This window comes from Tachypleus tridentatus, chromosome 3 (assembly GCF_004210375.1).
Source record: "Tachypleus tridentatus isolate NWPU-2018 chromosome 3, ASM421037v1, whole genome shotgun sequence".
NCBI classification, from domain to species: Eukaryota; Metazoa; Arthropoda; class Merostomata; order Xiphosura; family Limulidae; genus Tachypleus; species Tachypleus tridentatus.
Window position 1 is genome coordinate 43746453 of NC_134827.1, and position 144179 is coordinate 43890631.

At 31.4% G+C, this 144179-nt stretch overlaps 2 protein-coding genes across 2 annotated transcripts; both read left to right on the forward strand.

Annotated features, from left to right (window-relative positions):
* The first annotated feature begins 15052 nt into the window (after positions 1 to 15052).
* On the forward strand, positions 15053 to 86647 carry LOC143245826 (G-protein coupled receptor GRL101-like). Its single transcript, XM_076492082.1, has 15 exons — positions 15053 to 15212; positions 24309 to 24440; positions 25833 to 25961; positions 49892 to 50008; positions 54692 to 54808; positions 57514 to 57648; positions 58007 to 58126; positions 73897 to 74008; positions 79462 to 79536; positions 80083 to 80154; positions 80656 to 80727; positions 84633 to 84704; positions 85635 to 85706; positions 86313 to 86384; positions 86569 to 86647. Exons 1-15 carry the CDS (start codon positions 15053 to 15055, stop codon positions 86645 to 86647), a joined length of 1536 nt encoding a protein of 511 aa, XP_076348197.1.
* Positions 86648 to 88160: 1513 nt separating this feature from the next.
* Positions 88161 to 117386, forward strand: LOC143245827 (G-protein coupled receptor GRL101-like). Its single transcript, XM_076492083.1, is given in 4 exon segments — positions 88161 to 88430; positions 89209 to 89734; positions 89737 to 89864; positions 117097 to 117386. Coding segments are annotated over 4 exon segments (1107 nt in total). The 3' UTR covers positions 117280 to 117386.
* Positions 117387 to 144179: the final 26793 nt, after the last annotated feature.

Genomic DNA, 144179 nt, shown 5'->3' on the forward strand with positions numbered 1-144179 from the left:
CTACTGTGATGCTTAAAACTTAAACACTGTTGTCCTCAAGTGTCTCACATTGATATTGTCACTACCTACTGTGATGTTTCGATAGCCAAGACTTCTTGAAACCTAAACACTGTTGTCCTTAAGTGACTCGCATTGATATTGTCACTACCTACTGTGATGCTTCGATAGCCAAGACTTCTTGAAACCTAAACACTGTTGTCCTTAAGTGCCTCACATTGACATTATCACTACCTACTGTGATGCTTAAAACTTAAACACTGTTGTCCTTAAGTGACTCACATTGATGTAGTCACTACCTACTGTGATGCTTAAAACCTAAACACTGTTGTCCTTATGTGTCTCACATTGATATTGTCACTACCTACTGTGATGCTTCGATAGCCAAGACTTTCTGAAACCTAAACACTGTTGTCCTTAACTGCCTCACATTGACATTGTCACTACCTACTGTGATGCTTAAAACTTAAACACTGTTGTCCTCAAGTGTCTCACATTGATATTGTCACTACCTACTGTGATGCTTCGATAGTCAAGACTTTCTGAAACCTAAACACTCTTGTCCTTAAGTGACTCACACTGATATAGTCACTACCTACTGTGATGGTTTGACAGCCAAGACTTTCTGAAACCTAAACACTGTTGTCCTTAAGTGACTCACATTGATATTGTCACTACCTACTGTGATGCTTTGATAGTCAAGACTTTCTGAAACCTAAACACTGTTGTCCTTAAGTGACTCACATTGATATTATCACTACCTACTGTGATGCTTCGATAGTCAAGACTTTCTGAAACCCAAACACTGTTGTCCTTAAGTGCCTCACATTGACATTGTCACTACCTACTGTGATGCTTGAAACTTAAACACTGTTGTCCTTAAGTGTCTCACATTGATATTGTCACTACCTACTGTGATGCTTCGATAGTCAAGACTTTCTGAAACCTAAACACTCTTGTCCTTAAGTGACTCACACTGATATAGTCACTACCTACTGTGATGGTTTGACAGCCAAGACTTTCTGAAACCTAAACACTGTTGTCCTTAAGTGACTCACATTGATATTGTCACTACCTACTGTGATGCTTTGATAGTCAAGACTTTCTGAAACCTAAACACTGTTGTCCTTAAGTGACTCACTTTGATATAGTCACTACCTACTGTGATGCTTCGATAGCCAAGACTTCTTGAAACCTAAACACTGTTGTCTTTAAGTGACTCACATTGATATTGTCACAACCTACTGTGATGTTTCGATAGCCAAGACTTCTTGAAACCTAAACACTGTTGTCCTTAAGTGCCTCACATTGATATTGTCACTACCTACTGTGATGCTTAAAACCTAAACACTGTTGTCCTTAAGTGACTCACATTGATATTATCACTACCTACTGTGATGCTTCGATAGTCAAGACTTTCTGAAACCTAAACACTGTTGTCCTTAAGTGACTCACATTGATGTAGTCACTACCTACTGTGATGCTTAAAACCTAAACACTGTTGTCCTTATGTGTCTCACATTGATATTGTCACTACCTACTGTGATGCTTCGATAGCCAAGACTTTCTGAAACCTAAACACTGTTGTCCTTAAGTGCCTCACATTGACATTGTCACTACCTACTGTGATGCTTAAAACATAAACACTGTTGTCCTTAAGTGTCTCACATTGATATTGTCACTACCTACTGTGATGCTTCGATAGCCAAGACTTTCTGAAACCTAAACACTGTTGTTTTTAAGTGACTCACATTGTTATTGTCACTACCTACTGTGATGCTTCGATAGCCAAGACTTTCTGAAACCTGAACACTGTTGTTCTTAAGTGACTCACATTGATGTAGTCACTACCTACTGTCATGCTTAAAACCTAAACACTGTTGTCTTTAAGTGACTCACATTGATATTGTCACAACCTACTGTGATGCTTAAAACCTAAACACTGTTGTCCTTAAGTGACTCACATTGATATTGTCACTATCTACTGAGATGCTTCGATAGTCAAGACTTCCTGAAGCCTAAACACTGTTGTCCCTAAATAATTATATATATGTCTGTACTGTTTTAAAAACGACTTTTTCATTGTATCTCTGTCTCTATTGGCTAAAAGAAGTTCTCTTGTTTTTTTCAGTTTAGGCCAGACATCGTTTACCACGGTTTCTATTGGCTAAAGAAGTTTTATTAAACTTTCTTATTTTTGGTATTATAAATGTTATTTTATCGCCTTCTTTGACATAAAGCGATTGAAACTTAATATGACACTAAAGGTTTGGAAAATTCCACAACTTTGATTTTTCAGACCAATTGATAAGATCACAGCGAAGGAGATCAATATACTCCAGAGAATATATTATTACAGTAATATTACAGACCATCATTAACCACATTAGTACACACTTTATTGACAGTAATGGAAACAACTGATTTAATATCAGTTCGGTTTCCTGATCTATTAACACAACTGATTCAATATCCGTTCGGTTTCTGATCTATTAACACGACTGATCCAATATCCGTTCGGTTTCCTGATCTATTAACACAACTGATTCAATATCCGTTCGGTTTCCTGATCTATTAACACGACTGATTCAATATCCGTTCGGTTTCCTGATCTATTAACACAACAGATTCAATATCCGTTCGGTTTCCTGATCTATTAACACGACTGATTCAATATCCGTTCGGTTTCTTGATTTATTAACACAACTGATTCAATATCAGTTCGGTTTCCTGATCTATTAACACGACTGATTCAATATCTGTTCAGTTTCCTGATTTATTAACACGACTGATTCAATATCCGTTCGGTTTCCTGATCTATTAACACAACTGATTCAATATCCGTTCGGTTTCCTGATCTATTAACACGACTGATTCAATATCCGTTCGGTTTCCTGATCTATTAACACAACAGATTCAATATCCGTTCGGTTTCCTGATCTATTAACACGACTGATTCAATATCCGTTCGGTTTCTTGATTTATTAACACAACTGATTCAATATCAGTTCGGTTTCCTGACCTATTAACACGACTGATTCAATATCTGTTCAGTTTCCTGATTTATTAACACGACTGATTCAATATCCGTTCGGTTTCCTGATCTATGAACACAACTGATTCAATATCCGTTCGGTTTCCTGATCTATTAACACGACTGATTCAATATCCGTTCGGTTTCCTGATCTATTAACACAACTGATTCAATATCCGTTCGGTTTCCTGATCTATTAACACGACTGATTCAATATCCGTTCGGTTTCCTGATTTATTAACACAACTGATTCAATATCAGTTCGGTTTCCTGATCTATGAACACAACTGATTTATTACAAAAATATATTTTGCTCTGTTTCTTCCTTCTGTCTTCGTTATGGTAGAGAGTATAACAAAAGATTACCCGTTATGTTACATAGCCTAGGTTCTTGTGTGTGAAAATATATGCAGTGCAAATGTTTTACAGTTATGGTTATTAGATGGCATATACACTGGTTCAATATATATATACAGATATAATATTACAATATAAGTAACGTCCATTTACAGTTGTTACATGACAGGTATAATATTACAATATATGTAACGTCCATTTACAGTTGTTACGTGACAGATATAATATTACATTATAAGGAAAGCTGTTACATGATAGATGTAATATTACAGTGTATGTAAAGTTCTTACATGATAGATGTAATATTACAGTATATGTAAAGTTGTTACATGACAGATGTAATATTACAATATAAGGAAAGTTATTGCATGATAGATGTAATACTACAATATAAGGAAAGTTATTGCATGATAGATGTAATATTACAGTGTATGTAAAGTTGTTACATGATAAATGTAATATTACAGTGTATGTAAAGTTGTTACATGATAGATGTAATATTACAGTGTATGCAAAGTTGTTACATGATAGATGTAATATTACAGTGTATGTAAAGTTGTTACATGATAGATGTAATATTACAGTATATGTAAAGTTGTTACATGATAGATGTAATATTACAGTGTATGTAAAGTTGTTACATGATAAATCTAATATTACAGTGTATGTAATGTTGTTACATGATAGATGTAATATTACAGTGTATGTAAAGTTGTTACATGATAGATGTAATATTACAGTGTATGCAAAGTTGTTACATGATAGATGTAATATTACAATATAAGGAAAGTTGTTACATGATAGATGTAATATTACAGTGTATGTAAAGTTGTTACATGATAGATGTAATATTACAGTATATGTAAAGTTGTTACATGATAGATGTAATATTACAATATAAGGAAAGTTGTTGCATGATAGATGTAATATTACAATATATGTAAAGTTGTTACATGATAGATGTAATATTACAGTGTATGTAAAGTTGTTACATGATAAATGTAATATTACAGTGTATGTAATGTTGTTACATGATAGATGTAATATTACAGTGTATGTAAAGTTGTTACATGATAGATGTAATATTACAGTGTATGCAAAGTTGTTACATGATAGATGTAATATTACAATATAAGGAAAGTTGTTACATGATAGATGTAATATTACAGTGTATGTAAAAGTTGTTACATGATAGATGTAATATTACAGTATATATAAAGTTGTTACATGATAGATGTAATATTACAGTATAAAAAAGTTGTTACATGATAGATGTAATATTACAGTATATGTAAAGTTGTTACATGATAGATGTAATATTACAGTATATGTAAAGTTGTTACATGATAGATTTAATATTACAGTGTATGTAAAGTTGTTACATGATAGATGTAATATTACAGTGTATGTAAAGTTGTTACATGATAGATGTAATATTACAATATAAGGAAAGTTGTTGCATGATAGATGTAATATTACAGTGTATGTAAAGTTGTTACATGATAGATGTAATATTACAGTGTATGTAAAGTTGTTACATGATAGATGTAATATTACAATATAAGGAAAGCTGTTACATGATAGATGGAATATTACAGTGTATGTAAAGTTGTTACATGATAGATGTAATATTACAGTGTATGTAAAGTTGTTACATGATAGATGTAATATTACAATATAAGGAAAGTTGTTGCATGATAGATGTAATATTACAGTGTATGTAAAGTTGTTACATGATAGATGTAATATTACAGTGTATGTAAAGTTGTTACATGATAGATGTAATATTACAATATAAGAAAAGTTGTTGCATGATAGATGTAATATTACAATATAAGGAAAGTTGTTGCATGATAGATGTAATATTACAATATATGTAAAGTTGTTACATGATAGATGTAATATTACAGTATATGTAAAGTTGTTACATGATAGATGTAATATTACAGTATATGTAAAGTTGTTACATGATAGATGTAATATTACAGTGTATGTAAAGTTGTTACATGATAGATGGAATATTACAGTATATGTAAAGTTGTTACATGATAGATGGAATATTGCAGTATATGTAAAGTTGTTACATGATAGATGCAATATTACAGTATATGTAAAGTTGTTACATGATAGATGTAATATTACAGAATATGTAAAGTTGTTACATGATAGATGTAATATTACAGTGTATGTAAAGTTGTTACATGATAGATGTAATATTACAATATATGTAAAGTTGTTACATGATAGATGTAATATTACAGTATATGTAAAGTTGTTACATGATAGATGTAATATTACAGTATATGTAAAGTTGTTACATGATAGATTTAATATTACAGTGTATGTAAAGTTGTTACATGATAGATGTAATATTACAGTGTATGTAAAGTTGTTACATGATAGATGTAATATTACAATATAAGGAAAGTTGTTACATGATAGATGTAATATTACAATATATGTAAAGTTACATGATAGATGTAATATTACAATATATGTAAAGTTGTTACATGATAGATGTAATATTACAATATAAGGAAAGTTGTTACATGATAGATGTAATATTACAGTGTATGCAAAGTTGTTACATGATAGATGTAATATTACAGTATATGTAAAGTTGTTACATGATAGATGTAATATTACAGTGTATGTAAAGCTGTTACATGATAGATGGAATATTACAGTGTATGTAAAGTTGTTACATGATAGATGTAATATTACAGTGTATGTAAAGTTGTTACATGATAGATGTAATATTACAATATAAGGAAAGTTGTTGCATGATAGATGTAATATTACAGTGTATGTAAAGTTGTTACATGATAGATGTAATATTACAGTGTATGTAAAGTTGTTACATGATAGATGTAATATTACAATATAAGGAAAGTTGTTGCATGATAGATGTAATATTACAATATAAGGAAAGTTGTTGCATGATAGATGTAATATTACAATATATGTAAAGTTGTTACATGATAGATGTAATATTACAGTATATGTAAAGTTGTTACATGATAGATGTAATATTACAGTATATGTAAAGTTGTTACATGATAGATGTAATATTACAGTGTATGTAAAGTTGTTACATGATAGATGGAATATTACAGTATATGTAAAGTTGTTACATGATAGATGTAATATTACAGTGTATGTAAAGCTGTTACATGATAGATGGAATATTGCAGTATATGTAAAGTTGTTACATGATAGATGCAATATTACAGTATATGTAAAGTTGTTACATGATAGATGTAATATTACAGAATATGTAAAGTTGTTACATGAGAGATGTAATATTACAGTGTATGTAAAGTTGTTACATGATAGATGTAATATTACAATATATGTAAAGTTGTTACATGATAGATGTAATATTACAGTATATGTAAAGTTGTTACATGATAGATGTAATATTACAGTATATGTAAAGTTGTTACATGATAGATTTAATATTACAGTGTATGTAAAGTTGTTACATGATAGATGTAATATTACAGTGTATGTAAAGTTGTTACATGATAGATGTAATATTACAATATAAGGAAAGTTGTTACATGATAGATGTAATATTACAATATATGTAAAGTTACATGATAGATGTAATATTACAATATATGTAAAGTTGTTACATGATAGATGTAATATTACAATATAAGGAAAGTTGTTACATGATAGATGTAATATTACAGTGTATGTAAAGTTGTTACATGATAGATGTAATATTACAGTATATGTAAAGTTGTTACATGATAGATGTAATATTACAGTGTATGTAAAGTTGTTACATGATAAATCTAATATTACAGTGTATGTAATGTTGTTACATGATAGATGTAATATTACAGTGTATGTAAAGTTGTTACATGATAGATGTAATATTACAGTGTATGCAAAGTTGTTACATGATAGATGTAATATTACAATATAAGGAAAGTTGTTACATGATAGATGTAATATTACAGTGTATGTAAAGTTGTTACATGATAGATGTAATATTACAGTATATGTAAAGTTGTTACATGATAGATGTAATATTACAATATAAGGAAAGTTGTTGCATGATAGATGTAATTTTACAATATATGTAAAGTTGTTACATGATAGATGTAATATTACAGTGTATGTAAAGTTGTTACATGATAAATGTAATATTACAGTGTATGTAATGTTGTTACATGATAGATGTAATATTACAGTGTATGTAAAGTTGTTACATGATAGATGTAATATTACAGTGTATGCAAAGTTGTTACATGATAGATGTAATATTACAATATAAGGAAAGTTGTTACATGATAGATGTAATATTACAGTGTATGTAAAGTTGTTACATGATAGATGTAATATTACAGTATATGTAAAGTTGTTACATGATAGATGTAATATTACAGTATAAGTAAAGTTGTTACATGATAGATGTAATATTACAGTATATGTAAAGTTGTTACATGATAGATGTAATATTACAGTATATGTAAAGTTGTTACATGATAGATTTAATATTACAGTGTATGTAAAGTTGTTACATGATAGATGTAATATTACAGTGTATGTAAAGTTGTTACATGATAGATGTAATATTACAATATAAGGAAAGTTGTTGCATGATAGATGTAATATTACAGTGTATGTAAAGTTGTTACATGATAGATGTAATATTACAGTGTATGTAAAGTTGTTACATGATAGATGTAATATTACAATATAAGGAAAGCTGTTACATGATAGATGGAATATTACAGTGTATGTAAAGTTGTTACATGATAGATGTAATATTACAGTGTATGTAAAGTTGTTACATGATAGATGTAATATTACAATATAAGGAAAGTTGTTGCATGATAGATGTAATATTACAGTGTATGTAAAGTTGTTACATGATAGATGTAATATTACAGTGTGTAAAAGTTGTTACATGATAGATGTAATATTACAATATAAGGAAAGTTGTTGCATGATAGATGTAATATTACAATATATGTAAAGTTGTTACATGATAGATGTAATATTACAGTGTATGTAAAGTTGTTACATGATAAATGTAATATTACAGTGTATGTAATGTTGTTACATGATAGATGTAATATTACAGTGTATGTAAAGTTGTTACATGATAGATGTAATATTACAGTGTATGCAAAGTTGTTACATGATAGATGTAATATTACAATATAAGGAAAGTTGTTACATGATAGATGTAATATTACAGTGTATGTAAAGTTGTTACATGATAGATGTAATATTACAGTATATGTAAAGTTGTTACATGATAGATGTAATATTACAGTATAAGTAAAGTTGTTACATGATAGATGTAATATTACAGTATATGTAAAGTTGTTACATGATAGATGTAATATTACAGTATATGTAAAGTTGTTACATGATAGATTTAATATTACAGTGTATGTAAAGTTGTTACATGATAGATGTAATATTACAGTGTATGTAAAGTTGTTACATGATAGATGTAATATTACAATATAAGGAAAGTTGTTGCATGATAGATGTAATATTACAGTGTATGTAAAGTTGTTACATGATAGATGTAATATTACAGTGTATGTAAAGTTGTTACATGATAGATGTAATATTACAATATAAGGAAAGCTGTTACATGATAGATGGAATATTACAGTGTATGTAAAGTTGTTACATGATAGATGTAATATTACAGTGTATGTAAAGTTGTTACATGATAGATGTAATATTACAATATAAGGAAAGTTGTTGCATGATAGATGTAATATTACAGTGTATGTAAAGTTGTTACATGATAGATGTAATATTACAGTGTATGTAAAGTTGTTACATGATAGATGTAATATTACAATATAAGGAAAGTTGTTGCATGATAGATGTAATATTACAATATAAGGAAAGTTGTTGCATGATAGATGTAATATTACAATATATGTAAAGTTGTTACATGATAGATGTAATATTACAGTATATGTAAAGTTGTTACATGATAGATGTAATATTACAGTATATGTAAAGTTGTTACATGATAGATGTAATATTACAGTGTATGTAAAGTTGTTACATGATAGATGGAATATTACAGTATATGTAAAGTTGTTACATGATAGATGGAATATTGCAGTATATGTAAAGTTGTTACATGATAGATGCAATATTACAGTATATGTAAAGTTGTTACATGATAGATGTAATATTACAGAATATGTAAAGTTGTTACATGATAGATGTAATATTACAGTGTATGTAAAGTTGTTACATGATAGATGTAATATTACAATATATGTAAAGTTGTTACATGATAGATGTAATATTACAGTATATGTAAAGTTGTTACATGATAGATGTAATATTACAGTATATGTAAAGTTGTTACATGATAGATTTAATATTACAGTGTATGTAAAGTTGTTACATGATAGATGTAATATTACGGTGTATGTAAAAGTTGTTACATGATAGATGTAATATTACAATATAAGGAAAGTTGTTACATGATAGATGTAATATTACAATATATGTAAAGTTACATGATAGATGTAATATTACAATATATGTAAAGTTGTTACATGATAGATGTAATATTACAATATAAGGAAAGTTGTTACATGATAGATGTAATATTACAGTGTATGCAAAGTTGTTACATGATAGATGTAATATTACAGTATATGTAAAGTTGTTACATGATAGATGTAATATTACAGTGTATGTAAAGCTGTTACATGATAGATGGAATATTACAGTGTATGTAAAGTTGTTACATGATAGATGTAATATTACAGTGTATGTAAAGTTGTTACATGATAGATGTAATATTACAATATAAGAAAGTTGTTGCATGATAGATGTAATATTACAGTGTATGTAAAGTTGTTACATGATAGATGTAATATTACAGTGTATGTAAAGTTGTTACATGATAGATGTAATATTACAATATAAGGAAAGTTGTTGCATGATAGATGTAATATTACAATATAACGAAAGTTGTTGCATGATAGATGTAATATTACAATATATGTAAAGTTGTTACATGATAGATGTAATATTACAGTATATGTAAAGTTGTTACATGATAGATGTAATATTACAGTATATGTAAAGTTGTTACATGATAGATGTAATATTACAGTGTATGTAAAGTTGTTACATGATAGATGGAATATTACAGTATATGTAAAGTTGTTACATGATAGATGTAATATTACAGTGTATGTAAAAGCTGTTACATGATAGATGGAATATTGCAGTATATGTAAAGTTGTTACATGATAGATGCAATATTACAGTATATGTAAAGTTGTTACATGATAGATGTAATATTACAGAATATGTAAAGTTGTTACATGAGAGATGTAATATTACAGTGTATGTAAAGTTGTTACATGATAGATGTAATATTACAATATATGTAAAGTTGTTACATGATAGATGTAATATTACAGTATATGTAAAGTTGTTACATGATAGATGTAATATTACAGTATATGTAAAGTTGTTACATGATAGATTTAATATTACAGTGTATGTAAAGTTGTTACATGATAGATGTAATATTACAGTGTATGTAAAGTTGTTACATGATAGATGTAATATTACAATATAAGGAAAGTTGTTACATGATAGATGTAATATTACAATATATGTAAAGTTACATGATAGATGTAATATTACAATATATGTAAAGTTGTTACATGATAGATGTAATATTACAATATAAGGAAAGTTGTTACATGATAGATGTAATATTACGGTATATGTAAAGTTGTTACATGATAGATGTAATATTACAGTGTATGTAAAGTTGTTACATGATAGATGTAATATTACAGTGTATGTAAAGTTGTTACATGATAGATGTAATATTACAGTGTATGTAAAGTTGTTACATGATAGATGTAATATTACAGTATATGTAAAGTTGTTACATGATAGATGTAATATTACAGTGTATGTAAAGTTGTTACATGATAGATGTAATATTACAGTATATGTAAAGTTATTATATGATAGATGTAATATTCCGACAGAACATTTTGTGGATTGTGGAGACGGTACAAGGGCACACATTTCTGTTTGGTGTGATGGATGGTTGGATTGCCCGAAAAATCAAGCAGACGAGCTAAAATGTAAGTTTCTAATTTCTCTAAATGATAGAAGAAAACATTTATACCATGTACTGTTACTGGAACTTGTAGACGAGGGTTTCAGAAAAGAATTGTTTTTATGTAATGCAGACTTACAATGCTAGGGTAAAGAACATACATAGCCTATTTTGTCCGTTTGTGCCTAACTTCAAACAAAGACATCAACTCTGCATTGTTTCGGTAAAAAAATTCTATGAATAGCTTCTGGAGAAAATATCCAGAGTAAGACTTTGTAGATAGTTTCAAAAAGACGTTTCTGTGGAGTCTTTCTTTAGAGGTTTTCTGAACACAGTTACATCAGAATGATTTCATGACAAAGTAATTCTTAGACAGTTGTACAAGAACGTGTATCCAGAATATTCCTGAACACAAGTGAGAGATCACATCAAATGCTCTCTTCTCTCACCAATCGAATAATAATTTATCATTTCTAGATTCCGATTTTACCATTAATAAAAAAGGAACACTAAATTGGGTTAATTATTTTAAATATATTTTATCTTAATGAGTAAAACAATACTATTTTTAACTATTAATGACTCCCGTTGATACAGTCAAGTATCATACCATTACTACGTGATACTAGTTTCAAGTGTTATACCATTACTACGTAGTACTACTTTCAAGTGTCATATTATTACTACGTAGTATTAGTTTCAAGTGTTATACCATTACTACGTAGTACTACTTTCAAGTGTCATATTATTACTACGTGGTACTAGTTTCAAGGGTCATACCATTACTACGTGGTAGTAGTTTCAAGTGTCATACCATTACTACGTGGTACTAGTTTCAAGTGTCATACCATTACTTCGTGGTACCAGTTTCAAGGGTCATACCATTACTACGTGGTACTAGTTTCAAGTGTCATACCATTACTTCGTGGTACTAGTTTCAAGTTTCATACCATTACTACGTGGTACTAGTTTCAAGCATGATATCGTAACAGTTTTTATAAAATATATTCGTCAAAAATAATCGACTAGTTTATCCTGGAAATGGCGTTTTGTTTTTATTTTTATTCAAAACATCTTAAAATACTTTGAATAATTTCAAACAACTACCACATGTATTTAACCAGAGATTTACGGACTTATACAACGAAACATAAATCAAATCAACACTAGGAACGACAGAGACAAAAAGATCTGCCACAACAAAAAACTAGAAAAACTAAGATGGAAACAACAGAAAAGACACCAAAACGACAAACCGTTGACTAACGTCATAATTAATAGATCTGACTGACAATTAAACACAGACGAGAAACATCTACTTAACAAAGGACTCAACTTCGCAATAGCACCAAGGTACATTCCAACCTTAGAAATAAAAACATGTTTAGAAGACCTAGCCAGGAGACTTGTGATACTTTCTACAGAGAACTAAAACAAGGAAACAACCAAAAACAACCAACAGAAAGAAGACAATTTTATTGACATCCAACAGCCAAACTTCCCAGGTAAAATTACAAATTTATATTTTCCAGAAACACCTAAAAACAACATCTTAAACGATTTTTTCAAAGAATTTTCTCACAAAACCATCAACATAATTTCACAAAACAGAAAACTAAAAAACAATCTTACAAAAAGACAAAAACAAGATAAAAACATAAAAATTCTGAAAGCAGATAAAGGTAACGCTATAGTTATAATGAACACGAATGAATACATTCATAAAATGAAGAACATCCTATCAGACACAAACAAATTTAAACCAATACACACAAATCCAACAAAGACACACGAGACGTAACTAAACAAATACTACTAAAAATGAAAAAAGCCAACACAATTTCACAAACACTTTATTTCTACCTACGCAAGACCGTATACTTGTACAGGATATTAAAGTTGGATTCTATGAAGTGATGAAATGTTATGAGATAAATATGTAAGCAAGGAAGACCTTCCAGAAATATAGCGAGGAAGACCTTTGAAAATAAACGTTATAAGTAACCAAAGAATTTTTTTGTGTTGTATGTGTACAAAACATTGCGTGAGGTATATATTAAAAAACATTTTTGTTTTTGTGGCTTCTATATGAAAATGTTCATTTGCTTGGTGTATTCAACCCGAGGACAAAATATTCATATTATATAGACCATCGTTCAGGTCACAGACATTCCTGCTGGAGACTTTGGAGAAGGAAATATAGTCTGCCTCGTGTGTCGCCTACACAGTTATTTTTGAAACATACAGCAAAATTTTGAATTTTATATTTCAGTGAGATATTGTGGGCTCGAGTCTTGGATCTTCCGACCAGTAGCCCACCAAGCTAACTATTGATAACTGATGAAAGTACATTGAACTCTGTTAACAATAATATTAATACATTCATTGAAGACTTGTTGAATATCAAACTTTATCAATATTCTTTAAATGTAAAACAATATTAAGGTCACTCTACATTGATTTTGGCCTGGCATGGCCAAGCGCGTAAGGCGTGCAACTCGTAATCCGAGGGTCGCGGGTTCGCGCCCGCGTCGCGCCAAACATGCTCGCCCTCCCAGCCGTGGGGCGTTATAATGTTATGGTCAATTCCACTATTCGTTGGTAAAAGAGTACTCTTTTACCTCTAGTCTTATACTGCAAAATTAGGGACGGCTAGCACAGATAGCCCTCGAGTAGCTTTGTGCGAAATTACAAAAACCAACCAAACCTACATTGATTTTACTTATCTTCCTCAGGATTAATCGTGTTATCTGTTTACAGGAATATTCATAATACTCCTAAAATTTTCTTTACATGAAAAATGTCACGTTTTTGACATTTTATGATATCCATTAATTGTAAAGAGGCTAGGCATGTCTAGGTGATTAGGGTGCTATGTTTGCTTTGCGTGGAATTCAAAAACAAACAAAACAGAGTTGTAAAGTAATATATTCATAGAAATTACCACTAGATGTCGTGTTTATGAATCGTCTACTCTTCCAGGATCTATCATGTTCTAGATATTATTGACGCTTCCTATTTGTTAATAACTCCGGGTATACGTTATTCGGGATATGCCATGTTATACATATAATCTGGTAGTTTCTCACCTGCATTGTGTCTGTCTGTATCGCGGTGTAGGATTTGTGGTGTTTTTATGTATCGGTTGTTTAGGTTAAGGTTCATTTGTGTTTTTTTTCTTGGTTCTACATATTTTTACCTCACAATACTATTTATGGTTCTACATATTTTTACCTCACAATACTATTCATGGTCCTATATATTTTTACCTCACAATACTATTCATGGTTCTATATATTTTTACCTTACAATACTATTTATGGTTCTACATATTTTTACCTCACAATACTATTCATGGTCCTATATATTTTTACCTCACAATACTATTCATGGTTCTATATATTTTTACCTTACAATACTATTCATGGTTCTACATATTTTTACCTTACAATACTATTCATGGTTCTATATATTTTTACCTCACAATACTATTTATGGTTCTATCCATGTTTTTACCTCACAATACTATTTATGGTTCTATCCATGTTTACCTCACAATACTATTCATGGTTCTTACTCAAACAGGCAGAAACTGTTCAGAACTGGAATTTCGATGTCAGAATTCTCGATGCATTCCACAGGCAAGTGTGTGTGACGTGGTCTGCGATTGTGGCGACACCTGTAACGATGAAAACAACTGCGAAAAGTATTATGATATTAAGAGTGGTAAGATACTGCTTAACACTTGAATAGATAAATTTTATATCACCTTGCTATTATCTCTTTATCTAGAGAACTCACGTCACAGGTTTCTCCACAATTTTTATGTAAGGAATTATTATTTGTGTGTAAATTGGGCAGATATCTTTTTTCCATTATGAGATTAAATACCAGTTCTATGAAAATTAATACAGAAACCTGTCCTATACCCTTCAGTGTTATACATGTTGCTTTGTTAATTATACTTACCTCTACACTTCAGTGTCATACATGTTGCTTTGTTAATTATACTTACCTATACACTTCAGTGTTATACATGTTGCTTTCTTAATTATACTTACCTCTACACTTCAGTGTTATACATGTTGCTTTGTTAATTATACTTACCTCTACACTTCAGTGTCATACATGTTGCTTTGTTAATTATATTTACCTCTACACTTCAGTGTCATACATGTTACTTTGTTAATTATACTTACCTCTACACTTCAGTGTCATACATGTTGCTTTGTTAATTATATTTACCTCTACACTTCAGTGTCATACATGTTACTTTGTTAATTATACTTACCTCTACACTTCAGTGTCATACATGTTGCTTTGTTAATTATACTTACCTCTACACTTCAGTGTTATACATGTTGCTTTGTTAATTATACTTACCTCTACACTTCAGTGTTATACATGTTTCTTTGTTAATTATACTTACCTCTACACTTCAGTGTTATACATGTTGCTTTGTTAATTATACTTACCTCTACACTTCAGTGTCATACATGTTGCTTTGTTAATTATACTTACCTCTACACTTCAGTGTTATACATGTTGCTTTGTTAATTATACTTACCTCTACACTTCAGTGTTATACATGTTGCTTTGTTAATTATACTTACCTCTACACTTCAGTGTTATACATGTTGCTTTGTTAATTATACTTACCTCTACACTTCAGTGTTATACATGTTGCTTTGTTAATTATGCTTACCTCTACAGCTCAGTGTTATACATGTTGCTTTGTTAATTATACTTACCTCTACACTTCAGTGTTATACATGTTGCTTTTGTTAATTATACTTACCTCTACACTTCGGTGTTATACATGTTGCTTTGTTAATTATACTTACCTCTACACTTCGGTGTTATACATGTTGCTTTGTTAATTATACTTACCTCTACACTTCGGTGTTATACATGTTGCTTTGTTGAATTATGCTTACCTCTGCACTCAGTGTTATACATGTTGCTTTGTTAATTATACTTACCTCTACACTTCAGTGTTATACATATTTGCTTTGTTAATTATACTTACCCCTACACTTCAGTGTCATACATATTGCTTTGTTAATTATACTTACCTCTACACTTCGGTGTTATACATATTGCTTTGTTAATTATACTTACCTCTACACTCAGTGTTATAAATGTTGCTTTGTTAATTATACTTTACCTCTACAGCTCCAGTGTTATACATATTGCTTTGTTAATTATATTCACCTCTACACTTCAGTGTTATACATGTTGCTTTGTTTGGGGTATACTTACCTCTACACTTCGGTGTTATACATGTTGCTTTGTTAATTATGCTTACCTCTACACTTCAGTGTTATACATGTTGCTTTGTTAATTATATTCACCTCTACACTTCAGTGTTATCCATGTTGCTTTGTTAATTATACTTACCTCTATACTTCAGTGTTATACATGTTGCTTTCTTTAATTATATTTACCTCTACACTTCGGTGTTATACATGTTGCTTTGTTGATTATGCTTACCTCTACACTTCGGTGTTATACATGTTGCTTTGTTAATTATACTTACCTCTGCACACTCTCGGTGTTATACATGTTGCTTTGTTAATTATACTTACCTCTACACTTCAGTGTTATACATGTTGCTTTGTTAATTATACTTACCTCTACACTTCAGTGTTATACATGTTGCTTTGTTAATTATACTTACCTCTACACTTCAGTGTCATACATGTTGCTTTGTTAATTATACTTACCTCTACACTTCAGTGTTATACATGTTGCTTTGTTAATTATACTTACCTCTACACTTCAGTGTTATACATGTTGCTTTGTTAATTATACTTACCTCTACACTTCAGTGTTATACATGTTGCTTTGTTAATTATACTTACCTCTACACTTCAGTGTCATACATGTTGTTTTATTAATTATGCTTACCTCTACACTTCAGTGTTATACATGTTGCTTTCTTAATTATGCTTACCTCTACATCTCCAGTGTCATACATGTTGCTTTGTTAATTATACTTACCTCTACACTTCAGTGTCATACATGTTGCTTTGTTAATTATAATGCTTACCTCTACACCTTCAGTGTTATACATGTTGTTTTGTTAATTATGCTTACCTCTACACTTCAGTGTTATACATGTTGCTTTGTTAATTATACTTACCTCTACACTTCAGTGTCATACATGTTGCTTTGTTAATTATACTTACCTCTACACTTCAGTGTTATACATGTTGCTTTGTTAATTATATTTACCTCTACACTTCAGTGTTATACATGTTGCTTTGTTAATTATACTTACCTCTACACTTCAGTGTCATACATGTTGCTTTGTTAATTATACTTACCTCTACACTTCGGTGTTATACATGTTGCTTTGTTAATTATACTTACCTCTACGCTTCGGTGTTATACATGTTGCTTTGTTAATTTACTTACCCTCTACACTTCAGTGTCATACATGTTGCTTTGTTAATTATACTTACCTCTACACTTCAGTGTCATACATGTTGCTTTGTTAATTATATTTACCTCTACACTTCAGTGTCATACATGTTGCTTTGTTAATTATACTTACCTCTACACTTCAGTGTCATACATGTTACTTTGTTAATTATACTTACCTCTACACTTCAGTGTTATACGTGTTACTTTGTTAATTATATTTGCCTCTACACTTCGAGTGTGTTATACGTGTTTGCTTTGTTAATTATATTTACCTCTGCACTTCAGTGTTATACATGTTTCTTTGTTAATTATACTTACCTCTACACTTCAGTGTTATACATGTTACTTTGTTAATTATACTTACCTCTACACTTCAGTGTCATACATGTTGCTTTGTTAACTATACTTACCTCTACACTTCAGTGTTATACATGTTGCTTTGTTAATTATACTTACCTCTACACTTCAGTGTCATACATGTTGCTTTGTTAATTATACTTACCTCTACACTTCCAGTGTCATACATGTTGCTTTGTTAATTATACTTACCTCTACACTTCGGTGTCGTACATGTTGCTTTGTTAATTATTTTACCTCTACACTTCAGTGTCATACATGTTGTTTTGTTAATTTATGCTTACCTCTACACTTCAGTGTCATACATGTTACTTTGTTAATTATACTTACCTCTACACTTCGAGTGTTATACATGTTACTTTGTTAATTATATTTACCTCTACACTTCAGTGTTATACATGTTGCTTTGTTAATTATATTTACCTCTACACTTCAGTGTTATACATGTTTCTTTGTTAATTATACTTACCTCTACACTTCAGTGTTATACATGTTACTTTGTTAATTATACTTACCTCTACACTTCAGTGTCATACATGTTGCTTTGTTAATTATACTTACCTCTACACTTCAGTGTTATACATGTTGCTTCTTTGTTAATTATACTTACCTCTACACTTCGGTGTCATACATGTTGCTTTGTTAATTATACTTACCTCTACACTTCAGTGTCATACATGTTTCTTTGTTAATTATGCTTACCTCTACACTTCCGGTGTCATACATGTTGCTTTGTTAATTATGCTTACCTCTACACTTCATTGTTATACACGTTGCTTTTGTTAATTATGCTTACCTCTACACTTCAGTGTTATACATGTTGCTTTGTTAATTATATTTGCTTCTACACTTCGTTGTTATACATGTTTGCTGTTAATTATACTTACCTCTACACTTCAGTGTTATACATGTTGCTTTGTTAATTATGCTTACCTCTACACTTCGGTGTTATACATGTTTCTTTGTTAATTATGCTTACCTCTACACTTCGTGGTTATACACGTTACTTTGTTAATTATGCTTACCTCTACATTTTCAGTGTTATACATGTTGTTTTGTTAATTATGCTTACCTCTACACTTCAGTGTTATACATGTTGCTTTGTTAATTATGCTTACCTCTACACTTCGGTGTCATACATGTTGCTTTTGTTAATTATACTTACCTCTACACTTCATTATTTATACATGTTGCTTTGTTAATTATGCTTACCTCTACACTTCGTTGTTATACATGTTTGCTTTGTTAATTATGCTTTACTTCTACACTTCAGTGTCATACATGTTGCTTTGTTAATTATACTTACCTCTACACTTCAGTGTTATACATGTTGCTTTGTTAATTATACTTACCCTCTACACTTCAGTGTCATACATGTTGCTTTGTTAATTATGCTTACCTCTACACTTCAGTGTTATACATGTTGCTTTGTTAATTATATTTACCTCTACACTTCAGTGTTATACATGTTGCTTTGTTAATTATACTTACCTCTACACTTCAGTGTCATACATGTTGCTTTGTTAATTATACTTACCTCTACACTTCAGTGTTATACATGTTGCTTTGTTAATTATGCTTACCCTCTACATCTTCGGTGTTATACATGTTGCTTTGTTAATTATAATTTACCTCTACACTTCGTAGTGTCATACATGTTGCTTTGTTAATTATGCTTACCTCTACACTTCAGTGTCATACATGTTGCTTTGTTGATTATATTTACCTCTACACTTCAGTGTCATACATGTTGCTTTGTTAATTATGCTTACCTCTACACTTCGGTGTCGTACATGTTACTTTGTTAATTATACTTACCTCTACACTCAGTGTTATACATGTTACTTTGTTAATTATATTTACCTCTACACTTCAGTGTTATACATGTTGCTTTGTTAATTATATTTACCTCTACACTTCAGTGTTATACATGTTTCTTTGTTAATTATACTTACCTCTACACTTCAGTGTTATACATGTTACTTTGTTAATTATACTTACCTCTACACTTCAGTGTCATACATGTTGCTTTGTTAACTATACTTACCTCTACACTTCAGTGTTATACATGTTGCTTTGTTAATTATACTTACCTCTACACTTCAGTGTCATACATGTTGCTTTGTTAATTATACTTACCTCTACACTTCAGTGTCATACATGTTGCTTTGTTAATTATACTTACCTCTACACTTCAGTGTCATACATGTTGCTTTGTTGATTATGTTTACCTCTACACTTCGAGTGTCATACATGTTGCTTTGTTAATTATACTTACCTCTACACTTCAGTGTCATACATGTTACTTTGTTAATTATACTTACCTCTACACTTCAGTGTTATACATGTTACTTTGTTAATTATATTTACCTCTACACTTCAGTGTTATACATGTTGCTTTGTTAATTATATTTACCTCTACACTTCAGTGTTATACATGTTTCTTTGTTAATTATACTTACCTCTACACTTCGAGTGTTATACATGTTACTTTGTTAATTATGCTTACCTCTACACTTCGATTGTTATACGTGTTGCTTTGTTGATTATGCTTACCTCTACACTCCGGTGTTATACATGTTGCTTTGTTAATTATGCTTACCTCTACACTTCAGTGTCATACATGTTGCTTTGTTAATTATACTTACCTCTACACTTCAGTGTCATACATGTTTCTTTGTTAATTATACTTACCTCTACACTTCAGTGTCATACATGTTGCTTTGTTAATTATACTTACCTCTACACTTCATTGTTATACACGTTACTTTGTTAATTATACTTACCTCTACACTTCAGTGTTATACATGTTGCTTTGTTAATTATATTTACTTCTACACTTCATTGTTATACATGTTGCTTTGTTAATTATACTTACCTCTACACTTCAGTGTTATACATGTTGCTTTGTTAATTATACTTACCTCTACACTTCAGTGTTATACATGTTTCTTTGTTAATTATACTTACCTCTACACTTCATGGTTATACACGTTACTTTGTTAATTATACTTACCTCTACATTTCAGTGTTATACATGTTGCTTTGTTAATTATACTTACCTCTACACTTCAGTGTTATACATGTTGCTTTGTTAATTATACTTACCTCTACACTTCAGTGTCATACATGTTGCTTTGTTAATTATACTTACCTCTACACTTCAGTGTTATACATGTTGCTTTGTTAATTATACTTACCTCTACACTTCATTGTTATACATGTTGCTTTGTTAATTATACTTACTTCTACACTTCAGTGTCATACATGTTGCTTTGTTAATTATACTTACCTCTACACTTCAGTGTTATACACGTTGCTTTGTTAATTATATTTACCTCTACACTTCAGTGTCATACATGTTACTTTGTTAATTATACTTACCTCTACACTTCAGTGTCATACATGTTGCTTTGTTAATTATACTTACCTCTACACTTCAGTGTTATACATGTTGCTTTGTTAATTATACTTACCTCTACACTTCAGTGTCATACATGTTGCTTTGTTAATTATATTTACCTATACACTTCAGTGTTATACATGTTGCTGGGTTAATGATACCTCTCTATACAACTCAGTTTTCAGACTCCTCTGAGTTAATAAAACCTTCATAATCACCTTACTGTAACACATGTTAATAAAACCTCCATAATCACCTTACTGTAACAGATGTTAATAAAACCTTCATAATCACCTTACTGTAACAGATGTTAATAAAACCTCCATAATCACCTTCCTGTAACACATGTTAATAAAACCTCCATAATCACCTTACTGTAACAGATGTTAATAAAACCTTCATAATCACCTTACTGTAACAGATGTTAATAAAACCTCCATAATCACCTTACTGTAACAGATGTTAATAAAACCTCCATAATCACCTTCCTGTAACACATGTTAATAAAACCTCCATAATCATCTTACTGTAACAGATGTTAATAAAACCTCCATAATCACCTTACTGTTACAGATGTTAATAAAACCTCCATAATCACCTTACTGTAACAGATGTTAATAAAACCTCCATAATCACCTTACTGTAACACATGTTAATAAAACCTCCATAATCACCTCACTGTGACAGATGTTAATAAAACCTCCATAATCACCTCACTGTGACAGATGTTAATAAAACCTGCATAATCACCTTACTGTAACACATGTTAATAAAACCTCCATAATCACCTTACTGTAACAGATGTTAATAAAGCCTCCATAATCATCTTACTGTAACACATGTTAATAAAACCTCCATAATAACCTCACTGTGACAGATGTTAATAAAACCTCCATAATCAACTTACTGTAACAGATGTTAATAAAACCTGCATAATCACCTTACTGTAACACATGTTAATAAAACTTCCATAATTACCTCACTGTGACAGATGTTAATAAAACCTCCATAATCACCTCACTGTGACAGATGTTAATAAAACCTCCATAATCACCTTACTGTAACAGATGTTAATAAAACCTCCATAATCACCTTACTGTAACAGATGTTAATAAAACCTGCATAATCACCTTACTGTAACAGATGTTAATAAAACCTCCATAATCACCTTACTGTAACACATGTTAATAAAACCTCCATAATCAACTTACTGTAACAGATGTTAATAAAACCTGCATAATCACCTTACTGTAACACATGTTAATAAAACTTCCATAATTACCTCACTGTGACAGATGTTAATAAAACCTCCATAATCACCTCACTGTGACAGATGTTAATAAAACCTCCATAATCACCTTACTGTAACAGATGTTAATAAAACCTCCATAATCACCTTGCTGTAACAGATGTTAATAAAACCTGCATAATCACCTTACTGTAACAGATGTTAATAAAACCTCCATAATCACCTTACTGTAACACATGTTAATAAAACCTCCATAATCACCTTACTGTAACACATGTTAATAAAACCTCCATAATCACCTCACTGTGACAGATGTTAATAAAACCTCCATAATCACCTCACTGTGACAGATGTTAATAAAACCTGCATAATCACCTTACTGTAACACATGTTAATAAAACCTCCATAATCACCTTACTGTAACAGATGTTAATAAAGCCTCCATAATCATCTTACTGTAACACATGTTAATAAAACCTCCATAATAACCTCACTGTGACAGATGTTAATAAAACCTCCATAATCAACTTACTGTAACAGATGTTAATAAAACCTGCATAATCACCTTACTGTAACACATGTTAATAAAACTTCCATAATTACCTCACTGTGACAGATGTTAATAAAACCTCCATAATCACCTCACTGTGACAGATGTTAATAAAACCTCCATAATCACCTTACTGTAACAGATGTTAATAAAACCTCCATAATCACCTTACTGTAACAGATGTTAATAAAACCTGCATAATCACCTTACTGTAACAGATGTTAATAAAACCTCCATAATCACCTTACTGTAACACATGTTAATAAAACCTCCATAATCAACTTACTGTAACAGATGTTAATAAAACCTGCATAATCACCTTACTGTAACACATGTTAATAAAACTTCCATAATTACCTCACTGTGACAGATGTTAATAAAACCTCCATAATCACCTCACTGTGACAGATGTTAATAAAACCTCCATAATCACCTTACTGTAACAGATGTTAATAAAACCTCCATAATCACCTTACTGTAACAGATGTTAATAAAACCTGCATAATCACCTTACTGTAACAGATGTTAATAAAACCTCCATAATCACCTTACTGTAACACATGTTAATAAAACCTCCATAATCACCTTACTGTAACACATGTTAATAAAACCTCCATAATCACCTCACTGTGACAGATGTTAATAAAACCTCCATAATCACCTCACTGTGACAGATGTTAATAAAACCTGCATAATCACCTTACTGTAACACATGTTAATAAAACCTCCATAATCACCTTACTGTAACACATGTTAATAAAACCTCCATAATCACCTTACTGTAACACATGTTACTGTGCTAAAGATATTCCACTTTACACTCTGGTGTTACAGGTGTTTCTCTTTGCACGTCAAAAACAGCCATTGTTTGTGCTCACACCAATCGTTGTGTTAGAGCTGGTAACGTTTGTGACGGAACAAACGATTGTCATTTTGGATCAGTTGGAGCTGACGAGTATGGTTGTGGTGAGTAGGAAGTCTACGTTTACTATCCAACAGTTGTACAAATAAGTTTATCTGTAGTGTAAACCTTGATACTTCTCTCTTATTGTTAGTATCCCTCAGTTGTACCAGATATTTTTCTGTAGTGTAAACCTTCTTACTTCTCTGTTATTGTTAGTATCCATCAGTTGTACCAGATGTTTTTCTGTAGTGTAAACCTTCTTACTTCTCTGTTATTGTTAGTATCTATCAGTTGTACAAGATGTTTATGTGTAGTGTAAACCTTCATACTTCTCTCTTATTGTTAGTATCTATCATTTGTTCTCAATGTTTATCTGTAGTGTAAACCTTCATACTTTTCTCTTATTGTTTGTATCCATCAGTTGTACCAGATGTTTATCTGTAATGTAAACCTTCTTACTTCTCTGTTATTGTTAGTATCCATCAGTTGTACCAGATGTTTATCTGCAGTGTAAACCTTCATACTTCTCTGTTATTGTTAGTATCCATCAGTTGTACCAGATGTTTTTCTGTAGTGTAAACCTTCTTACTTCTCTCTTATTGTTAGTATCCATCAGTTGTACCAGATGTTTATCTTTAGTGTAAACCTTCATACTTCTCTGTTATTGTTAGTATCTATCAGTTGTACAAGATGTTTATCTGTAATGTAAACCTTCATACTTCTCTGTTATTGTTAGTATCTATCAGTTGTACAAGATGTTTATCTGTAGTGTAAACCTTCATACTTCTCTGTTATTGTTATTATCTATCAGTTGTACAAGATGTTTATCTGTAGTGTAAACCTTCATACTTCTCTGTTATTGTTAGTATCCATCAGTTGTACCAGATGTTTATTTGTAGTGTAAACCTTCTTACTTCTCTGTTATTGTTAGTATCTATCAGTTGTACAAGATGTTTATCTGTAGTGTAAACCTTCTTACTTCTCTTTTATTGTTATTATTCATCAGTTGTACCAGATGTTTATTTGTAGTGTAAACCTTCTTACTTCTCTCTTATTGTTAGTATCCATCAGTTGTACCAGATGTTTATCTGTAGTGTAAACCTTCTTACTTCTCTCTTATTGTTAGTATCCATCAGTTGTACAAGATGTTTTTCTGTAGTGTAATCCTTCTTACTTCTCTCTTATTGTTAGTATCCATCAGTTGTACCAGATGTTTATTTGTAGTGTAAACCTTCATACTTCTCTCTTATTGTTAGTATCCATCAGTTGTACCAGATATTTTTCTGTAGTGTAAACCTTCTTACTTCTCTGTTATTGTTAGTATCCATCAGTTGTTCTCAATGTTTTTCTGTAGTGTAAACCTTCTTACTTCTCTCTTATTGTTAGTATCCATCAGTTGTACCAGATGTTTCATTTCCATCATCTTATTCTAATTAAAGATTTCCTGCACTCAGGTTATTCGATCGAGGCATGTACCAACATGGGTGACCATTTCTTGTGCAGAGATGGAAGGTGTCTACCACAAAGTGTTAAATGTAATAACATCCGGGACTGTGTGGGAGGAGACGACGAGTCCAATTGTTGTGAGTTATCTGATTAATAAATAATGTTTGTTTTTATCATATCTCGTTATTTGAAATATCTGTTCAATAGATAACACTATGTAACACAAATTTTGTTCCCAGATAGTATGTGTTATTTCTTAATTGCTTATGTTGTAAAAGTACAGAAAATGGCCATTATTCCTTTCAAACCTTGCTTTTGTGACCTGGATAATGAAATTTAGAAATTAACCTATTTTATATGTAAAAACGGACAAATTTGCATATTTTTATTTACATAAGGTGTGAATAAAACAACATATGAACCAAGATTTACATGTATTTATACTAAAGTTATACAGACATTTTTAGAAGTGAGTAGCTTTTCAAGATTTGTGACTGTAATGTAAATCGCTTTCATGTATCAGCCCACAAATACAGTCTCGGCATTCGACTTTGTCAAACCAAGATCTCTGATCAAGTCATTGGGTCTCTTTGGTTGGGTAGTATGGGTTTTTCTCACCAGCTGCACCTCTGAAATTGTAATCTGGATCTTCAATGTCTACCTCCTCTTCTGATTTGCTGCTCTCTTCTGAGGATGGCTGTTTTCGCTCTGGCAGAGTAGATATAGGGAGCTCAGGGTAGTGTGGCAGTGGGAAGATGGATGATGGAAGGTCCGGATACATGATAGCAGATCCATTCTTGCCTGCCTGACGTTTGAAAGTGTCTACCATGCAGAAGTAGCAATTGCTTGAGTGGCCAGTGGGATCACGCCAAATTTTTGGAATAGCAAACTTTATGGCTCTCTTCTCCTCTGTACCATCCTGCAGAAGAGCAAAATAAAATTGTTATTATTAAGAATAAATATATTTCGTCCACAACTAATGTGTAACAGGTTCAAACAAAATATTTTATATGTGATATTTTTCTATACTATTGGAAATTAAAAATATATACATTAAAAAATATTTAAATTTTAAAAAGTCTAAAATTTGTATAATTTAAAATCTTACCTTCTAGAGTTTTTTTGCAGGTAAAATGAGATGTTCAGGGTTTTTCTTGATTCCTGACTGGCATGTTGAAATATGCTTCACACGTTTTAGCAGGCATGCTGAAATATGCTTCACACGTTTTAGCAGATGCTGTCACAGAGTACTTTTTCGTTCTTTTCTTGATAAATTGGTTACATGATAGCAGAATGTGTCTGGAGAACACTTGCAGCTTCTTGTGTGTTTACTTAGGCAGCTAGAACTAAACTGAAGTGGTGAGTGGTGAGTCTCTGAATATACACGACTATGGAAACTTCTAGAAAATTATTAAAAGCTTCTTGAAAATTTAGTAAGTTTTAGAAAATTCTCTATCAGCTACTGAGCACTGAATTTACTTGGAACATTCGGTAAAATGGGTAAGTTTGAAAATTTCATTACCCAGGTCACAAAAGCAAAGTTTGAAGAGAAAAATATGTCTTTTCTATTTACTTTAGACACAAGCAATTAGGGAATAACACTTTCTGTCCAGGAACAAGAAAAAGTAACAATTATAACTGTTCAGATTGTTTGTCACATCTTGTTATTTGATATATCCGTTCAACAAATAATGTATGTAACAGTTAACAATGTTTGTCACATCTCGTTATTTGATATATCGGTACAGCAAATAATGTTTGTAACTGTTAACAATGTTTGTCACATCTCGTTATTTGATATATCCCTTCAACAAATAATGTTTGTAACTGTTAACAATGTTTGTAACTTCTCGTTATTTGATATATCCCTTCAACAAATAATGTTTGTAACTGTTAACAATGTTTGTCACATCTCGTTATTTGATATATCCCTTCAACAAATAATGTTTGTAACTGTTAGCAATGTTTGTCACATCTCGTTATTTGATATATCCCTTCAACAAATAATGTTTGTAACTGTTAACAATGTTTGTAACTTCTCGTTATTTGATATACCCCTTCAACAAATAATGTTTGTAACTGTTAACAATGTTTGTCACATCTCGTTATTTGATATACCCCTTCAACAAATAATGTTTGTAACTGTTAGCAATGTTTGTCACATCTCGTTATTTGATACATCCCTTCAACAAATAATGTTTGTAACTGTTAACAATGTTTGTCACTTCTCGTTATTTGATATATCCCTTCAACAAATAATGTTTGTAACTGTTAACAATGTTTGTCACATCTCGTTATTTGATATACCCCTTCAACAAATAATGTTTGTAACTGTTAGCAATGTTTGTCACATCTCGTTATTTGATACATCCCTTCAACAAATAATGTTTGTAACTGTTAACAATGTTTGTCACTTCTCGTTATTTGATATATCCCTTCAACAAATAATGTTTGTAACTGTTAACAATGTTTGTCACTTCTCGTTATTTGATATACCCCTTCAACAAATAATGTTTGTAACTGTTAACAATGTTTGTAACTTCTCGTTATTTGATACATCCCTTCAACAAATAATGTTTGTAACTGTTAACAATGTTTGTAACTTCTCGTTATTTGATATATCCCTTCAACAAATAATGTTTGTAACTGTTAGCAATGTTTGTCACATCTCGTTATTTGATATATCCCTTCAACAAATAATGTTTGTAACTGTTAGCAATGTTTGTCACATCTCGTTATTTGATATATCCCTTCAACAAATAATGTTTGTAAATGTTAACAATGTTTGTCACATCTCGTTATTTGATATACCCCTTCAACAAATAATGTTTGTAACTGTTAACAATGTTTGTCACTTCTCGTTATTTGATATATCCCTTCAACAAATAATGTTTGTAACTGTTAACAATGTTTGTCACTTCTCGTTATTTGATATACCCCTTCAACAAATAATGTTTGTAACTGTTAACAATGTTTGTCACTTCTCGTTATTTGATATATCCCTTCAACAAATAATGTTTGTAACTGTTAACAATTTATGATAACGTTTAACAGCAACTCACCTAGTAAAAGTGATGTTAACCTTAATATAATTACCACAAAGACAGTTAATCGTGATTGTTTAAAAGGGGATGAATACTAGAACAAACTTATGACACGACTATTGACATAAACACAACAAAGTGATACTTCTGTATTGTTCTGAGTTGTAACACACACCATATCGTAATTTAACATAGACCATCATGCACTTCGACAGAAACTGTCATGGATTTCATCACCTGTTTTAATACTCGACATGAAATTCAAGATGTGACTGTTTCTTCACAGTGATAACAAAGTTATGATCTAATGATAAACTTTCTAAAATATAAACTTCTGGATTCTTCTAGAATATAGTAGAATACCTGCTTAAAACATAAAAAAGAAAACATTTATTTGTCATTTATTATGTAGCTTATTTAATATATCTACATTGAAGTACACAGTAGTGATGTGTAGTTTACATAAAATAACTATACACTAAACACGTTACTGTACCTTCATACAGTGAATATACTAAACACGTTACTGTACATTCATACAGTCTATATACTAAACACGTAACTGTACCTTCATACAGTGTATATACTAAACACGTTACTGTACCTTCATACAGTGAATATACTAAACACGTTACTGTACCTTCACACAATCTATACACTAAACACGTTACTGTACCTTCATACAGTCTATATACTAAACGCGTTACTGTACCTTCATACAGGTCTATATACTAAACACGTTACTGTACCTTCATACAGGTATATACTAAACACGTTACTGTGCCTTCATACAGTCTATATACTAAACACGTTACTGTACCTTCATACGGTCTATATACTAAACACGTTACTGTACCTTCATACGGTCTATATACTAAACACGTTACTGTGCCTTCATACAGTCTGTATACTAAAACACGTTACTGTACCTTCATACGGTCTATATATACTAAACACGTTACTGTGCCTTGATACAGTGTATATACTAAACACGTTACTGTGCCTTCATACGGTCTATATACTAAACGCGTTACTGTACCTTGATACAGTGTATATACTAAACACGTTACTGTACCTTCATACAGTCTATATACTAAACACGTTACTGTACCTTGATACAGTGTATATACTAAACACGTTACTGTACCTTCATACAGTCTATATACTAAACACGTTACTGTACCTTCATACAGTCTATATACTAAACACGTTACTGTACCTTCATACAGTGTATATACTAAACACGTTACTGTGCCTTCATACGGTCTGTATACTAAACACGTTACTGTGCCTTCATACGGTCTATATACTAAACACGTTACTGTACCTTGATACAGTGTATATACTAAACACGTTACTGTGCCTTCATACGGTCTATATACTAAACACGTTACTGTGCCTTGATTACAGTGTATATACTAAACACGTTACGGTGCCTTGATACAGTGTATATACTAAACGCGTTACTGTACCTTCATACGGTCTATATACTAAACACGTTACTGTGCCTTCATACAGTGTATATACTAAACACGTTACTGTACCTTCATACAGTGTATACACTAAACGCGTTACTGTGCCTTCATACAGGTCTATATCCTAAACACGTTACTGTACCTTCATACAGTCTGTATACTAAACACGTTACGGTGCCTTGATACAGTGTATATACTAAACACGTTACTGTACCTTCATACAGTGTATATACTAAACACGTTACTGTGCCTTCATACGGTCTATATACTAAACACGTTACTGTACCTTCATACTGTGTATATATAATAAACACGTTACTGTACCTTCATACAGTGTATATACTAAACATGTTGCTGTACCTTCATACAGTCTATATACTAGACGCGTTGCTGTACCTTCATACGGTCTATATACTAAACACGTTACTGTGCCTTCATACTGTGTATATACTAAACGCGTTACTGTACCTTCATACAGTCTATACACTAAACGCGTTACTGTGCCTTCATGCGGTCTATATGCTAAACGCGTTGCTGTACGTTCATACAGTGTATATACTAAACACGTTACTGTACCTTCATACAGTGTATATACTAAACACGTTACTGTACCTTCATACAGTCTATATACTAAACACGTTACTGTACCTTCATACAGTCTATACACTAAACACGTTACTGAACCTTCATACAGTCTATATACTAAACACGTTACTGTGCCTTCATACTGTGTATATACTAAACACGTTACTGTACCTTCATACAGTCTATATACTAAACACGTTACTGTACCTTCATACAGTCTATATACTAAACACGTTACTGTACCTTCATTCAGTCTAAATACTAAACACGTTACTGTACCTTCATACAGTCTATATCCTAAACACGTTACTGTACCTTCATACAGTGTATATACTAAACACGTTACTGTACCTTTATACAGTCTATACACTAAACACGTTACTGTACCTTCATTCAGGTCTAAATACTAAAACACGTTGCTGTACCTTCATACAGTGTATATACTAAACATGTTACTGTGCCTTCATACAGTCTATATACTAAACACGTTACTGTACCTTCATACAGTCTGTATACTAAACGCGTTACTGTGCCTTCATACGGTCTGTATATACTAAACACGTTGCTGTACCTTCATACGGTCTATATACTAAACACGTTACTGTACCTTCATACAGTGTATATACTAAACACGTTACTGTACCTTCATACAGTCTATATACTAAACGCGTTGCTGTACCCTTCATACGGTCTATATGCTAAACACGTTGCTGTACCTTCATACAGTGTATATACTAAACACGTTACTGTGCCTTCATACTTTGATGGTATACTAAACACGTTACTGTGCCTTTATACAGTGTATATACTAAACACGTTACTGTGCCCATCATACGGTCTATATACTAAACACGTTGCTGTGCCTTCATACGGTCTATATACTAAACGCGTTACTGTGCCTTCATACGGTTGGTATATGCTAAACGCGTTGCTGTGCCTTCATACGGTCTGTATATACTAAACGCGTTGCTGTGCCTTCATACGGTGTATATACTAAACACGTTGCTGTGCCTTCATCACTGTGTATATACTAAACGCGTTACTGTGCCTTCATACGGTCTATATGCTAAACGCGTTGCTGTGCCTTCATACAGTCTAAATGCTAAACACGTTGCTGTGCCTTCATACGGTCTAAATACTAAACACGTTACTGTGCCTTCATACGGTCTGTATACTAAACACGTTGCTGTACCTTCATACGGTCTGTATGCTAAACACGTTGCTGTACCTTCATACAGTTATATACTAAACACGTTACTGTACCTTCATACAGTCTATATACTAAACACGTTACTGTACCTTCATACAGTGTATATACTAAACACGTTACTGTACTTTCATACTGTGTATATACTAAACGCGTTACTGTACCTTCATACAGTGTATACACTAAACACGTTACTGTACCTTCATACAGTGTATATACTAAACACGTTACTGTACCTTCATACAGTTTATACACTAAACACGTTATGTACTTTCATACAGTTTATACACTAAACACGTTATGTACTTTCATGCAGTGTATATTCGTAAACACATGGAACACTTACTCTATTACAGTATTTCGAGTCAACGTTCGTCAATATCAACTAACAAAGCTTACTTACATTTATGTTTTGTGTTTTAGTGGTAACTTCAATTCCAACCGTCACCAACCCTGTAACTTGTAAGCGTTCACGTGGGTATTTCCTATTTAATTTCCTTGTATCTCTGTTGTCACCTCGGACTATCAAAGTACTGGACAGTTTATCTGATTTTATCGTTTAAGTTATAAATCATTCAAATTTGAAATTTCTAATTAACAACGATCATCGAATAAATAAAATCAATTTAACTTAAATAAATCACAGTGTTGTTAAAGTTCAGTCACGTTACCTTTACTTGTGTGTTGTTTGTTTATCTGTGTTCATTTAAATAAGTTCAGTGTTGTTAAAGTTCAGTCAGGTTACCTTTACTTGTGTATTTTTTGTTTATCTGTGTTTATTTAAATAAGTTCAGTGTTGTCAAAGTTCAGTCAGGTTACCTTTACTTGTGTATTGTTTGTTTATCTATGTTTATTTAAATAAGTTCAGTGTTGTTAAAGTTCAGTCAGGTTACCTTTACTTGTGTATTGTTTGTTTATCTGTGTTTATTTAAATAAGTTCAGTGTTGTTAAAGTTCAGTCACGTTACCTTTACTTGTGTATTGTTTGTTTATCTATGTTCATTTAAATACGTTTATTGATGTTAAAGTTCAGTCACGTTACCTTTACTTGTGTATTGTTTGTTTATCTATGTTCATTTAAATACGTTTATTGATGTTAAAGTTCAGTCACGTTACCTTTACTTGTGTGTTGTTTGTTTATCTGTGTTCATTTAAATAAGTTCAGTGTTGTTAAAGTTCAGTCACGTTACCTTTACTTGTGTATTGTTTGTTTATCTATGTTCATTTAAATACGTTTATTGATGTTAAAGTTCAGTCACGTTACCTTTACTTGTGTATTGTTTATTTATCTATGTTCATTTAAATAAGTTCAGTGTTGTAAAGTTCAATCACGTTACCTTTACTTGTGTATTGTTTGTTTATCTATGTTCATTTAAATAAGTTCAGTGTTGTTATTTTTTTAAAGTTCAGTCAGGTTACCTTTACTTGTGTATTGTTTGTTTATCTATGTTCATTTAAATAAGTTCAGTGTTGTTAAAGTTCAGTCAGGTTACCTTTACATGTGTATTGTTTATTTATCTATGTTCATATAAATAAGTTCAGTGTTGTAAAGTTCAATCACGTTACCTTTACTTGTGTATTGTTTGTTTATCTATGTTCATTTAAATAAGTTCAGTGTTGTTATTTTTTTAAAGTTCAGTCAGGTTACCTTTACTTGTGTATTGTTTGTTTATCTATGTTCATTTAAATAAGTTCAGTGTTGTTAAAGTTCAGTCAGGTTACCTTTACATGTGTATTGTTTGTTTATCTGTGTTCATTTAAATAAGTTCAGTGTTGTAAAGTTCAGTCAGGTTACCTTTACTTGTGTATTGTTTGTTTATCTATGTTCATTTAAATAAGTTCAGTGTTGTTATTTTTTTAAAGTTCAATCACGTTACCTTTACTTGTGTATTGTTTGTTTATCTATGTTCATTTAAATAAGTTCAGTGTTGTTATTTTTTTAAAGTTCAGTCAGGTTACCTTTACTTGTGTATTGTTTGTTTATCTATGTTCATTTAAATAAGTTCAGTGTTGTTAAAGTTCAGTCAGGTTACCTTTACATGTGTATTGTTTGTTTATCTATGTTCATTTAAATAAGTTCAGTGTTGTTAAAGTTAAGTCAGGTTACCTTTAATTGTGTATTGTTTATTTATCTAAGTGTATTCCAAAACTATCGTTAAGTAAGTAGTCATTAAACATGAAATGTTTGTGTATTCCAAAACTATCGCTAAGTAAGTCGTTATTAAATCTAAAATGTTTGTGTATTCAAAAACCATCGTTAATTAAGTAGTTATTAAACCTGAAATGTTTGTGTATTCCAAAACTATCGTTAAGTAAGTCGTTATTAAACCTGAAATGTTTGTGTATTTTTAAGCTATCGTTAAGTAAGTCGTTATTAGACCTGAAATGTTTGTGTATTCCAAAACTATCGTTAAGTAAGTAGTTATTAAACCTGAAATGTTTGTGTATTCCAAACCTATCGTTAAGTAAGTAGTTATTAACCCTGAAATGTTTGTGTATTCCAAAACTATCGTTAAGTAAGTAGTTATTAAACCTGAAATGTTTGTGTATTCCAAAACTATCGTTAAGTAAGTATTTATTAAACCTGAAATGTTTGTGTATTTTTAAGCTATCGTTAAGTAAGTCGTTATTAAACCTGAAATGTTTGTGTATTCAAAAACCATCGTTAATTAAGTAGTTATTAAACCTGAAATGTTTGTGTATTCCAAAACTATCGTTAAGTAAGTCGTTATTAAACCATAAATGTTTGTGTAATTTTAAGCTATCGTTAAGTAAGTCGTTATTAGACCTGAAATGTTTGTGTATTCCAAAACTATCGTTAAGTAAGTAGTCATTAAACATGAAATGTTTGTGTATTCCAAAACTATCGCTAAGTAAGTCGTTATTAAACCTGAAATGTTTGTGTATTCAAAAACCATCGTTAATTAAGTAGTTATTAAACCTGAAATGTTTGTGTATTCCAAAACTATCGTTAAGTAAGTCGTTATTAAACCTGAAATGTTTGTGTATTTTTAAGCTATCGTTAAGTAAGTCGTTATTAGACCTGAAATGTTTGTGTATTCCAAAACTATCGTTAAGTAAGTAGTTATTAAACCTGAAATGTTTGTGTATTCCAAACCTATCGTTAAGTAAGTAGTTATTAACCCTGAAATGTTTGTGTATTCCAAAACTATCGTTAAGTAAGTAGTTATTAAACCTGAAATGTTTGTGTATTCCAAAACTATCGTTAAGTAAGTATTTATTAAACCTGAAATGTTAGTGTATTTTTAAGCTATCGTTAAGTAAGTCGTTATTAAACCTGAAATGTTTGTGTATTCAAAAACCATCGTTAATTAAGTAGTTATTAAACCTGAAATGTTTGTGTATTCCAAAACTATCGTTAAGTAAGTCGTTGTTAAACCTTAAATGTTTGTGTAATTTTAAGCTATCGTTAAGTAAGTCGTTATTAGACCTGAAATGTTTGTGTATTCCAAAACTATCGTTACGTAAGTAGTTATTAAACCTGAAATGTTTGTGTATTCCAAAACCATCGTTAAGTAAGTCGTTATTAAACCTGAAATGTTTGTGTATTCCAAAACCATCGTTAAGTAAGTCGTTATTAAACCTGAAATGTTTGTGTATTTTTAAGCTATTGTTAAGTAAGTCGTTATTAAACCTGAAATGTTTGTGTATTCCAAAACTATCGTTAAGTAAGTAGTTATTAAACCTGAAATGTTTGTGTATTCCAAAACTATCGTTAAGTAAGTCGTTATTAAACCTGAAATGTTTGTGTATTCCAAAACCATCGTTAAGTAAGTAGTTCTTAAACCTGAAATGTTTGTGTATTCCAAAACTATCGTTAAGTAAGTATTTATTAAACCTGAAATGTTTGTGTATTTTTAAGCTATCGTTAAGTAAGTCGTTATTAAACCTGAAATGTTTGTGTATTCAAAAACCATCGTTAATTAAGTAGTTATTAAACCTGAAATGTTTGTGTATTCCAAAACTATCGTTAAGTAAGTCGTTATTAAACCATAAATGTTTGTGTAATTTTAAGCTATCGTTAAGTAAGTCGTTATTAGACCTGAAATGTTTGTGTATTCCAAAACTATCGTTAAGTAAGTAGTCATTAAACATGAAATGTTTGTGTATTCCAAAACTATCGCTAAGTAAGTCGTTATTAAACCTGAAATGTTTGTGTATTCAAAAACCATCGTTAATTAAGTAGTTATTAAACCTGAAATGTTTGTGTATTCCAAAACTATCGTTAAGTAAGTCGTTATTAAACCTGAAATGTTTGTGTATTTTTAAGCTATCGTTAAGTAAGTCGTTATTAGACCTGAAATGTTTGTGTATTCCAAAACTATCGTTAAGTAAGTAGTTATTAAACCTGAAATGTTTGTGTATTCCAAACCTATCGTTAAGTAAGTAGTTATTAAACCTGAAATGTTTGTGTATTCCAAAACTATCGTTAAGTAAGTAGTTATTAAACCTGAAATGTTTGTGTATTCCAAAACTATCGTTAAGTAAGTATTTATTAAACCTGAAATGTTTGTGTATTTTTAAGCTATCGTTAAGTAAGTCGTTATTAAACCTGAAATGTTTGTGTATTCAAAAACCATCGTTAATTAAGTAGTTATTAAACCTGAAATGTTTGTGTATTCCAAAACTATCGTTAAGTAAGTCGTTATTAAACCTTAAATGTTTGTGTAATTTTAAGCTATCGTTAAGTAAGTCGTTATTAGACCTGAAATGTTTGTGTATTCCAAAACTATCGTTACGTAAGTAGTTATTAAACCTGAAATGTTTGTGTATTCCAAAACCATCGTTAAGTAAGTCGTTATTAAACCTGAAATGTTTGTGTATTCCAAAACCATCGTTAAGTAAGTCGTTATTAAACCTGAAATGTTTGTGTATTTTTAAGCTATCGTTAAGTAAGTCGTTATTAAACCTGAAATGTTTGTGTATTCCAAAACTATCGTTAAGTAAGTAGTTATTAAACCTGAAATGTTTGTGTATTCCAAAACTATCGTTAAGTAAGTCGTTATTAAACCTGAAATCTTTGTGTATTCCAAAACCATCGTTAAGTAAGTAGTTCTTAAACCTGAAATGTTTGTGTATTCCAAAACTATCGTTAAGTAAGTAGTTCTTAAACCTGAAATGTTTGTGTATTCCAAAACTATCGTTAAGTAAGTCGTTATTAAACCTGAAATGTTTCTGTATTCCAAACCTATCGTTAAGTAAGTAGTTATTAAACCTGAAATGTTTGTGTATTCCAAAACTATCGTTAAGTAAGTCGTTATTAAACCTGAAATGTTTGTGTATTCCAAACCTATCGTTAAGTAAGTAGTTATTAAACCTGAAATGTTTGTGTATTCCAAAACTATCGTTAAGTAAGTAGTTATTAAACCTGAAATGTTTGTGTATTCCAAACCTATCGTTAAGTAAGTCGTTATTAGACCTGAAATGTTTGAGTATTCCAAACCTATCGTTAAGTAAGTAGTTATTAAACCTGAAATGTTTGTGTATTCCAAAACTATCGTTAAGTAAGTAGTTATTAAACCTGAAATGTTTGTGTATTCCAAACCTATCGTTAAGTAAGTAGTTATTAAACCTGAAATGTTTGTGTATTCCAAACCTATCGTTAAGTAAGTCGTTATTAAACCTGAAATGTTTGTGTATTCCAAACCTATCGTTAAGTAAGTAGTTATTAAACCTGAAATGTTTGTGTATTCCAAAATCGTTAAGTAAGTAGTTATAAACCTGAAATGTTTGTGTATTCCAAAACTATCGTTAAGTAAGTAGTTATTAAACCTGAAATGTTTGTGTATTCCAAACTATCGTTAAGTAAGTAGTTATTAAACCTGAAATGTTTGTGTATTCCAAAACTATCGTTAAGTAAGTAGTTATTAAACCTGAAATGTTTGTGTATTCCAAAAGCTATCGTTAAGTAAGTCGTTATTAAACCTGAAATGTTTGTGTATTCCAAAACTATCGTTAAGTAAGTCGTTATTAAACCTGAAATGTTTGTGTAAGTAGTCGTTATTAAACCTGAAATGTTTGTGTATTCCAAAACTATCGTTAAGTAAGTCGTTATTAAACCTGAAATGTTTGTGTATTTTTAAGCTATCGTTAAGTAAGTCGTTATTAAACCTGAAATGTTTGTGTATTCCAAAACTATCGTTAAGTAAGTAGTTCTTAAACCTGAAATGTTTGTGTATTCCAAAACTATCGTTAAGTAAGTCGTTATTAAACCTGAAATGTTTGTGTATTCCAAACCTATCGTTAAGTAAGTCGTTATTAAACCTGAAATGTTTGTGTATTCCAAAACCATCGTTAAGTAAGTCGTTATTAAACCTGAAATGTTTGTGTATTCCAAAACTATCGTTAAGTAAGTCGTTATTAAACCTGAAATGTTTGTGTATTCCAAAACTATCGTTAAGTAAGTCGTTATTAAACCTGAAATGTTTCTGTATTCCAAACCTATCGTTAAGTAAGTAGTTATTAAACCTGAAATGTTTGTGTATTCCAAAACTATCGTTAAGTAAGTAGTTATTAAACCTGAAATGTTTGTGTATTCCAAAACTATCGTTAAGTAAGTCGTTATTAAACCTGAAATGTTTCTGTATTCCAAACCTATCGTTAAGTAAGTAGTTATTAAACCTGAAATGTTTGTGTATTCCAAACTATCGTTAAGTAAGTAGTTATTAACCCTGAAATGTTTGTTGTATTCCAAAACTATCGTTAAGTAAGTAGTTATTAAACCTGAAATGTTTGTGTATTCCAAAACTATCGTTAAGTAAGTAGTTATTAAACCTGAAATGTTTGTGTATTCCAAAACTATCGTTAAGTAAGTAGTTATTAAACCTGAAATGTTTGTGTATTCCAAAACTATCGTTAAGTAAGTCGTTATTAAACCTGAAATGTTTGTGTATTCCAAAACTATCGTTAAGTAAGTAGTTATTAAACCTGAAATGTTTGTGTATTCCAAAACTATCGTTAAGTAAGTAGTTATTAAACCTGAAATGTTTGTGTATTCCAAAACTATCGTTAAGTAAGTAGTTCTTAAACCTGAAATGTTTGTGTATTCCAAAACTATCGTTAAGTAAGTAGTTATTAGACCTGAAATGTTTGTGTATTCCAAACCTATCGTTAAGTAAGTCGTTATTAAACCTGAAATGTTTGTGTATTCCAAAACCATCGTTAAGTAAGTAGTTATTAAACCTGAAATGTTTGTGTATTCCAAAACTATCGTTAAGTAAGTAGTTCTTAAACCTGAAATGTTTGTGTATTCCAAAACTATCGTTAAGTAAGTCGTTATTAAACCTGAAATGTTTCTGTATTCCAAACCTATCGTTAAGTAAGTAGTTATTAAACCTGAAATGTTTGTGTATTCCAAAACTATCGTTAAGTAAGTCGTTATTAAACCTGAAATGTTTGTGTATTCCAAAACTATCGTTAAGTAAGTAGTTATTAAACCTGAAATGTTTGTGTATTCCAAACCTATCGTTAAGTAAGTCGTTATTAAACCTGAAATGTTTGTGTATTCCAAACCTATCGTTAAGTAAGTAGTTATTAAACCTGAAATGTTTGTGTATTCCAAACCTATCGTTAAGTAAGTCGTTATTAGACCTGAAATGTTTGTGTATTCCAAAACTATCGTTAAGTAAGTAGTTATTAAACCTGAAATGTTTGTGTATTCCAAACCTATCGTTAAGTAAGTAGTTATTAAACCTGAAATGTTTGTGTATTCCAAAACTATCGTTAAGTAAGTCGTTATTAAACCTGAAATGTTTGTGTATTCCAAAACTATCGTTAAGTAAGTAGTTATTAAACCTGAAATGTTTGTGTATTCCAAACCTATCGTTAACTAAATCGTTATTAGACCTGAAATGTTTGAGTATTCCAAACCTATCGTTAAGTAAGTAGTTATTAAACCTGAAATGTTTGTGTATTCCAAACCTATCGTTAAGTAAGTCGTTATTAAACCTGAAATGTTTGTGTATTCCAAAACTATCGTTAAGTAAGTAGTTCTTAAACCTGAAATGTTTGTGTATTCCAAAACTATCGTTAAGTAAGTAGTTATTAGACCTGAAATGTTTGTGTATTCCAAACCTATCGTTAAGTAAGTAGTTATTAAACCTGAAATGTTTGTGTATTCCAAACCCTATCGTTAAGTAAGTCGTTATTAAACCTGAAATGTTTGTGTATTCCAAACCTATCGTTAAGTAAGTCGTTATTAAACCTGAAATGTTTGTGTATTCCAAAACTATCGTTAAGTAAGTCGTTATTAAACCTGAAATGTTTGTGTATTCCAAAACTATCGTTAAGTAAGTCGTTATTAAACCTGAAATGTTTGTGTATTCCAAAACTATCGTTAAGTAAGTAGTTATTAAACCTGAAATGTTTGTGTATTCCAAAACTATCGTTAAGTAAGTAGTTATTAAACCTGAAATGTTTGTGTATTCCAAAACTATCGTTAAGTAAGTCGTTATTAAACCTGAAATGTTTGTGTATTCCAAAACTATCGTTAAGTAAGTCGTTATTAAACCTGAAATGTTTGTGTATTCCAAAACTATCGTTAAGTAAGTAGTTATTAAACCTGAAATGTTTGTGTATTCCAAAACTATCGTTAAGTAAGTCGTTATTAAACCTGAAATGTTTGTATTCCAAAACTATCGTTAAGTAAGTATTCCAAACCTATCGTTAAGTAAGTCGTTATTAAACCTGAAATGTTTGTGTATTCCAAAACTATCGTTAAGTAAGTAGTTATTAAACCTGAAATGTTTGTGTATTCCAAACCATCGTTAAGTAAGTCGTTATTAAACCGTCCAAAACTATCGTTAAGTAAGTCGTTATTAAACCTGAAATGTTTGTGTATTCCAAACCTATCGTTAAGTAAGTCGTTATTAAACCTGAAATGTTTGTGTATTCCAAACCTATCGTTAAGTAAGTAGTTATTAAACCTGAAATGTTTGTGTATTCCAAAACTATCGTTAAGTAAGTCGTTATTAAACCTGAAATGTTTGTGTATTCCAAAACTATCGTTAAGTAAGTAGTTATTAAACCTGAAATGTTTGTGTATTCCAAAACTATCGTTAAGTAAGTAAACCTGAAATGTTTGTGTTATTAAACCTGAAATGTTTGTGTATTCCAAACCTATCGTTAAGTAAGTCGTTATTAAACCTGAAATGTTTGTGTATTCCAAACCTATCGTTAAGTAAGTCGTTATTAAACCTGAAATGTTTGTGTATTCCAAACCTATCGTTAAGTAAGTCGTTATTAAACCTGAAATGTTTCGGTATTCCAAACCTATCGTTAAGTAAGTAGTTATTAAACCTGAAATGTTTGTGTATTCCAAACCTATCGTTAAGTAAGTCGTTATTAGACCTGAAATGTTTGTGTATTCCAAACCTATCGTTAAGTAAGTAGTTATTAAACCTGAAATGTTTGTGTATTCCAAAACTATCGTTAAGTAAGTCGTTATTAAACCTGAAATGTTTGTGTATTCCAAACCTATCGTTAAGTAAGTCGTTATTAAACCTGAAATGTTTGTGTATTCCAAACCTATCGTTAAGTAAGTAGTTATTAAACCTGAAATGTTTGTGTATTCCAAAACTATCTATCGTTCCAAAAGTTAAGTAAGTCGTTATTAAACCTGAAATGTTTGTGTATTCCAAACCTATCGTTAAGTAAGTAGTTATTAAACCTGAAATGTTTGTGTATTCCAAACCTATCGTTAAGTAAGTAGTTATTAAACCTGAAATGTTTGTGTATTCCAAACCTATCGTTAAGTAAGTAGTTATTAAACCTGAAATGTTTGTGTATTCCAAAACTATCGTTAAGTAAGTAGTTATTAAACCTGAAATGTTTGTGTATTCCAAAACTATCGTTAAGTAAGTAGTTATTAAACCTGAAATGTTTGTGTATTCCAAACCTATCGTTAAGTAAGTCGTTATTAAACCTGAAATGTTTGTGTATTCCAAACCTATCGTTAAGTAAGTCGTTATTAAACCTGAAATGTTTGTGTATTCCAAAACTATCGTTAAGTAAGTAGTTATTAAACCTGAAATGTTTGTGTATTCCAAAACTATCGTTAAGTAAGTCGTTATTAAACCTGAAATGTTTGTGTATTCCAAACCTATCGTTAAGTAAGTAGTTATTAAACCTGAAATGTTTGTGTATTCCAAAACTATCGTTAAGTAAGTCGTTATTAAACCTGAAATGTTTGTGTATTCCAAAATCGTTAAGTAAGTCGTTATTAAACCTGAAATGTTTGTGTATTTTAACCTATCGTTAAGTAAGTCGTTATTAAACCTGAAATGTTTGTGTATTCCAAACCTATCGTTAAGTAAGTCGTTATTAAACCTGAAATGTTTGTGTATTCCAAAAATCGTTAAGTAAGTGTTATTAAACCTGAAATGTTTGTGTAAAGCTATCGTTAAGTAAGTCGTTATTAAACCTGAAATGTTTGTGTATTCCAAAACTATCGTTAAGTAAGTCGTTATTAAACCTGAAATGTTTGTGTATTCCAAAACTATCGTTAAGTAAGTGAAATGTTATTAAACCTGAAATGTTTGTGTATTCCAAACTATCGTTAAGTAAGTCGTTATTAAACCTGAAATGTTTGTGTATTCCAAAACTATCGTTAAGTAAGTCGTTATTAAACCTGAAATGTTTGTGTATTCCAAACCTATCGTTAAGTAAGTCGTTATTAAACCTGAAATGTTTGTGTATTCCAAACCTATCGTTAAGTAAGTCGTTATTAAACCTGAAATGTTTGTGTATTCCAAAACTATCGTTAAGTAAGTAGTTATTAAACCTGAAATGTTTGTGTATTCCAAATGTTTGTGTACTATCGTTAAGTAAGTCGTTATTAAACCTGAAATGTTTGTGTATTCCAAACCTATCGTTAAGTAAGTAGTTATTAAACCTGAAATGTTTGTGTATTCCAAACCTATCGTTAAGTAAGTTATTAAACCTGAAATGTTTGTGTATTCCAAACCTATCGTTAAGTAAGTCGTTATTAAACCTGAAATGTTTGTGTATTCCAAACCTATCGTTAAGTAAGTCGTTATTAAACCTGAAATGTTTGTGTATTCCCTATCGTTAAGTAAGTAGTTATTAAACCTGAAATGTTTGTGTATTCCAAAACTATCGTTAAGTAAGTCGTTATTAAACCTGAAATGTTTGTGTATTCCAAACCTATCGTTAAGTAAGTCGTTATTAGACCTGAAATGTTTGTGTATTCCAAACCTATCGTTAAGTAAGTAGTTATTAAACCTGAAATGTTTGTGTATTCCAAACCTATCGTTAAGTAAGTAGTTATTAAACCTGAAATGTTTGTGTATTCCAAACTATCGTTAACCTATAAGTAGTTATTAAACCTGAAATGTTTGTGTATTCCAAACCTATCGTTAAGTAAGTCGTTATTAAACCTGAAATGTTTGTGTATTCCAAACCTATCGTTAAGTAAAAGTTATTAAACCTGAAATGTTTGTGTATTCCAAACCTATCGTTAAGTAAGTCGTTATTAAACCTGAAATGTTTGTGTATTCCAAAACTATCGTTAAGTAAGTAGTTATTAAACCTGAAATGTTTGTGTAAGTATTTAAAGCTATAAAACCATCGTTAAGTAAAGTAAACCTGAAATGTTAAACCTGAAATGTTTGTGTATTCCAATGTTTGTGTTTCCTATCGTTAAGTAAGTAGTTATTAAACCTGAAATGTTTGTGTATTCCAAAACTATCGTGAAGTAAGTAGTTATTAAACCTGAAATGTTTGTGTATTTTTAAGCTATCGTTAAGTAAGTAGTTATTAAACCTGAAATGTTTGTGTATTTTTAAGCTATCGTTAAGTAAGTCGTTATTAGACCTGAAATGTTTGTGTATTCCAAATCTATCGTTAAGTAAGTCGTTATTAAACCTGAAATGTTTGTGTATTTTTAAGCTATCGTTAAGTAAGTAGTTATTAAACCTGAAATGTTTGTGTATTCCAAAACTATCGTTAAGGAAGTCGTTATTAGACCTGAAATGTTTGTGTATTCCAAACCTATCGTTAAGTAAGTCGTTATTAAACCTGAAATGTTTGTGTATTCCAAACCTATCGTTAAGTAAGTAGTTATTAAACCTGAAATGTTTGTGTATTCCAAAACTATCGTTAAGTAAGTCGTTATTAAACCTGAAATGTTTGTGTATTCCAAAACTATCGTTAAGTAAGTAGTTATTAAACCTGAAATGTTTGTGTATTCCAAAACTATCGTTAAGTAAGTAGTTATTAAACCTGAAATGTTTGTGTATTCCAAACCTATCGTTAAGTAAGTCGTTATTAAACCTGAAATGTTTGTGTATTCCAAAACTATCGTTAAGTAAGTCGTTATTAAACCTGAAATGTTTGTGTATTCCAAAACTATCGTTAAGTAAGTAGTTATTAAACCTGAAATGTTTGTGTATTGCAATACTTTCATTAAATGCGTTGCTACCAGTTTTCCAACATCAGTCACTATTCTATCATTTATAAATTCCACGTGTTTCTTGAACTTCGTGTTATTGTCTTTCTTACTTAATGTTTGATTGTTGTTTTTAATACATTTTAACAAGACGTGAGACCTTGACAAGTGTCTTATTGTATTAATGGAAATAATACACACGTTTGACCAACCAAGAAGACTTTCTACAAATATAGAAATATTTATTTCATCCATTATAACGACTGATGACCCATACTAAAATCTGATAAGTTTTCTGTCTCTAAATCTACAATCTTCTCGGATCATAAAATCACTATGTCGGTGTTTCTTACATTACGGTGATAAATATGGGTTCGAACACACTTTTAATAATGGACATAGAATTTACTAATCTTGGTCAAATGTTTGTTCAATCTACTTACAAAAACACTAAATCTAAACAAACATTTGATATTTGTATTACATTACGTCAACAGTTGTTAAATATAGACTGTTTGGTGTTAGATTTGGTTTTACACTGGTTTACAGTTCTACCTGAGAAATATATTTATTCCGATAATTACTAACAGAAGGAACGTTTTCCATGTTTGTCTTTTCCAAATATGATATAATTGTTTATAATTGTGCTTTTTGAGTTGTTAACATTTTCCGTAATTGTTTAATTAGAGTCGGTGATTATATAACAATAATAGGGCCCACAATACCCACTCTGGTAGTTCTGTATATTGGTTTATCGTGTTACGTTTCACTTTCGTAACCAAAGCGTTGAACGTTACCAAGAAATTTGTTAACAGCTCAGCTTTATGCCTCGTGAGGTGTCGCGAGATTGCAATAGTTTGAAATTAAAATTTCAAATGTGGTTATATTCACATTTATATTCCTGACATGAACTTATAATGTAACATTTATTAATTCAGCCTAAATCCACTTTCATTTATTTACATAAACACCAGAGTGCGAGATAAATCTGTGACGCACTTGTTACAACGTCTTTGTTTTAAATAACTTACAATATATCATAATTTTATATCCCGAATATCAAATACCATAATTAAAAGAAGTAAACAAATATTGGTATCAAACCGAGAACAAATAATTAAAAACTTGAACCTCGGAACCTTGTATTAGTAAAACCCGAAATGATTTCTTGGAGACCTTATATCAGTAAACCTGAAATGATTTCTTGGACCTTGTAATGGTAAACCCGAAATGATTTCTTGGAGACCTTGTATTAGTAAACCCAAAATGATTTCTTGGGAGATCTTGTATCAATAAACCCGAAATGAGTTCTTGGAGACCTTGTATTATGTAAACCAGAAATGATTTGAGATATATGTGTAGTAGAACCTGAAATGCTTTTTTTGGATACCTTGTATCAGTAAACCCGAAATGATTTCTTGGAGACCTTGTATTAATAAGCCCGAAATGATTCCTCGGAGACCTTGTATTAGTAAACCCGAAATGATTTCTTGGAGACCTTGTATTAGTAAACCCGAAATGATTTCTTGGAGATCTTGTATCAATAAACACGAAATGATTTCTTGAAGACCTTGTATTAGTAAACCCGAAATGATTTCTTGGAGACCTTGTATTAGTGAACCCGAAATGATTTTTTTGGATACCTTGTATCAGTAAACCCGAAATGATTTCTTGGAGACCTTGTATTAATAAGCCCGAAATGTTTTCTTGGAGACCTTCCAATGGTAAACCCGAAATGATTTCTTGGAGACCTTGTATTAGTAAATCCGAAATGATTTCTTGGAGACCTTATATCAATAAACCCGAAATGATTCCTCGAAGACCTTGTATTAGTAAACCCGAAATGATTTCTTGGAGACCTTGTATTAGTGAACCCGAAATGATTTCTTGGAGACCTTGTATTAGTAAACCCGAAATGATTTCTTGGAGATCTTGTATCAATAAACCCGAAATGATTTCTTGAAGACCTTGTATTAGTAAACCCGAAATGATTTCTTGAGACCTTGTATTAGTAAACCCGAAATGATTTTTTGAGACCTTGTATCAGTAAACCCGAAATGATTTCTTGGAGACCTTGTATTAATAAGCCCGAAATGATTTCTTGGAGACCTATTAGTAAACCTGAAATGATTTCTTGGAGACCTTGTATTAGTAAACCGAAATGATTTCTTGAGACCTCATATTAATAAAATGATTCCTCGAGACCTTGTATTAGTAAACCCGAAATGATTTCTTGAGACCTTGTATTAGTGAACCCGAAATGATTTCTTGGAGACCTTGTATTAGTAAACCCGAAATGATTTCTTGGAGATCTTGTATCAATAAACCCGAAATGATTTCTTGGAGACCTTGTATTAGTAAACCCGAAATGATTTCTTGAGACCTTGTATTAGTGATTTTTTGGAGACCTATCAGTAAACCCGAAATGATTTCTTGGAGACCTTGTGAACCCGAAATGATTTTTTGGAAATCAGTGAACTAGAAATGATTTTTTGGAGACCTTGTATTAGTAAACCCGAAATGATTTCTTGGAGATCTTGTATCAATAAACCCGAAATGATTTCTTGGAGACCTTGTATTAGTAAACCCGAAATGATTTCTTGAGACCTTGTATTAGTAAACCCGAAATGATTTTTGGGAGACCTTGTATCAAAACCCGAAATGATTTCTTGGAGACCTTGTATTAGTAAACCCGAAATGATTTCTTGGAGACCTTGTATTAGTAAACCCGAAATGATTTCTTGGAGACCTTGTATTAGTAAACCCGAAATGATTTCTTGAGACCTTGTATCAATAAACCCGAAATGATTTCTTGGAGACCTTGTATTAGTAAACCCGAAATGATTTCTTGGAGACCTTGTATTAGTAAACCCGAAATGATTTCTTGGAGACCTTGTATTAGTAAACCCGAAATGATTTCTTGGAGACCTTGTATTAGTAAACCCGAAATGATTTCTTGGAGACCTTGTATTAATAAACCCGAAATGATTTCTTGGAGACCTTGTATTAGTAAACCCGAAATGATTTCTTGGAGACCTTGTATTAGTAAACCCGAAATGATTTCTTGGAGACCTTGTATTAGTAAACCTGAAATGATTTCTTGGAGACTCTTGTATCAATAAACCCGAAATGATTTCTTGGAGACCTTGTATTAGTAAACCCGAAATGATTTCTTGAGACCTTGTATTAGTAAACCTGAAATGATTTCTTGGAGACCTTGTATTAGTAAACCCGAAATGATTTCTTGGAGACCTTGTATTAGTAAACCCGAAATGATTTGAGACCTTAGTAAACCCGAAATGATTTCTTGAGACCTTGTATTAGTAAACCCGAAATGATTTCTTGGAGACCTTGTATTAGTAAACCCGAAATGATTTCTTGGAGACCTTGTATCAATAAACCCGAAATGATTTCTTGAAGACCTTGTATTAGTAAACCCGAAATGATTTCTTGGAGACCTTGTATTAGTGAACCCGAAATGATTTTCTTGGAGACCTTGTATTAGTAAACCCGAAATGATTTCTTGAGACCTTGTATTAGTAAACCCGAAATGATTTCTTGGAGACCTTGTATTAGTAAACCCGAAATGATTTCTTGGAGACCTTGTATTAGTAAACCCGAAATGATTTCTTGGAGACCTTGTATTAGTAAACCCGAAATGATTTCTTGGAGACCTTGTATTAGTAAACCCGAAATGATTTCTTGGAGACCTTGTATTAGTAAACCCGAAATGATTTCTTGGAGACCTTGTATTAGTAAACCCGAAATGATTTCTTGGAGACCTTGTATTAGTAAACCCGAAATGATTTCTTGGAGACCTTGTATTAGTAAACCCGTATTGAGACCTTGTATTAGTAAACCCGAAATGATTTTCTTGGAGACCTTGTACCTTAGTAAACCCGAAATGATTTCTTGGAGACCTTGTATTAGTAAACCCGAAATGATTTCTTGGAGACCTTGTATTAGTAAACCGAAATGATTTCTTGGAGAAATGATTTCTTGGAGACCTTGTATTAGTAAACCCGAAATGATTTCTTGGAGACCTTGTATTAGTAAACCCGAAATGATTTCTTGGAGACCTTGTATTAGTAAACCCGAAATGATTTCTTGGAGACCTTGTATTAGTAAACCCGAAATGATTTCTTGGAGACCTTGTATTAGTAAACCCGAAATGATTTCTTGGAGACCTTGTATTAGTAAACCCGAAATGATTTCTTGGAGACCTTGTATTAGTAAACCCGAAATGTTTTCTTGGAGACCTTGTATTAGTAAACCCGAAATGATTTCTTGGAGACCTTGTATTAGTAAACCCGAAATGATTTCTTGGAGACCTTGTATTAAACCCGAAATGATTTCTTGGAGACCTTGTATTAGTAAACCCGAAATGTTTTCTTGGAGACCTTGTAATAGTAAACCCGAAATGATTTCTTGGAGACCTTGTATTAGTAAACCCGAAATGATTTCTTGGAGACCTTGTATCAGTAAACCCGAAATGATTTCTTGGAGACCTTGTATGGAGACCTTGTATTAGTAAACCCGAAATGATTTCTTGGAGACCTTGTATTAATAAACCCGAAATGATTCATCGGAGACCTTGTATTAGTAAACCCGAAATGATTTCTTGGAGACCTTGTATTAGTAAACCCAAAATGATTTCTTGGAGTCCTTGTATTAGTAAACCCGAAATGATTTCTTGGAGACCTTGTATAAGTAAACACAAAATGATTTCTTGGAGACCTTGTATTAGTGAACCCAAAATGATTTCTTGGAGACCTTGTATTAATAAACTTGAAATGATTTCTTGGAAACCTTGTATTAGTAAACCAGAAATGATTTCTTGGAGACCTTGTATTAGTAAATCCGAAATGTTTTCTTGGAGACCTTGTATTAGTAAACCCGAAATGATTACTCGGAGACCTTATATTAGTAAACCCGAAATGATTTCTTGGGGACCTTGTATTAGTAAACCCGAAATGATATCCCGGAGACCTTGTATTAGTAAACCCGAAATGATTTCTTGTATAAAGTGGATGTGGACAAATACAACATGTTTTAAACTGATACAAATCACAGATAATACTTATTAGCTTTTCAATATCGAACTATGGTAAAGGTAAAAATATAATATTACAAACTTTCATTATATAAATTTAAGGGTTAAATATTTTATATTCTACTCTATGGACTTGTTGTTTTCTTTCTCTGGAGTAATCACACCAACTTTTGTTTTATAAAATTATCTTCTTATTACGTGACTTTAACACCGGTTTCTCAGACTATGGTTGGTTTCACAATAATAATTGTGTACCAGATATTTCTTATGTCTGTAGCTATCGGAAGCTGTGCGCCATATGAGTTCACTTGTAATAATAGTCAGTGTATCGACGGCCGTCTTCGCTGTGACACGTTCTACGACTGTCTTGACCGGACGGATGAGATTGACTGTGGTAAGTTTAGAGTGTTAACACTTCTGTATTGATGTACTAATTTAGGATTACAGTGTTAACACTTCTGTATTGATGTACTATTTTAGGATTACAGTGTTAACACTTCTGTATTGATGTACTATTTTAAGTTTACAATGTTAACACTTCTGTATTGGTGTACTATTTTAAGTTTACAATGTTAACACTTCTGTATTGATGTACTATTTTAAGTTTACAATGTTAACACTTCTGTATTGATGTACTATTTTAAGTTTACAATGTTAACACTTCTGTATTGATGTACTATTTTAAGTTTACAATGTTAACACTTCTGTATTGATGTACTACTTTAGGATTACAGTGTTAACACTTCTGTATTGGTGTACTACTTTAGGATTACAGTGTTAACACTTCTGTATTGGTGTACTATTTTAAGTTTACAATGTTAACACTTCTGTATTGATGTACTATTTTAGGATTACAGTGTTAACACTTCTGTATTGATGTACTATTTTAAGTTTACAATGTTAACACTTCTGTATTGATGTACTATTTTAAGTTTACAATGTTAACACTTCACTATTTTAAGTTTACAATGCTAACACTTCTGTATTGATGTACCATATAAAGTTTACAATGTTAAAACTTCTGTTCTTTGTGTACTATTTTAAGTTTACAATGTTAACACTTCTGTATTGGTGTACTATTTTAAGTTTACAATGTTAACACTTCTGTATTGGTGTACTATTTTAAGTTTACAATGTTAACACTTCTGTATTGATGTACTATTTTAAGTTTACAATGTTAACACTTCTGTATTGATGTACTATTTTAAGTTTACAATGTTAACACTTCTGTATTGATGTACTATTTTAAGTTTACAATGTTAACACTTCACTATTTTAAGTTTACAATGTTAACACTTCTGTTGTTTGTGTACTATTTTAAGTTTACAATGTTAACACTTCTGTATTGATGTACTATTTTAAGTTTACAATGTTAACACTTCTGTTGTTTGTGTACTATTTTAAGTTTACAATGTTAACACTTCTGTATTGATGTACTATTTTAAGTTTACAATGTTAACACTTCTGTATTGATGTACTATTTTAAGTTTACAATGTTAACACTTCTGTTGTTTGTGTACTATTTTAAGTTTACAATGTTAACACTTCTGTATTGATGTACTATTTTAAGTTTACAATGTTAACACTTCTGTTTTTTGTGTTCTATTTTAAGTTTACAGTTTAAAAATGTTATTTGAATGAAAGCTTTCCTAACGACTTTATAAGATGTGAGTTTAGAGATGAAATAAATTCATTAAATATCGGAGAGACGAAAAGGGCTATAGATGTGTAACTATTATATAACTATTATATAGCTATTATACAACTATTATATAACTATTACACCACAGAAACATTTATTAGACAAAAATTCTTCATACTTTTGTAACGTTAAATTAAAAGTTGTTCTCTTCATGATGGATGTTTCATGTGGTGTTCACTACATGTAGAGTTATAGGCTGTTCTCTTCATGATGGATGTTTCATGTGGTGCTCACTACATGTAGATTTGTAAGCGGTTCTATTCATGATGAATGTTTCATATGGTGTTCACTACATGTGGATTTGTAAGCTGTTTTATTCATGATGAATGTTTCATATGGTGCTCACTACATGTAGATTTGTAAGCTGTTCTCTTCATGATGGATGTTTCATGTTGTGCTCACTACATGTAGATTTGTAAGCTGTTCACTTCATGATGGATGCTTCATGTTGTGTTCACTACATGTAGATTTGTAAGCTGTTCTCTTCATGATGGATGTTTCATGTGGTGCTCACTACATGTAGATTTGTAAGCTGTTCTCTTCATGATGGATGTTTCATGTGGTGTTCACTACATGTGGATTTGTAAGCTGTTTTATTCATGATGAATGTTTCATGTGGTGCTCACTACATGTAGATTTATAGGCTGTTCTCTTCATGATGAATGTTTCATGTGGTGTTCACTACATGTAAATTTGTAGGCTGTTCTATTCATGACGTATGTTTCATGTTATATTCTCTAATGTAATGAAAATAATGTAATGTTTATTTAATGAAAGAGTAAACGAAGGTGCAACACATGATCTGTAAGATATAAATATCTTTACAGTTTATATACATGTGATATGATAATTTGTTTGTAACATTCCTTACAGTTTATATACATGTGACATGATAATTTGTTTGTAACATTCCTTACAGTTTATATACATGTGACATGATAATTTGTTTGTAACATTCCTTACAGTTTATATACATGTGACATGATAATTTGTTTGTAACATTCCTTACAGTTTATATACATGTGATATGATAATTTGTTTGTAACATTCCTTACAGTTTATATACATGTGACATGATAATTTGTTTGTAAAATTCCTTATGGTTTATATACATGTGACATGATAATTTGTTTGTAACATTCCTTACAGTTTATATACATGTGACATGATAATTTGTTTGTAACATTCCTTACAGTTTATATACATGTGATATGATAATTTGTTTGTAACATTCCTTACAGTTTATATACATGTGACATGATAATTTGTTTGTAACATTCCTTACAGTTTATATACATGTGACATGATAATTTGTTTGTAACATTCCTTACAGTTTATATACATGTGACATGATAATTTGTTTGTAACATTCCTTACAGTTTATATACATGTGATATGATAATTTGTTTGTAACATTCCTTACGGTTTATATACATGTGACATGATAATTTGTTTGTAACATTCCTTACAGTTTATATACATGTGATATGATAATTTGTTTGTAACATTCCTTACAGTTTATATACATGTGACATGATAATTTGTTTGCAACATTCCTTACAGTTTATATACATGTGACATGATAATTTGTTTGTAAAATTCTTTACAGTTTATATACATGTGACATGATAATTTGTTTGTAACATTCCTTACAGTTTATATACATGTGACATGATAATTTGTTTGTAACATTCCTTACAGTTTATATACATGTGACATGATAATTTGTTTGTAACATTCCTTACAGTTTATATACATGTGACATGATAATTTGTTTGTAACATTCCTTACAGTTTATATACATGTGATATGACAATTTGTTTGTAACATTCCTTACAGTTTATATACATGTGATATGACAATTTGTTTGTAACATTCCTTAGTGTTTATATACATGTGACATGATAATTTGTTTGTAACATTCCTTACAGTTTATATACATGTGACATGATAATTTGTTTGTAAAATTCTTTACAGTTTATATACATGTGACATGATAATTTGTTTGTAACATTCCTTACAGTTTATATACATGTGATATGACAATTTGTTTGTAACATTTTTTACAGTTTATATACATGTGATATGATAATTTGTTTGTAACATTCCTTACAGTTTATATACATGTGACATGATAATTTGTTTGTAACATTCCTTACAGTTTATATACATGTGATATGACAATTTGTTTGTAACATTTTTTACAGTTTATATACATGTGATATGATAATTTGTTTGTAACATTCCTTGTGTTATTTGTTGTTTCTGGCTTACACTAAAGTTAACTTTACTTTACTTAACTTCACTTTAGGATCATTAAATCTCGAGAAGTTAATAAGATAACTTATCATCTTAAGGAATAACATTTCTAATCAGACATGAAAACTTACCCTCAGAGTTGTTTTAATAAAACCTTGTTTGTATGAGAAACTTATAGGAGTTTGTGCCTTGTCATATCTTTATTCTTATTGAGTTTTTCGAGACAGCGAACTTTCGTCTTGTTTAATTTTCTACATGTTTTTCTGGTGACTCAAAGTCAACATTTTGATAATGTACAAAAACTCAACAAGTTACCTTATCTGGAAGGTTATAATAAATCGATGGTACGTTCGTCTCTTCCAGCAGAACATCGTCCTTATTTCTTCTTTCTATTCTTTAGTCTCAGGTCGTGATCACATATTTCTGTCATTTTGATAATAATAATCTTCAACAATAAATGACGTGGTCAACCTAACGCCCTTCTCTGTTCGTCAATGTCCACTTAAAAAGACTACGTTTAATAAGATGCAAAAAACAAAATTCCAATGGAACTGAACAAGGACACAAAGTTCGGTTGCTGCGAGTTCAGTCTTTCTCATGATGACTGTTGTCATTTTCATCTGGATTCGTGTGACTGTTTCAGCTCTACCTCTTATATAACTATAAACTCTCATTAGGTTGTTACCAATACCATATTTCAAGATGGTGGTCATGTCCTCCTTATCTGACCTGATGGTAATAAGTTATATTATTCTAAGGTAAATATTTTCATCGAGCTGAGATCTACTGGAGGTACACATAACATCACATTTCTTTAGACCTGAAGCAGGTAACACTCCTGTTCTTGTAAATTATAAGATTACAATGTTTTTTATTCAACTGCAAAGCCTTCTACAATAAATAGTTGGTGGCACATCAGGTGCATGAAATACTGAGGTCACGTTTGACGTTCTTTTTATTACCAGTTTCATTCACCTTGGAGGTAACGGTTCTGACTTGGTTTTGGATCTGGTTCATGACTTGACGATCCTTCTTTATTAACCTGATTTTTGATATTGATGTATTGATGAGTGATTGGAAATGCTTCGTAAAAAATATTTCTTTGTTTATATTTAGAGAACATCACTTGCTCTGAAGGCAGCAGGAAGTGTTTAGGAGGGCAATGTATCCGGTTAGAATGGTGGTGTGATTTCATACCAGACTGTCCGGACTCTTCAGATGAAATGTTTTGTGGTAAAGTATTGAAGTCTTTATTCTGTTTTTAGTTCCGACTCTTTTAATGATTTTATTATCTTTAAAGAACGTTTATTGTCAGTGGTTTTTATGCTACAGACTTCTGGTCCACTTTTCGAAATGATTTAAACTATCTCGTATCATTTTACCTTTTGCCTATACAATATTTAAACCTTTTATAAGTCGAATTAATAGCAAAATATAGATTTGAGGCTTTTTTTTGTCTGCTTTTACATATGTTTTGTCTGTTATTACACAAATAATGCTATTAATATAGAACCTTTTTATCTTTCCTCTGAGCAAAGTGATGCAATAATTATATGTAAATATCTATTATAAACTGACCAGACTCAGTGATACTGATACTATAGAAAATCTATTATAAACTGACCTGTTTCTATAATACTGATACTATAGAATATATGTTATGAACTGACCTGTTTCTATAATACTTATACTATAGAATATCTGTTATGAACTGACCTGTTTCTATAATACTGATACTATAGAATATCTTTTATGAACTGACCTGTTTCTATAATACTGATACTATATAATATATGTTGTGAACTGACCAGTTTCAGTGATACTGATACTATAGAATATCTGTTATGAACTGACCTGTTTCTATAATACTGATATTATATAATATATGTTGTGAACTGACCAGTTTCTATAATACTGATACTATAGAATATCTGTTATGAACTGACCTGTTTCTATAATACTGATACTATATAATATATGTTGTGAACTGACCAGTTTCAGTGATACTGATACTATAGAATATCTGTTATGAACTGACCTGTTTCTATAATACTGATACTATAGAATATCTTTTATGAACTGACCTGTTTCTATAATACTGATACTATATAATATATGTTGTGAACTGACCAGTTTCAGTGATACTGATACTATAGAATATCTGTTATGAACTGACCTGTTTCTATAATACTGATATTATATAATATATGTTGTGAACTGACCAGTTTCTATAATACTGATACTATAGAATATCTGTTATGAACTGACCTGTTTCTATAATACTGATACTATATAATATATGTTGTGAACTGACCAGTTTCAGTGATACTGATACTATAGAATATCTGTTATGAACTGACCTGTTTCTATAATACTGATATTATATAATATATGTTGTGAACTGACCAGTTTCAGTGATACTGATACTATATAATATATGTTGTGAACTGACCAGTTTCAGTGATACTGATACTATAGAATATCTGTTATGAACTGACCAGTTTCTATAATACTGATACTACAGAATATCTGTTATGAACTGACCTGTTTCTATAATACTGATACTATATAATATATGTTGTGAACTGACCAGTTTCAGTGATACTGATACTATAGAATATCTGTTATGAACTGACCTGTTTCTATAATACTGATACTATAGAATATCTGTTATGAACTGACCTGTTTCTATAATACTGATACTATATAATATATGTTGTGAACTGACCAGTTTCAGTGATACTGATACAATAGAATATCTGTTATGAACTGACCAGATTCAGTGATACTGATACTATAGAATATGTATTATAAACTGACCAGATTCAGTGATACTGATACTATAGAACATCTGTTATGAACTGACCTGTTTCTATAATACTGATACTATAGAATATCTGTAATGAACTGACCTGTTTCTATAATACTGATACTATAGAATATCTGTTATGAACTGACCTGTTTCTATAATACTGATACTATATAATATATGTTGTGAACAAACCAGTTTCAGTGATACTGATACTATAGAATATCTGTTATGAACTGACCAGATTCAGTGATACTGATACTATAGAATATCTGTTATGAACTGAACAGATTTAGTGATACTGATACTATAGAATATGTATTATAAACTGACCAGATTCAGTGATACTGATACTATAGAATATCTATTATGAACTGACCAGATTCAGTGATACTGATACTATAGAATATCTGTTATAAACTGACCAGATTCAGTGATACTGATACTATAGAATATCTGTTATGAACTGACCAGATTCAGTGATACTGATACTATAGAATATCTGTTATGAACTGAACAGATTTAGTGATACTGATACTATAAAATATGTATTATAAACTGACCAGATTCTATGATACTGATACTATAGAATATCTGTTATGAACTGACCAGATTCAGTGATACTGATACTATAGAATATCTGTTATAAACTGACCAGTTTCAGTGATACTGATACTATAGAATATCTATTATAAACTGACCAGATTCAGTGATACTGATACTATAGAATATTTGTTATAAACTGACCTGTTTCTATAATACTGATACTATAGAATATCTGTTATGAACTGACCTGTTTCATAATACTGATACTATAGAATATTTGTTATAAACTGACCTGTTTCTATAATACTGATACTATATAATATATGTTGTGAACTGACCAGATTCAGTGATACTGATACCATAGAATATTTATTGTGAACTTGACCAGTTTCAGTAATATTTGTTACACAAAATATCTTATTAGTACAGATCAGTTTCAGGTGTAGTGATGTCACATCGTAATGTGGACTAGTCGATTTCACTAGTTTCAGTAACAATATCACAGAGTATTTGAGAAGGAATATTCGGTTCACTCGTACATAAACTGTGTAAGAACCGACTTATTTTATGATTCACTTTTCAGATGAGCCTGTAAGACCGTGTGCTGCTGACGAGTTCCAGTGTTCAAACGGTCAGTGTGTCCCACAGTTCAACAGATGTTTCCGTAGCAACAAACCCAGAGAAGGATGTGCTGATGGTTCTCATTTAATTGGTTGTGGTAAGTACATCATGGTTGTCATATTATTGGTTGTGGTAAGTACATCGTGGTAAGAATGTGATGATGGTTGTGATATTATTGGTTGTGGTAAGTACATCATGGTTGTGATATTATTGGTTGTGTGATTTTACAAAGACTTTATAAACAACTAAAATGTGTGATTTTACAAACACTTTATAAACAACTAAAATGTGTGATTTTACAAACACTTTATAAACAACTAAAATGTGTGATTTTACAAACACTTTATAAAGAACTAAAATATGTGATTTTACAAACACTTTATAAACAACTAAAATGTGTGATTTTACAAACACTTTATAAAGAACTAAAATGTTAACTGTTTCTCTTCCGTTAGATAACTCTACCTGTGCTACTGGTCAACTAAAGTGTATTAACAGTTACTGTATTGATGGAAGCTTGATATGTGATGGAGACATCCACTGTCAGTTTTCCTGGACCGATGAAATAGGATGTCGTGAGTTATTTTGAAATCCTTTCTTTTAACAAAATAATTTAGTTTTAATACGTCAGAGAAAATATCATAATATTTAAATTCTTCAAATTTTCGCTTTATAATTATGATTATATTTTATAGGTTCAGTACCGAATTATTTCAGGTCGTATTAATCTCGGTTTCACACTGTATCAAGTTTGTTTAAGGTCGTATCACACTCAGCAGACATTGTTTCATGTTTGTTTCCGGTCGTATCACACTCAGCAGACATTGTTTCATGTTTGTTTCCGGTCGTATCACACTCAGTACAACATTGTTTCATGTTTGTTTCAGTTCATATCAGACACAGTACAACATTGTTTCATGTTTGTTTCAGGCCGTATCACACTCAGTACAACATTGTTTCATGTTTGTTTCAGGTCGTATCACACTCAGTACAACATTGTTTCATGTTTGTTTCAGTTCGTATCAGACACAGTACAACATTGTTTCATGTTTGTTTCAGGCCGTATCACACTCAGTACAACATTGTTTCATGTTTGTTTCAGGTCGTATCACACTCAGTACAACATTGTTTCATGTTTGTTTCAGGTCGTATCAGACACAGTACAACATTGTTTCATGTTTGTTTAAGGCGTATCAGACACAGTACAACATTGTTTCATGTTTGTTTCAGGTCGTATCACACTCAGTACAACATTGTTTCATGTTTGTTTCAGGTCGTATCACACTCAGCAGAACACTGTTTCATGTTTGTTTCAGGTCGTATCAGACACAGTACAACATTGTTTCATGTTTGTTTAAGGTCGTATCACACTCAGCAGAACATTGTTTCATGTTTGTTTCAGGTCGTATCAGACACAGTACAACATTGTTTCATGTTTGTTTCAGGTCGTATCAGACACAGTACAACACTGTTTCATGTTTGTTTGAGGTCGTATCACACTCAGCAGAACACTGTTTCATGTTTGTTTCAGCACGTATCAGACACAGTACAACATTGTTTCATGTTTGTTTGAGGTCGTATCACACTCAGCAGAACATTGTTTCATGTTTGTTTGAGGTCGTATCAGACACAGTACAACATTGTTTCATGTTTGTTTCAGGTCGTATCACACTCAGCAGAACACTGTTTCATGTTTGTTTCAGGTCGTATCACACTTAGTACAACATTGTTTCATGTTTCTTTTACTTCGTATCAGACACAGTACAACATTGTTTCATGTTTGTTTGAGGTCGTATCACACTCAGAGGAACATTGTTTAATGTTTGTTTCAGGTCGTATCAGACCAGTACAACATTGTTTCATGTTTGTTTAAGGCGTATCAGACACAGTACAACACTGTTTCATGTTTGTTTCAGGTCGTATCAGACACAGTACAACATTGTTTCATGTTTGTTTGAGGTCGTATCAGACACAGTACAACACTGTTTCATGTTTGTTTCAGGCCGTATCAGACACAGTACAACATTCTTTCATGTTTGTTTCAGGTCGTATCAGACACAGTACAACACTGTTTCATGTTTGTTTCAGGCCGTATCAGATACAGTACAACATTCTTTCATGTTTGTTTCAGGTCGTATCAGACACAGTGCAACATTGTTTCAAATTACCTTCATTTATTAAATAAGCCGGAAAAAGTCAAAGGATATTGTTAGAAAATAATTTCATATGCTAAGTTTTAACGTATACGATAATAGAGAATGATGGATCTAAATATTTCATACGCTAAGTTTTAACGTATACGATAAGAGAGAATGATGGATCTAAATATTTCATATGCTGAGTTTTAACGTATACGATAATAGAGAATGCTGGATCTAAATATTTCATATGCTAAGTTTTAACGTATACGATAACAGAGAATGATGGATCTAAATATTTCATATGCTGAGTTTTAACGTATACGATAATAGAGAATGCTGGATCTAAATATTTCATATGCTTAGTTTTAACGTATACGATAACAGAGAATGCTGGATCTAAATATTTCATATGCTATGTTTTAACGCATACGATAAAAGAGAATGCTGGATCTAAATATTTCATATGCTGAGTTTTAACATATACGATAATAGAGAATGATGGATCAGCATATTTCATATGCTTAGTTTTAACGTATACGATAATAGAGAATGATGGATCTAAATATTTCATATGCTAAGTTTTAACGCATACGATAATAGAGAATGCTGGATCTAAATATTTCATATGCTTAATTTTAACGTATACGATAACAGAGAATGCTGGATCTAAATATTTCATATGCTGAGTTTTAACGTATACGATAATAGAGAATGATGGATCAGCATATTTCATATGCTAAGTTTTAACGCATACGATAATAGAGAATGCTGGATCTAAATATTTCATATGCTTAGTTTTAACGTATACGATAATAGAGAATGCTGGATCTAAATATTTCATATGCTTAGTTTTAACGTATACGATAACAGAGAATGCTGGATCTAAATATTTCATATGCTGAGTTTTAACGTATACGATAATAGAGAATGCTGGATCTAAATATTTCATATGCTGAGTTTTAACGTATACGATAACAGAGAATGATGGATCTAAATATTTCATATGCTGAGTTTTAACGTATACGATAACAGAGAATGCTGGATCTAAATATTTCATACGCTTAGTTTTAACGTATACGATAACAGAGAATGCTGGATCTAAATATTTCATATGCTAAGTTTTAACGCATACGATAATAGAGAATGCTGGATCTAAATATTTCATATGCTGAGTTTTAACATATACGATAATAGAGAATGATGGATCAGCATATTTCATATGCTTAGTTTTAACGTATACGATAATAGAGAATGATGGATCTAAATATTTCATATGCTAAGTTTTAACGCATACGATAATAGAGAATGCTGGATCTAAATATTTCATATGCTTAATTTTAACGTATACGATAACAGAGAATGCTGGATCTAAATATTTCATATGCTGAGTTTTAACGTATACGATAATAGAGAATGATGGATCAGCATATTTCATATGCTAAGTTTTAACGCATACGATAATAGAGAATGCTGGATCTAAATATTTCATATGCTTAGTTTTAACGTATACGATAACAGAGAATGCTGGATCTAAATATTTCATATGCTGAGTTTTAACGTATACGATAATAGAGAATGCTGGATCTAAATATTTCATATGCTGAGTTTTAACGTATACGATAACAGAGAATGCTGGATCTAAATATTTCATATGCTAAGTTTTAACGCATACGATAACAGAGAATGCTGGATCTAAATATTTCATATGCTGAGTTTTAACGTATACGACAATAGAGGATGATGGATCAAAATATTTCATATGCTTAGTTTTAACGTATACGATAATAGAGGATGATGGATCTAAATATTTCATATGCTGAGTTTTAACGTATACGATAACAGAGAATGATGGATCTAAATATTTCATATACTGAGTTTTAACGTATACGATAATAGAGGATGATGGATCTAAATATTTCATATGCTGAGTTTTAACGTATACGATAATAGAGAATGATGGACCTAAATATTTCCTACGTTCCGGTGTGAATATATTTAAATCTAAAAATACTTTAATGATTCTATCAACATTTTATGAAAAGTGAGATACGAACTGTCAGTATTTTAAACAGGGTGATTGTGGAACACATGTAGTCATGTGTTGCCAGTGTTTTAAACAGGGTGATTGTGGAACACAGGTAGTTATGTGTTGTCAGTGTTTTGGACAGGATGACTATGGAACACATGTAGTTATGTGTTGTCAATGTTTTGGACAGGATGACTATGGAACACATATAGTTATGTGTTGTCAGTGTTTTGGACACGGTGACTGTGGAACACATATAGTTATGTGTTGTCAGTGTTTTGGACAGGATGACTATGGAACACATATAGTTATGTGTTGTCAGTGTTTTGGACAGGATGACTATGGAACACATGTAGTTATGTGTTATCAGTGTTTTCTTCAGAGCGACTGCAGAACACAGGTAGTTATGTGTTGTCAGTGTTTTGGACAGGATGACTATGGAACACATGCAGTTATGTGTTGTCAGTGTTTTGGACACGGTGACTGTAGAACACATGTAGTTATGTGTTGTCAGTGTTTTGGACACGGTGACTGTGGAACACATATAGTTATGTGTTGTCAATGTTTTGGACAGGATGACTATGGAACACATATAGTTATGTGTTGTCAGTGTTTTGGACACGGTGACTGTGGAACACATATAGTTATGTGTTGTCAGTGTTTTGGACAGGATGACTATGGAACACATATAGTTATGTGTTGTCAGTGTTTTGGACAGGATGACTATGGAACACATGTAGTTATGTGTTGTCAGTGTTTTGGACACGGTGACTGTAGAACACATGTAGTTATGTGTTGTCAGTGTTTTGGACAGGATGACTATGGAACACATGTAGTTATGTGTTGTCAGTGTTTTGGACACGGTGACTGTAGAACACATGTAGTTATGTGTTGTCAGTGTTTTGGACACGGTGACTGTGGAACACATGTAGTTATGTGTTGTCAGTCAAGAGATCTTCAGTTAGAACTTTTATAACTTTCAAGAAATATTAAATTAGAACCTTTCTAACCTTCACAAGAATTCTGCTTAAAACTACAGCAATACCCCTGTTAGAAACTTTACAAGTTAAATCAGAAATTTGCTTGAAAGCTTATAAGTTTCAGTATAACCTTGTGTGGAAAGTTTATAACCTTTAGTAGAACCTTGGCAAGAAACTATAACCTTCAATGTACGTTCGGAATATTTTTTGAGAAACATATGTGATGACTGAGATGAAATTTGATTATTTATTAGTGAGTGGCTGTAGGTGTAATCCAGGTGATTATCTTATTTCCTAGTACTAATCCTAAAGAAAACAACACCATAAAGTAGTGCTAACTAGCACTTATCAAACACCATTAGAACAACAGAAAACATTCCCAGGTCTGCTCTGAATAGTAAAACGTCGTCAAATCGAGTCCTAAAGATCTTGATGGTGTGGGCTACTACTCAAGATAACAAGTATTCACATAACATTACAGAATCTACTCTGTTTCTATCTTTTTGTCTGAGTCCATTCTTGTAAGCAATGTACGACAAACTTATCTTCAGTTATTCAAGAAATAGGCCTAGAGTTTGGTTTCTTGGTGATTATAAAACATTTATTACGTTTTCCGTCATTAAGGAACAAAAATAATATTATTTTAAATTATTACGACTGTTTTGTATAAATAAGGTGATTTCATTTGTCACTAAACTACATAAACGTTCAAGACTTGCTCTCGGGACTGAACCAACCTTATAAAACTACGAAAACTGAAAACAAAATTACAAACACAATTTTAAGAAGGACCCAATACACGTGAAGGTAGGTAGTTTCGTGTCTGCAAACATTTGTGAATGGTGAGCTATCACGAGAGATTACTGTGTTAACAAGACCAATCCAAATAATTCCACGAGACAGATAGTGACAAAACACACCAAGTGTTTAACGTATGTGTAAGTAGAAATATTTATATATATATGTAAAGTATTCCATCTAATTGGATGTACCTGCATTCTGTTCGATATATATACTCAGTAAACTTTACACGTGGGTAAAGAAACAACTTTTTATAAGCCTGACAAAATAACAGTACACATGTTTTGTAGAAATTTTGTCTTACTATTGTTTCCACTTTCATATATTTAACTCCCTCAGGCCATCTGAAGGGATCAATGTTTTAATCACTATACATTAGAGCAGGGATGACAAATCGTTCTGGAAGTGTACGTCTAATGCCACGTGATCATGGTAATTTTCAGCAGTAGATTATAATTTATTATTATTCTGAATTAATTTAACTGAAACACCTACAGGTGTTACATGGTGTTAATAACTATAATAATTCACAAGAAATAAAATGACTAAATTAGTAACAATAATAATGGATTTTAAAGATAAAAGAGGGAGTTACTTACATTTATTCATTGTTTTACTATTAACAGAAAGCATTTTGTGAACTCGTAAGATTTGGTTCATATTAAAACTAAGAGAAAGGCAGTATTCATATATTACTCCCAATGAGACTTCTGCTGGTTCACCAACGATGACACACCTTTTATATCAGGCCTGTAATTGGTTGTTTTGAGAGCTAAACATGAAACACTAGTTTTATCAGCAAGTCTATTCGTATAATTATATTTTACAAAGTTCATCACTGAATGACTCACCAAAACATGTTGATGACAATACTGTTACTATTCACATTGTGACGTATTTCAGACACTCAGAAACAGAATACCACAGTTAAACATGTTGATGACAACACTGTTACTACTCACATTGTGACGTATTTCAGACACTCAGAAACAGAATACCACAGTTAAACATGTTGATGACAATACTGTTACTACTCACATTGTGACGTATTTCAGACACTCAGAAACAGAATACCACAGTTAAACATGTTGATGACAATACTGTTACTATTCACATTGTGACGTATTTCAGACACACAGAAACAGAATAACACAGTTAAACATGTTGATGACAATACTGTTACTATTCACATTGTGACGTATTTCAGACACACAGAAACAGAATAACACAGTTAAACATGTTGATGACAATACTGTTACTACTCACATTGTGACGTATTTCAGACACACAGAAACAGAATAACACAGTTAAACATGTTGATGACAATACTGTTACTACTCACATTGTGACGTATTTCAGACACACAGAAACAGAATAACACAGTTAAACATGTTGATGACAATACTGTTACTACTCACATTGTGACGTATTTCAGACACTCAGAAACAGAATAACACAGTTAAACATGTTGATGACAATACTGTTACTATTCACATTGTGACGTATTTCAGACACTCAGAAACAGAATACCACAGTTAAACATGTTGATGACAATACTGTTACTATTCACATTGTGACGTATTTCAGACACTCAGAAACAGAATACCACAGTTAAACATGTTGATGACAATACTGTTACTACTGACATTTTTCAGACACACAGGAACACAATACCACAGTTAAACATGTTGATGACAATACTGTTACTACTGACATTTTTCAGACACACAGGAACACAATACCACAGTTAAACATGTTGATGACAATACTGTTACTACTGACATTTTTCAGACACACAGGAACACAATACCACAGTTAAACATGTTGATGACAATACTGTTACTACTGACATTTTTCAGACACACAGGAACACAATACCACAGTTAAACATGTTGATGACAATACTGTTACTACTGACATTTTTCAGACACACAGGAACACAATACCACAGTTAAACATGTTGATGACAATACTGTTACTACTGACATTTTTCAGACACACAGGAACACAATACCACAGTTTCAGAACCTTATTTTCTGTGTTATTCCAGTCACTAACTGAACTCTTTCAATATTTTGTAGTTCAGCTCTTTAGTCGAGAAATTTTTGCCTCCAAATTGAACTGCTTTGTAAATCAATCAGTTGCGTCTCAAAATTATTGAAGTCAATCCACTACAATATTTCCAGATCCAGTTTGTCTAATGTTACACTGTCAGTATACTTATGCATTTCGTAATTTTTCAAATAACTTGAACTTAATAAATCTTAGAGAAAATTGTTCAAAACTTGAATTTATTTTGCTTGACATTTTCAAGCTACGAATGTATACTTTCTCAAGGTCTTTCACGTGTTTTTTTAAGTTTGAGAAATATTTAATAATTCCATTGTAAACATCACGTTTAAAATGTTTAAGTTTGATTTCAAAAGCATTTATGTTATTAATCATAACATCAAGTGTTTTACCATATTCCTGCTAAAAATAACTTCAAGTGTTTTACAAGATTCCTGCTAAACATAACATCAAGTGTTTTACCATATTTCTGCTAAACATAACTTCAAGTGTTTTACCATATTCCTGCTAAACATAACTTTAAGTGTTTTACCATATTCCTGCTAAACATAACTTCAAGTGTTTTACCATATTCCTGCTAAACATAACTTCAAGTGTTTTACCAGATTCCTGCTAAACATAACTTTAAGTGTTTTACCATATTCCTGCTAAACATAACTTCAAGTGTTTTACCATATTCCTGCTAACATAACTTCAAGTGTTTTACCAGATTCATGCTAAACATAACATCAAGTGTTTTACCATATTCCTGCTAAACATAACTTCAAGTGTTTTACCAGATTCCTGCTAAACATAACATCAAGTGTTTTACCATATTCCTGCTAAACATAACTTCAAGTGTTTTACCATATTCCTGCTAATCATAACTTCAAGTGTTTTACCATATTCCTGCTAAACATAACTTCAAGTGTTTTACCATATTCCTGCTAAACATAACTCTAAGTGTTTTACCATATTCCTGCTAAACATAACTTCAAGTGTTTTACCATATTCCTGCTAAACATAACATCAAGTGTTTTACCATATTCCTGCTAAACATAACATCAAGTGTTTTACCATATTCCTGCTAAACATAACATCAAGTGTTTTACCATATTCCTGCTAAACATAACTTCAAGTGTTTTACCATATTCCTGCTAATCATAACTTTAAGTGGTTTACCATATTCCTGCTAAACATAACATCAAGTGTTTTACCATATTCCTGCTAAACATAACTTCAAGTGTTTTACCATATTCCTGCTAATCATAACTTCAAGTGTTTTACCATATTCCTGCTAAACATAACTTTAAGTGTTTTACCATATTCCTGCTAAACATAACTTCAAGTGTTTTACCATATTCCTGCTAAACATGACATCAAGTGTTTTACCATATTACTGCTAAACATAACTTCAAGTGTTTTACAAGATTCCTGCTAAACATAACTTTAAGTGTTTTACCATATTCCTGCTAAACATAACTTTAAGTGTTTTACCATATTCCTGCTAAACATAACTTCAAGTGTTTTACAAGATTCCTGCTAAACATAACTTTAAGTGTTTTACCATATTCCTGCTAAACATAACTTCAAGTGTTTTACCAGATTCCTGCTAAACATAACTTTAAGTGTTTTACCATATTCCTGCTAAACATAACTTCAAGTGTTTTACCATATTCCTGCTAACATAACTTCAAGTGTTTTACCAGATTCATGCTAAACATAACATCAAGTGTTTTACCATATTCCTGCTAAACATAACTTCAAGTGTTTTACCAGATTCCTGCTAAACATAACATCAAGTGTTTTACCATATTCCTGCTAAACATAACTTCAAGTGTTTTACCATATTCCTGCTAATCATAACATCAAGTGTTTTACCATATTCCTGCTAAACATAACATCAAGTTTTTACCACATTCCTGCTAAACATAACATCAAGTGTTTTACCATATTCCTGCTAAACATAACTTCAAGTGTTTTACCATATTCCTGCTAAACATAACTTCAAGTGTTTTACCAGATTCATGCTAAACATAACTTTAAGTGTTTTACCATATTTCTGCTAAACATAACTTCAAGTGTTTTACCAGATTCCTGCTAAACATAACTTTAAGTGTTTTACCATATTCCTGCTAAACATAACTTCAAGTGTTTTACCATATTCCTGCTAACATAACTTCAAGTGTTTTACCAGATTCATGCTAAACATAACATCAAGTGTTTTACCATATTCCTGCTAAACATAACTTCAAGTGTTTTACCATATTCCTGCTAAACATAACTTTAAGTGTTTTACCATATTCCTGCTAAACATAACTTCAAGTGTTTTACCATATTCCTGCTAAACATAACATCAAGTGTTTTACCATATTCCTGCTAAACATAACTTCAAGTGTTTTACCAGATTAATGCTAAACATAACATCAAGTGTTTTACCATATTCCTGCTAAACATAACATCAAGTGTTTTACCATATTCCTGCTAAACATAACTTCAAGTGTTTTACCATATTCCTGCTAATCATAACTTTAAGTGGTTTACCATATTCCTGCTAAACATAACTTCAAGTGTTTTACCATATTCCTGCTAAATATAATTTCAAGTGTTTTACCAGATTCCTGCTAAACATAACTTCAAGTGTTTTACCATATTCCTGTTAAACATAACTTCAAGTGTTTTACCAGATTCCTGGTAAACATAACTTCAAGTGTTTTACCATATTCCTGCTAAACATAACTTCAAGTGTTTTACCAGATTTATGCTAAACATAACTTCAAGTGTTTTACCATATTCCTGCTAAACATAACTTCAAGTGTTGTACCATATTCCTGGTAAACATAACTTCAAGTGTTTTACCATATTCCTGCTAAACATAACATCAAGTGTTTTACCATATTCCTGCTAAACATAACTTCAAGTGTTTTACCATATTCCTGCTAAATATAACTTCAAGTGTTTTACCAGATTCCTGCTAAACATAACTTCAAGTGTTTTACCATATTCCTGTTAAACATAACTTCAAGTGTTTTACCAGATTCCTGCTAAACATAACTTCAAGTGTTTTACCAGATTCCTGCTAAACATAACTTCAAGTGTTTTACCATATTCCTGCTAAACATAACTTCAAGTGTTTTACCAGATTTATGCTAAACATAACTTTAAGTGTTTTACCATATTCCTGCTAAACATAACTTCAAGTGTTTTACCATATTCCTGCTAAATATAATTTCAAGTGTTTTACCATATTTCTGCTAAACATAACTTCAAGTGTTTTACCATAATCTTGCTAAACATAACTTCAAGTGTTTTACCATAATCTTGCTAAACATAACTTCAAGTGTTTTACCAGATTCCTGCAGTTTGGAGTTCAAATCATTTAAATGTGATACGAAACCTGTAAAAACACCAATCAACAAATCACACGACATCAGACCAAGAAAATTGTTCATTTGTCAATTATTTTATCCAAACAATCAACAAATCGTTTAAAGACAGAACCTCTACTCAGCCAACGAATATTGTCGTACGTAAGTAGTCGTGTGTACATGGAATTCGCCTTTTTCATTAAATTCTGAAATTGTATTTTTTCAAAGCATGCGCAGAAATAAAATGAACTACCTTGGTTACAATATCCATCAAACTTCTTAAGGCAAGCTATAAAACCTCTTCTTGTATAATACAATGAAAGCCTAGCAGTGGATGTCCAACATATTTTACAAACAAATTTACCAAATCTGTTTCTTTACCACTTATGTTGGGTGCACCATGAGACGTCACGGAAACTATTTTTGTAAGGTCAACAGGTCGACTGGATATTGCATATTTCAGCCCCTATTGTATGTTCAGGTAACGTTACCATGTTAACCAGTTCTTCACAGATTTCTTCACCCGTAAAAAAATCGAACAATAATGGCTAGCCTAACTGATGACGTAACATCAGAGATCTTATCAAGACAAATGGAGAATAATTTATATGAACCAATATCTTTTGTTAGTTGTTCTGCTGTGTTTGTTTCCATCTGTAATATTCTACTTTTTACTGTGTTTCTACTTGTTGACAATTCCTTAATGTACTGGATATATTTTCTTTCTCTGGAAAACTGTCCAAAAGGAAATGAGCACATTCCAGCCACGATTCTTTAATATGTTCACCATCACTAAGTGGTTTTCCATGTTGAGCAATAATCTTTGAAATCTCAAAGCTAGCAGTAACAAAGTTGGAACTACCTGAAACAATCAAAACATTTGACTTCATGTTGTTGTTGTTGTTAAAAAATGTGTTCTTTTTGTTCTTTCTCACTCTTATCACAAAGTTATTTATGAACAGTTCCATAATTCCATTTTACAAAGTCCTGCACACCATTGTTTCAGAACATAAGATACGTAATACTTTATCACATTTTATGGTCATGACAAATGTTTCAGTCCACGGTTTTTCAAAACCTCTGTTGCTGCTCCTTCCATCTGAACCTTTTACTTTCTTTGCTGGTTGAGCTGACGTTCTGACAAGCTGACAAGAGTAAATGCACTTTAAAAATATATCACCAATTAACGTAAATACGATAATTTAACTTACTGTAACGTAACAGTAAGTGAAACTTTATTTCACTGATATAACAATAGATCTAACTGATCAAAAATATATGCATGCCACGCCAAATAATATAATTTTGATAATATATTTATTGCGAAAAAAATAATTACATATTATTATCACTAAATATCCAGTATTCACTCACAAACAACAGAAAAACAGCGCAGCCAATACCAGCAGTTCACTTCTGTTTTTTACTCAAATATTGATGTGTAAACTGGGTCTGCTAGAAATTCAAAACGCCTCATCCGATGTCACATGTTCGTGCAACCACATGACTGATACCAAGAGGGCGTGAGATGTCTCCTGTGAACATTTTTCACTGCTCCAAGATTGGAAATACTGTTAATAATTATATATATGTTTATTCATTATGGGTTGATGTTAGGGTTTAAAGAAGCCACAAGTACACCACCACTGCATTACAGTGCTGTTAGTTTATCAGTACACACTAAAATGACTTTACATACGGGACGTTTAACGTTGAATTGGTACTGTCGTGATGTCATTAAGATGTGTTCATGACATGAATCACGAGAATAATTCGGCTTTCTCAGAGTTATAGAAACCTACTAAGCGCATGGCTTCGTGACTAGAACCTTATTTGAAAGTTTAAGTAAAGACATTAGCAATATAAAAAACAAGTTTGTAAGTGTTCAATTCTCTTTTGAAGTATTTATATATAGTGCTGTTTTCTGTTTCTGTGTGTTTGTATAGTGTTATTTCTGTTTCTATGTGTTTGTATAGTGTTGTTTTCTGTTTCTGTGTGTTTGTATAGTGCTGTTTTTTGTTTCTGTGTGTTTGTATAGTGCTGTTTTCTATTTCTGTGTGTTTGTATAGTGTTGTTTTCTGTTTCTGTGTGTTTGTATAGTGCTGTTTTTTGTTTCTGTGTGTTTGTATAGTGTTGTTTTCTGTTTCTGTGTGTTTGTATAGTGTTATTTCTGTTTCTATGTGTTTGTATAGTGTTATTTCTGTTTCTATGTGTTTGTATAGTGTTGTTTTCTATTTCTGTGTGTTTGTATAGTGCTGTTTTCTGTTTCTGTGTGTTTGTATAGTGCTGTTTTCTGTTTCTGTATGTTTGTATAGTGTTGTTTTCTGTTTCTATGTGTTTGTATAGTGCTGTTTTCTGTTTCTGTGTGTTTGTATAGTGTTGTTTTCTGTTTCTATGTGTTTGTATAGTGTTATTTCTGTTTCTGTGTGTTTGTATAGTGTTGTTTTCTGTTTCTGTGTGTTTGTATAGTGCTGTTTTTGTTTCTGTGTGTTTGTATAGTGTTGTTTTCTGTTTCTGTGTGTTTGTATAGTGTTTTCTGTTTCTATGTGTTTGTATAGTGTTGTTTTCTGTTTCTATGTGTTTGTATAGTGTTGTTTTCTGTTTCTGTGTGTTTGTATAGTGTTGTTTTCTGTTTCTGTGTGTTTGTGTAGTGTTTTCTGTTTCTTTGTGTTTGTATAGTGTTATTTCTGTTTCTATGTGTTTGTATAGTGTTTTCTGTTTCTGTGTGTTTGTATAGTGTTGTTTTCTGTTTCTGTGTGTTTGTATAGTGCTGTTTTTTGTTTCTGTGTGTTTGTATAGTGTTGTTTTCTATTTCTGTGTGTTTGTATAGTGTTTTCTGTTTCTATGTGTTTGTATAGTGTTGTTTTCTGTTTTTACGTGTTTGTATAGTGCTGTTTTCTGTTTCTGTGTGTTTGTATAGTGTTTTCTGTTTCTGTGTGTTTGTATAGTGTTATTTCTGTTTCTATGTGTTAGTATAGTGTTGTTTTCTGTTTCTGTGTGTTTGTATAGTGCTGTTTTCTGTTTCTGTGTGTTTGTATAGTGTTGTTTTCTGTTTCTGTGTGTTTGTATAGTGTTGTTTTCTGTTTCTGTGTGTTTGTATAGTGTTTTCTGTTTCTACGTGTTTGCATAATGTTGTTTTCTGTTTCTATGTGTTTGTATAGTGCTGTTTTCTGTTTCTGTGTGTTTGTATAGTGTTGTTTTCTGTTTCTGTGTGTTTGTATAGTGTTATTTCTGTTTCTGTGTGTTTGTATAGTGTTATTTCTGTTTCTGTGTGTTTGTATAGTGTTGTTTTCTGTTTCTGTGTGTTTGTATAGTGCTGTTTTTTGTTTCTGTGTGTTTGTATAGTTTTGTTTTCTGTTTCTGTGTGTTTGTATAGTGTTTTCTGTTTCTATGTGTTTGTATAGTGTTGTTTTTCTGTTTCTATGTGTTTGTATAGTGCTGTTTTTTGTTTCTGTGTGTTTGTATAGTGTTGTTTTCTGTTTCTGTGTGTTTGTATAGTGTTTTCTGTTTCTATGTGTTTGTATAGTGTTGTTTTCTGTTTCTATGTGTTTGTATAGTGCTGTTTTCTGTTTCTGTGTGTTTGTATAGTGTTGTTTTTGTTTCTGTGTGTTTGTATAGTGTTGTTTTCTTTTTCAATGTGTTTGTATAGTGTTGTTTTCTGTTTCTGTGTGTTTGTATAGTGTTGTTTTCTGTTTCTGTGTGTTTGTATAGTGTTTTCTGTTTCTACGTGTTTGTATAATGTTGTTTTCTGTTTCTATGTGTTTGTATAGTGCTGTTTTCTGTTTCTGTGTGTTTGTATAGTGTTGTTTTCTGTTTCTATGTGTTTGTATAGTGTTGTTTTCTGTTTCTGTGTGTTTGTATAGTGTTATTTCTGTTTCTGTGTGTTTGTATAGTGTTATTTCTGTTTCTGTGTGTTTGTATAGTGTTGTTTTCTGTTTCTGTGTGTTTGTATAGTGCTGTTTTTTGTTTCTGTGTGTTTGTATAGTCTTTGTTTTCTGTTCCTGTGTGTGTTTGTATAGTGTTTTCTGTTTCTATGTGTTTGTATAGTGTTGTTTTCTGTTTCTATGTGTTTGTATAGTGCTGTTTTTTGTTTCTGTGTGTTTGTATAGTGTTGTTTTCTGTTTCTGTGTGTTTGTATAGTGTTTTCTGTTTCTATGTGTTTGTATAGTGTTGTTTTCTGTTTCTATGTGTTTGTATAGTGCTGTTTTCTGTTTCTGTGTGTTTGTATAGTGTTGTTTTCTTTTTCAATGTGTTTGTATAGTGCTGTTTTCTGTTTCTGTGTGTTTGTATAGTGTTGTTTTCTGTTTCTGTGTGTTTGTATAGTGTTTTCTGTTTCTATGTGTTTGTATAGTGTTGTTTTCTGTTTCTATGTGTTTGTATAGTGCTGTTTTCTGTTTCTGTGTGTTTGTATAGTGTTGTTTTCTGTTTCTGTGTGTTTGTATAGTGTTGTTTTCTGTTTCTGTGTGTTTGTATAGTGTTGTTTTCTCTTTCTGTGTGTTTGTATAGTGTTGTTTTCTGTTTCTATGTAATCTTATACAGTGTTGTTTTCTGTTTTTATCTATTTATATCTGGTTGTATATCTGGTTATAACATATGTATTTATGTTATATATTTCTATCATATCAGTGATAAAAATAAAGAGATTGGCTTGTGTTTAGCTTTACATAACAGGAATGATTATGTCAGAAGCACGTCTTATCAAAACACCACAAAGGTCTTCCAATACAAGTGACTAAGATAACAGAAACATTTCTTTAGACACAAAATTCTATCGTATAAAATGAAATACTTCAGAAAGCTTTGTACTAGTCTTTCAGTTATATATGGACGACACTTAAATTGAAAAGTTTTATACCCTCCAACCAGATAGGCTTATATAAAATGTAGAAATTAAGATATAGAGTGCTCACCACTTGTATGTGTCACTTGTCTTAAGTGACAAAGGTCATTTAATAGATTTACTAACTTTCTCCTTTCCAGCTTTTCAATGTTCTGAAGAAGAACGCTGTCCATGTATTGATGTGACCATCAACTGTACTGATGTAGGGTTAACTTTATTTCCTAAAAATATCGAACACCAGATGTCACGGTTGTAAGTGTAGGAGTTTTCAAATTCAGATTTCTTATTCGTTTATTTAAAGACATGTCTAGTAAATAAGTTTATGGAACTCCAGGGAAGGAATAATATAACAAAATGACAAAATAATTGATATTAAATAAATATTGTTTTTTTGTGAAACTTTACTCAAAATATTTTATAAATTCTAGAACTAATTTAAAAATGATTAATTTAGATATTACGTAGAAGTATATAATCTATTTACATACAGATACTACGTTTTAGAAAATAATCTGATACTAATAATATTGAAAACCGTCTTAAACAACTTAATTATACCATTCACTTTTAAACTTTTTCTGAAGAAATATCTATCTTGGAGTACAATATCGTTTATATAAAGATATCCTACATTTATATATCTTTTATTAATTAACTAAATACCATACTTAAATATCCTTAACTGAATAACTTTATAATTCGATGAAATATTATGTAACGAAAAACAATATAATTGACTAATATACATTATAGAAGAGATTATTAGAACATTATTTAATACATATGTATATAGATTATTAGAACATTGTTTAATACATAAATGTATATAGATTATTAGAACATTGTTTAATACATATGTATATAGATTATTAGAACATTGTTTAATACATATGTATATAGATTATTACAACATTATTGAATACATATGTGTATAGATTATTACAACATTATTTAATACATATGTATATAGATTATTAGAACCTTATTTAATACATATGTATATAGATTATTAGAACATTATTTAATACATATGTATATAGGCTATAAGTAGACATTTGTTTATTTGCTAATTATCCATTTCTTTACACTATTGGTAAATATTATCTCTTTGGTTTAACTAATACAATAAGCTGATCGAATATTGTGAAATATTATACTAAAAGTTACCAGTAACCAATTGACACATAAGTACAAACAATTTCGATTGTTTATATCGTTGGTGTTTTCTATATTATAGAAATTGTTATAATTTTCTATTTCACGTCTACATTTACGTCCTCAAGATTAAATGTACTGTTTATATATAGTTCATTGCAACACCTAATTGGACTTCACTCATATGTACACAAGTTAAGAGTTTCAGTTTAGACTTCACTCATATGTACACAAGTTAAGAGTTTCAGTTTAGACTTCACTCATATGTACACAAGTTAAGAGTTTCCGTTTAGACTTCACTCATATGTACACAAGTTAAGAGTTTCAGTTTAGACTTCACTCATATGTACACAAGTTAAGAGTTTCAGTTTAGACTTCACTCATATGTACACAAGTTAAGAGTTTCCGTTTAGACTTCACTCATATGTACACAAGTTAAGAGTTTCAGTTTAGACTTCACTCATATGTACACAAGTTAAGAGTTTCAGTTTAGACTTCACTCATATGTACACAAGTTAAGAGTTTCCGTTTAGACTTCACTCATATGTACACAAGTTAAGAGTTTCAGTTTAGACTTCACTCATATGTACACAAGTTAAGAGTTTTAGTTTAGACTTCACTCATATGTACACAAATTAAGAGTTTCCATTTAGACTTCACTCATATGTACACAAGTTAAGAGTTTTAGTTTAGACTTCACTCGTATGTACACAAGTTAAGAGTTTCAGTTTAGACTTCACTCATATGTACACAAGTTAAGAGTTTCAGTTTAGACTTCACTCATATGTACACAAGTTAAGTTTCAGTTTAGACTTCACTCATATGTACACAAGTTAAGAGTTTCAGTTTAGACTTCACTCATATGTACACAAGTTAAGAGTTTTAGTTTAGACTTCACTCATATGTACACAAGTTAAGAGTTTCCGTTTAGACTTCACTCATATGTACACAAGTTAAGAGTTTCAGTTTAGACTTCACTCATATGTACACAAGTTAAGAGTTTTAGTTTCAACATATTTTATAGTTGCTTCTAATTTACATAATATGTGTTATAGATACCGTTACGTTAACAAATTATCAAAATTCTCACAAATATAATGTAGTTTTAAAAACAGGGTTCTAATATAGTGATTGTTACCTGTTTACTGATTGGTGACTTATATTGATGACTAGAAATATAGTGGAGGTTACCTGTTTACTAGATGATGACTTATGTCGATAACTAGAAATATAGTGGAGGTTACCTGTTTACTAGATGATGACTTATATTGATAACTAGAAATATAGTGGAGATTACCTGTTTACTAGATGATGACTTATGTTGATATCTAGAAATATAGTGGAGATTACCTGTTTACTAGATGATGACTTATGTTGATATCTAGAAATATAGTGGAGGTTACCTGTTTACTAGATGATGACTTATGTTGATATCTAGAAATATAGTGGAGGTTACCTGTTTACTAGATGATGACTTATGTTGATATCTAGAAATATAGTGGAGGTTACCTGTTTACTAGATGATGACTTATGTTGATATCTAGAAATATAGTGGAGGTTACCTGTTTACTAGATGATGACTTATGGTGATATCTAGAAATATAGTGGATGTTACCTGTTTATTAGATGATGACTTATGTTGATATCTAGAAATATAGTGGATGTTACCTGTTTACTAGATGATGACTTATGTTGATATCTAGAAATATAGTGGAGGTTACCTGTTTACTAGATGATGACTTATGTTGATATCTAGAAATATAGTGGAGGTTACCTGTTACTAGATGATGACCTATGTTGATATCTAGAAATATAGTGGAGGTTACCTGTTACTAGATGATGACTTATGTTGATATCTAGAAATATAGTGGATGTTACCTGTTTACTAGATGATGACTTATGTTGATATCTAGAAATATAGTGGATGTTACCTGTTTACTAGATGATGACTTATGTTGATATCTAGAAATATAGTGGAGATTACCTGTTTACTAGATGATGACTTATGTTGATATCTAGAAATATAGTGGAGGTTACCTGTTTACTAGATGATGACTTATGTTGATATCTAGAAATATAGTGGAGGTTACCTGTTTACTAGATGATGACTTATGTTCATATCTAGAAATATAGTGGAGGTTACCTGTTTACTAGATGATGACTTATGTTGATATCTAGAAATATAGTGGATGTTACCTGTTTACTAGATGATGACTTATGTTGATATCTAGAAATATAGTGGATGTTACCTGTTTACTAGATGATGACTTATGTTGATATCTAGAAATATAGTGGAGATTACCTGTTTACTAGATGATGACTTATGTTGATATCTAGAAATATAGTGGAGGTTACCTGTTACTAGATGATGACCTATGTTGATATCTAGAAATATAGTGGAGATTACCTGTTTACTAGATGATGACTTATGTTGATATCTAGAAATATAGTGGAGATTACCTGTTTACTAGATGATGACTTATGTTGATATCTAGAAATATAGTGGATGTTACCTGTTTATTAGATGATGACTTATGTTGATATCTAGAAATATAGTGGATGTTACCTGTTTACTAGATGATGACTTATGTTGATATCTAGAAATATAGTGGAGGTTACCTGTTTACTAGATGATGACTTATGTTGATATCTAGAAATATAGTGGAGATTACCTGTTACTAGATGATGACCTATGTTGATATCTAGAAATATAGTGGAGGTTACCTGTTACTAGATGATGACTTATGTTGATATCTAGAAATATAGTGGAGGTTACCTGTTTACTAGATGATGACTTATGTTGATATCTAGAAATATAGTGGAGGTTATCTGTTTACTAGATGATGACTTATGTTGATATCTAGAAATATAGTGGAGGTTACCTGTTTACTAGATGATGACTTATGTTGATATCTAGAAATATAGTGGAGGTTACCTGTTTACTAGATGATGACTTATGTTGATATCTAGAAATATAGTGGAGGTTACCTGTTTACTAGATGATGACTTATGTTGATATCTAGAAATATAGTGGAGGTTACCTGTTTACTAGATGATGACTTATGGTGATATCTAGAAATATAGTGGAGATTACCTGTTTACTAGATGATGACTTATGTTGATATCTAGAAATATAGTGGATGTTACCTGCTTATTAGATGATGACTTATGTTGATATCTAGAAATATAGTGGATGTTACCTGTTTACTAGATGATGACTTATGTTGATATCTAGAAATATAGTGGAGGTTACCTGTTTACTAGATGATGACTTATGTTGATATCTAGAAATATAGTGGAGGTTACCTGTTTACTAGATGATGACTTATGTTGATATCTAGAAATATAGTGGAGGTTACCTGTTACTAGATGATGACCTATGTTGATATCTAGAAATATAGTGGAGGTTACCTGTTACTAGATGATGACTTATGTTGATATCTAGAAATATAGTGGAGGTTACCTGTTTACTAGATGATGACTTATGTTGATATCTAGAAATATAGTGGAGGTTACCTGTTTACTAGATGATGACTTATGTTGATATCTAGAAATATAGTGGAGGTTACCTGTTTACTAGATGATGACTTATGTTGATATCTAGAAATATAGTGGATGTTACCTGTTTACTAGATGATGACTTATGTTGATATCTAGAAATATAGTGGAGATTACCTGTTTACTAGATGATGACTTATGTTGATATCTAGAAATATAGTGGAGGTTACCTGTTACTAGATGATGACCTATGTTGATATCTAGAAATATAGTGGAGATTACCTGTTTACTAGATGATGACTTATGTTGATATCTAGAAATATAGTGGAGATTACCTGTTTACCAGATGATGACTTATGTTGATATCTAGAAATATAGTGGATGTTACCTGTTTATTAGATGATGACTTATGTTGATATCTAGAAATATAGTGGATGTTACCTGTTTACTAGATGATGACTTATGTTGATATCTAGAAATATAGTGGAGGTTACCTGTTTACTAGATGATGACTTATGTTGATATCTAGAAATATAGTGGAGGTTACCTGTTACTAGATGATGACCTATGTTGATATCTAGAAATATAGTGGAGGTTACCTGTTACTAGATGATGACTTATGTTGATATCTAGAAATATAGTGGAGGTTACCTGTTTACTAGATGATGACTTATGTTGATATCTAGAAATATAGTGGAGGTTATCTGTTTAGTAGATGATGACTTATGTTGATATCTAGAAATATAGTGGAGGTTACCTGTTTACTAGATGATGACTTATGTTGATATCTAGAAATATAGTGGAGGTTACCTGTTTACTAGATGATGACTTATGTTGATATCTAGAAATATAGTGGATGTTACCTGTTTACTAGTTGATAACTAGATAGGTGGTAAGAGTTATCCGTTTACCAGCTGGTGACTTAAGATTGTGAGTGGTTAGTTTGTGGAGATTACTTGTGTACCAGCTGGCAACTTACGTCTATACCTGACAAGTATGTTTATAGAATTAGAACTACACTAATGATCTAAGATGTTTGTATCTTGGTTTAGTTTATTTCGAGGAAACAATCTAAGTGGTTCTCTTCAGAAAGGAGTTTTTCATGGCATGGAGAAGGCAGGACTGTTGTAAGTTAAATAATATCACATTAATTCGTTTTTTGTCTTTATTATAACGTTAAGAAATATTCATGAGAAATTTCAAGCATACTAACTTGCAGATAATTAAAGACACGAATTATGTGACAATTTATCTTCCTTTAATCTATCGTATTGATTATAATTAAAACTCAGTTTATACTCTAGTGTTACCGTGGATTTATAATCAGTTCTTATAGCAGTATTTATCTTGGTTTTTAATCACTTTAGCTCACTTTATATATTATTAAGCCTCACAGCCTAACAGTTTGTTAATTGATAGGAACATTAATTAGGCTTAGGTTTACCAAAGAAATAGCTTATATAATTGATAGTAACATTATACCGATAAGGAAACGACAAGTGACTTAGTTAATTATTAATTATCCAACAACATTCATTAATTATATTTTAGTTTAATTATTACCGATACAGCATTTTTTTAAATTAATTTTTAATGAAATAACATTAATTGTTTCCAACTCACAATATTGAATTTCAAAAATCGGATAATTTTTTGTTTTTAAATTTTTTCAGGGATCTTGGAAGAAACCAAATAACCAGTCTTACCCCAAGGCTTTTTCAAAATTTGTGGCGTCTTAAAATATTGTACGTACTACTGAAATGCTAGTGTTATAGTTACATTTTATGTGTTCTAAATAATTTTACTTAAAACGCACAGGATGAAACAAAACTAGTAAATACATAATATTTTTAAAGGCGAAAAATAAGGTTTCTTTTCAAATAATAATAAAAACATTTTGTTTTTAGATTTTGATTTTCTCAAGTGTAATATAGTTATTTTCTCTTTGCCTTATAAGAAAGGTGCTTACAATCTAATGTCTATTTTAGGTCTAACATTACACCTTAATCACACTATTATCTGGATATCAAGCTGAAATGCTTTAATTTAAGGAGGATTAGGGTTAAGTAGTTGGTGTAAGAAATATCTTACTACTCTCCAGGAAATGTTCTTCCACGTTCTTGATAGAAAACAAATTTCTTTGTTAAGAGAAAAACGATCGGTCGATTGACGATCACCTAGCAACGAGAGACAGAACAAATTACATCAATATTTTTAAAACTCTCTTTGTTTTTTTATTTCTTTAGGTATCTAGATGATAATCTTCTGACGTCACTTCTTACCAACACATTCCTGGGATTAGGTCAGCTGCGTTCACTGTAAGTGAGAATATATGTAGAGGAATCTCTTTTATTTATTTTACTTACTGAACAACAAGTGTAAAAAATACCTACTTTAAAATATTTACAGAAGGGTGTTAAAATGTGTGGAACAATCCAATTTAAAACCCATACAGAAGTTTGTTAAACTATGGGAACAATCTAGTTTAAAATCTATACACACATTTGTCAAATATGTGGAAGAATCTAGTTTAAAGTCTAGGTAGAATGGTGTTAAAATGTGTGGAACAATTCATTTTAAAATCTATACAGAAGAGTGTTGAAATGTGTGAAACAATCTTGTATAAAATCTATACAGAAGAGTGTTGAAATGTGTGAAACAATCTTGTATAAAATCTATACAGAAGAGTGTTGAAATGTGTGAAACAATCTTGTATAAAATCTATACAGAAGAGTGTTGAAATGTGTGAAACAATCTTGTATAAAATCTATACAGAAGAGTGTTGAAATGTGTGAAACAATCTTGTATAAAATCTATACAGAAGAGTGTTGAAATGTGTGAAACAATCTTGTATAAAATCTATACAGAAGAGTGTTGAAATGTGTGAAACAATCTTGTATAAAATCTATACAGAAGAGTGTTGAAATGTGTGAAACAATCTTGTATAAAATCTATACAGAAGAGTGTTGAAATGTGTGAAACAATCTTGTATAAAATCTATACAGAAGAGTGTTGAAATGTGTGAAACAACCTTGTATAAAATCTATACAGAAGAGTGTTGAAATGTGTGAAACAATCTTGTATAAAATCTATACAGAAGAGTGTTGAAATGTGTGAAACAACCTTGTATAAAATCTGTACAGAAGAATGTTGAAATGTGTGAAACAACATTGTATAAAATCTACACAGAAGAGTGTTGAAATGTGTGAAACAATCTTGTATAAAATCTATACAGAAGAGTGTTGAAATGTGTGAAACAACCTTGTATAAAATCCATACAGAAAGATGTTAAAATATGGAGAACAATCTGTCTTACAATCTATACAAAATGGTGTTAAAATATGTCAATAATCTAGAATAAAATCTATAAATAAAGTTGTTAAAATGTGTGGGAGAATCCAGTACAAAATTTATACAGAATGGTGTTAAAATGTGTGAAACAACGTACTTTAAAATCTATACTGAAAGATGTTAAATGTGTATTACTCTCTAGTTAAAAATCTATACAGAGAGGTATTAATGTTTATGAAAAAGTCCAGTTTAAAACCTATATAGTAGGGTGTAAAAATCTGTAGAACAATAGAGTATAAAATTTATATAGAAAGGTGGTCAAAGTCTGGAACACTTGTTTGTAATCCATACAGAAGGGTCTTAAAATATGTGGAACAATCCAATATAAATTCTATACAGCAGGGTGTTAAAATATGTGAAACAATCTAGCATAAAACCTATACAGAAGGGTGTTAAAACATAGTTTGTTGTACCTAACTTTGGTAAAACAGGAACATTTTAAATAAAATAAATACACCTTCGTTTAGTTGACTACACAGTTTATTCTTACTTACAGTAGTGGGATAGGAACATATTTTAATAAATACACCTTCGTTTTGTTGACTACACAGTTTATTCTTACTTACAGTAGTAAGATAGGAACATATTTTAATAAATATACCTTCGTTTAGTTAACTACACAGTTTATTCTTACTTACAGTAGTAGGATAGGAACATATTTTAATAAATATACCTTCCTTTAGTTGACTACACAGTTTATTCTTACTTACAGTAGTGGTATAGGAACATATTTTAATAAATAAACCTTCGTTTAGTTGACTACACAGTTTATTCTTACTTACAGTAGTGGTATAGGAACATATTTTAATAAATAAACCTTCGTTTAGTTGACTACACAGTTTATTCTTACTTACAGTAGTGGGATAGGAACATATTTTAATAAATACACCTTCGTTTAGTTGACTACACAGTTTATTCTTACTTACAGTAGTAGGATAGGAACATATTTTAATAAATATACCTTCGTTTAGTTGACTACACAGTTTATTCTTACTTACAGTAGTAAGATAGGAACATATTTTAATAAATATACCTTCGTTTAGTTGACTACACAGTTTATTCTTACTTACAGTAGTAAGATAGGAACATATTTTAATAAATATACCTTCGTTTAGTTGACTACACAGTTTATTCTTACTTACAGTAGTGGGATAGGAACATATTTTAATAAATACACCTCCGTTTAGTTGACTACACAGTTTATCCTTTTCTATAATAGCATATAGGGGATATTGAAATGCTTTGTCTACCAGATGTTATAACTTTTATAATCTACATATTACTCTTACTTTAGTTTGTATTGAAATGTAGAGACTCGAACATGATCTTATATTCCTGCTATTCGTAGCTGATTCTAATTATGAATAATGTAGCTCTTTTTCTTTAACCAACGTAACAATTCTAACCAGATCTGGGCTTTTCGGTTACACATGACGAATACGAAGTTTTGATGGAAATATGCCAACCATATACTACATTTTGGGATTCTGAAAGGACAGGACAGATAACACTTATAATTTTGTGTGAGATTATTATTAATAGTAGATAGTGCACAGAGAGCTAATTGTGTCGCTCTAGGTTTAGCAACAACGAAATAGTTCTATTATTTGATGTTACTTTCAAAGTTTCATGTACACCGTTTTACATTCTGGTGTTGATTTTGAGTAAGATAATATAGACCTTGTGGTTTGGTTTCTCATGTTCCAAGGTGGTACTCTGTTTATCGATTTACACACAAACATACCCAGTGAACTATCAGTGATATAATCACCAAAGGTGTCAAAATTCGATTTCTAGCGTTTAAGCCTTAAGGCTCACGACTAAGTCCCTGAAGAATGAGATATTCTGTATCATATACATGGAAGGGGTTATCAGCCATGAGTAGAGGAACATTCCATTACATCAACAAAGCTTGTAATGATTCGTTAAACTTCTGCGTAGACTTGAGTTAGGGCTAAAACATTTTACATATACAGTTATACTGTATCCAGCCAAACAATGAAGTTCAGTCTTGCCCACTTTACTATAAATATTGTCTTGTAAGCGGGTTGGACTATCTAGAGCAGTGGTTCTTAACCTGAGGGTTTCTCACGGGGTCACGAATGGTTTGAGAATTATTGGGGAATCGCGAAGCAGTTTGTAGTTTTTGTGGTAAGTGCCTGTAACTGCCCACCAATGAGAAACACGCTTCAGTTTGTAGTTTTTGTGGTAAGTGCCTGTAACTGCCCACCAATGAGAAACACGCTTCAGTTTGTAGTTTTTGTGGTAAGTGCCTGTAACTGCCCACCAATGAGAAACACTCTTCAGTTTGTAGTTTTTGTGGTAAGTGCCTGTAACTGCCCACCAATGAGAAACACGCTTCAGTTTGTAGTTTTTGTGGTAAGTGCCTGTAACTGCCCACCAATGAGAAACACGCTTCAGTTTGTAGTTTTTGTGGTAAGTGCCTGTAACTAACCACCAATGAGAAACACGCTTCAGTTTGTAGTTTTTGTGGTAAGTGCCTGTAACTGCCCACCAACGAGAAACACGCTTCAGTTTGTAGTTTTTGTGGTAAGTGCCTGTAACTGCCCACCAATGAGAAACACGCTGAAGTGCGGCGGTTTAACCGCGTCGAGATGCTTGTTGCGCAACCACTGTATTTAGTACATTGTATTTAGTGCATTGTATTTAGTGTATTTTCTTACATATATATTATATCAACTCTCACACTGAGTGAATATGTAGGTTTCGTATGATGTTCAGTAATTCCATGGATTTTACATTTGTTTAGCACTTGTAGCATTTCTCAAGGTTATTTATTTGTAACATTTTTTAACAAATTAGGATCTTTATATAGTTTTGTTTTATTCTATTTTTAATATCACGTTTTCAGGAATTTGAAGGGAAACTTCATACAAGAAATTGATTTAGCAGCTTTCAGTGGACTATCGTCCTTGAAAACATTGTAAGTTTCTTATTCTACCATATAGTTTTAGGTTTCACATTATAATAAATACTTTATAAGTCTAATATTCTTAATCATATTTTGTGAGTTTAATATTATATATTACGCATTCTGTAGCTTTGATAATGTAATACATATTATGTAGGTTTAATGTATTATTATGTATTTGTAAGTCAAATATTATATTACGTATTTTGTAAATATAATAATGTATACTTTATTAAAAAAGATTGTTTTTATTAAATTTCGCACAAAACCACAGAGGGCTATCTGCGCTAGCCGTCCCTACTAAGACTAGAGTTAGTCATCACCACCCACAGCTAACTCTTGGGCTACTGTTTTACCCATGAATAGTGGGATGGACCTTCACATTATAACGCCCCAAGGCTGAAATGGCGGACATGTTTGGTGCAACGCGGATTCGAACCTGCGATCCTCTGATTACGAGTCTTAACCACCTGGCCATATCGGTCCCCATGTCTTCAACGATACATAGTATTAACTTGAATTCTTCAACATGGAGTTAACTGTTTAAGTTGAACTTATTAGATAATTATTATTTAATAACTACGTAGAGATGTCTTATATTCAAGTAATTATTTTGTTAATTAGTACTTGTTTCTTGTTAAAGTATCGAAGTCTTGAAGATATATAACTAAGTTTAGCCTCCAACCCTTATACCCTATCATTTTATAACCCTTCAGATGTTTCTGTGATTCTACTCTTATCTACCTCTAGTAGTATGTAAAGGTATTAACACTGACCTTCCAAACAAATATATTACAGTCAGGTTTTGTAGTGTTATTAAATGGTATATTGTTTCAACATTGTATATAATACATCACTATATTTTATTTAAAATGATATATAATAATCTTACATTTTATCTCCGTATTTGAATATCATCCACTAACATTTTTCATCCTTTAGGGACTTGAGCCATCAGAATATATTCAATGTCTCTCGAAACGCTTTTCTTGGCCTCCGTTCGCTACTCCATCTGTAAGTCTTTTCTTTCATTGAGCACGTTTGTGAGTCTCACTAGTTTGGATCTAAGGAGGTGTACTTTAAATGTTCAAGTACGTGTGTGATTCTCGCTAGTTTGGATCTAAGGAGGGTGTACTTTAAATGTTCAAGCACGTGTGTGAATCTCGCTAGTTTAGATCTGAGGAAGGTGTACTTTAAATGTTCAAGTACGTGTGTGATTCTCGCTAGTTTGGATCTAAGGAGGGTGTACTTTAAATGTTCAAGTACGTGTGTGAATCTCGCTAGTTTTGATCTATGCAGGGTGTACTTTAAATGTGTATGTGTTTTTTAAAGTTACAACGATTAAATAATTTTTGTTTGTTTCAGACGTATATAATGATGGGCGTGTTTTTAAATTCCATAAATAATTACGTTTTTCTGAAATGCTATTTAGGTTACAATATTTGTAACATAACTTAAATGCTACATAGGTTACAATATTGGTAACATAACTTAAATGCTATATACGTTACAATATTGGTAACATAACTTAAATGCTACATAGGTTACAATTTGGTAATATGACTGCAATGGTACATAGGTTACAATATTAGTAACATAACTGTTGTTTTTTTCTGACAGTGACTTATCACACAACTATTTGAAGAATCTAAATGAAGGTGTCTTCAACGGCTTGGACAAGTTATTCTCATTGTGAGTTATTCCAAAGTTTGCACATTTATCTAAAACTACATTTCTCTGATATGTGTTAGGTATAAATGAATCCTAAGATATCATCTATCAACTGGTATTTTAATGTAATCGTATATGTTTAAAAATAAAGTCACAAAACGATAGCTGTTTGCACAACACATCTCAGAAGTTTCTTTATTTTCAGAGATTTGACCTACAACAAGGTAACGCACATGGAGAGTCGAGTATTCGTGGGTCTAACAATGTTAAAAAATTGTGAGTAAAATGATGTAGTTCTACTATGAAAACAGTGTAGTTTATACATATCATTAGATAAAACAGTGTAGTTTACACATATCATTAGATAAAACAGTGTAGTTTACACATATCATTAGATAAAACAGTGTAGTTTACATATATCATTAGATAAAACAGTGTAGTTTACACATATCATTAGATAAAACAGTGTAGTTTACACATATCATTAGATAAAACAGTGTAGTTTATACATATCATTAGATAAAACAGTGTAGTTTACACATATCATTAGATAAAACAGTGTAGTTTATACATATCATTAGATAAAACAGTGTAGTTTACACATATCATTAGATAAAACAGTGTAGTTTACACATATCATTAGATAAAACAGTGTAGTTTACACTATCATTAGATAAAACAGTGTAGTTTACACATATCATTAGACAAAACAGTGTAGTTTACACATATCATTAGATAAAACAGTGTAGTTTACACATATCATTAGACAAAACAGTGTAGTTTATACATATCATTAGATAAAACAGTGTAGTTTACACATATCATTAGATAAAACAGTGTAGTTTACACATATCATTAGATAAAACAGTGTAGTTTACACATATCATTAGATAAAACAGTGTAGTTTACACATATCATTAGATAAAACAGTGTAGTTTACACATATCATTAGACAAAACAGTGTAGTTTACACATATCATTAGACAAAACAGTGTAGTTTACACATATCATTAGATAAAACAGTGTAGTTTACACATATCATTAGATAAAACAGTGTAGTTTACACGTATTATTAGATAAAACAGTGTAGTTTACACGTATTATTAGATAAAACTGTGTAGTTTACATATATCATTAGATAAAACAGTGTAGTTTACACGTATTATTAGATAAAATGTGTAGTTTACATATATCATTAGATAAAATGTGTAGTTTACATATATCATTAGATAAAAAGAGTGTAGTTTTATGAATATTCTTTAAAATGGATACAACTGTTTAAAACAAGGTAGTTTCATAGAAACAAAACTATGTAAGACAATATCGTTTTTTGATGAGGAGAAACCACTTGAAATAAAAATGAGTTACAGAGTATGTGGGTATTAACACTTTAACTGATCAGATTAACCTGAAGATGACCCAGGAAGGTCGAAACATTGCTATCTGCTTAATTAATAGAAATGTTAATACCCATACCAGCCGTTCTTAGATACAATGTGGTTTCATGGCTATAACTCTGTAAGACAATGTAGTTTCACGGCTATAACTCTGTAAGACAATGTGGTTTCATGGATATAACTCTCTAAGACAATGTAATCTTACGGATATTAACTTTGTAGAACAATGTATTTTCACGGATATCACTATGTTATAGATACCACTACGTAAAACAGTATAGTGTTATTTATATTACTATGTACCTTTATAAGAACAGTTTAACCTCACGACATCCTGTTGAGATATACAAGATGTCCTTTGCACTGATTTCAGACATTCTGACGAGTTCAGATATACAAGATGTTCTTTGTACTGATTTCAGAAATTCTAACGAGTTCAGATATACAATATGTTCTTTGTACTGATTTCAGACATTCTGACGAGTTCCGTTTTTGTTGCCTCGCTACTCACGTCGTCGAGTGCTATCCAGAACCAGACGAGTTTTCCTCTTGTGAAGACCTCATGTCCAATATCGTCTTACGAGTGTGTATTTGGTTTCTAGGAGTGCTGGCTTTAACTGGAAACATGCTGGTTATAGTGTGGAGATGTGTTCATAGAATTAATAATAAGGTATCATAAGTTATTACTACCTTTGTTGGAAAGTGTTGCTTTAACTGGAAACATGCTGGTTATAGTGTGGAGATGTGTTCATAGAATTAATAATAAGGTATCATAAGTTATTACTACCTTTGTTGGAAAGTGTTGCTTTAACTGGAAACATGCTGGTTATAGTGTGGAGATGTGTTCATAGAATTAATAATAAGGTATCATAAGTTATTACTACCTTTGTTGGAAAGTGTTGCTTTAACTGGAAACATGCTGGTTATAGTGTGGAGATGTGTTCATAGAATTAATAATAAGGTATCATAAGTTATTACTACCTTTGTTGGAAAGTGTTACAATATACTAGGAATAATCCTCTGGTGTGTGAGCTGTAGCATTACAGATTAACAACATTAAAATCCTGGGTTCATTTCCGCACGTTGAACAGAGCGCAAAATAACCCAATGTATGGATTTGCGTTAAAACAAACAAACATATATGCAGTGATAAACACAAATAACCTTCGTGTAGCTTTGAGCGGAATCTAAAACGAACCAAAGAAAGATACTGACAAAAAAGGTGCTTTGTTGTTCGAGTGTTTGTTTAGAGAATTAGCAGAAAGGGACAATGCTGATATTTACAATATTTTATATGAAGTGTGTTACATATCTACTGGAAACCTGATAGTTATTTTGTTAAGAATTTACGTTGTTGTGTTAAGGTATATTAATGCATGGGGGTGGGTTGTGTTTATTGCATGTCTCTTTGTAAACTTCCTTCATCAAAACGAAAATTTTGTTTTCAGGTCCACTCCTTCCTCATCACGAACTTGGCGATAGGAGACATGTTAATGGGTATCTACTTGCTTATTATAGCGGCTGTGGACTTTTACTACCGAGGAATTTACTTTATTTACGCCAGTTACTGGAAACACAGCCTTCTCTGTCAGTTCTCTGGCTTTCTTTCCACTCTGTCCAGCGAACTTTCGGTGTCAACTTTAACCATCATAACCTTAGACCGGTTTCTCTGTATTATTTTCCCGTTCCGGATGAGACGCTTGAGCACAAAGCAGACATCCTTCATCATGGCTGGAGTGTGGACCGTGGTACTTCTGTTAGCTGGAGTACCTTTGATGCCAATTAACTATTTTTCCAACTTTTACGGACGGTCAGGGGTGTGCTTAGCCCTGCACATCACTCCTGAAAGGCCGCATGGCTGGGAGTACTCGGTATCTGTTTTCTTGGCTCTCAATTTCATATCATTCACTTTCATAGCACTGGCTTACGGCTGGATGTTTGGTGTGGTAAAGAAATCTCGGACAACTGTCCGATCTAGGATAGCAGAGCTGATGCTACCATGGCGAGAAAAATGACCATTATTGTAGTCACTGACTTTTGTTGTTGGATGCCTATTATTGTGTTAGGGATAGCATCACTAAGTGGGGCAACAATACCTCGTCAGGTATGTAACAAACAAGGTATGGAACAATACCTCGTCAGGTATGTAACAGACAAGGTATGAAACAATACCTCGTCAGGTATGTAACAGACAAGGTATGGAACAATATCTCGTCAGGTATATAACAGACAAGGTATGGAACAATACCTCGTCAGGTATGTAACAAACAAAGTATGAACAATACCTCGTCAGGTATGTGACATACAAGGTATGAAACATTACCTATTCAGGTATGTAACATAGCTGATATAGAAACACAATACCTCATCAAGTACACAACAGAGCTCATACAGAACAATACCTCGTCAGGTATGTAACAGAGCTGACACAGATCATATCCTCGTCACGTATGTAACAGAATTGATATAGAACAATACATCGTCAGGAATGTAACAGAGCTGATATAGAACAATACATTGTCAGATATTTAACATAGCTGATATAGAGCAATACATTGTCAGGTTTGTAACATAGCTGATATAGAGCAATACATTGTCAGGTTTGTAACATAGCTGATATAGAGCAATACATTGTCAGGTATGTAACAGAGCTGACACAGATCATATCCTCGTCACGTATGTAACAGAATTGATATAGAACAATACATTGTCAGGTTTGTAACAGAGCTGATATAGAACAATACATTGTCAGATATTTAACATAGCTGATAGAGAGCAATACATTGTCAGGTTTGTAACATAGCTGATATAGAGCAATACATTGTCAGGTTTGTAACATAGCTGATATAGAGCAATACATTGTCAGGTTTGTAACATAGCTGATATAGAGCAATACATTGTCAGGTATGTAACAGAGCTGACACAGATCATATCCTCGTCACGTATGTAACAGAATTGATATAGAACAATACATCGTCAGGAATGTAACAGAGCTGATATAGAACAATACATTGTCAGATATTTAACATAGCTGATATAGAGCAATACATTGTCAGGTTTGTAACATAGCTGATATAGAGCAATACATTGTCAGGTTTGTAACATAGCTGATATAGAGCAATACATTGTCAGGTTTGTAACATAGCTGATATAGAGCAATACATTGTCAGGTTTGTAACATAGCTGATATAGAGCAATACATTGTCAGGTATGTAACAGAGCTGACACAGATCATATCCTCGTCACGTATGTAACAGAATTGATATAGAACAATACATCGTCAGGAATGTAACAGAGCTGATATAGAACAATACATTGTCAGATATTTAACATAGCTGATAGAGAGCAATACATTGTCAGGTTTGTAACATAGCTGATATAGAGCAATACATTGTCAGGTTTGTAACATAGCTGATATAGAGCAATACATTGTCAGGTTTGTAACATAGCTGATACAGAACAATACCTCGTCAGGTATGTAACAGAGCTGACACAGATCATATCCTCGTCACATATGTAACAGAATTGATATAGAACAATACATCGTCAGGAATGTAACAGAGCTGATATAGAACAATACATTGTCAGATATTTAACATAGCTGATAGAGAGCAATACATTGTCAGGTTTGTAACATAGCTGATATAGAGCAATACATTGTCAGGTTTGTAACATAGCTGATATAGAGCAATACATTGTCAGGTATGTAACAGAGCTGACACAGATCATATCCTCGTCACGTATGTAACAGAATTGATATAGAACAATACATCGTCAGGAATGTAACAGAGCTGATATAGAACAATACATTGTCAGATATTTAACATAGCTGATATAGAGCAATACATTGTCAGGTTTGTAACATAGCTGATATAGAGCAATACATTGTCAGGTTTGTAACATAGCTGATATAGAGCAATACATTGTCAGGTTTGTAACAGAGCTGATATAGAGCAATACATTGTCAGGTAGGTAACAGAGCTGATATAGAGCAATACATTGTCAGGTTTGTAACAGAGCTGATATAGAGCAATACAGTGTCAGGTATGTAACCGAGCTGATATAGAGCAATACATTGTCAGGTATGTAACCGAGCTGATATAGAGCAATACATTGTCAGAAATGTAACAGAGCTGATATAGAGCAAGACATTGTCAGGTATGTAACAGAGCTGATACAGAGCAATACATTATCAGGTATTTAACAGAGCTAATATAGAGCAATACAGTGTCAGGTATGTAACAGAGCTAATATAAAGCAATACATTGTCAGGTATGTAACAGAGCTGATATAGAGCAATACATTGTCAGGTTTGTAACAGAGCTGATATAGAGCAATACATTGTCAGGTATGTAACAGAGCTGATATAGAGCAATACATTGAAAGATAGGTAACAGAGCTGATATAGAGCAATACATTGTCAGGTTTGTAACAGAGCTGATATAGAGTAATACATTGTCAGGTACATAAAGAGCTGATATATAACCATACCTCCTCAAATAACAGGGCTGATATAGAGCAATACATTGTCAGGTATGTAACAGAATTGATATAGAACAATACGTCGTCAGGTATATAAAGAGCTGATATAGAACAATATCTCTGTAGGTAAGAGAGCTGGTGTATCTCTCATCCATGAAGGAAGTAAAGCTGAGAGAACTAATTCTACATATGTACAGTATCAAACAGTACAAGTTCACTATCTATGGTATTCTACATGTGTACAGTATCAAACAGTAGAAGTTGACTATCTATGATATTCTACATGTGTACAGTATCAAACAGTACAAGATGACTATCTATGATATTCTTCATGTGTACAGTATCAAACAGTACAAGTTGACTATCTATGGTATTCTCCATGTGTACAGTATCAAACAGTACAAGTTGACTATCTATGATATTCAACATGTGTACAGTATCAAACAGTACAAGTTGACTATCTATGATATTCAACATGTGTACAGTATCAAACAGTACAAGTTGACTATCTATGATATTCAACATGTGTACAGTATCAAACAGTACAAGTTGACTATTTATGGTATTCCACATGTGTACTGTATCAAACAGTACAAGTTGACTATCTATGATATTCTACATGTGTACAGTATCAAACAGTACAAGTTGACTATTTATGGTATTCTACATGTGTACAGTATCAAACAGTACAAGTTGACTATCACTGATATTCTACATGTGTACAGTATCAAACAGTACAAGTTGACTATCACTGATATTCTACATGTGTACAGTATCAAACAGTACAAGTTGACTATTTATGGTATTCTACATGTGTACAGTATCAAACAGTACAAGTTGACTATCACTGATATTCTACATGTGTACAGTATCAAACAGTACAAGTTGACTATCTATGATATTCTACATGTGTACAATATCAAACAGTACAAGTTGACTATCTATGATATTCTACATGTGTACAGTACAAACAGTACAAGATGACTATCTATGATATTCTTCATGTGTACAGTATCAAACAGTACAAGTTGACTATCTATGGTATTCTTTATGTGTACAGTATCAAACAGTACAAGTTGACTATCTATGATATTCAACATGTGTACAGTATCAAACAGTACAAGTTTACTATTTATGGTATTCTACATTTGTACAGTATCAAACAGTACAAGCTGACTATCACTGATATTCTACATGTGTACAGTATCAAACAGTACAAGTTGACTATTTATGATATTCTACATGTGTACAGTATCAAACAGTACAAGTTGACTATCTATGATATTCTACATGTGTACAGTATCAAACAGTACAAGTTGACTATCTATGATATTCTACATGTGTACAGTATCAAACAGTACAAGTTGACTATCTATGATATTCTTCATGTGTACAGTATCAAACAGTACAAGTTGACTATCTATGATATTCTTCATGTGTACAGTATCAAACAGTACAAGTTGACTATCTATGGTATTCTCTATGTGTACAGTATCAAACAGTACATGTTGACTATCTATGATATTCAACATGTGTACAGTATCAAACAGTACAAGTTGACTATCTATGATATTCTACATGTGTACAGTATCAAACAGTACAAGTTGACTATCTATGATATTCTTCATGTGTACAGTATCAAACAGTACAAGTTGACTATCACTGATATTCTACATGTGTACAGTATCAAACAGTACAAGTTGACTATCTATGGTATTCTACATGTGTACAGTATCAAACAGTACAAGTTGACTATTTATGGTATTCTACATGTGTACAGTATCAAACAGTACAAGTTGACTATCACTGATATTCTACATGTGTACAGTATCAAACAGTACAAGTTGACTATCTATGATATTCTACATGTGTACAGTATCAAACAGTACAAGTTGACTATCTATGATATTCTACATGTGTACAGTATCAAACAGTACAAGTTGACTATCTATGATATTCTATATATATACAGTATCAAACAGTACAAGTTGACTATTTATGGTATTCTACATGTGTACAGTATCAAACAGTACAAGTTGACTATCTATGATATTCTACATGTGTACAGTATCAAACAGTACAAGTTGACTATCTATGGTATTCTCTATGTGTACAGTATCAAACAGTACAAGTTGACTATCTATGATATTCAACATGTGTACAGTATCAAACAGTACAAGTTGACTATCTATGATATTCAACATGTGTACAGTATCAAACAGTACAAGTTGACTATTTATGGTATTCTACATGTGTACAGTATCAAACAATACAAGTTGACTATTAATGGTATTCTACATGTGTACAGTATCAAACAGTACAAGTTGACTATCACTGATATTCTACATGTGTACAGTATCAAACAGTACAAGTTGACTATCTATGATATTCTACATGTGTACAGTATCAAACAGTACAAGTTGACTATCTATGATATTCTACATGTGTACAGTATCAAACAGTACAAGTTGACTATTTATGGTATTCTACATGTGTACAGTATCAAACAGTACAAGTTGACTATCACTGATATTCTACATGTATACAGTATCAAACAGTACAAGTTGACTATCTATGATATTCTACATGTGTACAGTATCAAACAGTACATGTTGACTATCTATGATATTCTACATGTGTACAGTATCAAACAGTACAAGTTGACAATCTATGATATTCTTCATGTGTACAGTATCAAACAGTACAAATTGACAATCTATGATATTCAACATGTGTACAGTATCAAACAGTACAAGTTGACTATCACTGATATTCTACATGTGTACAGTATCAAACAGTACAAGTTGACTATCTATGATATTCAATATATATACAGTATCAAACAGTGCAAGTTGACTATTTATGGTATTCTACATGTGTACAGTATCAAACAGTAGAAGTTGACTATCTATGATATTCTACATGTGTACAGTATCAAACAGTACAAGATGACTATCTATGATATTCTTCATGTGTACAGTATCAAACAGTACAAGTTGACTATCTATGGTATTCTCCATGTGTACAGTATCAAACAGTACAAGTTGACTATTTATGTTATTCTACATGTGTACAGTATCAAACAGTACAAGTTGACTATCTATGATATTCAACATGTGTACAGTATCAAACAGTACAAGTTGACTATCTATGATATTCAACATGTGTACAGTATCAAACAGTACAAGTTGACTATTTATGATATTCTACATGTGTACAGTATCAAACAGTACAAGTTGACTATCTATGATATTCTACATGTGTACAGTATCAAACAGTACAAGTTGACTATCTATGGTATTCTACATGTGTACAGTATCAAACAGTACAAGTTGACTATTTATGGTATTCTACATGTGTACAGTATCAAACAGTACAAGTTCACTATCTATGATATTCTACATGTGTACAGTATCAAACAGTACAAGTTGACTATCTGTGATATTCTACATGTGTACAGTATCAAACAGTACAAGTTGACCATCTATGGTATTCTACATGTGTACAGTATCAAACAGTACAAGTTGACTATTTATGCTATTCTACATGTGTACAGTATCAAACAGTACAAGTTGACTATCTATGGTATTCTTCATGTGTACAGTATCAAACAGTACAAGTTGACTATCACTGATATTCTACATGTGTACAGTATCAAACAGTACAAGTTGACTATCTATGATATTCTACATGTGTACAGTATCAAACAGTACAAGTTGACTATCTATGATATTCTATATATATACAGTATCAAACAGTACAAGTTGACTATTTATGGTATTCTACATGTGTACAGTATCAAACAGTACAAGTTGACTATCACTGATATTCTACATGTGTACAGTATCAAACAGTACAAGTTGACTATCTATGATATTCTACATGTGTACAGTATCAAACAGTACAAGTTGACTATCTATGATATTCTACATGTGTACAGTATCAAACAGTACAAGTTGACTATCTATGATATTCTACATGTGTACAGTATCAAACAGTACAAGTTGACTATCTATGATATTCTACATGTGTACAGTATCAAACAGTACAAGTTGACTATCTATGATATTCTACATGTGTACAGTATCAAACAGTACAAGTTGACTATCATGATATTCTACATGTGTACAGTATCAAACAGTACAAGTTGACTATCTATGATATTCTACATGTGTACAGTATCAAACAGTACAAGTTGACTATTTATGATATTCTACATGTGTACAGTATCAAACAGTACAAGTTGACTATCTATGATATTCTACATGTGTACAGTATCAAACAGTACAAGTTGACTATCTATGATATTCTACATGTGTACAGTATCAAACAGTACAAGTTGACTATCTATGATATTCTACATGTGTACAGTATCAAACAGTACAAGTTGACTATCTATGATATTCTACATGTGTACAGTATCAAACAGTACAAGTTGACTATTTATGATATTCTACATGTGTACAGTATCAAACAGTACAAGTTGACTATCTATGATATTCTACATGTGTACAGTATCAAACAGTACAAGTTGACTATCTATGGTATTCTACATGTGTACAGTATCAAACAGTACAAGTTGACTATCTATGATATTCTACATGTGTACAGTATCAAACAGTACAAGTTGACTATCTATGATATTCTACATGTGTACAGTATCAAACAGTACAAGTTGACTATTTATGATATTCTACATGTGTACAGTATCAAACAGTACAAGTTGACTATGGTATTCTACATGTACAGTATCAAACAGTACAAGTTGACTATCTATGATATTCTACATGTGTACAGTATCAAACAGTACAAGTTGACTATTGATATTCTATACAGTATGAGTTGACTATCTATGATATTCTACATGTGTACAGTATCAAACAGTACAAGTTGACTAAGATATTCTACATTGTACAGTATCAAACAGTCTATGATATTCTACATGTGTACAGTATCAAACAGTACAAGTTGACTATCTATGATATTCTACATGTGTACAGTATCAAACAGTACAAGTTGACTATCTATGATATTCTACATGTGTACAGTATCAAACAGTACAAGTTGACTATCATGATATTCTACATGTGTACAGTATCAAACAGTACAAGTTGACTATCTATGATATTCTACATGTGTACAGTATCAAACAGTACAAGTTGACTATCTATGATATTCTACATGTGTACAGTATCAAACAGTACAAGTTGACTATCTATGATATTCTACATGTGTACAGTATCAAACAGTACAAGTTGACTATCTATGATATTCTACATGTGTACAGTATCAAACAGTACAAGTTGACTATCTATGATATTCTACATGTGTACAGTATCAAACAGTACAAGTTGACTATCTATGATATTCTACATGTGTACAGTATCAAACAGTACAAGTTGACTATCTATGATATTCTACATGTGTACAGTATCAAACAGTACAAGTTGACTATCTATGATATTCTACATGTGTACAGTATCAAACAGTACAAGTTGACTATCTATGATATTCTACATGTGTACAGTATCAAACAGTACAAGTTGACTATCTATGATATTCTACATGTGTACAGTATCAAACAGTACAAGTTGACTATCTATGATATTCTACATGTGTACAGTATCAAACAGTACAAGTTGACTATCTATGATATTCTACATGTGTACAGTATCAAACAGTACAAGTTGACTATCTATGATATTCTACATGTGTACAGTATCAAACAGTACAAGTTGACTATCTATGATATTCTACATGTGTACAGTATCAAACAGTACAAGTTGACTATCTATGATATTCTACATGTGTACAGTATCAAACAGTACAAGTTGACTATCTATGATATTCTACATGTGTACAGTATCAAACAGTACAAGTTGACTATCTATGATATTCTACATGTGTACAGTATCAAACAGTACAAGTTGACTATCTATGATATTCTACATGTGTACAGTATCAAACAGTACAAGTTGACTATCTATGATATTCTACATGTGTACAGTATCAAACAGTACAAGTTGACTATCTATGATATTCTACATGTGTACAGTATCAAACAGTACAAGTTGACTATCTATGATATTCTACATGTGTACAGTATCAAACAGTACAAGTTGACTATCTATGATATTCTACATGTGTACAGTATCAAACAGTACAAGTTGACTATCTATGATATTCTACATGTGTACAGTATCAAACAGTACAAGTTGACTATCTATGATATTCTACATGTGTACAGTATCAAACAGTACAAGTTGACTATCTATGATATTCTACATGTGTACAGTATCAAACAGTACAAGTTGACTATCTATGATATTCTACATGTGTACAGTATCAAACAGTACAAGTTGACTATCTATGATATTCTACATGTGTACAGTATCAAACAGTACAAGTTGACTATCTATGATATTCTACATGTGTACAGTATCAAACAGTACAAGTTGACTATCTATGATATTCTACATGTGTACAGTATCAAACAGTACAAGTTGACTATCTATGATATTCTACATGTGTACAGTATCAAACAGTACAAGTTGACTATCTATGATATTCTACATGTGTACAGTATCAAACAGTACAAGTTGACTATCTATGATATTCTACATGTGTACAGTATCAAACAGTACAAGTTGACTATCTATGATATTCTACATGTGTACAGTATCAAACAGTACAAGTTGACTATCTATGATATTCTACATGTGTACAGTATCAAACAGTACAAGTTGACTATCTATGATATTCTACATGTGTACAGTATCAAACAGTACAAGTTGACTATCTATGATATTCTACATGTGTACAGTATCAAACAGTACAAGTTGACTATCTATGATATTCTACATGTGTACAGTATCAAACAGTACAAGTTGACTATCTATGATATTCTACATGTGTACAGTATCAAACAGTACAAGTTGACTATCTATGATATTCTACATGTGTACAGTATCAAACAGTACAAGTTGACTATCTATGATATTCTACATGTGTACAGTATCAAACAGTACAAGTTGACTATCTATGATATTCTACATGTGTACAGTATCAAACAGTACAAGTTGACTATCTATGATATTCTACATGTGTACAGTATCAAACAGTACAAGTTGACTATCTATGATATTCTACATGTGTACAGTATCAAACAGTACAAGTTGACTATCTATGATATTCTACATGTGTACAGTATCAAACAGTACAAGTTGACTATCTATGATATTCTACATGTGTACAGTATCAAACAGTACAAGTTGACTATCTATGATATTCTACATGTGTACAGTATCAAACAGTACAAGTTGACTATCTATGATATTCTACATGTGTACAGTATCAAACAGTACAAGTTGACTATCTATGATATTCTACATGTGTACAGTATCAAACAGTACAAGTTGACTATCTATGATATTCTACATGTGTACAGTATCAAACAGTACAAGTTGACTATCTATGATATTCTACATGTGTACAGTATCAAACAGTACAAGTTGACTATCTATGATATTCTACATGTGTACAGTATCAAACAGTACAAGTTGACTATCTATGATATTCTACATGTGTACAGTATCAAACAGTACAAGTTGACTATCTATGATATTCTACATGTGTACAGTATCAAACAGTACAAGTTGACTATCTATGATATTCTACATGTGTACAGTATCAAACAGTACAAGTTGACTATCTATGATATTCTACATGTGTACAGTATCAAACAGTACAAGTTGACTATCTATGATATTCTACATGTGTACAGTATCAAACAGTACAAGTTGACTATCTATGATATTCTACATGTGTACAGTATCAAACAGTACAAGTTGACTATCTATGATATTCTACATGTGTACAGTATCAAACAGTACAAGTTGACTATCTATGATATTCTACATGTGTACAGTATCAAACAGTACAAGTTGACTATCTATGATATTCTACATGTGTACAGTATCAAACAGTACAAGTTGACTATCTATGATATTCTACATGTGTACAGTATCAAACAGTACAAGTTGACTATCTATGATATTCTACATGTGTACAGTATCAAACAGTACAAGTTGACTATCTATGATATTCTACATGTGTACAGTATCAAACAGTACAAGTTGACTATCATGATATTCTACATGTGTACAGTATCAAACAGTACAAGTTGACTATCTATGATATTCTACATGTGTACAGTATCAAACAGTACAAGTTGACTATCTATGATATTCTACATGTGTACAGTATCAAACAGTACAAGTTGACTATCTATGATATTCTACATGTGTACAGTATCAAACAGTACAAGTTGACTATCTATGATATTCTACATGTGTACAGTATCAAACAGTACAAGTTGACTATCTATGATATTCTACATGTGTACAGTATCAAACAGTACAAGTTGACTATCTATGATATTCTACATGTGTACAGTATCAAACAGTACAAGTTGACTATCTATGATATTCTACATGTGTACAGTATCAAACAGTACAAGTTGACTATCTATGATATTCTACATGTGTACAGTATCAAACAGTACAAGTTGACTATCTATGATATATTCTACATGTGTACAGTATCAAACAGTACAAGTTGACTATCTATGATATTCTACATGTGTACAGTATCAAACAGTACAAGTTGACTATCTATGATATTCTACATGTGTACAGTATCAAACAGTACAAGTTGACTATCTATGATATTCTACATGTGTACAGTATCAAACAGTACAAGTTGACTATCTATGATATTCTACATGTGTACAGTATCAAACAGTACAAGTTGACTATCTATGATATTCTACATGTGTACAGTATCAAACAGTACAAGTTGACTATCTATGATATTCTACATGTGTACAGTATCAAACAGTACAAGTTGACTATCTATGATATTCTACATGTGTACAGTATCAAACAGTACAAGTTGACTATCTATGATATTCTACATGTGTACAGTATCAAACAGTACAAGTTGACTATCTATGATATTCTACATGTGTACAGTATCAAACAGTACAAGTTGACTATCTATGATATTCTACATGTGTACAGTATCAAACAGTACAAGTTGACTATCTATGATATTCTACATGTGTACAGTATCAAACAGTACAAGTTGACTATCTATGATATTCTACATGTGTACAGTATCAAACAGTACAAGTTGACTATCTATGATATTCTACATGTGTACAGTATCAAACAGTACAAGTTGACTATCTATGATATTCTACATGTGTACAGTATCAAACAGTACAAGTTGACTATCTATGATATTCTACATGTGTACAGTATCAAACAGTACAAGTTGACTATCTATGATATTCTACATGTGTACAGTATCAAACAGTACAAGTTGACTATCTATGATATTCTACATGTGTACAGTATCAAACAGTACAAGTTGACTATCTATGATATTCTACATGTGTACAGTATCAAACAGTACAAGTTGACTATCTATGATATTCTACATGTGTACAGTATCAAACAGTACAAGTTGACTATCTATGATATTCTACATGTGTACAGTATCAAACAGTACAAGTTGACTATCTATGATATTCTACATGTGTACAGTATCAAACAGTACAAGTTGACTATCTATGATATTCTACATGTGTACAGTATCAAACAGTACAAGTTGACTATCTATGATATTCTACATGTGTACAGTATCAAACAGTACAAGTTGACTATCTATGATATTCTACATGTGTACAGTATCAAACAGTACAAGTTGACTATCTATGATATTCTACATGTGTACAGTATCAAACAGTACAAGTTGACTATCTATGATATTCTACATGTGTACAGTATCAAACAGTACAAGTTGACTATCTATGATATTCTACATGTGTACAGTATCAAACAGTACAAGTTGACTATCTATGATATTCTACATGTGTACAGTATCAAACAGTACAAGTTGACTATCTATGATATTCTACATGTGTACAGTATCAAACAGTACAAGTTGACTATCTATGATATTCTACATGTGTACAGTATCAAACAGTACAAGTTGACTATCTATGATATTCTACATGTGTACAGTATCAAACAGTACAAGTTGACTATCTATGATATTCTACATGTGTACAGTATCAAACAGTACAAGTTGACTATCTATGATATTCTACATGTGTACAGTATCAAACAGTACAAGTTGACTATCTATGATATTCTACATGTGTACAGTATCAAACAGTACAAGTTGACTATCTATGATATTCTACATGTGTACAGTATCAAACAGTACAAGTTGACTATCTATGATATTCTACATGTGTACAGTATCAAACAGTACAAGTTGACTATCTATGATATTCTACATGTGTACAGTATCAAACAGTACAAGTTGACTATCTATGATATTCTACATGTGTACAGTATCAAACAGTACAAGTTGACTATCTATGATATTCTACATGTGTACAGTATCAAACAGTACAAGTTGACTATCTATGATATTCTACATGTGTACAGTATCAAACAGTACAAGTTGACTATCTATGATATTCTACATGTGTACAGTATCAAACAGTACAAGTTGACTATCTATGATATTCTACATGTGTACAGTATCAAACAGTACAAGTTGACTATCTATGATATTCTACATGTGTACAGTATCAAACAGTACAAGTTGACTATCTATGATATTCTACATGTGTACAGTATCAAACAGTACAAGTTGACTATCTATGATATTCTACATGTGTACAGTATCAAACAGTACAAGTTGACTATCTATGATATTCTACATGTGTACAGTATCAAACAGTACAAGTTGACTATCTATGATATTCTACATGTGTACAGTATCAAACAGTACAAGTTGACTATCTATGATATTCTACATGTGTACAGTATCAAACAGTACAAGTTGACTATCTATGATATTCTACATGTGTACAGTATCAAACAGTACAAGTTGACTATCTATGATATTCTACATGTGTACAGTATCAAACAGTACAAGTTGACTATCTATGATATTCTACATGTGTACAGTATCAAACAGTACAAGTTGACTATCTATGATATTCTACATGTGTACAGTATCAAACAGTACAAGTTGACTATCTATGATATTCTACATGTGTACAGTATCAAACAGTACAAGTTGACTATCTATGATATTCTACATGTGTACAGTATCAAACAGTACAAGTTGACTATCTATGATATTCTACATGTGTACAGTATCAAACAGTACAAGTTGACTATCTATGATATTCTACATGTGTACAGTATCAAACAGTACAAGTTGACTATCTATGATATTCTACATGTGTACAGTATCAAACAGTACAAGTTGACTATCTATGATATTCTACATGTGTACAGTATCAAACAGTACAAGTTGACTATCTATGATATTCTACATGTGTACAGTATCAAACAGTACAAGTTGACTATCTATGATATTCTACATGTGTACAGTATCAAACAGTACAAGTTGACTATCTATGATATTCTACATGTGTACAGTATCAAACAGTACAAGTTGACTATCTATGATATTCTACATGTGTACAGTATCAAACAGTACAAGTTGACTATCTATGATATTCTACATGTGTACAGTATCAAACAGTACAAGTTGACTATCTATGATATTCTACATGTGTACAGTATCAAACAGTACAAGTTGACTATCTATGATATTCTACATGTGTACAGTATCAAACAGTACAAGTTGACTATCTATGATATTCTACATGTGTACAGTATCAAACAGTACAAGTTGACTATCTATGATATTCTACATGTGTACAGTATCAAACAGTACAAGTTGACTATCTATGATATTCTACATGTGTACAGTATCAAACAGTACAAGTTGACTATCTATGATATTCTACATGTGTACAGTATCAAACAGTACAAGTTGACTATCTATGATATTCTACATGTGTACAGTATCAAACAGTACAAGTTGACTATCTATGATATTCTACATGTGTACAGTATCAAACAGTACAAGTTGACTATCTATGATATTCTACATGTGTACAGTATCAAACAGTACAAGTTGACTATCTATGATATTCTACATGTGTACAGTATCAAACAGTACAAGTTGACTATCTATGATATTCTACATGTGTACAGTATCAAACAGTACAAGTTGACTATCTATGATATTCTACATGTGTACAGTATCAAACAGTACAAGTTGACTATCTATGATATTCTACATGTGTACAGTATCAAACAGTACAAGTTGACTATCTATGATATTCTACATGTGTACAGTATCAAACAGTACAAGTTGACTATCTATGATATTCTACATGTGTACAGTATCAAACAGTACAAGTTGACTATCTATGATATTCTACATGTGTACAGTATCAAACAGTACAAGTTGACTATTTATGATATTCTACATGTGTACAGTATCAAACAGTACAAGTTGACTATCTATGATATTCTACATGTGTACAGTATCAAACAGTACAAGTTGACTATCTATGATATTCTACATGTGTACAGTATCAAACAGTACAAGTTGACTATCTATGATATTCTACATGTGTACAGTATCAAACAGTACAAGTTGACTATCTATGATATTCTACATGTGTACAGTATCAAACAGTACAAGTTGACTATCTATGATATTCTACATGTGTACAGTATCAAACAGTACAAGTTGACTATCTATGATATTCTACATGTGTACAGTATCAAACAGTACAAGTTGACTATCTATGATATTCTACATGTGTACAGTATCAAACAGTACAAGTTGACTATCTATGATATTCTACATGTGTACAGTATCAAACAGTACAAGTTGACTATCTATGATATTCTACATGTGTACAGTATCAAACAGTACAAGTTGACTATCTATGATATTCTACATGTGTACAGTATCAAACAGTACAAGTTGACTATCTATGATATTCTACATGTGTACAGTATCAAACAGTACAAGTTGACTATCTATGATATTCTACATGTGTACAGTATCAAACAGTACAAGTTGACTATCTATGATATTCTACATGTGTACAGTATCAAACAGTACAAGTTGACTATCTATGATATTCTACATGTGTACAGTATCAAACAGTACAAGTTGACTATCTATGATATTCTACATGTGTACAGTATCAAACAGTACAAGTTGACTATCTATGATATTCTACATGTGTACAGTATCAAACAGTACAAGTTGACTATCTATGATATTCTACATGTGTACAGTATCAAACAGTACAAGTTGACTATCTATGATATTCTACATGTGTACAGTATCAAACAGTACAAGTTGACTATCTATGATATTCTACATGTGTACAGTATCAAACAGTACAAGTTGACTATCTATGATATTCTACATGTGTACAGTATCAAACAGTACAAGTTGACTATCTATGATATTCTACATGTGTACAGTATCAAACAGTACAAGTTGACTATCTATGATATTCTACATGTGTACAGTATCAAACAGTACAAGTTGACTATCTATGATATTCTACATGTGTACAGTATCAAACAGTACAAGTTGACTATCTATGATATTCTACATGTGTACAGTATCAAACAGTACAAGTTGACTATCTATGATATTCTACATGTGTACAGTATCAAACAGTACAAGTTGACTATCTATGTACAGTATTCTACATGTGTACAGTATCAAACAGTACAAGTTGACTATCTATGATATTCTACATGTGTACAGTATCAAACAGTACAAGTTGACTATCTATGATATTCTACATGTGTACAGTATCAAACAGTACAAGTTGACTATCTATGATATTCTACATGTGTACAGTATCAAACAGTACAAGTTGACTATCTATGATATTCTACATGTGTACAGTATCAAACAGTACAAGTTGACTATCTATGATATTCTACATGTGTACAGTATCAAACAGTACAAGTTGACTATCTATGATATTCTACATGTGTACAGTATCAAACAGTACAAGTTGACTATCATGATATTCTACATGTGTACAGTATCAAACAGTACAAGTTGACTATCTATGATATTCTACATGTGTACAGTATCAAACAGTACAAGTTGACTATCTATGATATTCTACATGTGTACAGTATCAAACAGTACAAGTTGACTATCTATGATATTCTACATGTGTACAGTATCAAACAGTACAAGTTGACTATCTATGATATTCTACATGTGTACAGTATCAAACAGTACAAGTTGACTATCTATGATATTCTACATGTGTACAGTATCAAACAGTACAAGTTGACTATCTATGATATTCTACATGTGTACAGTATCAAACAGTACAAGTTGACTATCTATGATATTCTACATGTGTACAGTATCAAACAGTACAAGTTGACTATCTATGATATTCTACATGTGTACAGTATCAAACAGTACAAGTTGACTATCTATGATATTCTACATGTGTACAGTATCAAACAGTACAAGTTGACTATCTATGATATTCTACATGTGTACAGTATCAAACAGTACAAGTTGACTATCTATGATATTCTACATGTGTACAGTATCAAACAGTACAAGTTGACTATCTATGATATTCTACATGTGTACAGTATCAAACAGTACAAGTTGACTATCTATGATATTCTACATGTGTACAGTATCAAACAGTACAAGTTGACTATCTATGATATTCTACATGTGTACAGTATCAAACAGTACAAGTTGACTATCTATGATATTCTACATGTGTACAGTATCAAACAGTACAAGTTGACTATCTATGATATTCTACATGTGTACAGTATCAAACAGTACAAGTTGACTATCTATGATATTCTACATGTGTACAGTATCAAACAGTACAAGTTGACTATCTATGATATTCTACATGTGTACAGTATCAAACAGTACAAGTTGACTATCTATGATATTCTACATGTGTACAGTATCAAACAGTACAAGTTGACTATCTATGATATTCTACATGTGTACAGTATCAAACAGTACAAGTTGACTATCTATGATATTCTACATGTGTACAGTATCAAACAGTACAAGTTGACTATCTATGATATTCTACATGTGTACAGTATCAAACAGTACAAGTTGACTATCTATGATATTCTACATGTGTACAGTATCAAACAGTACAAGTTGACTATCTATGATATTCTACATGTGTACAGTATCAAACAGTACAAGTTGACTATCTATGATATTCTACATGTGTACAGTATCAAACAGTACAAGTTGACTATCTATGATATTCTACATGTGTACAGTATCAAACAGTACAAGTTGACTATCTATGATATTCTACATGTGTACAGTATCAAACAGTACAAGTTGACTATCTATGATATTCTACATGTGTACAGTATCAAACAGTACAAGTTGACTATCTATGATATTCTACATGTGTACAGTATCAAACAGTACAAGTTGACTATCTATGATATTCTACATGTGTACAGTATCAAACAGTACAAGTTGACTATCTATGATATTCTACATGTGTACAGTATCAAACAGTACAAGTTGACTATCTATGATATTCTACATGTGTACAGTATCAAACAGTACAAGTTGACTATCTATGATATTCTACATGTGTACAGTATCAAACAGTACAAGTTGACTATCTATGATATTCTACATGTGTACAGTATCAAACAGTACAAGTTGACTATCTATGATATTCTACATGTGTACAGTATCAAACAGTACAAGTTGACTATCTATGATATTCTACATGTGTACAGTATCAAACAGTACAAGTTGACTATCTATGATATTCTACATGTGTACAGTATCAAACAGTACAAGTTGACTATCTATGATATTCTACATGTGTACAGTATCAAACAGTACAAGTTGACTATCTATGATATTCTACATGTGTACAGTATCAAACAGTACAAGTTGACTATCTATGATATTCTACATGTGTACAGTATCAAACAGTACAAGTTGACTATCTATGATATTCTACATGTGTACAGTATCAAACAGTACAAGTTGACTATCTATGATATTCTACATGTGTACAGTATCAAACAGTACAAGTTGACTATCTATGATATTCTACATGTGTACAGTATCAAACAGTACAAGTTGACTATCTATGATATTACATTCTACATGTGTACAGTATCAAACAGTACAAGTTGACTATCTATGATATTCTACATGTGTACAGTATCAAACAGTACAAGTTGACTATCTATGATATTCTACATGTGTACAGTATCAAACAGTACAAGTTGACTATCTATGATATTCTACATGTGTACAGTATCAAACAGTACAAGTTGACTATCTATGATATTCTACATGTGTACAGTATCAAACAGTACAAGTTGACTATCTATGATATTCTACATGTGTACAGTATCAAACAGTACAAGTTGACTATCTATGATATTCTACATGTGTACAGTATCAAACAGTACAAGTTGACTATCTATGATATTCTACATGTGTACAGTATCAAACAGTACAAGTTGACTATCTATGATATTCTACATGTGTACAGTATCAAACAGTACAAGTTGACTATCTATGATATTCTACATGTGTACAGTATCAAACAGTACAAGTTGACTATCTATGATATTCTACATGTGTACAGTATCAAACAGTACAAGTTGACTATCTATGATATTCTACATGTGTACAGTATCAAACAGTACAAGTTGACTATCTATGATATTCTACATGTGTACAGTATCAAACAGTACAAGTTGACTATCTATGATATTCTACATGTGTACAGTATCAAACAGTACAAGTTGACTATCTATGATATTCTACATGTGTACAGTATCAAACAGTACAAGTTGACTATCTATGATATTCTACATGTGTACAGTATCAAACAGTACAAGTTGACTATCTATGATATTCTACATGTGTACAGTATCAAACAGTACAAGTTGACTATCTATGATATTCTACATGTGTACAGTATCAAACAGTACAAGTTGACTATCTATGATATTCTACATGTGTACAGTATCAAACAGTACAAGTTGACTATCTATGATATTCTACATGTGTACAGTATCAAACAGTACAAGTTGACTATCTATGATATTCTACATGTGTACAGTATCAAACAGTACAAGTTGACTATCTATGATATTCTACATGTGTACAGTATCAAACAGTACAAGTTGACTATCTATGATATTCTACATGTGTACAGTATCAAACAGTACAAGTTGACTATCTATGATATTCTACATGTGTACAGTATCAAACAGTACAAGTTGACTATCTATGATATTCTACATGTGTACAGTATCAAACAGTACAAGTTGACTATCTATGATATTCTACATGTGTACAGTATCAAACAGTACAAGTTGACTATCTATGATATTCTACATGTGTACAGTATCAAACAGTACAAGTTGACTATCTATGATATTCTACATGTGTACAGTATCAAACAGTACAAGTTGACTATCTATGATATTCTACATGTGTACAGTATCAAACAGTACAAGTTGACTATCTATGATATTCTACATGTGTACAGTATCAAACAGTACAAGTTGACTATCTATGATATTCTACATGTGTACAGTATCAAACAGTACAAGTTGACTATCTATGATATTCTACATGTGTACAGTATCAAACAGTACAAGTTGACTATCTATGATATTCTACATGTGTACAGTATCAAACAGTACAAGTTGACTATCTATGATATTCTACATGTGTACAGTATCAAACAGTACAAGTTGACTATCTATGATATTCTACATGTGTACAGTATCAAACAGTACAAGTTGACTATCTATGATATTCTACATGTGTACAGTATCAAACAGTACAAGTTGACTATCTATGATATTCTACATGTGTACAGTATCAAACAGTACAAGTTGACTATCTATGATATTCTACATGTGTACAGTATCAAACAGTACAAGTTGACTATCTATGATATTCTACATGTGTACAGTATCAAACAGTACAAGTTGACTATCTATGATATTCTACATGTGTACAGTATCAAACAGTACAAGTTGACTATCTATGATATTCTACATGTGTACAGTATCAAACAGTACAAGTTGACTATCTATGATATTCTACATGTGTACAGTATCAAACAGTACAAGTTGACTATGACAGTACAAGTTGACTATGATATTCTACATGTGTACAGTATCAAACAGTACAAGTTGACTATCTATGATATTCTACATGTGTACAGTATCAAACAGTACAAGTTGACTATCTATGATATTCTACATGTGTACAGTATCAAACAGTACAAGTTGACTATCTATGATATTCTACATGTGTACAGTATCAAACAGTACAAGTTGACTATCTATGATATTCTACATGTGTACAGTATCAAACAGTACAAGTTGACTATCTATGATATTCTACATGTGTACAGTATCAAACAGTACAAGTTGACTATCTATGATATTCTACATGTGTACAGTATCAAACAGTACAAGTTGACTATCTATGATATTCTACATGTGTACAGTATCAAACAGTACAAGTTGACTATCTATGATATTCTACATGTGTACAGTATCAAACAGTACAAGTTGACTATTGACTATCTATGATATTCTACATGTGTACAGTATCAAACAGTACAAGTTGACTATCTATGATATTCTACATGTGTACAGTATCAAACAGTACAAGTTGACTATCTATGATATTCTACATGTGTACAGTATCAAACAGTACAAGTTGACTATCTATGATATTCTACATGTGTACAGTATCAAACAGTACAAGTTGACTATCTATGATATTCTACATGTGTACAGTATCAAACAGTACAAGTTGACTATCTATGATATTCTACATGTGTACAGTATCAAACAGTACAAGTTGACTATCTATGATATTCTACATGTGTACAGTATCAAACAGTACAAGTTGACTATCTATGATATTCTACATGTGTACAGTATCAAACAGTACAAGTTGACTATTTATGATATTCTACATGTGTACAGTATCAAACAGTACAAGTTGACTATCTATGATATTCTACATGTGTACAGTATCAAACAGTACAAGTTGACTATCTATGATATTCTACATGTGTACAGTATCAAACAGTACAAGTTGACTATCTATGATATTCTACATGTGTACAGTATCAAACAGTACAAGTTGACTATCTATGATATTCTACATGTGTACAGTATCAAACAGTACAAGTTGACTATCTATGATATTCTACATGTGTACAGTATCAAACAGTACAAGTTGACTATCTATGATATTCTACATGTGTACAGTATCAAACAGTACAAGTTGACTATCTATGATATTCTACATGTGTACAGTATCAAACAGTACAAGTTGACTATCTATGATATTCTACATGTGTACAGTATCAAACAGTACAAGTTGACTATCTATGATATTCTACATGTGTACAGTATCAAACAGTACAAGTTGACTATCTATGATATTCTACATGTGTACAGTATCAAACAGTACAAGTTGACTATCTATGATATTCTACATGTGTACAGTATCAAACAGTACAAGTTGACTATCTATGATATTCTACATGTGTACAGTATCAAACAGTACAAGTTGACTATCTATGATATTCTACATGTGTACAGTATCAAACAGTACAAGTTGACTATCTATGATATTCTACATGTGTACAGTATCAAACAGTACAAGTTGACTATCTATGATATTCTACATGTGTACAGTATCAAACAGTACAAGTTGACTATCATGATATTCTACATGTGTACAGTATCAAACAGTACAAGTTGACTATCTATGATATTCTACATGTGTACAGTATCAAACAGTACAAGTTGACTATTTATGATATTCTACATGTGTACAGTATCAAACAGTACAAGTTGACTATCTATGATATTCTACATGTGTACAGTATCAAACAGTACAAGTTGACTATCTATGATATTCTACATGTGTACAGTATCAAACAGTACAAGTTGACTATCTATGATATTCTACATGTGTACAGTATCAAACAGTACAAGTTGACTATCTATGGTATTCTACATGTGTACAGTATCAAACAGTACAAGTTGACTATCTATGATATTCTACATGTGTACAGTATCAAACAGTACAAGTTGACTATCTATGATATTCTACATGTGTACAGTATCAAACAGTACAAGTTGACTATCTATGATATTCTACATGTGTACAGTATCAAACAGTACAAGTTGACTATCTATGATATTCTACATGTGTACAGTATCAAACAGTACAAGTTGACTATCTATGATATTCTACATGTGTACAGTATCAAACAGTACAAGTTGACTATCTATGATATTCTACATGTGTACAGTATCAAACAGTACAAGTTGACTATCTATGATATTCTACATGTGTACAGTATCAAACAGTACAAGTTGACTATCTATGATATTCTACATGTGTACAGTATCAAACAGTACAAGTTGACTATCTATGATATTCTACATGTGTACAGTATCAAACAGTACAAGTTGACTATCTATGATATTCTACATGTGTACAGTATCAAACAGTACAAGTTGACTATCTATGATATTCTACATGTGTACAGTATCAAACAGTACAAGTTGACTATCTATGATATTCTACATGTGTACAGTATCAACAGTACAGTTGAACAGTACAAGTTGACTATCTATGATATTCTACATGTGTACAGTATCAAACAGTACAAGTTGACTATTTATGATATTCTACATGTGTACAGTATCAAACAGTACAAGTTGACTATCTATGATATTCTACATGTGTACAGTATCAAACAGTACAAGTTGACTATCTATGATATTCTACATGTGTACAGTATCAAACAGTACAAGTTGACTATCTATGATATTCTACATGTGTACAGTATCAAACAGTACAAGTTGACTATCTATGATATTCTACATGTGTACAGTATCAAACAGTACAAGTTGACTATCTATGATATTCTACATGTGTACAGTATCAAACAGTACAAGTTGACTATCTATGATATTCTACATGTGTACAGTATCAAACAGTACAAGTTGACTATCTATGATATTCTACATGTGTACAGTATCAAACAGTACAAGTTGACTATCTATGATATTCTACATGTGTACAGTATCAAACAGTACAAGTTGACTATCTATGATATTCTACATGTGTACAGTATCAAACAGTACAAGTTGACTATCTATGATATTCTACATGTGTACAGTATCAAACAGTACAAGTTGACTATCTATGATATTCTACATGTGTACAGTATCAAACAGTACAAGTTGACTATCTATGATATTCTACATGTGTACAGTATCAAACAGTACAAGTTGACTATCTATGATATTCTACATGTGTACAGTATCAAACAGTACAAGTTGACTATCTATGATATTATGTACAGTATCAAACAGTACAAGTTGACTATCTATGATATTCTACATGTGTACAGTATCAAACAGTACAAGTTGACTATCTATGATATTCTACATGTGTACAGTATCAAACAGTACAAGTTGACTATCTATGATATTCTACATGTGTACAGTATCAAACAGTACAAGTTGACTATTTATGGTATTCTACATGTGTACAGTATCAAACAGTACAAGTTGACTATCTATGATATTCTACATGTGTACAGTATCAAACAGTACAAGTTGACTATCTATGATATTCTACATGTGTACAGTATCAAACAGTACAAGTTGACTATCTATGATATTCTACATGTGTACAGTATCAAACAGTACAAGTTGACTATCTATGATATTCTTCATGTGTACAGTATCAAACAGTACAAGTTGACTATCTATGGTATTCTACATGTGTACAGTATCAAACAGTACAAGTTGACTATCTATGATATTCAGTTGACATGTGTACAGTATCAAACAGTACAAGTTGACTATCTATGATATTCTACATGTGTACAGTATCAAACAGTACAAGTTGACTATCTATGATATTCTACATGTGTACAGTATCAAACAGTACAAGTTGACTATTTATGATATTCTACATGTGTACAGTATCAAACAGTACAAGTTGACTATCTATGATATTCTACATGTGTACAGTATCAAACAGTACAAGTTGACTATCTATGATATTCTACATGTGTACAGTATCAAACAGTACAAGTTGACTATCACTGATATTCTACATGTGTACAGTATCAAACAGTACAAGTTGACTATCTATGATATTCTACATGTGTACAGTATCAAACAGTACAAGTTGACTATCTATGATATTCTACATGTGTACAGTATCAAACAGTACAAGTTGACTATCTATGATATTCTACATGTGTACAGTATCAAACAGTACAAGTTGACTATCTATGATATTCTACATGTGTACAGTATCAAACAGTACAAGTTGACTATCTATGATATTCTACATGTGTACAGTATCAAACAGTACAAGTTGACTATCTATGATATTCTACATGTGTACAGTATCAAACAGTACAAGTTGACTATCTATGATATTCTACATGTGTACAGTATCAAACAGTACAAGTTGACTATCTATGATATTCTACATGTGTACAGTATCAAACAGTACAAGTTGACTATCTATGATATTCTACATGTGTACAGTATCAAACAGTACAAGTTGACTATCTATGATATTCTACATGTGTACAGTATCAAACAGTACAAGTTGACTATCTATGATATTCTACATGTGTACAGTATCAAACAGTACAAGTTGACTATCTATGATATTCTACATGTGTACAGTATCAAACAGTACAAGTTGACTATCTATGATATTCTACATGTGTACAGTATCAAACAGTACAAGTTGACTATCTATGATATTCTACATGTGTACAGTATCAAACAGTACAAGTTGACTATTTATGATATTCTACATGTGTACAGTATCAAACAGTACAAGTTGACTATTTATGGTATTCTACATGTGTACAGTATCAAACAGTACAAGTTGACTATCACTGATATTCTACATGTGTACAGTATCAAACAGTACAAGTTGACTATCTATGATATTCTACATGTGTACAGTATCAAACAGTACAAGTTGACTATCTATGATATTCTACATGTGTACAGTATCAAACAGTACAAGTTGACTATCTATGATATTCTACATGTGTACAGTATCAAACAGTACAAGTTGACTATCTATGGTATTCTACATGTGTACAGTATCAAACAGTACAAGTTGACTATCTATGATATTCTACATGTGTACAGTATCAAACAGTACAAGTTGACTATTTATGGTATTCTACATGTGTACAGTATCAAACAGTACAAGTTGACTATCATGATATTCTACATGTGTACAGTATCAAACAGTACAAGTTGACTATCTATGATATTCTACATGTGTACAGTATCAAACAGTACAAGTTGACTATCTATGATATTCTACATGTGTACAGTATCAAACAGTACAAGTTGACTATCTATGATATTCTACATGTGTACAGTATCAAACAGTACAAGTTGACTATCTATGATATTCTCTATGTGTACAGTATCAAACAGTACAAGTTGACTATCTATGATATTCTACATGTGTACAGTATCAAACAGTACAAGTTGACTATCATGATATTCTACATGTGTACAGTATCAAACAGTACAAGTTGACTATCTATGATATTCTATATATATACAGTATCAAACAGTACAAGTTGACTATTTATGGTATTCTACATGTGTACAGTATCAAACAGTACAAGTTGACTATCTATGATATTCTACATGTGTACAGTATCAAACAGTACAAGTTGACTATCTATGATATTCTACATGTGTACAGTATCAAACAGTACAAGTTGACTATCATGATATTCTACATGTGTACAGTATCAAACAGTACAAGTTGACTATCTATGGTATTCTACATGTGTACAGTATCAAACAGTACAAGTTGACTATCTATGATATTCTACATGTGTACAGTATCAAACAGTACAAGTTGACTATCTATGATATTCTACATGTGTACAGTATCAAACAGTACAAGTTGACTATTTATGGTATTCTACATGTGTACAGTATCAAACAGTACAAGTTGACTATTACTGATATTCTACATGTGTACAGTATCAAACAGTACAAGTTGACTATCTATGATATTCTACATGTGTACAGTATCAAACAGTACAAGTTGACTATCTATGATATTCTACATGTGTACAGTATCAAAAACAGTACAAGTTGACTATCTATGATATTCTACATGTGTACAGTATCAAACAGTACAAGTTGACTATCTATGATATTCTACATGTGTACAGTATCAAACAGTACAAGTTGACTATCTATGATATTCTACATGTGTACAGTATCAAACAGTACAAGTTGACTATCTATGATATTCTACATGTGTACAGTATCAAACAGTACAAGTTGACTATTTATGATATTCTACATGTGTACAGTATCAAACAGTACAAGTTGACTATCACTGATATTCTACATGTGTACAGTATCAAACAGTACAAATTGACAATCTATGATATTCTACATGTGTACAGTATCAAACAGTACAAGTTGACTATCACTGATATTCTACATGTGTACAGTATCAAACAGTACAAGTTGACTATCTGTGATATTCTACATGTGTATAGTATCAAACAGTACAAGTTGACCATTTATGGTATTCTACATGTGTTCAGTATCAAACAGTACAAGTTGACTATCTATGATATTCTTCATGTGTACAGTATCAAACAGTACAAGTTGACTACCTATAATATTCTAGATATTTGAATACAAATTAAATCACAAATTGTTTTTTTGAAATTCTTTAGTAATCACCAAGATCAACATTTTAACGGACCTTCTCTTTATTTATTGCAGATCTTTGCTTGGGTCGCTGTTTTTATTCTTCCTCTTAATGCTGCAGTCAATCCCTTGTTGTACACTTTAGCGACAGCCCCTTTTTTGAGCCCGGCTAGAATGAGAGTTTCCAGGTTTCGATTTTCTCTCATGAATTCATTTACTGGCGAATCCCAGAAGTCTATGATTTGTAAGGTTCATTAATGTTTACTAGTCTTAGTCGTTACTTACATTCTTTCTTTTCTAGATATGGTTATAATAATTTACCTACAAGGGAAAACTTAATGTAACCTGCGTGTTCAGTTGTAAGATTACTGATTAAATCACACGAGATGTTTATCAAAGTATATATTGTGAAATGGTTTTGTTGAAAACACAGGAGTCTCTCAGGAGTCTCAGGAGTGAAAACAATTATCTTATAATGACCACACTTAGCTTGTTGTGTTTAAAACCCGTAACTATCACACTTCTGTTAACCAATGTGCAACAACAATTATCTTATAATGACTACACTACGCTGGTTGTATTTAAAACCCGTAACTATCACACTTCTGTTAACCAATGTGCAGCAACAATTATCTTATAATGACTACACTAAGCTGGTTGTGTTTAAAACCTGTAACTATCACACTTCTGTTAACCAATGTGCAACAACAATTATCTTATAATGACTATATTAAGCTGGTTATGTTTAAAACCTGTAACTATCACACTTCTGTTAAGCAATGTAAAATAAAATGATTCTACTCTAACTTGTTTTATAAAATGTTATACAGTATAAGTGGAAAGAAACAACGAAAACAGAGTTAATTGGTACCTTTTTTGGATTAAGTAGTTTTGAAGTAAGTAGTTTTGGATTAAGTAGTTTTCTTAAAATTCATATAACCAAAGTAAAGATTTTTCCTTCTTATTTTCTTTAACTTTTTTGGATTGAGTAGTTTCCTGCCGGATGTACCAGTTCGTCCAGACCATAATCCCTCGTTTCTGGATACTAATGGGAAATTGTTCCATTACGTGACCTGTTATCAGCTCGTCAAGGAAAAACAGTCAAGCCTTGTCTACGGTGCCATCTAGCGACTAAAACTCCTTTAAGTGTTCGTAACTTAAACCCCTCGTGTTCTATGAAAGCAAGTGAAATTTGATGACTTGAGTTTTAAATGAAACACAATCTTCAATAACGTTTACACCCAAGACAATAATAAAATTGTTTTATGGTTCATAATTTCATTTTAGTTTCCGAAAACACAAGTGGAAATGATTCGTAGAAATTAGACAATTCTTTAAGGGATAGTTTTGCTTAAAAATAGTTGTAAGTCTTCCTCAAACTATATTTAACACATATACCAATGAATAAAAATAAAGTAATATTGTACTATATTAAAACTAGATAGTTCTTCATTATGCTGTACGGTGTAGACGTGAGAAAAACCTAAAAATGTAAAGTTAACGTAACTTGTACTTAACATGAAATAATGAACTAGATGTGGTAAAATCAAAATGTGGTTTATCCTATCAAACAATAAACAGAAAAACGATGACACAAGCTTCGGGTATTTCCTGTTAATAGTAAATAAACAAGAACATGTTAGTACCAACTTAAAGTTGTAAAGTGTTTGTACCCATTTGAAGTATATCTTATCAAATAGTAAACAAAAATGTAATAATACCAGCATGAGGTTTATCATTTCTTATACTAAACAGAAAGATGATAATACTAATTTGAAGTTTATCGTGTCACCAAATGTTGCAACCTTAGAAGAATTGTTTTCATTATAAAAATTTACTTACAAAAAGAAGTGAATAATTACAATATACAGTTACAAGTTCCAATTTTATCACAACATTAGTTTCGGAGGATTATAATGAAAAGATAGAAATCATAGAACTATAAGATAAATACATGGAATTTGAGTGAGTTCTAGAAATAAATACGTGGACTTTGGTGAGTTGTAGAAATCATAGGCCTATAAAATTAAATACGTGGACTTGTGTAAGATGTAGGAAACATCGGCCTCTACAATTAACGCACAGAATTTCAGTGATTTGTAGCAAACAAAGGCCTATAAAATAAATACATGGAATATGAGTCAGTTGTAGAAAACATAGGCCTATAAAATAAATACATGGAATTTGAGAGAGTTCTAGAAATCATAGGCCTATAAAATAAATACGTGGACTTTGGTGAGTTGTAAAAAACATAGGCCTATAAAATAAACATATGGAATTTGAGAGAGTTCTAGAAATCATAGGCCTATAAAATAAATACGTGGACTTGTGTAAGATGTAGGAAACATCGGCCTCTACAATTAACGCACAGAATTTCAGTGATTTGTAGCAAACAAAGGCCTATAAAATAAATACATGGAATATGAGTCAGTTGTAGAAAACATAGGCCTATAAAATAAATACATGGAATTTTAGAGAGTTCTAGAAATCATAGGCCTATAAAATAAATACGTGGACTTTGGTGAGTTGTAAAAAACATAGGCCTATAAAATAAACACATGGAATTTTAGAGAGTTCTAGAAATCATAGGCCTATAAAATAAATACGTGGACTTTGGTGAGTTGTAAAAAACATAGGCCTATAAAATAAACACATGGAATTTTAGAGAGTTCTAGAAATCATAGGCCTATAAAATAAATACGTGGACTTTGGTGAGTTGTAAAAAACATAGGCCTATAAAATAAACACATGGAATTTGAGTGAGTTCTAGAAATCATAGGCCTATAAAATAAATACGTGGACTTTGGTGAGTTGTAAAAAACATAGGCCTATAAAATAAACACATGGAATTTGAGTGAGTTCTAGAAATCATAGGCCTATAAAATTAAATACGTGGACTTGTGTAAGATGTAGAAAACATCGGCCTCTACAATTAACGCACTGAATTTCAGTGATTTGTAGCAAACATAGGCCTGTAAAATAAATACGTGGAATTTGAGTCAGTTGTAGAAAACATAGGCCTATGAAATAAATACCTGGATTTGAAGCGAGGAAGTTAAAATATCTTCCATGATATGTCATTAACATCTATTTTCAAACAAGATTAAACAGATAATATTTTATATATCTCTCCATCTCTTTTTCTAGTCACTAATATGACTCATCTTATCGAACAAAGTTCATGAGAAAGTATTCTATACGTAGTACTGTTTCTAGGTTTGTTGAAATATCAATATATAACAATTATAAATGGCTATGTTATTGAACATAGTAATGAAAAACGTCAAAGCTACGGATTTAAAACAAAAACCTGATCAAAATGTGTAAAAGTACAAAAACTGGAGTATCTATAAAATTACGTTATAATTTTATTATAACAGTGTCTTTCATTATATGAACTTTGCAACAGACAAGATCTGTACCACTTATATTATGTATATAGTCTTCTAGAGGTAGAGGCTAGGATATATGTGTCCTTCAAGATATGACATGTACTAGTTATATTATGTAGACAGCCCTCTAGAGGTAGGTGTTAGGATATCAGTGTTATTTAAGATATGAATGAAGTATCAGACATGACCTGTTCTAGTTATATTATGTGGATAGCTCTCTAAAAGTAGGGGTTAGGATATCAGTGTTATTGAAGATATGAATGAAGTAACAGACATGACCTGTTCTTGTTATATTATGTATACAGTTCTCTAGAGGTAGAAGTTACGATATAAATGTCCTTCTTATAAGATATGAACTCAGCAACACACTTCTTACATACTAATTACGTTGTGTGGATAGTTCTGTAAGGTTAGATGTATCTAGTATGATTATATTATGTATCGTGGTGTTTTAAAATGTGTGTTCAGTAGTCTGTAGTTAATCTGTTCATTTTGAAATCCTGTGATTAAACAAATTCGAAGTTATATGTTTAATACTTTCTTGCATATGCCACTTTATATTGGTTTGTAATTTAATAATTTCATCGTATTTCATAATTAGTATCTTGTATTTCTCTACCTTCTATTTCACTTACGTACTTCTATAACGTCTTAAAATTAAATTTTATAAATTAAATATTTTCTCTCACACCTATACTCTTTCTTATTTGATTCTCTTTGAAGTCATAGATACAGTATGACGTCATAAAATATTTATGACGTACGCCTGTGCGTCACAAGAAATATTCTGACGTAACGAGTGATTTCCCATTGATCGTTCTTTAAATATTTTTTCCACAATTGATTGAGAAACATTTATTTCAATAATCGCTGAATGTAACTTATTAACCTATGTGAAAGGGGTTTATTTTTCATATTGATAATTCACATTTATCAAAGTAATACACAAATGTATTTAATCTGGTCCCTCGTTATTACTGTATTCTCATATATCTATCTGATTTGTCATCATTAGTTTCACTCTCACGTTTTGTATATCTTCATTGTTACCATACTTTCTGTGTAATGTATTTGGAAATTATATGTAGTAAGTTCTCTCTCTTAAAAAATATATTCCATGCTCTCTTAAGGTATTTGTTGAGTTACTTTTTGAATGCAAATATAATCTAATATGCAGGTTATAACAAGGGTTAATTCGTACACACTAGATTTTTGAATAATGTTATATTCCAGTTTCTTCATCTCTACTCTTGGTTTTTCTCACTTTCCTTTAAGTAGATTCTTTCAGGACCTCAGCTATTATTCATTCTATAATCTTGGGTACAGTTTAATTTATCGTGACAATGGATCTGATATTGAACTAAACTTGTTCTTTGAAACTTTATGAAATGTCAGTAAAGACAACTTTAACTGAAAACAGAATAATAAAAACATTGTTAGTTAAATAATACGAACTCTTCCCGAGTCAAAATAGCTGAGATACAATAAATATTATAAAGACACCATGATCGTGTGTAATGTGTTTTTTTTGTGACGTGAATTGTAACATGAAAAATTCTAAACCGTTCTTGTACTAAATGTATACATTGCTACATATCACTAGTAGAGATTGTCACTAGACAGAGTAGCTGATATAACAATGATGTTTCTATAAGACATTGTAACTGATATAACAATGATGTTGATAGTAGACATTGTAACTGATATAACAATGATGTTTCTATTAGACATTGTAACTGATATAACAATGATGTTTCTATTAGACATTGTAACTGATATAACAATCATTCAACTTGTCAGTGTAACCGATATAACAATGATCCCTCTACTAAACATTGTGTCTAATATAACAATGTTCTCTACTACACATCATAACGGATGTATTCACTAGACATTGTAACCGATATAACAATGATCTCTCTAGTAGATTTTGTAACTGATATAACAATAAACTCTCCATTATACATTGTAACTGATATAACAATACACTCTCCATTATACATTGTAACTGATATAACAACGATCACTCCACTAGTCATTGTAACTGATATAACAACGATCACTCTACTAGTCATTGTAACTGATATAACAAAAACTCTCCATTTTACATTGTAACTAATATAACAACGATCACTCTACTAGTCATTGTAACTGATATAACAAAAACTCTCCATTATACATTGTAACCGATATAACAACAATCACTCCACTAGTCATTGTAACTGATATAACAATAAACTCTCCATTATACATTGTAACTGATATAACAACGATCACTCCACTAGTCATTGTAACTGATATAACAATACACTCTCCATTATACATTGTAACTGATATAACAACGATCACTCCACTAGTCATTGTAACTGATATAACAATAAACTCTCCATTATACATTGTAACTGATATAACAACGATCACTCCACTAGTAATTGTAACTGATATAACAATAAACTCTCCATTATACATTGTAACTGATATACCAACCATCACTACACCAGACATTGTAACTGATATAACAACAATCACACCACTAGTCATTGTAACTGATATAACAATGATGTTTCTATTAGACATTGAAACTGATATAACAATGATGTTTCTATTAGATATTGTAACTGATATAACAATGATATTTCTATTAGACATTGTAACTGATATAACAATGATGTTTCTATTAGACATTATAACTGATATAACAATGATGTTTTTATTAGACATTGTAACTGAGAAAACAACGATGTTTCTATTAGACATTGTAACTGATGTAACAATGATTCAACTTGTCAGTGTAACCGATATAACAATAATCTCTCTACTAAACATTGTGTCTAATATAACAATGTTCTCTACTACACATCATAACAGATGTATTCACTGGACATTGTAACCGATATAACAATGATCTCTCTAGTAGATTTTGTAACTGATATAACAATAAACTCTCCATTATACATTGTAACTAATATAACAACAATCACTCCACTAGTCATTGTAACTGATATAACAACGATCACTCTACTAGTCATTGTAACTGATATAACAAAAACTCTCCATTATACATTGTAACCGATATAACAAGAATCACTCCACTAGTCATTGTAACTGATATAACAATAAACTCTCCATTATACATTGTAACTGATATAACAAAAATCACTCCACTAGTCATTGTAACTGATACAACAATAAACTCTCCATTATACATTGTAACTGATATAACAACGATCACTCCACTAGTCATTGTAACTGATATAACAATAAACTCTCCATTTTACATTGTAACTAATATAACAACGATCACTCCACTAGTCATTGTAACTGATATAACAATAAACTCTCCATTATACATTGTAACTAATATAACAACGATCACTCCACTGGTCATTGTAACTGATATAATAATAAACTCTCCATTATACATTGTAACTGACATACCAACGATCACTCCACTAAATATCAGATTAATGTTTGTTTACATTCGATGTTATGTAATGAGGTGATTTTACTACCTTGTTTTTTTATGCGTCACGTTACTTAAATTTGGTTTGATTTCTTTGGAAGTTCGCGCAAATCTACATGAGAGTTATTAGGGCTAGCAGTTCCATATTTAGCAGTGATATGCTAGAGGGAAAGCAGGTAGTCATCAACACCTACCGCCATCGCTTGGGCATCTATTTTATCAATGAATATTGGAATTGATCTCCACATTATGATGCTTTTAGTGCTGAAATAGAGAACATGTTTGATGGGACAAGGATTCGAACTTTTTACTCGCAAGTTGAGACTCAAATGTCCTAACCACCTGTCCTGGCAGGCAAAATCTTACGTAATGAAGTAATTTCACTTGTCAGTTTCCCCACGTGAAGATCTGCTTTAACTACAGCAAGTTATTTTAACTACAGACTCTAACAAAAATTCAGTAGAAATATAACAACATTTTGATACACGTCCTGAAATATTTCTATTCATTTTTGAATAACTTCAGTTATAGGAATAAACTTGTAGAAATAACTTTCAGTTGATCTGATGTCTGCTTTATTAAACGTTGTGATATATTTTAAACAAAAAACATATCCCAGAATACACTTGAAGTTGAAGTATCAGCTCACATTGCAACAGCACATTGGTACATTCCAACAGTACATTGGTATATTTCAACAGCACATTGGTACATTTCAACAGCACATTGGTACATTCCAACAGTACATTGGTATATTCCAACAGTACATTAGTACATTTCAACAGCACATTAGTACATTTCAACAGTACATTGGTACATTTCGACAGCACATTGGTACATTTCAACAGCACATTGGTACATTCCAACAGTACATTGGTACATTCCAACAGTACATTGGTACATTTCAACAGCACATTGGTAGTCTGACCAACCACTAGAAGTTACTATCTAACATTTGTGTGTGATATAACCGTTTAGGTGTCGTCATAGTTTAGTTTCTATGACAACGGGTAAAATCAAAGACATGTGAATATAGCACAGTTAAGTGATGATCGAATGTCAGAGGATGTCTAATGACATTGGCGTTCGAAAGAAAGAGGTAACTGCTACTAAAAAAACAACTTGTATTCCAATATATTGTTAAAAAAAGAAAATAAAACATTTTTGGACATATTTACAAAGTATAGAGGACGTTCCAATTGTCTAAGAGTTACGAGAATATAACAATATCTAGCCACACGTGTGAAGTTATCAATACCTTCACAGATATGATATGTTACCATTATACGATGTCAAGAATCGTTATTAAAACTCATTGGTTTCAGTGTTTGGTCTTTTCACTATTTATTAAATTTTTTACCACAATATGTCATACGTTGGGCTTAGTTTAAAAGACTTAGGCTATTCATAAATTCATACATTAAGGTAACGGCCCTCCAGTGGGTTAATCGTAAGTATACGGACTTACAACTCTAAAATCCGAAGTTCGATACCACACTAACACTGCTAAAAAGACGAGATTTATGTATTGTCTTCCACTAAGTAAACAATAAGACTAAGTTAACGATATTAAACAATAAATAATATTAAAGATAAAAGGGGATATAACTTATTTATGAAACACGTGTATAATATTTATACCAGAATTTAAAATTTTAAATTTAAAATAATATAATATTTAAACCAGAGAAAGCTATCTGCGCTATCCGTTTCTAATTTAGCAATGTAAAAGTAGAGAAAAGGCAGCTACTCATCACCACCCTCCGCCAACTTTTCGGTAACTCTTCTATCAACAAATAGCGAGATTGACCGTAACATTATAACATACCCACTGCTGAAAGAACGAGCATGTTTGGTGTGACGGGGATTCGAACCCTCGATCCTCGCATTAGGAGTCGAGTGTCTTAACCACCTGGCCATACCAGTGCCTAACGTTTGCAAGCAATTTAAAACAAACTAGAAATGTCAAACAAAAGATAATATTATACTGTCTAAGGTATTTAAAAAAGACAACGACATAAGCAAACGTGAAAAGATACACATTTATACACACAAAGTAAACGCAGGAAAACAGTAAACACGTCTGACACACTTGTAAATAATAAATAAATTATAAACTGGCAAAGATACATTCGCACAATTATACACACTAATTAAAAGCAAAGAAAATAGTAAACACCTTTGACACACATGTAAATAATAAATAAATTATAAATTGGTAAAGACACATTGACACAAATATACACACTAAATAAAAGCTTGAAAATAGTAAACACCTCTGACACACATGTAAATAATAAATAAATTATAAACTGGCTAAGGCACATTCACACAACTATACACAATAAATAAAAGCATGGAATAATAAACACCTTTGACAAACAAACTGATGAAACACGTGTTCACCATATGTTTAACTTTCTCCTGTTATATTTAGAGGACAAAGAAATTGATGAAACATCTGTTCACTTTATGTTTAACTTTCTACTGTTATGTTTAGAAAACAAAGGAACTCATGATATGTATATTCACTATCTGTTTAACTTTCTACTGTAATATCTAGAGAACAAACAAACTGATTAAACATATGTTCAGTATATGTTTAACTTTCTACTGTTATATTTAGAGAACAAACAGACCGTTAAAATATCTGTTCAGTAACTGTTTAAGCATCTCCTGTGATGCCTAGATAGTAAATATGAATCATCTGTTTGTTCTTTTGTCTGTGGTTTGATCACTATTGGTATCAAAACCCAGAGTTAATAGGTATAAGGTTTGAAACTGGTCGCTGTTCCATCGAAAGTTGAACATTAGTTGATGTTGGTGAAATATCCATTGGTTAACTGTTTCTGCAAAAGGATAAACAATAAGAGAAATGATTAATACCAATATCTAACATGCACTGTTTATAGAACTTTGTATGCCATATTTTACAATATACTATTGACAATACTATCTATCCTGTTGGCTACCAATATTTGTTTATAGAACTAATTATGCCATCATTTTAGCATCAGCTATTTATACAACTACAGTGGAACCCCTCTAAGCGGCCATCCCTCAGATTCGGTCACCCCTTGAAAGCTGTCATTCAATCACAGAATCGAATAAAACATTTCTCGTTGCAAATGAGTTTGTTGTTTACCTTCACTCTGATGTCTAGAGAACAACCATGCATAAAAGCGGACGAAATGTCTATTTATTAACTGTATGGTAACTTTTACTATTATATCTAGAGAAGTAATATTATGAAGAGTGGGTAAAGTAGCTTTTCATTAATAATATAATGATTTGTTACTTTGTGTTGGGGTCAAACATTGAGGATGAAATATACAATACATGTTTTCAAGAGCCATGACTAAAGAACAAGTGTCGTCCAGAAAGGTGATTTTTTCATTATAACCATCTCGTGTTTTCCCTTTATTATATTTAAAGTGAATACGTGTTATACTCTTTAAAATTATTAACGGAAAGTTAAGGTATTAACCAGTATTTCACATATATCTAGTTTACAAAAAGAGCGAGAGATGGCGCAACGTGTATATTTTTAGTTTTGGGGGTCGAAAAATCTCCTCGTTTTGAAAACAATCTTTACTTTTCTACTCGATGGTTCCTTTTTAATTTGTTTTTCTTTTCTCAGCCTCCTCTGTACAAATCTAGAAAATTCATTCCATTGTATGTTATTATTATGTGAAATTGTAACTGTTTCTTTGTGTAGTTAAGCGCAAAACAATCAAATGGACTGTGCAGTGATGTCGAGAAAACCCACTTGTAGAGAAATATATTTGTGAAAACGGCTCTACGTAACATATTTTCTCAACCTAAACGAGCCGTATTTACATATCAATAGACTATTCGTTAATAGCCCACATACTTACTAGTGAGCCGTCTAGGAGAGTCTTTAGTGTTTATGAAATTCTAATAAATTATTATAAGAGTTTTTACTGTAACTTTGAAGTTACACATTTTGACTATTTAAGGTTTCAATCTTCCTTCTTTCATGTAAGTCTGGGGTTCGAATCTCTGTCACACCAAACATGCTCGCCCTTTCAGCCGTAAGGGCATTATAATATTACGGTCAAAGAGTAGCCCAAGAGCTGGCGGTGGGTGGTGATGCTACCTTTCCTCTAGCCTTACACTGCTAAATTACGGCTTAAGATGGACCTCGTGTAGCTTTGCTCGAAATTCAAAACAAACGAACAATCTTTCATGTAAATAGGAATTGTTCAAGAAGAATAATGAATGTAATTAATTCACAAAACACGAGCTGTTTTATACTCGTGTTTTCCGCTAGTAAAGCAATAAGTTTACAAGGTCAAAATAAGGGGTTCGGTGGACTCAGCAGATAGTCCAACGTGGGTTTACTGAAAGAAAACACGCATACACTTTTACAAGGTCAAAATAAGGGGTTCGGTGGACTCAGCAGAGAGTCCAACGTAGCTTTCCTGAAAGAAAACACGCATACACTTTTACAAGGTCAAAATAAGGGGTTCGGTGGACTCAGCAGAGAGTCCAAAGTGGCTTTCCTAAAAGAAAACACGTATACACTTTTACAAGGTCAAAATAAGGGGTTCGGTGGACTCAGCAGAGAGTCCAACGTGACTTTCCTGAAAGAAAACACGCATACACTTTTACAAGGTCATTAAACATATTAAAGTTTAAATTACACCGAAATTAGTGATACAGTCCCTACCCGGTGAGCCAGAGATAACTTTACTAGTGACACAGTCCCTACCCGGTGAGCCAGAGATAACTTTACTAGTGATACAGTCCCTACCCGGTGAGCCAGAGATAACTTTACTAATGATACAGTCCCTACCCGGTGAGCCACAGACAACTTTACTAATGTTGCAGTTCCTACCCGGTGAGCCACAGACAACTTTACTAATGTTGCAGTCCCTACCCGGTGAGCCACAGACAACTTTACTAATGTTGCAGTCCCTACCCGGTGAGCTAGAGAAAACTTACTAATTTTGTAGTACCTACCAGGTGAGTCAAAGATAACCTAACTAATGTTGCAGGTTAGCCAGAGATAACTTTACTGATGTTGTATTCCCTACCCGGTGAGCCAGATATAAGTTTACTAATTTTGCAGTCCCTACCTGGTTAGCCAGAGATATCTTTACGCAAGTTTAATGCTAAAATTCTATGTTCGACTTTCAGCGATGTACAGTAGCTTTATACTTAGAGGCTAAGCAGTAAGCTTGGGGTCTAGATTGGAATAATTTGGAGTTCTATCCCTGCGTAATTCACAGCTGTTAAAAGTGAAACACTCAACAGAGAACAAGGTTTAACTTCAAAAGCCAGAGAAATATTGGAAAACCTTTAGACGTAAAACCGTCATAAAAACAAGTTAACCGTGGATGCACAAGTGTTTCTTCCGTACGTGTTATGACGTACATGTAATCACAGTTTTTTTGCCTTCCATCTTCCAGTTCAACTGATCAGCTCATGATATTAAACCAAAATATTATTGGACAGAGACCTGTGGGAGAGAAGATATTGAAGTTAAATGTTATTTTTAACGAACCTCTGGTTTCGAGTCGTAATATAAATATTTAGAAGATTGTAAAAGGAAACATATTGTTTGTATAAGAACAAGTTATCTTAAAACTCCGGTTGTTTGGGAACTATGTTATCCTCAAATCTAGAGAACCGGAAATGACTGGATGTAATACTGAGATCTGGATGATACAAGACAATCGAAACTCAAACTCATTCGGACACGTAGGACGCATTATATATCATTTTTTATCACTCCTTGTATCTCGCACTTTAATTGTTACCAAGTAACCATTGAGCGTTTTGGTGTTATTGAAACGTCAGATAACTTCAAGATGTTAATATACTGGAATTATTAAACATTTTACATGTAATTGAGGTAAAAGTAGTTCCCTTATTAAACGGTCTGCCTTCAGACGGGATCTATAGATCTGTTTGCTGTCCCTGTTTTTGTTATCATTCAGAAATGAACCAAAACAAACATTTAACTGATTTCTGTAAGATACTAAAGAATTTAGAAAAGCACAGTCTAGTGGTTTCATGCTGAACTACAAATCTGTGAGTCGATGGTTCGTGTCCCGTTGTAGTAAACTGAGCTTCTGACGGCGAAATTCCCACTATTTCATCAGTAGTGTCGGTAGTAGTAGTGTTAACCAACTGTCTTCCATATAGTGCATGAAACCAAAATTAGTACAGGTGTTGTGTATGTGTGTGAGAGAGACAAATAGATTTAAACGTCATCACGTGTCCTTCCCGAAGAATATATATATTTTAGCCCACCACCAGGTTTTCAAATGAAATTCTCTCCGATCACTAATACCACAAAGAATGTTGAAAGACCTTTAGAAAGGGAAATAAATTCACTTTATTAGTCGACATGTGAGGAATACAGAAAATCCTTTTCATGAGCTGTACAGGTGCAGTGTATTTCGATACACCTACGTCCTTCGTGAGCTGTACAGATGCAGTGTATTTCGATACACCTACGTCCTTCGTGAGCTGTACAGATGCAGTGTATTTCGATACACCTACGTCCTTCGTGAGCTGTACAGATGCAGTGTATTTCGATACACCTACGTCCTTCATGAGCTGTACAGGTGCAGTGTATTTCGATACACCTACGTCCTTCGTGAGCTGTACAGATGCAGTGTATTTCGATACACCTACGTCCTTCGTGAGCTGTACAGATGCAGTGTATTTCGATACACCTACGTCCTTCATGAGCTGTACAGGTGCAGTGTATTTCGATACACCTACGTCCTTCGTGAGCTGTACAGATGCAGTGTATTTCGATACACCTACGTCCTTCGTGAGCTGTACAGATGCAGTGTATTTCGATACACCTACGTCCTTCCTGAGCTGTACAGGTGCAGTGTATTTCGATACACCTACGTCCTTCGTGAGCTGTACAGATGCAGTGTATTTCGATACACCTACGTCCTTCGTGAGCTGTACAGGTGCAGTGTATTTCGATACACCTACGTCCTTCGTGAGCTGTACAGGTGCAGTGTATTTCGATACACCTACGTCTTTCATGAGCTGTACAGATGCAGTGTATTTCGATACACCTACGTCCTGGATATGCAGTAGCAGAAACATAAATTCCCATCATCCCACGCGGTCCTCATTTTTTGCCTGTCCACAACGACTTCTTGGAGCCGACAGGTTTCCAAATGACCTAACAGCTCTCATAAATTGTCGTAATGTAATCACTTGAACAAAAGCACATCGGGTGACGATAACATCGATACAGTCCAGTCTGATCCTGCTCACTCATCTGGAATTTGCCTGAAAGACTCCTGCTTTATCACGACCAGATAACAGTTGATATATATATAAAATTGTGTCAATAAAAATCATAACCATGCCCATGAAGAGACAGATACTGTGAGTCGGTCGTCAGAGGCTTGTGGTTAGAGGCTGCCGTCAGATTAGAATTGTACAACCGGTTTTTTATTTGTTTTTGTACCATTTTTATAGATTAATAGATTGCTCTTGCTAGTTAGTTAAACCTACTTCTATACGTAACTGTTGTTAACATGGTTACACCCGTGGTTATTTTACATTTCATTGTCATCTGCTTTCTTCCTTGTGAATTAAACGTTCTTTTTGTTCTGACTCATTTATTAATAAAAAAATATTGTCTCAAACATGTGGAGGCGAAATTAGACACCATGCTGAAAGCCGAAGGTTACAAAAGATAATTGCTTTCTAAAATCGGAAAGAAAATGACTGATGGTTCCCTCTCTCGGTTTAGAGATGAGTATATTTTTCACGTATAAAATTTATTCTTAACTCATATCTTTAATTCTCTACTTACATTACGTACAACCAATCATAGTGCAGGTTACTTTGTATACAACCAATCATAATACAGCTTACTTTTGTACAACCGATCACAATCCAGTTTGCTTTCAGTACATCCAACCATAATGCAGTTAGCTTTGTGAACAGCTAATAAGAATAACTATATTCCTCTTTTAAATACGGACGATTATTAAATGAGATCGGACGAGTTTTCCTTGATTACATGATTGATATACATATATCGATGGATTAATCACAAATACGTTTGTACCAAACCATTTAAATCTGTAACTTATTTCTCAGGTATTCACTTTTTATATATAACGTCAGTCATATTGAACTGAATTAAAATCAGTTATACCGTTAGTTAACAAACGGTGTTTGTTTGAACCACAGTGAAAACAAACTCACGTCAATCACAACGAAGCTACGATTAATTTACGAAAACTACGTTTACGTCAAGCAGTGTCAGTAGAAGGATATATCATACGAAAAGATGGACATTTCGTGAAACCACGTACAGTGTAGGAAACTTACGGGTTAGAAACTAACGTTCGAGTTAAAATACGCTGCTGAACAAATTTCGGCATTTCAGTTGTGGAAAGCGTAATAACTGTAGCAGTCAATCCAGCTATTCGATTAATAACTAGGTAATCATTGCATCCTGGAGACTAGTTGAACTATCTCTCTGGCCAGCAGTTCTAAATTTCTGTTGGTAGCGACTCGGTGTGAACCATGTGACATTTGATGTGGCCGTTTATCCAATAGGTCGTATAAGGTGTCGTTCAAGTTGAAAATAACGAACATCTAAATTTATCGTGCTCTAGATTCGATGCAGAATTTTGACTTGCTATATAGCCACGTGAACAGAGATTAAATTTCCAATAAAAATATTCACACGAATTATTCTATTCGGTTTGACCTTAGAGTTCAAAGTAAAATCAAAATATATGATTCAAGTGATGTACATTATGTAATTGGGTACCATTGGCCTGAACTCTTATTATGGAGGTCCAAGGTGTCTCATTAGTTTACCACAACACGCGTGAGTGTTGTGTCACGTGATCAGTTCGTTGAGACAGTTGTTGATTGGTTAGAAAACTAGTGTCGGTATTCTTCTAAAAAAACACACTAAAATCAATAAGTAGCGAATCCAGCTGAGGATCCAAGGTTCGAGACGTTGAATACGTTTCACAATTTCAGCTGTTGGTGCATTAAAAAGTAGCAGTCAGATTCGTTGTTTGGTTTTAAAGAACTTAAAAGTAACATTTACCACTTGATGACGTCTACAAAGCTAATGTTATACTGTGTTTATTATTTCATTAGTTGTGAAAAAGGATAGAAGATGGCTTGATATGAAAACCAGGTAAATAAACATGGCTGAAAGAATTTGACCTAATGTTTAAAAGTAAAGTGTCTGCAACAAACTTGACAATCAATTTATGAACGGCCAGCTTTGTATAATTAGGCCTACGATAAACCTGCTATACGACAAACGTTCTAATACGTATAGTTGTGTTGTGTAAAGGCCTAGTTCGCCCGTATAGTCAAGCAACAAAACTACAACTTAATGTTGTTGTCTTAAGCATCTATATAAAATCAAAAACTTCTAACGTGCACGAGGACAAGCTGAAGATCGCTTTACTTTTTCATTTAAACGTATATTTAGCTGGACATTTCAAAGTCCTTGGGCAGTTTTAAAAACATATAAGTCGGAGGTTAGTGACCATAATTCTTATGTTTTTATTAGGTGTCCAGAGAGACTTCCCTGTTTTATTGTTACGTTTTTGGTTTAAATATTTTGTCTTTCTTTCTCCCTAACTTATTGGTTTTAAAAACTGATGTTATTTGAAATAACCTTTCAATATTAAACTTTGAGAATTTTTATCATAAACTTTAGGCCTATTTATTACCGGTGCTTCACTTTTCGTTGGTATTTAAACTGTAATTATAAAATAAAAAGGTTATAATATGTATCTAATATCGATGGATTTGTGAGATGATAATAATCTGGAGAATAAACTGAACATTAAAAATATATTTATATAAAAATCACCAGCTTTATGACCTTATTTATGTTGATTAAAATTTTTATATGCAAAATCCAGTAATGCGTGTAACACTCATTAATATTAATTGTATAATGATTTTAATTTCAGTTTATTATTAATTTATTTATTATTAATGTTTTGTGTTTCTTTGTGTTTTTGGGTGCATAACGCTCATAACTCATTGCTAATATAAATTTCATCATTCGTGTTGATGGTTTGGATGCGCTTGAAAAATATATATTTTCTGAGTATGTGATTCTTTCTCTTTTATGATGAACGTGGAAATTTGATAAACTAGGTCCACTGAAGTAAGTGCAAGGCCCCTCGGGGAACACAACCCTTCATTTTTTGACGGATCATATACAATTATTATATGATGCAAATGTACGGCTTATTCTGATAAAACAATGTTTTGTAATATATTTATATAGAACTGTGCAGGTGATCAAATGAACCAATCAGAACTTTTGGAGTTGAATAACAATACAAATAAAGATGACCAGTGATATGATATTACATTATATTATATTGTATTGTATTGCATTATATTATATTATATTGTATTGTATTGTATTGTATTGTATTGTATTGTATTGTATTGTATTGTATTGTATTGTATTATATTATATTATATTATATTATATTATATTATATTATATTATATTATATTACATTACATTACTAATTCCGAGAACTAGTAATTATATAATTATATTATATAATATAACATGTTAGGTTATATTATATTATATTATATTATATTATATTATATTATATTATATTATATTATATTATATTATATTATATTATATTATATTATATTATATTATATTATATTATATTTGTGAATAACAATAAGAAAAGCTAATTTTCTTAATATATGGTGTTTTATTTTCTTCTTTCTTGTTTAAGGACTTTACCAATAAATAATAACCGTATTTTGTTCGTGTCTTTTATAATAATTTCGACTGAAATTTTAGTTCTCGGAATTAGTTTTAACTAGGATCACATAAGTTTTCTCACGTCGACAGGGTGGGTTTTTAATGTTAGTTAAGTAGGGGCCGTCCTTGCGAATTGTCGCTACGAGAGACCACGTGTGAGGTCCAGTGGCCGGAGGGTGGAGTTGCGTGAGGCAAACGACCAATGCGACAAATCCGACGCAAGACACGGTGGTCGTACAGACGCTATGTCAAACAAAGAGACACACAAATCAGGATTTTCTACCGTCTCAGCCACCCAATCCCTCTAAAAGAAAAGTATTCCACAACACCACAAAATTCAATCACCCCACCTCACCCACCTTCTGGACCGCCATATTAGCGTGAGTTATAGAGTTTGGTATAAAACCATGGACGTTCCTAAAGGTTTGGATGAATAAATCTGATGCAATAATTTTTCGTACATATTACGGTGGGCCCTTAATGGCTAGTATATGGCCAACGTCATGAAGAAGCTTATACTAATCTCTAAACATTCAAAATGCTTATATACAAACATACTAATGGTATAATATGTTTATACACACGTGAGAATAAAGTGAACACGTTGTCCAGATATAAATTCTAGTCTAGATTCTAAACACATTGTCTAGGTATAGATCATAATTTAGACTCTAAACAAGTTGTCTAGGTATAAATCCTAATCTAGTCTCTAAACACGTTGTCTAGGTATTAATCCTAATCTAGTCTCTAAACACGTTGTCTAGCTATTAATCCTAATCTAGTCTCTAAACGTGTTGTTTGTGTATAAATCCTAATCTAGTCTCTAAACGTGTTGTTTTGTATAAATCCTAATCTAGTCTCTAAACGTGTTGTTTTGTATAAATCCTAATCTAATCTCTAAACGTGTTGTTTTGTATAAATCCTAATCTAATCTCTAATCGTGTTGTTTTGTATAAATCCTAATCTAGTCTCTAAACGTATTGTTTTGTATAAATCCTAATCTAGTCTCTAAACGTGTTGTTTTGTATAAATCCTAACCTAGGCTCTAAACGTGTTGTTTTGTATAAATCCTAATCTAGTCTCTAAACGTGTTGTTTTGTATAAATCCTAATCTAGTCTCTAAACGTGTTGTTGGTGTATAAATCCTAATCTAGTCTCTAAACACGTTGTTTGTGTATAAATCCTAATCTAGTCTCTAAACGTGTTGTTTTGTATAAATCCTAATCTAATCTATAAACGTGTTGTTCTGTATAAATCCTAATCTAATCTCTAATCGTGTTGTTTTGTATAAATCCTAATCTAGTCTCTAAACACGTTGTTTTGTATAAATCCTAATCTAGTCTCTAAACGTGTTGTTTTGTATAAATCCTAATCTAGGCTCTAAACGTGTTGTTTTGTATAAATCCTAATCTAGTCTCTAAACGTGTTGTTTTGTATAAATCCTAATCTAGTCTCTAAACGTGTTGTTTTGTATAAATCCTAATCTAGTCTCTAAACGTGTTGTTTTGTATAAATCCTAATCTAGTCTCTAAACGTGTTGTTTTGTATAAATCCTAATCTAGTCTCTAAACGTGTTGTTTGTGTATAAATCCTAATCTAGTCTCTAAACGTGTTGTTTTGTATAAATCCTAATCTAGTCTCAAAAAGTGTTGTTTTGTATAAATCCTAATCTAGTCTCTAAACGTGTTGTTTTGTATAAATCCTAATCTAGTCTCTAAACGTGTTGTTGGTGTATAAATCCTAATCTAGTCTCTAAACACGTTGTTTGTGTATAAATCCTAATCTAGTCTCTAAACGTGTTGTTTTGTATAAATCCTAATCTAATCTATAAACGTGTTGTTCTGTATAAATCCTAATCTAATCTCTAATCGTGTTGTTTTGTATAAATCCTAATCTAGTCTCTAAACACGTTGTTTTGTATAAATCCTAATCTAGTCTCTAAACGTGTTGTTTTGTATAAATCCTAATCTAGGCTCTAAACGTGTTGTTTTGTATAAATCCTAATCTAGTCTCTAAACGTGTTGTTTTGTATAAATCCTAATCTAGTCTCTAAACGTGTTGTTTTGTATAAATCCTAATCTAGTCTCTAAACGTGTTGTTTTGTATAAATCCTAATCTAGTCTCTAAACGTGTTGTTTTGTATAAATCCTAATCTAGTCTCTAAACGTGTTGTTTGTGTATAAATCCTAATCTAGTCTCTAAACGTGTTGTTTTGTATAAATCCTAATCTAGTCTCAAAAAGTGTTGTTTTGTATAAATCCTAATCTAATCTATAAACGTGTTGTTTTGTATAAATCCTAATCTAGTCTCTAAACGTGTTGTGTTGTATAAATCCTAATCTAGTCTCTAAACGTGTTTTGTATAAATCCTAATCTAGTCTCTAAACGTGTTGTTTTGTATAAATCCTAATCTAATCTCTAAACGTGTTGTTTTGTACAAATCCTAATCTAGTCTCTAAACGTGTTGTTTGTGTATAAATCCTAATCTAATCTCTAAACGTGTTGTTTTGTATAAATCCTAATCTAATCTCTAAACGCGTTGTTTTGTATAAATCCTAATCTAGTCTCTAAACGTGTTGTTTTGTATAAATCCTAATCTAATCTCTAAACGTGTTGTTTTGTATAAATCCTAATCTAGTCTCTAAACGTGTTGTTTGTGTATAAATCCTAATCTAGTCTCTAAACACGTTGTTTTGTATAAATCCTAATCTAGTCTCTAAACGTGTTGTTTTGTATAAATCCTAATCTAGTCTCTAAACGTGTTGTTTTGTATAAATCCTAATCTAATCTCTAAACGTGTTGTTTTGTATAAATCCTAATCTAATCTCTAATCGTGTTGTTTTGTATAAATCCTAATCTAGTCTCTAAACGTATTGTTTTGTATAAATCCTAATCTAGTCTCTAAACGTGTTGTTTTGTATAAATCCTAACCTAGGCTCTAAACGTGTTGTTTTGTATAAATCCTAATCTAGTCTCTAAACGTGTTGTTTTGTATAAATCCTAATCTAGTCTCTAAACGTGTTGTTGGTGTATAAATCCTAATCTAGTCTCTAAACACGTTGTTTTGTATAAATCTAATCTAGTCTCTAAACGTGTTGTTTTGTATAAATCCTAATCTAATCTATAAACGTGTTGTTCTGTATAAATCCTAATCTAATCTCTAATCGTGTTGTTTTGTATAAATCTAATCTAGTCTCTAAACACGTTGTTTTGTATAAATCTAATCTAGTCTCTAAACGTGTTGTTTTGTATAAATCCTAATCTAGGCTCTAAACGTGTTGTTTTGTATAAATCCTAATCTAGTCTCTAAACGTGTTGTTTTGTATAAATCCTAATCTAGTCTCTAAACGTGTTGTTTTGTATAAATCCTAATCTAGTCTCTAAACGTGTTGTTTTGTATAAATCCTAATCTAGTCTCTAAACGTGTTGTTTTGTATAAATCCTAATCTAGTCTCTAAACGTGTTGTTTGTGTATAAATCCTAATCTAGTCTCTAAACGTGTTGTTTTGTATAAATCCTAATCTAGTCTCAAAAAGTGTTGTTTTGTATAAATCCTAATCTAATCTATAAACGTGTTGTTTTGTATAAATCCTAATCTAGTCTCTAAACGTGTTGTGTTGTATAAATCCTAATCTAGTCTCTAAACGTGTTTTGTATAAATCCTAATCTAGTCTCTAAACGTGTTGTTTTGTATAAATCCTAATCTAATCTCTAAACGTGTTGTTTTGTACAAATCCTAATCTAGTCTCTAAACGTGTTGTTTGTGTATAAATCTAATCTAATCTCTAAACGTGTTGTTTTGTATAAATCCTAATCTAATCTCTAAACGCGTTGTTTTGTATAAATCCTAATCTAGTCTCTAAACGTGTTGTTTTGTATAAATCCTAATCTAATCTCTAAACGTGTTGTTTTGTATAAATCCTAATCTAGTCTCTAAACGTGTTGTTTTGTATAAATCCTAATCTAGTCTCTAAACGTGTTGTTTTGTATAAATCCTAATCTAGTCTCTAAACGTGTTGTTTGTGTATAAATCCTAATCTAGTCTCTAAACGTGTTGTTTTGTATAAATCCTAATCTAGTCTCAAAAAGTGTTGTTTTGTATAAATCCTAATCTAATCTATAAACGTGTTGTTTTGTATAAATCCTAATCTAGTCTCTAAACGTGTTGTGTTGTATAAATCCTAATCTAGTCTCTAAACGTGTTTTGTATAAATCCTAATCTAGTCTCTAAACGTGTTGTTTTGTATAAATCTAATCTAATCTCTAAACGTGTTGTTTTGTACAAATCCTAATCTAGTCTCTAAACGTGTTGTTTGTGTATAAATCCTAATCTAATCTCTAAACGTGTTGTTTTGTATAAATCCTAATCTAATCTCTAAACGCGTTGTTTTGTATAAATCCTAATCTAGTCTCTAAACGTGTTGTTTTGTATAAATCCTAATCTAATCTCTAAACGTGTTGTTTTGTATAAATCCTAATGTAGTCTCTAAACACGTTGTTTTGTATAAATCCTAATCTAATCTCTAAACGTGTTGTTTTGTATAAATCTTAATCTAGTCTCTAAACACGTTGTTTTGTATAAATCCTAATCTAGTCTCTAAACGTGTTGTTTTGTATAAATCCTAATCTAGTCTCTAAACGTGTTGTTTTGTATAAATCCTAATCTAGTCTCTAAACACGATGTTTTGTATAAATCCTAATCTAGTCTCTAAACGTGTTGTTTTGTATAAATCCTAATCTAGTCTCTAATCGTGTTGTTTTGTATAAATCCTAATCTAATCTCTAAACGTGTTGTTTTGTATAAATCCTAATCTAATCTCTAAACACGTTGTTTTGTATAAATCCTAATCTAGTCTCTAAACACGTTGTTTTGTATAAATCCTAATCTAGTCTCTAAACGTGTTGTTTTTTATAAATCCTAATCTAGTCTCTAATCGTGTTGTTTTGTATAAATCCTAATCTAATCTCTAAACGTGTTGTTTTGTATAAATCCTAATCTAATCTCTAAACGTGTTGTTTTGTATAAATCATAATCTAATCTCTAAACACGTTGTTTTGTATAAATCCTATTCTAGTCTCTAAACGTGTTGTTTTTTATAAATCCTAATCTAGTCTCTAAACACGTTGTTTGTGTATAAATCCTAATCTAGTCTCTCAACACGTTGTTTGTGTATAACTCCTAATCTAGTCTTTAAACACGTTGTTTGTGTATAAATCCTAATCTAATCTCTAAACGTATTGTTTTGTATAAATCCTAATCTAGTCTCTAAACGTATTGTTTTGTATAAATCCTAATCTGGTCTCTAAACGTGTTGTTTTGTATAAATCCTAATCTAGTCTCTAAACGTGTTGTTTTGTATAAATCCTAATCTAGTCTCTAAACGTGTTGTGTTGTATAAATCCTAATCTAGTCTCTAAACACGTTGTTTTGTATAAATCCTAATCGAGTCTCTAAACGTGTTTTGTATAAATCCTAATCTAATCTCTAATCGTGTTGTTTTGTATAAATCCTAATCTAGTCTCTAAACACGTTGTTTTGTATAAATCCTAATCTAATCTCTGAACGTGTTCTTTGTGTATAAATCCTAATCTAGTCTCTAAACGTGTTGTTTTGTATAAATCCTAATCTAATCTCTAAACGTGTTGTTTTGTATAAATCCTAATCTAGTCTCTAAACGTGTTGTTTTGTATAAATCCTAATCTAATCTCTAAACGTGTTGTTTTGTATAAATCCTAATCTAGTCTCTAAACACGTTGTTTGTGTATAAATCCTAATCTAGTCTCTAAACGTGTTGTTTTGTATAAATCCTAATCTAGTCTCAAAAAGTGTTGTTTTGTATAAATCCTAATCTAATCTATAAACGTATTGTTTTGTATAAATCCTAATCTAGTCTCTAAACGTGTTGTTTTGTATAAATCCTAATCTAGTCTCTGAACGTGTTGTTTGTGTATAAATCCTAATCTAATCTCTAAACACGTTGTTTTGTATAAATCCTATTCTAGTCTCTAAACGTGTTGTTTTGTATAAATCCTAATCTAATCTCTAAACGTGTTGTTTTGTATAAATCCTAATGTAGTCTCTCAACACGTTGTTTGTGTATAAATCCTAATCTAGTCTCTAAACACGTTGTTTTGTATAAATCCTAATCTAATCTCTAAACGTATTGTTTTGTATAAATCCTAATCTAGTCTCTAAACGTATTGTTTTGTATAAATCCTAATCTAGTCTCTAAACGTGTTGTTTTGTATAAATCCTAATCTAATCTCTAAACGTGTTGTGTTGTATAAATCCTAATCTAGTCTCTAAACACGTTGTTTTGTATAAATCCTAATCTAATCTCTAAACGTGTTGTTTTGTATAAATCCTAATCTAATCTCTAAACGTGTTTTGTATAAATCCTAATCTAATCTCTAATCGTGTTGTTTTGTATAAATCCTAATCTAGTCTCTAAACGTGTTGTTTTGTATAAATCCTAATCTAGTCTCTAAACGTGTTCTTTGTGTATAAATCCTAATCTAGTCTCTAAACGTGTTGTTTTGTATAAATCCTAATCTAATCTCTAAACGTGTTGTTTTGTATAAATCCTAATCTAGTCTCTAAACGTGTTGTTTTGTATAAATCCTAATCTAATCTCTAAACGTGTTGTTTTGTATAAATCCTAATCTAGTCTCTAAACACGTTGTTTGTGTATAAATCCTAATCTAGTCTCTAAACGTGTTGTTTTGTATAAATCCTAATCTAGTCTCAAAAAGTGTTGTTTTGTATAAATCCTAATCTAATCTATAAACGTATTGTTTTGTATAAATCCTAATCTAGTCTCTAAACGTGTTGTGTTGTATAAATCCTAATCTAGTCTCTAAACGTGTTTTGTATAAATCCTAATCTAGTCTCTAAACGTGTTGTTTTGTATAAATCCTAATCTAGTCTCTAAACGTGTTGAATTGTATAAATCCTAATCTAGTCTCTAAACGTGTTGTTTGTGTATAAATCCTAATCTAATCTCTAAACGTGTTGTTTTGTATAAATCCTAATCTAATCTCTAAACGCGTTGTTTTGTATAAATCCTAATCTAGTCTCTAAACGTGTTGTTTTGTATAAATCCTAATCTAATCTCTAAACGTGTTGTTTTGTATAAATCCTAATGTAGTCTCTAAACGTGTTGTTTGTGTATAAATCCTAATTTAGTCTCTAAACACGTTGTTTTGTATAAATCCTAATCTAGTCTCTAAACACGTTGTTTGTGTATAAATCTTAATCTAGTCTCTAAACGTGTTGTTTTGTATAAATCCTAATCTAGTCTCAAAAAGTGTTGTTTTGTATAAATCCTAATCTAATCTCTAAACGTGTTGTTTTGTATAAATCCTAATCTAGTCTCTAAACACGTTGTTTTGTATAAATCCTAATCTAGTCTCTAAACGTGTTGTTTTGTATAAATCCTAGTCTAGTCTCTAAACGTGTTGTTTTGTATAAATCCTAATCTAATCTCTAAACGTGTTGTTTTGTATAAATCCTAATCTAGTCTCTAAACGTGTTGTTTTGTATAAATCCTAATCTAGTCTCTAAACACGTTGTTTTGTATAAATCCTAATCTAGTCTCTAAACGTGTTGTTTTTATAAATCCTAATCTAGTCTCTAATCGTGTTGTTTTGTATAAATCCTAATCTAATCTCTAAACGTGTTGTTTTGTATAAATCCTAATCTAATCTCTAAACGTGTTGTTTTGTATAAATCCTAATCTAATCTCTAAACGTGTTGTTTTGTATAAATCCTAATCTAGTCTCTAAACAAGTTGTTTGTGTATAAATCCTAATCTAGTCTCTCAACACGTTGTTTGTGTATAAATCCTAATCTAGTCTTTAAACACGTTGTTTGTGTATAAATCCTAATCTAATCTCTAAACGTATTGTTTTGTATAAATCCTAATCTAGTCTCTAAACGTATTGTTTTGTATAAATCCTAATCTAGTCTCTAAACGTGTTGTTTTGTATAAATCCTAATCTAGTCTCTAAACGTGTTGTTTTGTATAAATCCTAATCTAATCTCTAAACGTGTTGTTTTGTATAAATCCTAATCTAGTCTCTAAACGTGTTGTGTTGTATAAATCCTAATCTAGTCTCTAAACACGTTGTTTTGTATAAATCCTAATCGAGTCTCTAAACGTGTTTTGTATAAATCCTAATCTAATCTCTAATCGTGTTGTTTTGTATAAATCCTAATCTAGTCTCTAAACACGTTGTTTTGTATAAATCCTAATCTAATCTCTAAACGTGTTCTTTGTGTATAAATCCTAATCTAGTCTCTAAACGTGTTGTTTTGTATAAATCCTAATCTAATCTCTAAACGTGTTGTTTTGTATAAATCCTAATCTAGTCTCTAAACGTGTTGTTTTGTATAAATCCTAATCTAATCTCTAAACGTGTTGTTTTGTATAAATCCTAATCTAGTCTCTAAACACGTTGTTTGTGTGTAAATCCTAATCTAGTCTCTAAACGTGTTGTTTTGTATAAATCCTAATCTAGTCTCTAAACGTGTTGTTTTGTATAAATCCTAGTCTAGTCTCTAAACGTGTTGTTTTGTATAAATCCTAATCTAATCTCTAAACGTGTTGTTTTGTATAAATCCTATTCTAGTCTCTAAACGTGTTGTTTTGTATAAATCCTAATCTAATCTCTAAACGTGTTGTTTTGTATAAATCCTAATGTAGTCTCTCAACACGTTGTTTGTGTATAAATCTAATCTAGTCTCTAAACACGTTGTTTTGTATAAATCTAATCTAATCTCTAAACGTATTGTTTTGTATAAATCCTAATCTAGTCTCTAAACGTATTGTTTTGTATAAATCCTAATCTAGTCTCTAAACGTGTTGTTTTGTATAAATCCTAATCTAATCTCTAAACGTGTTGTGTTGTATAAATCCTAATCTAGTCTCTAAACACGTTGTTTTGTATAAATCCTAATCTAATCTCTAAACGTGTTGTTTTGTATAAATCCTAATCTAATCTCTAAACGTGTTTTGTATAAATCCTAATCTAATCTCTAATCGTGTTGTTTTGTATAAATCCTAATCTAGTCTCTAAACGTGTTGTTTTGTATAAATCCTAATCTAGTCTCTAAACGTGTTCTTTGTGTATAAATCCTAATCTAGTCTCTAAACGTGTTGTTTTGTATAAATCCTAATCTAATCTCTAAACGTGTTGTTTTGTATAAATCCTAATCTAGTCTCTAAACGTGTTGTTTTGTATAAATCCTAATCTAATCTCTAAACGTGTTGTTTTGTATAAATCCTAATCTAGTCTCTAAACACGTTGTTTGTGTATAAATCCTAATCTAGTCTCTAAACGTGTTGTTTTGTATAAATCCTAATCTAGTCTCAAAAAGTGTTGTTTTGTATAAATCCTAATCTAATCTATAAACGTATTGTTTTGTATAAATCCTAATCTAGTCTCTAAACGTGTTGTGTTGTATAAATCCTAATCTAGTCTCTAAACGTGTTTTGTATAAA

Coding starts and splice junctions, on each gene's coding strand:
- LOC143245826 (XM_076492082.1), top strand. CDS start 15,053: ATGGTTCTTACTCAAACAGGCAGAAACTGTTCAGAACTGGAATTTCGA. Junction 50,009..54,691: donor GACGGATGAGATTGACTGTG/GTAAGTTTAGAG, acceptor GTTTATATTTAG/AGAACATCACTTGCTCTGAA. Junction 74,009..79,461: donor GAACACCAGATGTCACGGTT/GTAAGTGTAGGA, acceptor ATCTTGGTTTAG/TTTATTTCGAGGAAACAATC.